We start from the raw sequence: 110,360 nt of genomic DNA, 5'->3' as shown, positions 1-110,360 counted from the left end.
CCCATAATATTTCTGTTCTTTGATTTCATTATCAGATTTTTGACTCTAAGTAAAATTGCCAACAGAATATAACGTATATAGGTAGGTAAACTGGCCTATGGGGGATGGCCAAACCCTCAAACATTCGCCCCATCCAATCTTTCCAAAACATTGCCCTACGTACTTTAACTGGTGCTCCATGGTACATGACAAACCTTTCACTTCACAACGACCTCAAAGTTACTAATGTCAATGACTACGCCAAAATTCACTACCACCGTTTCCACTCCCAACTCAACTCCAGTACTAATCCTCTCATTAAAGATATGGCTTCACTGCATATCCCAGGCAACCCCCCTCGCAGGCTCAAACGAAATTGGAATCGAGATCTCCTTAAGTGATCTAAATCCAACTATAAGTTCTTAGGTGTTACCAATGGGTGACTTCCTTAAAAGTTGTTTTTTTTAAAAAAAAAACTATGTATATATTCTATATCAAAATTACTAAATGTGCTTGTTGTACAGATTGTTTTTGAATAAAAAAAAAAAAAAAGGTAAACTGGCCTATATCATTAGCTGTCATAACTTACAGTTAAAGTTAAAATGGTTAAATGCAACACGGATTTGAATAAAATAAAAATAAGACATTTTGAACATATTTACTTGATTAAAATTTAGAAATACATATTTTTAAACCAAACTATTTAGGTAGATACTTTTAAATATTCTTAGATATCTTTTAATTATAATCTTCAATCATTTTTGAACAATTAATAAACAATTAATAAGAATGAAATATAGTTTTAAAAAATAAATGAATTTAACGACCTCAACTAGTAGACCACCAGAGTACAATTATTAGTGATTTGGTAGGTAATTCTAAAATGTTGAGGATTTGAGTAAGTTAGTTGATCAATGGCAATATAATAGACAGACTAAGTAAAAATTAAAATTACAATAATATAACAAATTGTGTATTTATGTAATTATACAATTTAGAATTTTAAACACAACTCTTTTATTGTTCAAATTAAATTGAATAAATATTTTTAACAAAAAATAATTGAAATATACATATCCTAGAATATTATAAAAATGATGTAGTTGTTCTAGAGTAAGTTTTACCAAAAATGTGAAATAGAAAAAAAGTACAAATGTTTACTCAGTATCAATATATTTTAATTTTTCAGAAACACTTTAGTAAAAATAATATTTCTTCATAAGTTTAAATTCATTTATTTTGTAATACATAATGCCATAATGGAAATTATGTATTAGGATTTTTTGTCCATGAAGTATGGTCTTCCATTATTGGCCAAACGTTTGGTCAAAATGTCAACTCCAGTATCGGTAACTAATAATGTTTGTTCAAATTGTGCTGATAATAATCCATCCACGGTCACAGCTGTCCAATTGTCGGGCCAACATTTGTCTCTCCAACTACCTGAAATTTTTGGGTAAACATTTATGTAAAAAAAAAAAAAATGAGTTGTTATGAAGGAAATAAATATAAAAATAATTCATTAACAAAGGTACAATAGTAAGTGAGGCTAATACAGTTAATGCAAATATTGTAAACAAGAAAATAATTCATACAATTTATGTACAAAATAATATTAGTAGACATTAGACGTAGCTTGATAAAAAAACACTATAAAATTCAATAAAAGGAAATAATAACATAAGAAATACAAAAACATAAATAAAAAGTTTCAAAATTGAATTTGTTGTAAAACTAAAACTTTTTGTTGATAAAACTATGTTTTACTTTTACAATAAACTATATAAAATTATTTATGTTACAAATTCAGTTATTATGTTATAATTATTATTGTTGAATTATAATTTTTAGATTTTCCATAATATGTTATAATATATATAAAAATATATTAAATATATTAAAACTTTATCGAATAACACAATTAAAAAAACATAGCTATCAACATTTTTATTAATACTATTGTAGAATTTAAGAGACTAAATTTAAAAGTTTAGTAATCGACAACCATACTTCAGTTTAAGTGAGCATTATCACTTAATTATGTTTTTCATATGAATAGACTACTTTTTTAAATAAGCTTTTTTAAATATTTTGTTAATAACTTACCTTGTGATATCATAGGTTCAATTGTGAATGTATGTCCAGGTTTCATTACACCAACAGCTTTATTTTCTGTTACATTAAAATTTTTAATTTTATTAAATAAATCAAATCATGATTCATTTTATATGAAAATATATTTATAACACTTACTAGCATAATGTGGAACTCCAGGAGATGTATGAAACAATTGATGAATACCATGACCACAATAGCTTCTTACAACGGAAAATCCGTTGGATTGAGCATGTTTATGTATGATATTACCAAGTTCTCTATACTTCTCACCTGGTGTAACTGTTCAATAAGAAACATATTTGATGAATTTAAAATAATTACCTGATAAATAATATATTTAATTTACCTGCATTTATAGCCTTTTCTAAACATTCCCAAGTAACATTCACTAATTTTTCTGCAGTTTTAGAAACATTTCCAATAAAAAATGTTTCATTCAGGTCACCATGATATCCTCGATGACATACAGTAACATCAACTGTGAAATGTAATACATATTTATTATTGGGACAAATTTAATTTTTTATTCTAAAAATTATTTCTCAAACCATTGCAAATATCTCCATTAATTAAAGCTCTCATGTCAGGTATTCCGTGACATATAACTTCATTTATAGATGTACAACATGATTTTGGGTATTTGTAATAATTTAATGGTGATGGATAGCATTCTTTTTCAATGCACGCTTCATGCACAACTCTATCAATTTCATCTGTGGTTATTCCAACATCAATCATTAATGCTACTTCATCTAATACTTCTCGCCCAAGCTTGAAAATAAAATAAATCAAACAATTGCCACATACATTTCATTTTGATTACATTTGATTTACATTTAATCACATCATATTAACATGTTCACTGCGGATGACGCCAATTGGCGTACAAATCAACGTATGATAGCTTAAGAGGACGTGATACCTGCATGTGTTGTCTCTGTCTTACAAGTGCATTATATAGTAAATTTTATGTTCAGCAGAACACATGTAGCTCCGTTTGCTTAAAAATTAGAGTGAATTGACCTCTTATAAAATATAAAGGTATGATTGTTATCTAGTCAACCTCATATGCTTTTTAATATATTTAAATTTTAAAGGAAGTTATGAGTATTTTAAGATGCAAAAAAATTCACAATTTTAAAATACTCATAACTCGCTTTAAATTTGATATAAAATAAAAAGCATATAAGGTTGTCTAGATAATAATCTTACCTTTAAATTTTATGAGAGGTCAGTTCACTCTAATTTTTAAGTTAACGGAGCTACACGTGTTCTGCTGAGCGAAAAATGTACCATGTTACGCATTTGTAAGACGGAGACAACACATGCGGGTATCACGTCCTCTTAAGCTTACGATCAATTGTCTCATTTTCAGTCAGCGTTAACTAATACATATTAGTAAATACGTTTGTTCAAGTCATTGATATTTCTATTAATAGTCTATAATATTTTAAATCTTTTCTGGGATGTTTACTATACCTATATTTAGTATCAGTATTTTCAAGAAATGCACAATTGTGGTTTTCATTTTTTATCGACGATTGTTGATAAAACACAAACATATTCAGGTTGTATTGTTTTTATAGATTATAGAGTTAAATCTTAAATTATCTGTATTTTATTTCTTCACAAATATTTTTTTTATTCATTTTGTTTACTTTTATGAATATGGAAAATAGTGACAAATACCTGGACAATATACTTTGAATGAACCCGCCGGCCCATCTCAATCAAAATGAATATACAGTTTGAATCAAAATTATTAACAACAAATTGAGCAGATGATTTTTGACTCTGATAGTGACGAATATCATGATTTTTCTGATTCTAGTAGCGAATATGGATTTGAAAATATTGAACAAATTTCAGATGAATTTAGGAATGATAACGAGATTGCGAGTATTTAAAAAATCGTAAATACTCGATTATCAACTAATATTAATAATATCGGTGGCTGACAAGAGGAGAAAATTAAAATGTTTAATTTTCCTTTTGGAAAACAAAGTGAAATGTAGGTTCCGATAGGAGAGGAATAAAATCTTATAGATTTTTTTTTATCCTTTTCGATGACAATTTGATAAAACTATTGGTCGATGAAACAAATGATTATACTAAAACGGAGTTCTTAAGTTTTGGTAGTGCACCACATTCTCGTATTTCAGAATGGAAACTGATAAATAAAGACGAAACATTTATTGGATTGATAATTCAAATTTTGTCATAAACTATGTTTCAAAACTTATAAACTTAGTAACATGTTTACTTTTAGTTGTTTATAAGTTTAATTGTATGGTAAAATAATAAATAATATAGCAAGTTTTGTAAGATAGTTGTGAGTAATTTTTTAGTATTGTATAATAAATTTGAGACATGACGGCATACACGCAATGGCAATGGTATAAATCAGCATCAGATAAAAAAAAACGTGTTTATGATGGTGCAGATGATGCCAATTGGTGTTAACAAAAAAAAACCTTGAATTATCTCCGCAAAATTTAAATATGTATTGTAATATGATCCATAGTGAAAGTGTTAAGTATTTACATATTTTATTTTAGATTTGGAATTCAAAGTATCTAAATACCTTGCAAGCAATTTTCATTTGTTCTTGTTCCTCATCGTTTAATACTTTAATGTGGGATGATAATTTTACTGATTGTTCACTTAAAGGTGTGCCATCAGGATGTTCAGCATAATCAGGTTTTTGTATGTGTTCAGGAACAGTACGTGCAGGAGACGTTCTATGAGGTCTTAATGGACCTAAAAAATAAAAAATGTATATTGTTTAATTGATGAATATGTATTTTAATTAACCATTTCCTATATCGATAACTAATACAAAGATCACATAACCGTTCTTCTTTCACTTCTACTTTGAAGTATGGTATACTACTTATGATTTTTTATTATAATTGTAAATAGGGTAAATACAATTATTATTTTTTTATTAAAATTTGGTAAATTACTATTTCAATATGAAGGGATAACATTTACTTTACCTGTAAATACATAATCTGGCCATGGATTAAATGGTTCAATAATACCATTTGAATTTTCTGAAACAAAATTTAAAAACAAAATTATATTATTTAGGTAATTTTAACATGGATACATACTTTCAAACAAAAATTAACTTTATCTTTAAGGTATTACATTGGTTCTTCTATGGTTAATCGACAAATTTTCCTTTAATGCTTACCGACTTTTTGTTGATTGGGATTATTTGTCGATTAACAAATGACAAATAGTGTATACCAGTAGTATACAGAGATACAGACATTAATTTAGATCCTTAGAAATGGAAAGATAAGTCTTTATTTTCATAAATTAATGAAATTCATTATTTTAATTTTCAAAAAACAATGTTTAAATAATAGCTTTAAAACAATATGTTGCAATTGACAGTAAAACGTTTTTAACACACACATTTAATTTAATGTTAGATATTAATTTTTGTATTGTATGTAAATTTTTAATGATACAAATATAAATAATTAAATCTTACAACCTTTAAATAGTTAAACAAAAATTCTAAATAATAAATATTTATTAATATTATTTTTATTATAACTATAAGAAAATTATACTTACGGCCAGCTTTATGAAGAGCTTTATGAGTAGACCAGTTCCCTTTAAAACACTCCTAAGAAAATAAAACATTTTAATTGTAACTTAAACACAAATGTTAACAATTATCGAACATTTTTTCATAATTTAAAAATTATAATTATAAAGTAAGCATTAAGATTTAAAGTTCAAAAATACAAACATCTATATAATATAAATTTAAATAAGGTATCATTACTATCTAAATTTTAGAAATATATTACACGGGCCTACCTATTTTCATACTAGGTTAAGTAATAATTATGTACTTAAGTAATGAATTTGTAAAACAAAGAACTAACTTAAAAGATTTCAGATAAAATTTTCTGATTTCACTAGGTCTCTATAAGGTTTTGTTAATATTAAAAACAGTTTACATACCTATTAAAAATGTATTTTCTATTTAGCATAATATAAACATACATATTTACCTATTGCGTCCAAATAATTTTTAGAATACAGATAAAGAAAGTTAAATTTGATTTAACGACAGTTTCATTAAGAATATTAATTAAAATAAGAGGTACAACAAACTATGATGCCGATTCTTTGTAAATTAACATTTATTTACTTACTGGATGTATTTAAGAATCATCTAAGATTAGTGTAAGCTGTACTTGAATTAATAAAAAAAAAGAAGTCAGAATGCATAAAATATAATATTATCCATTTGGTACTCTCATAGACCATAGTATATTTGTTGTTAGGAAAAATGAATTCATTCAAATTAAATTCATAGGCTACCTAGTAGCTAGTAGTATTTATACTGTGTTAGTAATGGTTTTTCTCAGATGAAATAAATTACAAATATCAAATCTATAAAACTAACTTTCTATCACAATTTCTTAGCTGAAATAAAGTTTGCATAAGTAAAACTAAATAAAAAATTGTGCATGCATGGCCCATGCAATCTTATCGTAATAATTCAGCTGTTAACGACAGACCGTCAATCGTCATACAAGTAATCACATTTGCTCAAAATATTATGCACTGAAAACAAAAGGACTTAACTGAATACTAAAGACTATACTAAAGAGAAAATAAAACAGATAGTGTATCAGCCATTTATAGCCATTCGGTAACATGCTTATGACATATACACTAGTTAGAATACCAACATGTAATGGGAATATGTTCCAAAATTTGGAAAAATTATCATTAACAATATTACCTGAGAGCAAAAATAGGAACCGGGGATTTCAAGTTTAATGCAGGTGGGACATTGAAGATTTGCTTTCGAACCACATCCTGCCGTCTCGCACGTTCTATTAGCCAATGACGCGGACATTATAATCGATAAATCCAATTAAGTTGTTGACACAAATCCTAAGCTTCGACGCAAAATTTTTAGTTAGTATACAACTCGTAATTATGTTTCGAACTTTCGAAGAGAAAAAGTTATTTTAATAATTACCACATGAGTAAGTTGAAGGTACATTCACCGATCGCCATCCGCCAAAACACGATTTCGTTTTGATTGCGGCAACGTGAAATCTAATATTGTTATCATTTATCTATTAGTCAGCTGTTCGGTGTTTATCAATCCGTATTAAAGATAATTTTTATTATGATTATGATTTATTACGATTTATGGCGTTCGTGACTGCTAGAAAGTACACCACTATTCCTATTCCAGTTGATTATTAACTTTCGTGTCGACCTGTTCTATATATTATATTTGCGCAATGAATATTATTCCAAGGTTTGGAAAAAATTTTAAAAATGGATTGTTCAACATGACTAAAAAGTATACTACCCCAAGTGTCACTCCATCGAATCCCCCGCCTACGAATCCAAGTGTAACGCCTTCATTCAATTCAAGTAAATTTACTTTAAAATGTTTTATAAGGTCAATTAATGTTATATAGTATAATGTTTCATTGCTGGTGAATCATTTTCAAGCCTTTCATTGAATACATAATTTTATGGTGGAATAATGTAAAAAATAAACATAGGGTCCTACTTCTTAAATGTCCTAAAATTAAGGGCATAAAATAAAATAAATATAAACGTGTAATCTATTTATAAAAAATATATTTAGATTGTTATCATTGGCACAAATTGCACCTTTCCAGAGTATTATCTCGAGGAATCTCTTAATATTTGGAGTATTTAATCACTACGAAATATTCTATTTAATACTTTTTCCCTACAAAAACATTTTGTGTTTTTTGCAGACTAAATCATGTACAATTTATTTATATTATTCGGTTAGCTATAATAACGATGCTAATAATAATTATGTAATACAATAGTATTACTGTATTAGCTGAAATTGAGTATTAAATTATTTATTCATGACATTAAATGTTATTTATTTTTAAGCTATTTTATGCATTTGGTGATTAATTAGTTTATCTATTGATAAGAAAAAAAATGCACCCATTATTTAAATAATAAATATTACATAAAATATATTAAGTGTATTATAATGATTATCCATCATATTGCTTCTAGTACAATTTAATGGTAGTCATTAGCCCTAATTACATTTAGGATCAACAATTTTTTTTTTTATCTGTGCTATTAAAATAAAAATAATGTAAATAATATAACTACTACAAAACTGTAAGTCTGTTTCATATACCTAATTGTTATAAACACAAGTAGGTTATCAATTGTACAAATAAAACTCAATTCCCAATGTCTTTAAGTTTAATAGTTAAAATTAGTTAAAATTATTTGAACAAAAACAAAATGTGTTATGACGGTTTGATGGGAAAATTTTTATCTTAACATAGTCTAAGATATAATATTGAGATTTAACTATGAGTTGACTGTATTACTGATTTATAGGCTATAATTTGCAAAAACAATTTATATCTTTTAAATAAAGTATGTTTTATTTTATATATATTTTTTCTAGATATTAAACTCCCACTTTCAAATACAAGAAAAATCATGTGTGTCTGGGCTAAACGATACCCCTCACTAAAAGATGTTCCAGATCACGTCACGTATGGATTATTATTTGTTATTAACTAATTTTATTGTTTATTATGTATTTGTTTTAACTATCATTCACATGTATGTAGCTGCAAAAACCGCAAACACATAATACCCGTATAATGTTCCTTTGTAGTTATTTCACTTGGGCTTTGAATACTTTTTTGTCTCCTTTTTATATAGTCATAATAGTATTGGCTTTCTCATCTCAAATTTTAATGATGTAGCTTAACTTAATAACATTAATTTGTAGTATAGTTCCTTTCTTTCTATTATTAACAAATTTAGCAGGATATAATTGCTTTCATAGCTCTATGATTTAAATTTAAATTTAAGTTTCACTTATTATTCAATTTCCTTTTATGCATTTATTAAACAACTTCCTCAGTGTCTACAAAAGCCATTATTTTTGACATACTCACAAAACCTCTGTGAAATTGTCTGCTCTAAACTATAATATATAACTAATTGAATTATGTTTTATTTTGTGTAGACCTGAAGTATGGAACAAAGTTCGTTCTGTTGTACGAATCAAAGTGGCTAACTACACAATGTTCTTTATAATCTTGGGTTGTATTGCAATGGTTGTTACTGGCAAGAGAGCGCGTGACCGTGGTGAGACATTAATGCAAAGAAATTTGGATTGGCATCAAAAGTACTCGGAAGGAAAAGAAGACATAAAGAATATTGGTGTTTTTGGAAAATAATTAGTTTTAGAGATATCAATTATATGCATCCAAAATATTTGATTGTTAAAAATGTTTTATTTCTATTAATAGCTATTATGTAAGTCATTTAAAAAAAATGTATAGTTATTAGTTGATGCTTTTTTATGTGTTCACAAAGTTAATAAAATCATAAATATATTTTTTAATTTAAAATAAAGATAATCAGTACTTTACTTATGCAATGGGAAGTGCATCTATTACTTTTATCTTGATCATTAATATTATTGAATATTAATAATTAATGTAACAAGTTAATTGTTTATCACTATTTTTATGTATATGATAAATCTGTTATACATTGGGTTGTTGTGTTTTTAATATTACGGTTATTAACAAGTTGATAATTAATAGCAATTTTGTAATTATATAAAATATGGTTAAGGTTTATGAAGTAATTTATATGGGAAATATAATAGGTAATGTGCTAACAAAGTATAAAATAACTTATGAACAATGGTACACTATTCATGATAAATCAGTATACAAAAATAGTCTCTGTTTTACTTTAGTGTTTATATTGGAAACCATATTGCTAAATAATCAAAAAAATACCTATTTGAATTGCACAGATAAATAGATTAATCGTATAGGTATATTTACATAATATCTGAAATTAACCTCATTGATTTTTAGAATCAAGATTGGCTATCAAAAAATGTGTTAGACTGGATAAAAAAAAATGGGAAATTAGTTGATTACCCGATTAGGTACCTCATGTTTTAGAGAGAAATAAACTATTGGAATTGTAGTTACTTATCATTTTACAATTTGTATTTTTAATTAGGTAAACCTAATCATAATATTTTGACATGGTTAAATTATATTAAGTTTGACTAATGTTTTTAAATTTTTCCTTGAATTTATAATTAATATGATAATTTAGGAGATGATTTACCTAACGAATAATGATGCAATAAAATTAATGTATTTACTTATAATATTTTCCAAAATGCTATTTTTATTATTATTTAGTTTATTTACTCCGGTTGTCTTGGAATGAGACAAGATCAATTAAAAATTATTACCCATAAAAAAGACTGGGATTTTAATGCCTTAAAAAATTCAAAAATTTATTTCAGTACACTAAAAAGTAAGAAAATATTTTTAAATACAAAACACGCAATTACAAATTAAAATAAACATATTTAACTTGGGAGATCAATGTAGTTTCAAGTATAGTAACTATTCCCAATTTGTATCTAAAAATTATTGTCTCATGTATGATATTAATATTGCTTAAGTAGTTATACATTATTATATGTTGTTAAATAATATATACATATTATATTATTATAGTATTAAAATAAGGTACCTACCTATAATATTGTGAACAGCGGCATTCTAAAAATATCATGTTATCTGCATTGAATGTTACAAAATAGTTTCGTAAATCATGTGATATAGTTTATTTACGTGTACTATAGCAAGATTTGACGGATAAAGCGATTGAGGGAGCATAAGATAATTTTATTTTCTATTTCTATGATCTATTTATACGCCTTTTAAATCCTGTGGTTTATGTGGTCTTGTAAACGTAACGGATCGACGTTGTGTAAAATAAAAACGATAAATCCGTATCGGGAAGAGTAGAAAAGAGATAAAAATAAAGAAAACCCACAAACGAATAATAATACTACTGGGCGTGGGTAGTAAAAATTTGATAAAATCGAAAGGGAAAAATAACCATATATTATACTGATGAAAGCGCGCTGGACAATATGCGAATAAAATCGTCTATACCTTCCCTTCTTTCTGCGTTGTTTTATGCTCAAATTTATTTCTACCACATAAATAGTAAACAATATAACTTAACTACTAAACATATAAATATTAAATTAAGGATCATCTTTGTTGTTTGTAATATTTAATGCTTTAATGCTCAAGCCCTAAATGGCTGTTTGAGTCTTAGGTATATGCCGTAGCTATCTAATTGTAAAAGCAAAGAGCCTATCTAAGTCTAATTTTTGGTTTATTTATTAATTATTAGTTATTACTTACACATTCATTAAGGATGAAAACTGGCTTTTGACTTGGAGGGGAGGGTGCTAGGGACCAAAAGCACCTCCCCCTAGTTGTGCCAATGCGGCTATAGGTATATATTTTGGTATCAATATTGAATTCAGAAGAAGATATAAAAAATAATTTAAAACCTGAACAAATTGTACCTATAGTTAAACTAATTAAATTTAAACTCAACAGAAATATCAGGACTTAGTTTTACTATTGATAATTTTAGGAGGGCCTCAATATATATGCATTAGTGTAGGTACTTAATATTTATAGCTATGACATAAATATAAAAATGTGGCCAAATCAGATATATTTATAAATTTTTGATTTGTTAATGTATTAGAACACAAAATCAAAGAACAAAAATAGTTCCGCAATGTTTTCAAAAAATAACTAAGGAATCAAATCAGGGCATGTGGTGTGTGAAGAAAGTACCTAATAATAATAATATTATGTATACGGTATACAATATAATATTTGTTATGATATAGGTGTATAATTTAATATACGTAAACGTATACCTACGTTAGTCCTAAGTATAGTCTAAATTATTATAATATAATGGATAGGTCAGGTTAAGTATAGTACGAGTAGGTATCTAACTGAATTCTGTTCATCGTTTATATCTCCGTCGTTATTGGCTATTTTCTCGAAAACCTATGCCGTGTTTTATATACTTACCTACTTATACACACCGGCCACCGGGTGTTCGTAATAGCCATTTTGACAAAAAGCGTTTATTCGATCGATGGCTTTGTTGTAGTACCTACCGTTGTCACATTTACATGCAAATTCAAAATCCAATTTCAAACAGAAGAAATTGAAATACTTTCAATGTTAAAAAATACCAACAAGGCAACAAATACAGTTAATGCGTAGTTTTTATTTTCCGTGTGTTGCTAAATAGGTACTTAATGTTCTCATATTTTTCTTCGATGTATATAGGTGTTCTGCATATTTTAAATTTAATATTTATATAGAGGTAGTTGGTAAACAAAAGAAAATAATGTTATTCTTGTTTTTTCAATAAAAATATTCAATGGAACCAAAAGTCATTGTTACTTGTACCTACCTAATGATTTTTATATAAGAAATGGTACACCGAGCAAGCTTACCCTCATATTTTCCCTTTAGTAATGAATTTATTTAAACACTGATTTTTGGAATTTTTAAATACACTTAGAGACATTGTTTTCAAATTCTTGAAATTTTTGTAGGTACCTACTATACATAGGGAGTGTCTTGTGGTGGTGATACACATATCTGTTATTAATTCCTTTCCTTTCTGTAAATTATTCAGTGGATAATTTTTTTGGAAAATGTTGATGTTTTTATCTGATTGATTAAATATCCAAACGAGAAATTTTCAAATTATTAAAATGTTTATAATAATAGCCCAAAAAACAGTTTTTAAAAAAAATATAACAATATAGATGTAATATAGGATTTGGTATTATTTTATTTGGATCGTTTTTGATGATTATAAATGTTGAGAGATTAATATTATTTACTAACATTTTTCAAATCACCATATTCCTTATCTTCCAAACTCATTATTGTGGACACATTTTGAGTACATAAAGTCGCAATTCAGGGGCGTTATTTAGGGTACGACTGGGTGTACTTGGCATCCCTTATTTTTTCCACTTCTTATTAGTTATTGGCCGCTTTTCAATTATCCTCTTCGCCATGCCACTGACGAGGTATAATACCAAAATGCAGGACCTGCAAAATTCCACACAACAATTTCGGTCGGGCCTGCCGAAACCACCGGCCTCTGGACGGAGTCGGTAGACGATGAATCGCCCGAAACCTGCAGTGGCTGCAGTGACAGCTTCGTTGGGGCGGTAGATGGCGGGTGATCCGATCTCTGTGGGTAGCGGAAGATGGGGGATATGTGGAATGTGGTGGTCAGTTGGTTATTCCGGCCAGTGACATATCTCATGAAATACTATACCTAAAATTTGGATTTCCACGTGTTGTTATTTAAATCTAATATCAGATATGTTTCAAAATCAAATACACATTTTTCCCACCGAAACTTTGTTATCATTTTTAATATCACTTTCGATGTCAACGATGTCATAGTATAGGAAGTCAATAGTCAATTAAACAATACCATGTATAGGTGATAATGTGATATTATTTTATAATGTATTTATTATTGTTACCTAGCTATTTATACATTCTTAGTATTAATTAATACAGCTATAGGTATTTACTTCAATAATTAATTAGTATTAGGTTTTTAACAAATGTTTCATTATTTGGAAGTAAAAAAACGAATACATTGCAGACGATTAGGTAGATGAAACTATGAAAGTGAATTGAATAATGTAAGTAACCGCTCCGGTTGCCCTTGTGACAAATTTATAGGCTATTGTACAAAGAAAGAATACAATAAATAAACATATTTTTTCAGCTTCACTTATTTCACCAAGACATTTCATTCATTGATTTTTTGCATGTTTTTATTATTAACATTTTAATGGAATGATATTTCTCTTTCTATTATTATTACGCAGCTTATTGGTATTATTATTGGTGCTGCCATGGTTTCAAACGCCTAGTTCTAATGTATTTTATAAATGTCAGAGATTTTTTCATTAATTAGCAAATGTTAATGTATATAATAAGTCAATCGTTCTATGTACCTATGTAAACTTATTAGGACACGTGGCATACATTATTAGTTTTACACCAAAGTCTATTATAATATTATACGATGCACGAAAAAGTCCCGATTGTCACAGTACAGCACTCGTATTATTTCTTAAAATATAATGTATTAATGTCATATCAAAATTTTAATGCATGTTGCAAAATATTATGTTATTCTACCAATCTATCGTATGCAAAATTATTAGTATGAAATTAATAACACTTAAATTACCCAAGTTTTAATTCTTCTCTTCTGTTTTCAAATTTCCCCCCGACTATTTGTGTTTCTATACGGTTTGCGTACTTGTGTAAGTAGACATTCTATGGTAACAGGTAACAGCTTTTACTTTCCAAGGACAATTATATTATAACTAAAGGTATAGGTATTATTATTGTTGTCAACAATTTTTTTTCATTTTATTTAACCAATTCGATTTCGCCGTTTGATAATTGATGAACATAAGCTACCTAGCTTAAAGCCTGAAATATCTTTGTATATTGATAAAATAATTTAATATAGATTTATACATTTACATTCTTTTACTTAAATACTAACCCCTTAAACTCATAGAATGTTGTTTATTATTTAATTTATTATATAAAATACCATAATATTATTTCATGACAATTGGTTTCTCAGATTATATTAAATCTTTTGTTTGTTCTTGAACTGTAATACTGTACGTGTACAGTGACATTCGGCTAGATAATGATCATTAACATTAATACTATTAAAAAAACTGTTACACAATAAATAACAACAACTATTATTATACCAAATATTTATTTTTTTTATCAGCTTAACAATAATAATTACACATAATTAACAAATCAATAAACACATTAACTTAAAAAAATCTAGTGCTTGCACAGGTCAATAGGTAAACATCATTATAATAAATTATAAATTTTTAATTATCTTATATGTATAATTATAAGACTATATCGACTTTCTATTATTTTATATATTATTGTATTATTTAAATAATCGTAACGTAGCCGGTCAGTTCCATCTCAGTTATGAATATTATAATTACAGTAGTTTAATGTTGGCGATTAATAACATCATGAACGTAATCGATGCCCAATTCTGTATTCCTGGAGCTTTACCTAAAAGTTAGAAATATTTTATAGTAAGCACAAACAATTAATATTTAATATTTATATATGGTCAGTGGTATAACATTTTATTGTATTTATCTGCTATATCTACCATACCTATCATTTATAATATGTTTATGCAAAAGCAAATACACTTTCTCAAAATCGGATGATGATACAGAATGGAATATCTACCGAAAATGTTCAGTACTTTTCGTGTTTGTTAGCAGAGCCTCCACAGGGGGAGAGGTGGTTTCGTCTAAAGTTTAGGGCCCGACTATTTTAGGGGGGGAGGAGGGTATTGGAATTAATTTATAATTTTTGCATATTTTTAATATAATATTTTCTGATGGGAAAATAAATCGACTTTCTATTTCACCTAAAACCAATTTGGGCAGTAAAAGTTCCTAGTTGTTGTTAAAAACGGTGGGAAAAACCAAAAAATAAGGAAAAACTGAGATATATTCGTGAAACCAGTTTTGAGCAAAATCGATTTAGGTTTTTTGGAGTAACTCAAAAACTAGTAACCATACACATAGATACCATATATTTGAAATTTCACGCAATGTTTATATGACAATTTTTCAGAAATGTGTTTTTTCAGTTATTGTGGATAAAAAAATTAAAAACTTGAAAATAAAATTTAAATGACTCATCATAATATGTTGTAGGTATTATTGGAAATTAAAATAAAATCGACTGTAAATTCAAGGTTTTTTTTTGAGCATCTGGTATTAGAATTTTAATAATTTCGTAAAAATCATGAAACTACACAAATTATTTTGTAATTGGAAATTCATAAACATCTTTCTTTTCATAGCTAACATTTTAATATTTAATAGAAGATTTTCCTCAAGTTTTCCTACCTTCAACGAAAAATTAAGATTACTGGAAAGTCAAATTAATTTTTAATGAGTATTTAAAGTTCAAATTTTTTCGACATTCAATATTCACCCATGACCCGTAAATTAATGAAATTTCATTAAACGATTTTCTGTTTTTGTTGCAATTCTAAAACAAACAACTGCAGGAAATTTTGTCAAATGTTTATTTTATTATTTTCTATACCAATTACAATTTTCAAAATATTTTGACTCTTTGAACTATTTATAGGCATGAGATATTTTTGATTTTTGGTTTTTAGTTGTTTTTTTTTTAAAACAATTTTAGATACAATTGTTTGCTAGGTTAAAACGCTTGAAAATTGAATACAACGTTCCATACAAGTTGGTAAAATAGCAGTTCAGAAATATCTAAGATTCATATGGACAATTTTTTTTATCAGCATTTAAAATTAAAATGTTTATAAAATTCATCAAAATCTCTTCTAATTGCAAATAATTTCGTGATTTAAAATGTAAGAAATGTTCTAATTTTTTATCGAAGGATTTAACATGTAATACAATGTTTTTCATAAATAGTTCATACATCATAAAAATCTAAAAGATATATATTAATACAATGTTTTTTTGGTTGGTACCTATTTTATGTTAAAACTTGGGAAAAGTTAGATATTTAAAGGAAGAATAACGATTTTAAATACTTAACTGTTATTTAAAGTATCTTAACATATTAATATATTATATACGGGTATTTGAATTTTTTCATGTATGTAATTATGATTTTTTTTTTATTGATTTTTTTATTAGCTTCAAGTACACAATTATTATAGTTCATCAAAAAATTAGATAACTATATTGTATACACACAAATGCAATTTGTTTAGCTAACCTAGGTATTGCACCTATTATTATTATTCAACTGTAAAATTAATTACTTTAATAACAATATCATATCATAAAATATACTGAGTAATATTATAGGATGACCGATAACCGTCTTTGCCTAGAATCGAATTTCGTATTTGCGATTGATTTCAAATTTAATACATCCGTTACAGCTATCCCTCTAGATATCTACTAAATACGGCAGAGCGGTACCCTCTTGCTCATATATAATATATATTTATGAATTTTTAATAGTATTTTAAAAAGACCACTAGAGCTCTCCAAATTATGGTATTCTTTCAATTTTTATTTGACCTTCAAAATTTTTATGTTTCATAAGCATTACGTTGGCCAGTAATTTTACCATCTACTATGTTTAAACATATTATTATACTGACTGTTATAATATTATAGTAAATATCGACTACACTACAGTAGGTTATATCCACGTCCGGGCTACGCAATGACTGATGAGGGCTTAATAAAATGGGTAATATAAATTATAATATCACATGATATTACCTCATTCAATTGATTATAGCCAAAGATGAACCTTTATTTAATTATCAGTTGTCAACATTAGGTAGGTAGTAACTTATATAATTGCACATAATTTAACAATGGATATTCAATATAATATAGCAAAATAAAGATTGGTAAAGGGTACCTACTCTAGATTCTAGATTTTCACCTTTTTAGTGATTAATCTTACCTGTAGAATGTGGTGACAGACTCGGAGCGATGACCTGTGCCGATTTTGGTGGTGCGTTGTCAACCAGTTCTATTTCAGACGACGATTTGTATAAGTCGAATTGAGAAATTTCACACATTATTTTAATGCGGCCAGTTGGAAATAACAACGTACTAGCTCTAGTCATTAGATACGATCTCATGATCACCATTTCGGTAACCTTATGTTCAAAAGTAGTACTGATGCGTACCGATTTCATGGTTTCTGCCTGAATAGAATAAAAACAATAATAGTAAAAAAAAATTAAAAATTATAGCAATGTGTTACATAATATGTTTTTGAAACGATAGTTGATACTATAAAATATAAAATGTTAATAAGTGTTATAGTGTTATTGGCATTCGAGATATATAATCCATTGACTACGTTTTTTTTTTTTTTTTTTTTTGATATTATATCATTATAGCTAATTTAAATTTTGCTGAATTTAAAGATAAGAATATTGTATAGGATTTTTATTTTTAAAAAAGTTGTGAGAATTTTAAATTTTACAACAAATTTATAATTGTTCTAAAATGTTCCTTACTTGTATTAAAATTAAAATATTAAAGAAAACTTGCGAGTGGTCTTAAATTATATTCTTATCTTTAAATTCAATAACAGGTATACTAGGTATATATCATAATATATAATATCACAAATCATAGAGTTATATATGGATTATTCTGAATTTCTGAACGTATAAAATGCGAAATGTTAGGCATTCGATGAACGGTATTAACATGACAACACATATTGTTGCGATGCTCTTTTAATAAAGGTTTTGTGGCGGACAGGGCAAAAGAGTTTAAGAGAGCCTACGTTTGTTCTATAAGTTTAGTTTATATATTCGTAATGTTTTCACAATGCATGTCTGAAATAAATAATATTATATATTAATAAGGATCTACTTCTAGAACTATTACGCAGTGTGATGATAGTATAATTATATGATTAAAATTCATTACAAAAAAATAAAATTAAAAAATTTCAATGATTTAATAAATTATGGCGTTATATTATGTATATTTATTATAAATTCGTTTGATAACAGCAACGGCGCAAAGTTTTGAATCAATTCTTAGTACCAGCAGTTTTATGACTTTATAACACATACTTCGCATGTTGGTTATAAACTTTAAAATTATGATATATTAAACACCGGAAAATGGATCAAATGTGGGTAGGATTGTAGAAAAAGAAAAGTGTAACATCGAAAGCGTGCCTTGGGTAAACAACAAAAGTCGGTATTTATGAGTATTCACGTTTTATTAGGTAACATTTTTCAATTTTAAAACTTAAATACCTATCTATTTAATTTTTTTTTTTATCATATATTATTATATACACAATCTGCAAATATTATTTTACAATAAGCGTATGTGATGGAGGTGATATGGCTTGAGTGTCAGGAAATAAGAAGCCGCCCATTGGAGACACTTAAGATGTTAGGCTAGGATTTTAATGTGTTAACAAGAGAGAGTATACAAGATTAAGGGGAGATAGAGGTATATACAATTTTAGATGAGTAGGTCACGATACCAGGTACGTTTAAGACACCTTCTGGGGTCACCAGGAATACCAGCGTTGGTGGATAGCTCGGAAATTAGGGGATTACAATGGCTGTCGAACTTGGAGTGTGTGCGTTTGTAGAAAGTTTTTGCGACGTTTTGCACTGTTGGAATGGCTAGATCTGTATGTAGAGTGTCGTTAGATACATAGTAGGGGGCTTATTAAGTAATTTAATTTTTATTTAATCATTTTGTTAAATTTATTTATGAAATAAAATAAGAATAATCTTCTTAATAATGGGTGAATACTAATTATAATTATCTATATTTTAATTAAAATATATATGTATAATTAATGATAGTATTTATAGAAAGAAAATAATGCTTATGATAACAAACCTTAAAGAAAAGAAAATAAGGCTTTTAAACAACGAAGAAGAAGAAGGCTAACTGTAAATCAAAGTGCATCAACAATAAAATAAAAAATAATAATTAAGGATTTTATTCGAATGGCTTGCACTAATAATCATGGTGAAATTCGTAGTTTAAATATTATATTAATACCATGCATCTATAATAATATGTAGATAAGTAAATAAAACGAGTAACTAAAATATTATACCTATGTTGTAATCTTGTGATAACGCATAGGTACAAGGTACTCATACAAAGTCATAACACTCATGTAATAGTATTATTTTTATATATAAAAAAAAATTTTTTTCCCCACAAACCGTGGTCCTATATTTTTAATGTAATTCAATATACATTTTTAAACTTCATAAGTTTCCCAACATTTTTGTACAAAGTTTTGTTGTATCCAAAGGTGTTTTCATAAATGCACCCAAACGTTTTAGCAATTTTCAGTTAAATTGTGAAAAACGCGCCCAAACGGGTTATGCCCATTAAATGAGATTGTCGAGACATTAATTTTTTCGATATCACAAGTAAAAAAAGTTATTCAAGTTTAAAATAATACATTTTTGTACAATGAGAACTTTTTTTTAAAATTAAAATGATGTTGCACAGTAAATGTTCTAATCATTATAGTGTGAAAAATTCGTTTCTCAGTTGTGACTGTAGCCTCTCGGTTGTTTCCAGCACAAAACAGTTTTCGCTGTATTGTACATACATAAATGAACCAGGAAAAATATTATTTTTTTTACATCCGAAATTTTGAAAAAAGCCAATCATACAAAATATAACATGTCAATTGTTTGAAAATTCTCTTTTACTTCTTTTAAGCCTGATAAAATATGCTGAGAAAATTACACAAACGTTGATGGATGATTCGAATATAGAAAATGATTTGATTTTCATTAAAAAACACTTCGAATTTTAAGTGGATAAGATTACCAGTTTAGAAAAACAAGGCATCCCTTGATTGATTCTATTTTAATAGTTAGGGAAGTTAAATAGTAAATATAATTATATACTATTTTTAATTTTAATAAATAAAATAAGTTTTATACAAAGAATTTTAATGATGCATAATATCTTTAATAAATTTTAAGCATATTTTTTACACTTATAGTGTATATTTGCGTGCTAATTTTTCATTTTTTTCGAGCATGAACATCGCCTCTCTAATAATAATTTACGATTCCCGGTATTCACGATTAATTATTTTTTACGTCGACCATAATTTTATCATAGCTAGGTATTCGTGCAGAATGTGAGAACACAAAATATATCGTATATACATAAACGGTGAATCAATTGTGGAGATATGTCGAACCGTATTTTGTTCTAATTTATTAATTACTATTATTATTATGGTTTGTTATAATCGGTAAATGTAACAAAAAATTTAGTATGGGTAAGAGTAAAGTGGGTACATAATTTTCGTGTTCAAATTACATTATTGTTGTTAAAACGTACCAGTTTGGTTGGTCGGAGGGGCGTGCGCGTGTGCATGACTTCGTATATAATATGGTTACCGAGTAACAGGTAGCAAATTATTTTTACACTAAAAGCAGACGCACTTTTCGATGGCTCTGATTATTTTTTTTCGTTTTGTTTACCCGAGTATTTAGGAAGCGCCGCAGTGGACGATTGGAAAGTATTTATTTTGCTCGCAATTACAACGGTGCAAAACAATCGTGTACCTAACAAGATAATTGTGTTTGTACTAAACTGTATTTGAACGTTTAACGTTCGGTAGCCGCGGGTCAGGGGGTTAAAAAATTATGGTAATGGTATGAATAATATAACGTTTAATACTAACTCAAATTCCAGCATTATTTTCTGATTTTGTCTACTATTCTATACGGCCAATGGTAGCGATGCGTTTACGCGTAATGCATTTACACGCGTTAAATGCAATATTATTGTCATACTGCGGTACGAGAAGGTACAATGCGCGTGGTTTGGTTTTTAGCGGTCGACCGTAATTTTATTGTGTCACAATAAAGTGTTTGACATTAAAATTAATCGACTTCGGTGTTATACACGATAATACGAGTACAAGTAAAGGGGCCGAAAAAGCGTAAAAAATGTGCGTTCCAAACGGCTGTTTTATTAATGTTGTTCACTGAATGCGATTTAGATAAATTAAAATAAAGAGTGTTTCTGTACAGAAATATATTAGATATTTTAAAAAAAAAAATATGATGAGTAAGTACCTCATAATTGCCGTATCTAGGGGAAGTAGATTATAGCCCCTACACATACGTTTTTAGAATACTCATACGTTTTATTACTTTTTAGCCACTGTCGGTTAAAATTCAAAATATTACACAAAAAAAGAAAATAAACTTCATGGCCCATGGGTCAGAATCACCAAAAACCAGGCTGACTATGACCCAATATAGATTCAGGGATTTGGTTATAATAATTATCTAATAAGGTTATCGATAGTAATGTTTTATAAACATTTGCATCTAAATAGGTTTAAGCGCATACATTAGATATAAAATACACAGTGTTTGCGAAAGCAGGGTATACAAAAAATAAGTGGAGTATAGTTGTAGCGCAGATTCGAAACACAAGAGTTAACTAATTGTAAATCAAAATCTTATGAAACGCAAACAGAATTCAAAAACATCCATAGGGTGAATTTAATATATGATTTAATTAATGGATGACTTTATAAAATTCAAAATTGAAAATTTTCACTACTTTTTAAAATAATCGAGAAACACAATTAAAAAAAAAAATTTTAATTATTTAGTAACCTTGGTTAAACAGGCTTCGGTAGTATTTGAATAATCTTTAATTTAATTTTAATTTGATTAACTTTAGTTTTTTTTTCTAAAAATGTCAATAAAACTTTTTTTCGTTTTTTTCGAACTATTCGTTCGATTAAAAAGTTTAAAATTCTAAAACAAGGTTTCTTGATAAGTTTTACTATGTATATTTAAAAATATTTACGATACTTAAGCACGATTATTTTTATAAACATTTTAAGTTAACATTTTGACAAAACCACAGTAATTAATTTGTAGTTAAAAAATGCATAAAACATCAAATTTGTAAAACTTAAGCTTGTATACAAAGTTTTTCATATAAGAACTATATGGAGCTTTTGGAATTTTTAATTTGAAAGATTTAGTTTGTAACCATGATATAGGTAGCATTAATTATTATTCATTATAGTACTATACGTTTTGTTTAATGTTAACATATACACCTGTATAGTAGCCACCTATACGATTTCAAGATACGGAAATTTAGATTTAATTTACAGCTAACCACCGTCCAATACCTATTTAAATAGGTAAGTATTGTAGTATTTTTAGCCACAGTCAAGAATAAATGAATTTATATTTTATGTTCACTTTATTTTTTAACATTGTTTCCAATAACATTTTATGTAGGTACATTCAGTTACTTAAAAAGTCATTTTTAAATATTATTATTAATATTCCCATTTTGATAGCAATAATAGGTACTTACGTCATGTTTCAGTAGAAAATACATTTAAATAATTATATTTATCAGTGATAATATCTTAATTTCTGGTTCAGACGCATACCTAGATCAATAATTGTCAACACTAGTCTATATATAATATTTGATAAAACAATAGTTTATTGTACATATTTGTAGTAGTGGATCCGATGATCATTTAAGGAGAGGGCAAATTGGTATCATAGATTGATAGGTAGTAACAAGGACTAACTGAATACACATTTCCGATTTTCATATTAAAATATATACCTTATTTGTATCATTTATTAATTTTGAAGTGATAGTGTTATGACTTATGAATTTCATTTTCACTTTATCATACGGCGCTATAATTGAAGTAAAATAAAGCCCTAAGGGAGTGGTTAATCTCCACGTCGATCCCCTAAAATCCGCCACCGCATATTTGTACATTAATAAATTAGGTAAAGAACAAGCGAAAAGCGCAATACAAACAAACAATAATAAAAAAATAGCAGCGTTAGGTAGTCCAAACCAAAAAAAAAAAAAATAATAATAATAATAAAAAAATATTTTTAATAGGTAGATATTAAAAACTTAAAAATGTATTCGGTAGGCTGACAACAGCTTAAATTCCTTCCACATTTTAATAAAAATTATTTCTGGTATTAGATAGTACCGTCCTCCAGGCTAAGTCAAAAATATAGTAAGGGTACTCAAAAAATAAAAATAAATAGTATGAAAGCCCCCCCCCCCGCCATACTTGAGTATTGATTATTTTAATTATTTATTTTTTATTAATATATGGTTTGAATTATGAGTTTTAAATTTGTACAAATCTTAATAGGATAAATGTTAAAAATTGTCAATGAAGAAAAGTTTCTTTTCTCTTCAATATTTTAGCACCTAAAAAAACTTTAACTTAAATCTTAATAATGCAAAAGAGAATTGATTAATTAGATAAAAGCTTAAGAACTATGAATTTCAATGAATATAAATTGTTCTGTTTTGAATACAATTATGCTATCAATGTTTTCATTAGATATACAAAATAATAGAATATTTTCCTTTGTTACTATTAAATAGATTTTAATTATATATAAATTAAATAATATATTTACTAGGTTTATTGATCATTACTGACATTTAAATTATATATGTATTTAATAGGTATAGATAAAATATTTTAATTACCTAAAGGAAACAAAATATGACTTTTAAAGTTGGAAATTACATTTTAAAAATTTAATAAAATATTATCGTTTTTGAATTCTTTATTATTTAAATCGATGTTAATTAATTGCAACTTTCAATGCATTATATATCTGATATGCACTTAGTTAATAATGTTTTTCTTTGACGTTGTTCAATAAACATATTAAATGTCTATTAAAATAGATATGGTATTGGTATAACTTCCATAAAAATCATAAATTTCAGCCCTTGCTTTGTGGTGATTCTGGTATGTTTATTCCAGTTTAATCTTATAACCATTTATCGTATTTATACCTTAATTATTATGTATATTGTATTTTGTATAGAAATAATATTTTTTATTTCAAATATATATGCTTTACGACTGAGTCATTTTAAAATTTAAATATTTTAATAATGACTGCATTTTGTGACATTTATCAAACTTATCTAGCGACTTAATTTGGAATTGGTTCTGGGGTGGGACATAAGCTTATTCTATCATCCTAGTGAGGGACTATACAGGGGTATAGTCCCCCCCACCTCATTGAGCATTACATTTCGTAGATCATAGTATTGTATTAATCCAAATTAATACAATACTAATGTAAATTAAATGAGGAAAATAATAATGGTATAACAAATGTTTCCAAAATTATGTTTTAACTATGAGTAGTACGATCTAAAAGTAATTCAATCTAAGAAATATTTTTACAAAAGGTATTAACACTGGGTGACTTCCCCTAAAATTAAGGTTTTTTTTTATTGAAACTATTTAATAACTTTAATATTTAGGTATATAAACTTTGATATTACATATTAAATAAGTATCTAATAGTATGTTTAATCAATGCTAATAATATCAATATAAATTTAAAAAAATAGTTTATTTATATTGAATATAATTTATATTTATATTAGAATATTCAACTAAACATTTTGTTTAGAAACATGATATCTCAGTAATAATCATGTGTTGTTTTTCAGATGTATATACTACATAGTACGTAATACATATCTAAAATAATAATTATCAATTAACAACAATCACGAAACAAAATGGAATGTTTTGTTTTAACTTTTAAAGTGGATTTGAGTTTCAATGACATAAATTAAATGAAATATGGAAAAATACCGTTTGATTATTTAAGAACCAACTAATATTGACAGCTGGATAGCTTTCGCCTGCAATGCAACTGACGTTAATTAGATCACCCGCTGAGTACTTCATTCTGTTCGACTGCAACGTTGGAGGGGACGATGGTTCATCTGAAATGGTATAATGAAGGAGTAAACATTAGTATACAGCATATATATTACAATGAGTACCCAAATTTTGTTTCTATATAATATCTTTATTATTTGTGAATACATATTTTATCTTATTCATTAGTATTAGATTCTGAGAGGAGCGATGAATGTATTGATTTTACAATGATGTGTGTTTTCATATTTATTTGTTTATTTATTTATTTTGTGTCTGTGTACACGATAAGTTATTGAAATAATGATTAAATTTTCAACTTCAGTAGGTTTTCCGATTGGAAAGTGAATCTAGTTAGTGCATTGGGGAGGTCAAATTTTGAATTGAAATATCTAGTAGTTTTCAAAAGCATCGATAAAAACAAGTCACGGCACCAGTTCCTTTATAGGCAACGCCTGGGGTTATAAGGCAATGTTTGGGTGGGCAGGTTTTTAATGAGTGGTTTTTGATGTGTTTGGAGACGAGAATGAAAATTTTTGTAAAAGTGTGTAGCTTCTTTTGTTACAGTTTTAATTGACAGGTCTTTATGCAAGGTGTTATTAGAAACAAAGGGTGGGGCATTCGTTATTTTCCTAAGGGCTATATTCTGAAATTGTTGTATTTTATTGGTATTGGGCACTTTTGCAGTGCCCCATAATTGGAGACCATATGTCCATATAGGTTTGAGTAATGTTTTATACATAAGGATTTTAAGTTTAAGTCTGGAATGTTTATTATTTACGAGTAAAGAACGTAGCCTGCGAAAACGAGCGTTTAAGGTGAGTCTCTTAATACGGATATGGTTTTTTCAGGTCAGGCGTTTATCCAAGTGTCCTAAGTATCCAAGGGCCCATACTACAATAGTTGAACTCCGGTTACACCACGGTATTCGGCCGGTAAAATCAGTGGTTCAAGCATAACCCAGCTTTAAACTATGATTGTAAAACGGGTCCTAACTGTATCAGATGTGGAAATAAGGATGTTATGACAAATGAAGTGACATAGAGTGAATGTTTTATGTATCGAATTATTGGGATTTGGTAATTTTGACTCTAAAACAAATTACTGTAGACACTTGAAATTTTCACTGAATGTTTATACTGGTGTCTGGTATATTCTATACTTATAAAATTTTCAAAATATTAAAAATATTTTGAAGTTAATTATAGACATTTGAAATTTTCAATCTTTTTAGTATTTTTTTTTTTTGATAAATGACAATAAAATGTTGTTCGTTGGAAAAAAAACTTCAAAACGTAATACAAAGCTCCTTATATATTTCCACAATGGTAGTTAAAACATATTAAAAATATTGTCACAGTTCTTTTTTTAATAAGCATTGAAAGTTCGAATTTTGACAAAATACGCATAAATCTCAAAAATTCGCAATTTATTTTGAGTTAAGAATTCATAACAATTTATCTTTTTAAATCTAAAATTTGAAAATTCAATACAAGGTTCTTTATGAGTTTGTCTACTTTTATCAAATAAATAATGTCTATCAGAAAGTCAATATAAAATTTTATAAATATTTGAATTACAACATTTGGATATTCATTCAAATTCTCTTGTATTAATATTCTTATTTTGTTGTTATTCAAAAACGAATAATTTTATAAACTTGAAATTTACATCATATGCTCATTTTATGAATTCCTATACTTGATAAAATTTTTCAAAATATTTCAGTGATTTAAAATTTATTTATAGATATTTAAAATTTTCCAATTTTTAGTTTTATTCTAATATTCTATAAATTTCAATAAAATTGTATTTGTTGGGCCAAAAGCTTAAAATTTAATTTAATACAAGGTTCTCCATAAATTTATACAATAGTAGTTGGAAAATATAAAAAATATATAGGTAAGTTTTTTTTCCGAGTTTCTTCTTTATTGGCCTAATTAATAGTTGAAAACTTGAAACCCGTTTAAGTTAGGTATTTTAATAAGGTGAGCGGAATTGATTCCCGTTGTTACCAAACTAATATTAATAAAAATAATTTACTTTTTCACATAGCCTCATATTTTCCTAAACTATATTTATTCTCAGTTCATAATTTTTAATAATTAAAATAAAAAAAATTGGTTCAAATTTTGATTTATAATTTTATATGCATCGACATTTTCAAAAGATTATCTGCTGAATAATTAAAAAAAAAAATATGGATGTTTTGAAAATCAGAAGTTTGTATCGCTGCAGGACACTTAGTTGACTGTTGACGTAATGCGCAAGCAGTTCCGGCAGCCTCGTCGATAAGACGATAATAAGAAAAAAAAAATGACACTTAGTTGATACTTGAAAAATTAATATTAAGTATATATCTACCTAAACTACGAAAGTATGGTTTTTAAGTATATTTGAAAATGCTAAAAATCAAATTTTGAATATCTGTATTATAGAAAAAAAGCGGGATGGGCATGTTTTATGAACCACCTTGTATGATTATATATGTACCTATTGCAACTTTTTTAAATGTTTCTCCACTATTTTTCAACAATAATAGTAATAATACTATATGCAAAAGATATTTGGTACGAGATACCCGTAAATATTATGGTTTGAAATATTTGTCTGGACATTTTCATGTTATAAACAATAAATGTTCAACTTTCGATACATATATGAATTAGCCAATAAAGTTATATTTATTTGTTGTATCAAGATGAGTGGTGAGTATTATTTTTCCCTTGTGTATTTTTATTGCATAACTCCCTTTCTACAAACTTCAATAGACTATTAACCGAAAATCAGACGATAAAACATAAATATTTTCTGAAAAATATTTCGTACTTAACCATAGTACAATATTGATGGTTGGTTTTCATGATACAATAAAATATAGGTTTACATACAAAAATGAATACTTAACAATTTGAAAATAATTACCCATACAGAAATTATGTAAGAATATTAGGTGTAATAACAGTAATCAATCACAGTATTAATCAGTGGCGTATATAGAAATTATATGTGGGGGGGGGGGAATGTTATAAAAAAACATTAATATTTGAACACTCCTTTTTAAATTCTAATTAGTTAGGTGTGACCCAACCTAAATACGCCACTCGTATTAATAGTATTTTTTGTTTTAATTTTTAATAATATGTGTTATATTTTATAATTTACCAAAATTATTTCCGAAGAAAAAATTATATTTTGTTTTACATAAAAAATTTGCGTTCAGATATAAACTAAAAGAAAATATATACTTTCATGTTGTGTACGTGCACCGTATAATAAAGGCAATATACTTGTATTGAGGGAATTGTTCTAATACGTGCAGAGTAATAAGTCGGATTATTATTTATTCGTTTATTATTATTCAATATTTTAGCATTATTGGAAAAAAATCGTGCATCACCAAATTTCAAAATTATTAACGTAGTGTTGCATGATAAGATGCATTTCTCCTGTTTTTTTGTGGGGGGGGGGGAAGACGCTAGGAAAATGATTCAATCCATTAACCGATTTATTCCGGCTTTTTGCAGCTTATCTCAATACGTTTCATTAATCATGTCACTGCAATGTTTAACTGACCCAGTTATTTTTTATTTTCAGAAAATAAAAGTTGCACGAAATTACACCGAACACGTTGTCGTGTACAAATTTAAGTATCACGAAGACCAAAAAACATTTAGTATGCATTTTTCAAAGCGAATATTCGACGTATTATGCTATAGATTTTTATGATATCCTTGGGAACTTGACGGGCACTTACAAAAGGGACGAAACATTTTCATGCATACACAAGCGATATGCAGCAAGTCTGAACTTCTTTGACAGTAATGCGTTCCCAAATGTACATTTGAGAGTGTTCAGATGGTTTTTTTTCACCAAAACTTATATTTTTGAATTAATATTCATACATTATTCATAATACCAAAAAATATACAGAGTTCTTTGGTACATTGCTATAGTGAAAAATCACTCTGATCAAGTGGGTTATTCTATGCAAACAATGTAAAATAAAACTGGCGATTGATCACTAATTTCCTTTCACCTTAGCATTGGAATTCTAGCTTAGAAACACGAATTAAAAAAGTTTGAAAATCGAATAATAATAACAATCAGAATGATTTTGTCAGTTTATCTGACATAATAACATTACTGCAGAAAATAATACAATTGTTAGGCATGCATACTGATACAGTATACGATTTGTAAATCGATTATCAATTGTCTTAAGATGTCCTTAAAAACATAAATTATCATTAGATGATATGATACATTTTATATTTTAGTAAAGTCTTACTTCAATACGTCGACAGACAAACGTAACAAATTTAATCAGTTCGTATAAATGTTCAAATTTTTTTTTTAGTAACCATTTTAAGTTAAAATGATAACATAGGACTAATCTTAACATAACGCAGCTTTTAAAAATCACTCATTCACTATAAATGTTTTCAATTCATAATGCTATATACGTAGAGTTATTTTATTATATAAGGGTATTATTCGTTAATGTATGAAATTAAGTATGTAACAATTAGGTATTAAAATTTCATTATTATTGAGAATTAAGCCGTAAAGGCAGTTAGGGGTGTACCATATCATTATAAATTACATAACAATTACATAATATATAATAATAATAGTTTAATAGATATAATTAATTTGCATTACAAAAAAATAAATATATTTTATAATAACATTAATCATTGTTTAATGATATGTATTATTGCTTGCTAGGTATAAAATGTTTATCTACCATCACAATTTACACATAAATAAAATGATACCTATGTAGTCTTCCCTTCAAAAGTCTCTAACCTATTCTTATTGGAAAAAGTGCTGAGCAAAATATATAACAGAGCTTGATAAAAAAAATAATGCCTGCAATAATACTTAGTATAGTATATTAGGATAAAGTCTTCGCAACGCTGGAGCTTGGAGCCTGCAGCCTGGAGCTTCAATGAAAATCGTAACGAACCATACTCGTCGAAATAATTTCAGTACCACTTATAGTTTTTCGTCAAAATTTGTTGAAAACTTTTTCATATGTTTTCACTTAGATTTGGTGGTAAAACGCTTTAATTTTTTAATTTTTATTGTATTTCTGATTCTAAATAACTTTGGCGTTTGATTAAATTCGTTGGTTTTGATTTTTGGAAAGCTCGTTTTAAACCGTATATCTATGCGATCCATCAGTCTAGCTGGCGGTTGTGATATTATGTTGACATTTTGATGTCCGACGTGGATTAGGACTTATAACAATAATAATATTAATAATTGTAAATGTAAACGATCCTTACAGTCCGATTCCGAAGGGACGGGTGGGACAATAGAGAAATTTCCCCGCCACTGCCACCACCACCATATCAACCACTAAACACCTCCACTGTCATTATTATTATTATTATTACCCAGTTAGAAATGGGAGTGTAAAGTGATGGCGGTAACAGAAGTAGTAGTAGTAATAGTAGTAGTAAATACGTACACATTATACTATATGCGCAATATACACGTATATAACACATAACAATGGTATCATCCCGGTTTTGTGCTTTATAATAATATGCTCAAACGCTATTCATGATGTATATCTATCTATACATATATATAATATATATATATATATCTGTTATGCGCATACGTATTTATATGTGTAAAATATACACATGTACACACATATTATATAGAATATAATATAGATATAATATTATGGAACAGCTAGTGTGTAGTCGTCGAACAACGATGTAATAATTAAACATTTTGCAGAACTGCAGAAGTGTGCGTATTAATAACTTTGGAATTTCCTTTCTCGTTGTAATATGGTTGTGCAATAGTAAGAATATAATAATAATATGATTATTATTATTATTAAAGGCATAGAGGGTTACGAGGGACACGATGCAGTATAAAATGATTGTTGTTTGTAGTTTATGCACTTTTTAAACAATAATAATACTATATCAAGTAGGTACATACTAAATATTATTTCGCTTACGTTGTTACATTGTTGATTTAACTTTTATGTAAAGTTCATGAGCAGAGCGAGAAATATATTGGATTTATGTATATAATACAGATAATATTTTTAATCAATTTATTTAGAAATTTATTTTTTATGTGTATATTTTGTTGTAACTCATCAGTTTTGGAGAACTAGTTTTAGTCTCGGGTATCAAATTCGACTAGAAGGTACTTTGGGTGAAATAGCGGAAGTAGGAAAATCCTAATAGATCGTTTTCGGAAAATTAACCAAAAAAACAGCAGGAAAACTGGAATATTTAATTAAGTAGCAAAATTACCTACCAATTTTGTTTTTTATTGATGTAACTCAGAAAGGAATTACCATAAACTTGAAATGTTCACAAAATTTTTATATTCATTAAATATTTTTGCTGTATTTGTTCGGAATTTTTTTTAATATAAAAAATTTATCTTTAAATTATAATCACAATGAATTTGTCACTGGCCAATACCTAATATCTAATCTATAGTTATTGTGCAACAGAAGTGAGTTCCCTGTTTTTTATTTTTTTTTTTACCAAAAGAAAGTGTTTTACTTACTTGTGACGTATGTTAGTTTTGTCTTAATACCGGTGTGGAATAGAGGCGCGTCCGCTGAGACTTCGCATTTATAATATCCCGTCAATTCTCTTTGGACGTTCACAATGGTTACCTGATTTTCGTCGGATTCTTGTACCTAAATACAAAATTACATTTCATACAATTTTTATAATTCATATAAATGAATTCTGTCATAGAGTAGACATAATGACTACATAGTTGTGTAATCAAAATATTATAAATTATAATGTTCATCATATATAACTAATAAATTCCTAATAATAAATATTAAAATACTTATTATATTTATATTTATTATTATTATTATTATTTTTATTATTTAATAAACCAATATGAGAGTTCTAGTTTTTTAGGTATACTTTCATTTTTATAATATTTATTTTTCAATTTCAATTTAATTTAATTTAAAAACGGACAATTTATTTGACTATGGCCCAGTGTCTTACACTTAGTTGCATATGCACTCTGAATGTACGCACCGGTCAGTGTTGCTAGTTCTTGGATGGGTGGCCACCCGAAATTTTAAGCAACAAAATCTTTGCCACACATACAAATATACAATACGTGTTCCAAACCAATCGTTCTCCCCTAAAAATAGATAATGGCCATAGTTGACGGGCTTAAGATCAACCAAAAAACAAAACATTTACTTGACATTTAATCAAGTTTTAAGAGCAGCAAAATATTTATAAATAATTTAATTAGATAATATTTATACTAAAATGTATGTAACATTTAATCATATTTTCATATAAGCAATTATAATACTCTTGAATTTGATGAGATATCTTAAGATGAAATAGTAACTAATACAATATTAAGTTGTTCATGTTCTTTATAATACTGTTGAATCATTATTGCAATATTTATTCATTATTTTATTTTATTATTTATATTTGATGAGTAATGATGAAAAATATCAATTTTAGTCGAAAATAGTTTAAGCATTGGCTTAAGACCAATAATTTAATTATAGTTGTAACTTGTAAGTCAATGAATATTGAATACAATTGAAAACAATCATTTTTAAACTTATTTTATTTAGTTATTAAGCTGTTTGTTCTTATATTCTATTAATTCAACTTATTATAAATGCATACTTTTAAAAAAAAAAAAAAAAAAAAAAAGAATTATTAGTATATAATATCTAGTTTAGTTTATTTTGTAATCAATATGGCATTAATATTAGGTAGGTGAGATACAGGTAAAGTGAATAACGTCAATACAATTTTGAATAACGACACGATTATTATTGTGTACTGTAAGTCAGTGATATGAGTATACGGGACTGTAAACATCAACATAAGTGTTGTGTACGTATCAAATTTATCATGACCACCTAAGAGGACGTCACACCCACATGTGTTGCCTTACAAAGTACTACATACCTAATTTAATTTCAGAAGTTCCAATGTGGTGTTTTAATTTTTGATTTTCAATATTTTAATTTTAATTATATAATGATAGGTAGTCATTTTGTGAAAATCGTAATATTTTACATACTCGTATCTTTCTTAAAATTAAAAAATTGAACATAATATAATGTTCGAAAAAACCGACGTGATTACTCTAATATTAATACTAACAACACAAAATTGGAATTGCTAACACAAATTTTCGACGTTGAATTTGTAAGACTGGGACAACACATTCATGTTAATGACACTCTTTTATAGACATGATTTAGTAAGTACTGAGAACATTTAATTAAGTCTAATTGTATATAATATAAGTAAAATAAATCAATTTCCAAAACTATTAGTTCATTGATGATATTAATTTTTAAGCATGTAACATATATTCACTTAAAGTGTTTTCATTTTGTCTTAATGGGGAATTTCACTTATTGCTTGGGTACAAAAACAAAGTGTATTACATGTTTTCCAAATTTTTATTTACTATTAAAATATTCTTGTTTTTGTTTTTCCAAATTCAAAGTATGACATTTATACAACTTGGTTAAAGTACCAACCTAAATATGAAAATAAAAGTTATTTATGTAAAATGTTAGTATCATATTTTGAGTTTTCGTGACTTAAATTATCCTATTTGCTCTGCTCAGGTCTAACTACCATATCATTGAATAATACCTCTACTGATTTTTTATAATAAAACTTTGTTATTCAATAACAATCATATTTAGAAAATACATTTGAAAAAGTTTTTTTTTTGTTTTAGTTTACTAAGTTTAAATATTCATAATTATGATTTTTTTATGTCTCCTTTGCTCATAACATTTTGATTTGATTTCTGAGATCGATAATCAATATCAAAAATTGTAATTGATAGTAATTTCATTCGACTTTTGAAGAAATTAACGAAGTTGTATGCTTAGTGTATGTGAATATTTTAATAAAATTTCATTGATATTATCATGAAATCTAAAAATAAACAGTAGTAAAATTACAAAAGGTCTTGGAACTCTACTAAATACATGCAGTCATTTTCATTATTTATTTTTTATAACAATACTGTTGAAGTAAAATTGTTCACATTATTTGAACAACTTTTTAAGTGATAAACTTTTTCTTAAGTTATAGTGTACGGTACTACGGTGTATCCATCTATAACCTTAGTTACTATACCTTAGAACCTATATAGCTATTATACCTAAACATTTCGTTTAATATTCAATGTTATAAGCCCGAAAATGTTAATGATATACACCTAATAGTTTAAATAGTTGGATTTAGATAAAAAATAAACTAAATTACTGTTACATAATTAATCGGTATAGTATTTTTTTAAATTATACAAATTAAGTACAAGTGTAAAAAAAAAAATCGCTATCACAACAACGTATACAGTTTCTGAAAAAGTTTCAAAATTTTAAATAGGTTAATGGAAAATTAACTTTTACATCTTTATATTATGAAGAAGAAAAATGTGGTTTAAAGCTTTGATTCAATTGATTGCTTCAATAATTCTTTTTTTTTAATTGAATGTACTTATGCAAATTATATGGCATTTCAAACAATGTTATTGTGGCATAGCTACATATCAAGTCAAAGCTGGGCAAATCAGCAGCAGTTAATTTAAAATAAAAAATTACAAACTTTTCTATTCACTGTTAAAAAAATGTATATTGGGTTATTCAATGTTTCTATAAAATAATATTTAAGCATGAGAAACTTGTACTAGTTTTAAAAACAAAATAAATATTTTTTTTAAATATAAGTTTATCTTACTTATCTTAGAACCAAGAAATAGATTCTGATATATAAAGTAATTAAAAAAAAAACAACTTGATTGCAACTAGGTGTCTACGTAGTTAATAATTTATTTTTATTGCCATGTTTATACTTATTTTGTAATATTATAAATGCGTCTATAGTCTATATTTTATTTAATATATCATACTAGACATAGGTATAGGATACCTAATGTAATGGTTTTGTCAGTTCAAGATTTTATTTATTATTAAAAAAAAAAATTCTTTGACTCAATGTTTTATTTTTATTCTAGGAATAGAGTATATAAAAGCAATAAGTTATGTAACTAATATAATATATGTATGTACGTATGTAGTAGCTATAATATCATAAGTGGATTGGTGGGCGCGGTTGTACGATTAACTGTGGAAACGCTCAAGAGTTTACGTATCGGCCGGTGTTGTTAGTTACCGGATGGGTGACCACCAGGTGTTTAGCAATAAACCCTTGTCACACATACATTACGTGTTTAAAATCAACCATTCTTATCTACAAACAGCTAATGACCCCAGTTTCCGGGCTTATGATCAATGAAAAAAATTTCTTAAATCATAATAAATTAGTATAATATGGTTTAATTAATAAAATCATAAAAAATTAAATATTGCCCACCTGTTGATTAGGTATACCTATCTTTTTCAGTAATTTTTTTAATATCATATGTCAAAATTGCCTTATCGAATAAGATAAGTCATTGCTGTAATTATATAAATATAATAATTATAATGTTATAATAATATAATGTATGCATTTTTTTTCAGGCCTCGATCACACGAGCATGGAAAGAACGGACGTTAAGTTATAACGTCCGTTGTGCAGCAAATCACATAATTCAACAACGGACGTTATGACGCCCGTCAGTAAAACGCTCGTGTGACCGAGGCCTAAATGGTAAGCAAGTAATAAGAAATGTAACTTTCTTTAAAAGCTTAAAATAATTAGAAGTCAGAAACTAGTTGAACCAATGGACCAAACTGTAGTCAAGGTGTTCAAGAAAGAATGCCAAGAACAAGGAAAACGCTTTGTGCAGCCATAATAAAGTTATTATTCTATGCTAAACATTGTAATATTAATTAATATTTTAAAAATAATTAAATCTGACAAGGCTAAAGGGGAATGATGTATTGTTGTGTTAATAATATACTTATGTGATAAGTAGAATAAACACAATAAAATATAGTTACGTTCGACTATTACAATAGTCAATAATGAATAATTAGTCATTATTTAGAATGACTGATTGCTGAAATTGACGGTAAAATGTATTTTAATATTTGTATATAATTAATATATTCTTTTTATAATTTAAAATTTTGTCGACAGTAATTTTGTTATTATTATATTGTTTTTTTAATACTACATAATACATTATTTATTACTATTATGGTTAAATATGTTTATAAATAATCACAATACTTTTTTAAATAATGCACACCAAATTGGACACAATGTAAGTTATTACAAATTCACAACAACACTTATAAAATGTTATTAACCATATTTGAATTTAAATTAAACACAAAATTGGTTTTCCGAAACGATACACGAATCAATACAAGTGAAAGGAAAAAAACAATCTAATAAAGAGTTCAATCGTCAAAAATCAAATGAAATATAAAACTGGCTCTATTCATTGCACATATAGTCCAACAGAACGGAGCTATATAAAACTTTTACTTGATTTGATATAAAAGTTGTTGAACACTATAGACCATAATCCCTTCCTTTTGTATTTTATTAGATCACATTTATCAATAGTGCCCTATTTTTCTCTATATTTTCCCTTTGTAGTTTTTATCAATGATTATGGTCGAAAACTAGTTGTGAAAACAAATCGTAAATCTCATCACAATACAATATATTATTGCTTGTACAATTCGACCGAATTAATAGTATTTATGAATTTGTATTAATAATTTTTTACAGTGGTCTGCAGTAATAACGCTACGAAGGATGTGCCTACAAAATATAATACATTTAGTACAAATACAATGTCGCTGAAATGACGCAATATAAATTTATAATTACTAATTACATATCATTCGGTTAAAACTAAAATTAAAGATTTTTTTGTGTTAACCGAAGTCTGCAGGTTAAAGGTACACACCACAATAAATTAAATATGCCATTGTATGACGTGTTCGTGCATGGGATTAAAGCCTCATGTGTAAATACTTATATAATATCATACAAAAATGTACATTATTATTTTCTTTTCTAAACAGGTACTGTACATAAAATATTAAAATAATTAATCACTCGTTATGTTTGTTATGCACGCGTGTAAAAAATAAATGGCACAGAAATTCATATTTGGCATTAGTTCAATAATAAATGTAAAAACCTGGCATTTTAATGTAAGACTATAGAAGTTATTTTAGTGAACCGGTAAGTGCACAAATATAATTAAAACTAAACCATTAACTTGCCCGGATCTGTATAAAATCAAAAGTAATGTTCCAATGTCTATATGGCGTTATCGATTAATTTATTCGTGTGTGTAACCCATCCGTTAATGAAGTCAAAACAAATATTTAATATTGTGTTTTGGGATTAATTTTTATGATTAGATTCGACGACGGTTAAAAACATGTATTTTAGACGAAATTACTTAACGTGAAATAAAAATTTGGAGCAGTCACTCTGCTGATTATAGTAGTAGCAGGGAAGTACCTAATGTGCTTAATAAATTATATATGTATATATATATACAATTTTTCTCGACATATTATAATATGAAAGTGCTTTTCTATTTCTCAAATAAATAATTTAATACATCAATTATTAAATAAAAAATAAGAATAAAAATTATAAAAAGAATCAATACATTTTCTGAAAATGATTCTAAACATATTTAGCTCCAATCGATTTACATTTAAACCTATGGACTGATTATACTGAATTATTTGAAAGAAATCATTTTAAATCGCTATTTGATTTTCAGTTTAATATGGCAATGTATATGTCTATGTATATTGATACATAGTACAAAAGTGGGTTAAAATTATTTTTTCTTACTCACATTAACTATAATTCCGGGCATTGGAAAAACACGGGTGGGAGGTGATTCTTTTGGCACGTATCGATAGAATTCTTGATCCCTCAGATACCATTTTATTGAATACAGTGCCGTATTTTCCAAATCGTATGTGCAATTCATTCGCAGTATGGATCCAGATCGCACTGCCACTGGGACGTGGATTTGCAAGTCCCTTAAGCCAACACATTCTGTAAGTCAATAAAAACAATAATATACTACAGTGTACACTTGGAAACAAAAGTTACCATTATCCTCAAAAGTTAAAAGTAATTTAAAATAAATATATTATTATTATTATTTCTATCTGTACGGTATATACCTATACGAAATAAAGGTGCCCATATACACTACACAGGGGACGCGGTGGTTTGAAAGTACGGCCGTGTAAGGGGGGGGGCCCTCTTTGAGTTTCTTTCACTGTCTTTGTATTCCAATAATGACGGGGATTGCAAAGAACCTACATAAACCTCACGCCATTATAAATTATCATAATAATATGTAATTCGCAATATCGTGTATATACTATATACTATATAGTATGCAATATTCAATATATATTTTTGACCCACACATAGGTAATATATAACATAATGATGATATTTAATATTTCTTAGGCATCTGATGTGTCCATATTTAATTTTACGAGTGAGCCCAATATTGTTGTTTAATTTAATATTCACCTATATATATGTGTTATGAGTGGATACTAATATTATACTGTATAAGTACGCAAAAACGCCAAAAAGTTTCTTTTTATTTCAAATATAATATTTAGTGGATGTCTTCCTAATGTACAACGTAATATTTTAAAATTAAATTCAAAAATGTATTAGTTTTAGTGAATTGTATGTTGGATATATTTAATAGTATTAACATAATTCAGGTATTTTTTGATTATGCTTCGTACAAACGATAAAGATATTGTCGTATATAATTCAAACTTAAAACTGTAATTTAAAATTTCCATAAGTGTTGTACATTCATAAATAATAAGAACTGTGTATATGAATTTTAGTGTCGTGGCTTAATTTTCTTTCTCCATTAGCTATATACTACCTATTTAAAAATTATGTGAAAGATTTTTCATCCTTCGCTGCTTGAATAGTCTATCAGAATGAAAAATTCGTAAAACAAAAATTAAACGTAATATAGGTATTAATGAAATGTTCAAATTACAATCGTTTTTCTTCGGTCGGAATAAAAAAATATGGCGCGTTTGTGGTCAACTAAATACTTAGCAAAAATATAATTTTATCTACAAATTAAACACGTGGGTTAATTACATACAACATACACACATACATACACACGCGCGTGGAACATATATTATATATAGCTTGAAATATGTGTATTTAATAATATGACAACAGCTCGAAAAACGTTTATTATCCGATGCCTATTGTTTTGCGTTGGGACGAAAGTGATTTATAGTTTTGAGATTTAACATCTATATGGGATTTCCGATTCATTTTTGCAGGTGTTTGTTTTTAATTTTATGAACGCCACGCGGCATCACACTATACCTATCTAGCTATATAACGGTTGATTTCAACTGCATTTGACAACCACACAGAAATATATCGGCTTTTGCGAGAGGCCAAGTTTGGCGTTGTGTTCGGGGACGTGCGTATACTATATTAGTAAAGAATGATTTTGGTTTTTTTCATTTATATTTCTAAAGCTGCACATGGCCTTGGCATCGCTCGATGAATTATTACATTGCGCCAACACTGTATATAAATCATCCGGTTGCAAATAATAATTTATATAAACATATAATAATATACGCCGACGTACCTTGCGGTGTAATTATCATAATAAAACGCGGCGTCGGATAAAGACTGCGGAAGAAAACCAACCCCTGCATGCAGTGGTGGGGTATATATTATCTGGTGTATACGCATACGACCGGGTTGGCCACCACCACCACCACCACCACCACCACCACCACCACCTCCATCGGCACATCGGTACACCGGATAACTGGTGTCAGACATACATAGCGAACCGTTTTGTGACTTTCGTGTGACGTCATATAATACTTACGAACAGTCGGAATGAAATGATATGTGCAGTACCATTTTTTCCGTACATGCACGGGTGGACGGTCACACAAACGCATCCGGAAAAAACGATATCATTTCCGATATAAATTTCGTAAATTTGAGTCAAAATATAATATATATTATAGTACGATGTTAATAATAATATCTATTCGACGATCATATTGCAACTGCAGTAATTTGATTTTCATCTCGCAACAATATTTAACGGGAAATATTCAAATATATAACAAATATCGACGATTATATTATTATCTGTACTCATTTCCATTTTGAAATGGGATTTTTGCGAAACGCCAAGCTCGTCGGTGGTTTTCTGTTATAGCTACTGAGACAGTATTTTCCGATTAGAGCTTACTCTCTGAGTACTGTACATGATGGAGATTCATCAGGAATGCTAACCTCAAATTTTGATTTTGACAATAATATTCATGTATTTAAAATCTGATTTTTAGAATTTTTAACACTTATACTTTTACAATTATTTTACATGGATGCTTTTCATGTCTTAAATAAAGTTAAGAGATACAAATTTCCATTTTTCGAACAAGTACCAGACTACCAACCGTTTTTACTATAATTTATCGATCAATTGATTTTTCTCGTAAATGTTGGTGTATTGAACGAATACTCCATGTACTAAAGAGACTAATGATAATAGTCTATAATAATTGGTTTGAAAATATTGATATATGATGATTTGAAAATACATATGAAAATATTATGGTACTTAATTGCAACAAATCTATATTCTACATTTTTTAAAATTATTCAAGTAAAATATGTAATAAGTTCTATATAAACTAAATATTAAGATATAACTAGTAATACTCTTTTATATTTAAAGTTGAACCATAACAATTAAGGACTACTACCTCTACTACACAAGGTTTAATTACAGAAAAACTACTCGTTGGAGTTTAAATTTAGATATGTCGAGAAAAAAATCATCCAAATAACAATTCACAGTAAAAAATGGAGGTTTTCATTTGAAAAAAAAAGTTTGAATAGCCACTGGATTCTCCTTGAGTGGTACAACATTTTTTTAAATAATATGTTCTTTAAATACAATTAAAAGTTCTGAGAATCACAATTTGATTGAAGAATGCCTTATATATGAATTAACACCAAATCACTCAACTTCCCGCACAACATTGAAGGAATTCTCAACAAAGAACAAACCTCAATAGTCATCCTGTGCATCACTAAATGCAATCTCATTATCAAACTCTAACTTAGTTAATCTTAATTGTAAATAAATTTTACTGTTTAATTGTAAATATTATAAAATTTGTATTTTTAATAAAAAAAAAATGTCGGCAATAACCTTAGTAGGTAGTTGAAGATTGTAAATCTCTTTAAAAAAAAATCATAATTCGATAAAAACAATATACAGTTGAATGCTTGAATGTGAACATGATTGGTGAATAACTAATTTATACTTGTGACCATGTTATTGTTATATCCGGGTATTTAACTACCGGGTAGGTACCTAGTACAGTAAACTGGGTATTTTTCAGATGATTGATTTTTTTTCGGTATTCTTTGAAATATCATCTAGTATGTAAGTAATAGTAATTGTGGCGTACCCGAAATTCGATCAGGGAGAGAGAGATATTAAAGATAGATATTTAATAATGAATATAGATCTTGACACGAACCCTTCACCATCCAACATCAATCAATTTTTTAGTTTTTTTTTAATCAGTCGTATTCCTTTGTTGTTGTATATAATGTTATTTTAGCAAATTTTACCATGATAAATAAATACAATATATAATAGGTAATAATATATGTGTAAATCAGTAGCGCACACAAAATGAGGTCTGATCTCCAATGTGTATTAATTTTCAAGAAATGTTATGAAATGTTTTTTGAAAACGCTTAAAATCATAGACCTTTAGTTTAAAGGTCTATATGCTCAAAAATATATAATACTGTATTTCTGTGATGTTGCTTATAAAAAAAAATACGCATTTTTGTTTTCACTGGTGATTCGAGTTACCGCTATCAATCTTTGGAAAATAGTCGTGTATATTATAATATTATATACCTACACAATGGCCGCAAACGGACGGTTTTACTCTCGTTTTGTGGTTTTCATCATCGAAAGTTTACGAAAAGATAATTGTCCCTACTCAAGTTCTGGAAACAACGTTTTATACCAAACGCCTTTCATGTCCAGACCGTAAACGTCGACACTCGATATCATCTATATAAGACCTGTTTATGTTTAACCAAATATTATATTATTATTACCTCATTTTGACTTGTTATTGTATTTGTATTATTTCATCGTTGTATTTATAATTACACACATAAATACATTTCGGATAATTCGGGTTTGATTTTTGAGTTCATAACGTTATGATCAAATCTAAATACCGAACACTCTCTGACGAAAAAATGTTGTCCTCTTTTCTGGTATGTGCACTCTTCGACTCTTCAAAGGATGCAGTTCGTAAAAAGTTTGTAGTTTGTCCCTAAAAAAATAGTCTACTATTCAAAAGAGTTTGCTGTTTAATGATGTCCGTTAAAAGAGGTCCTATTGCAGAGGTTGCGATCCTTTTTTAGGTCTAGTGCCAAATTTTTGCAACCAAAAGTTTTAAAATTTTTCACTTGTCCGAAGATTGTTAACACTGAATAGAACACGATAAATATAGTAACATAATCAATTTTACATAGAAATATTATAATTTTTAAAATGTTTATAGTTTGTTTCTTTGAAATTTTAAGGATATCATAATTTTTCACAATTTTAATTTTTTGCGTGTCATTGAAATTTTATAAACGTGCCACTTTTGACACGCGTGCCGTGGATTTGCCACCCCTGGCCCCTGTCCTATAGCATCACTTATTTACTGTGCGCGTAGGCACTTACACATCAATGCGCTGCATTGATTTTTTACGACTCTGAAAATTAAGTGTTGTGTGTATTAAAACTAATTAAGCATTACTAATGTTTTTTTTCAATTTTTTATTTTGATAGAGAAAAGAATAAATACTTAAACGAGATAATTTTGAAAATGAAGAAAGATTTATTTATTTTTATAAAAATCAGCCTGAAAAATTTTCGTTTTAATAAATCGTTTATTATATTAACCTGTTTTGTTTATCCAAAAAGTTTGCCTCATTAGGCTGATTAGGGTTGCAGAGATCCTAACTTAATGATTTTATAAAGAGTATCTAGAGAGAAATTATAATAATATATAGGCGTATTAAAATGGTCCAAATGTTTTTTTAATTGATTAATTCAAAAAGATATTTTATTCGTTTAAAGTTTAAATACTATGCTGAACGCATGTTATAGAAATGATTCACTCACATAGTTACCTTTCTAGTACCTATATAGTATATAATATAGTAGTACATTTATACACTAATATTATATGGCGTACAATATAATAATATTATCAATACGTCCATTATATTGCCATCTGTATGCATATAAATAATATATTTAACCAACATTATTGTAGTGATAAGATGTTATCATTCCCGAGTAATTGATCTAAAAACGATACCGGATGAAACAAGTGTAGCTTGCTGTATTTAGACTTTTAATTGTTGCTAGGTACTCTGAAGATCAAGAGTAGGTATACTTTGAATATTATAACTCTCTTAGACAGGATTACGGCACTTTGTAAGGAAAACACAGTTTAGATTATATTATGCACGCCGCTTACAAAACCATTAGTCTTGAGTATAAACCTTTATAACGCAATAATGTTTTTATTTATATTTTTTTATTTTAATATTGCCATTATTCTATTTTATCGTGTGTTTCATAATGTATTGTATAGCCGCGGAAAAAAAAAACGATTAAGGTCACGATGCATTTAGATAGATCGCGTTTAAAATGAACGAAATTGTAGGTAGTAATAACGTTTACAATTAATAAGTTTATTAAATATAAAAATAACCCTAAATAAATTATAATGGTAGGTTGGAACGTTTACGAATACCTATATTTTATGAAACAACGATTCGCAAAAGTTTTGGTAGCGATTTCGGCTGACATTGATTGTGTTGTAGTGGTTCATGAATAAATTTATTTGTTCTCCATGTTTGAAATGTTAATAAACACAACAGGCGTTATTTTAGGATGAACATAAAAAAAAATATAATAAATACATATATGATTTTAAAATGTTTGTTTTGAGAAGAAAAATGGTTCATGCGTGACTGTATATGTATTCCAATCAATCCCGCCGTAAATATATTTATAATTACAATTTGGTAATCAATTATTGTTTTAAGCGATAAATTCTATTTTGATTATATTTTAAATTTTCAATTAGTAATTGAGGTTTTTAATTGAATAATTAATGCCATTATGAAAGTACCAGATGAAATTATAGTTTTTTTTTTTCAAAAGCGCATAAATATAATATTTTAATTGTTATTTAACGTTGCTGTACTGTTCCGGTACTTCACGTATACCTGTACCTATGTATAGAAAGTATGTTATTGAAGTGTTTTAATTTTGGTTCATTACGTAATTATTCCACTTCAAAGAAAGCATTTCCTTCGGATATTGGTATACCATGTAAAGCCTCTTCGCTCATCGTTGTAGCTGCTCATTTGCTTATACGATTTTTGTGGCATCCATTATCGTTTAATCATAAATTATTATACTGTGTGCGGTGAGTAATTAGAACGAATAAGATTCTATAATTTTTAATTTGAAGGTTCTAAACGAGCAATTAATAAATAAAATGATAATAACTTTATCCTTAGCTCACTTTATTCTGATAATTCCATTTTGAAGTTAAATAAGTACAATATATGACCATCATAATACTGGGAATATTAAAGATTATTTATTATGAACTTTAAGTCGTTGTATTAAAAATATTATATCTTCTTTCGGCTTAAATTAGTTATAATATGATTGCTGGTGATTGACATAAATACGTCGTACAAATGCATTTTTATTAATTTGTTACAATTTCAAAATGTGCTTCTGCTGTATAAATATGACAACTTTAGTCTTCATGACGCACATTCATTTATTAAATTGTGTATGACGATACGTGGGTAATGAGTTCCGTATAGGGTTTAATTCTTGGCATACTATGATAAATAGTTTAGTTTGAATACTTTCCTTTGTTCGCGTACATAGTTAAGTCAGAAAATTGGCTACTTTATCCAGAATTTCAATCATATCATATTCTTACTGATCAGATTTATAAATTAAAAACAATAGTTAAAAATTTATTGAAACATGCGTCACATAAGAGCCATACTATTTTTGATTTAATAAAATGACATAAATCATTCTCAAATCCTTTTTTTAAATAACAAAAAAAATAAGTTATAATATATTGTATAGGTAGTTTAGAGCAGCTGGTCTAACTCTCACAAATGCATAATAATTCTCATCGTTTTATATTATCCATTAATAATAATAATAATAATAATAATAATAATAATAATAATAATAATAATAATAAAAACTATAATATTACATACAATTTTAAACTTAACAATTATGTTTCTGAAGATAATTTATTATTGAAAAACATTTTATATTTTTGTTTTTTATTTTAATAAAATGTATAATAAATGTAGTTGTTGTTTAGTTAAATTGAATTTTATTATAACTTCTGTTTATAGCCATAATTATTATGTAACCTTCTGCTTCTATATTATAATACAATTAATTAATGAGCCGAAAAAATGTAAATCTATAAAAGTTTACTAAATCAAATAATAGTGTATGAACTACTCAAATAATTATAATATAATTGCACTACAGTTATACGGTTCTTTAAATAGCCTTTCTTTTTCGATTTTTAGCAATAATTTACAATGATATAAGTTATCTCATATTTGCTAAGAGGTTTTCGTTTGATGTCCATGTCCATAAATACTAACACTGTCTTAACTATACGTAGACTATAGAAGGGGTCAATGGCATAATAATTTGATTAATGTTTAGGTGTTTCCAACTTCTTATGTGATTGGATATTAAATTCCGCATAATGGCCTCAATTCTCTGTTATAAAAATGTGCGTAAAGGCCAAATAAGGGTCTTCAGTTTTTTAAAAAAAATTGGTCAACAAAATATTATTAAATTAAAAACTAATATTAATTTTGAATTTAATATAAATAACATACTTTAACAGGTATACCTATCTCAGTATAAATAATTTGATATACTAATAACACGACAAATAATAGCATAATTCTTATTCAAAACATGTAAAACAATACTTTTGAAACATGCAAAAATACTTAAGTATTGAAAGTGTAACACGTTTTGCAACACTCCAATTTCGTCATTGGAGAGGAACGGAGGATGTTTATATTTGGTCTGAAACATGAAACACCTACCTACAAAATTAGCTGTATGACTGTATAGACGTGTCGAGTTCTTGGTTACTACGTTCTCTGTGTGGGTAATAGATTTAAGAAAATATTAACACAGACATACTCGTATGTTGGAAAATAAATCAGCTAGCTAATAGCTAATTCAACCTCTCTATTATAATATCGATTTTTCTATGTTTAAAATTTTTTTATATTATGTCAGTTTTGTAGTTTTACTTATATATTAATGCGATTATTGAATATTTCAAAATAAATTTACCTATTTATCTATTTTAACCGTTAATATATTAATTCAAATATTTACGAGTATATATGACGTATTGTTTGTATTTGTAATAGACTGTCGTGTTATAGACCTACCATATGATGTGTAGAAAAATATCACCATATTAATAAATATATACTACCAAATAATTCATATATAATATAATATTATATAAATTATGATATTTTTTTATTGTTATTACAATTTAAGTAAGTGCAACAAAATATTCATATGATACCGTATTAATTATATTTGCGTTTCCATTCTTTTCGATTATCAACTAGAGATGTTTATGGACGACACGACAATAGTGTAACTAGATAGCTCTATTGAATCATCAATCCAAAAACTAAAATCTCCATTAAATTAAAGCCTTCTAAAAAAAAGTTGAACCTTAACCTAAAAACAGTTGTGACTAAAAGATTTTCTTTAAAAAGATACAACGATAAATATTGTGTGTGTTTGGAAAATAGTGAATGCGTTTTGGAAATTGAAAGCCAACTAGGAATGGTTCTAGATTTTTAATCGAAAAGTGGTGTTTTGCTGATTCGTTGATTATTTGAGCTACTTTGAATCCCGAGTATCGTATCGTACCATTTCTTTCATTTCTGTAAAAATATTAAATTTTTTACTGTTTAATATTTAACTATTATCTACTTTAAGTTATTAGGTACCTATATAATAGGCATACTATTCTTTATAACGAATAATATTTATTGCCTAATCTTATATTGTATAAATTCAAAAAAATTTTGGTTTTATTAAATATCCAGTAATATTAAACAATTTATTATAAGTTATAACTCATTGTTTTTTTTTAAACAATATCGGATCTTATGGCTTAGCTTAACTCATTTTTGTTCATCATAATTGTAAGAAAATTATTGATTTAATATCCATGTTAATAATTTAAATGTCACTAATGGTAATTATTGACCAATTCCTTTATAATAACATACAAATATCTGTACTTATCTAACTAAAACAAGAAAATTAAAATAATTAATTAAAAAAACGTATTACTTATATTAAATAACTTTTGTATTATTGATGACATTTATTAGTTATGTGACATATTTTTCTTGTTAAAAATCTCGGAGAAATTAAATCTTGAAATGGTAAATACAAGTTTTGCGTCATAAAAGTTTTACTCTGAGTTTATAGTATACTATGCTATATTTCAAGTCAATATGCCTAACTTGTAGACATAACACACAGAAATATATTAAAACTTTTTCCAATTTTCCAATAGAAACCCTACGAGCAAAGTAGAATTGTATTAATTTCAAATAACCATCAAAATAATTTTTAGAAGTTGCATAAGTATTGAGTACTAAATTTTATATATACTGTAAACGAAATTGGATGTTTCTTTTTATACTCTGAAGAAATTGATATAATAATTACTAGTAAAAAAACGCTTGAAAAATTGTTGTTTGAACATACTTTATTCGTCAAGAATCTGCTGTAACAACTCATCAATCATTTATAGAGATAAAAGAAGTGAAGAGATGATCTCATAAAACTATTAACTATAAACAGTGCTGAAAGAGATTTATTTGAGAGTTAAATAAAAAAGACAATTTCTCATAAGCGTGAATCTTAGTATTTTTAAAATCTATAAAATAATTAAACTTTAAATGAATAAATATAGGTAGCTAGGTATGTGTTTTATGAAAATATTATCGTATTCCGTAAATATTCAAAATCATAATTTATTAAAAAATACAATTAAATCTATTATTTGTTAAATTACTAATAGTATTATTTTATCGTATACCTATATAACATTACATTTACTTTATTTGATAGTTGCTGTGAATTAGATTAAGGATGATTTGTATATAAATAATATAATCACCTAAATATTTAATATTAATGAGTTGTAAAGAGTGATTTTCAAAAAATTATGTAGGTAATTTAAAAACGTATGTTAAATAAACAAAAGCCTTAGGAGTTGCTCTGATCTATGTAGGTCTCTAGTGTGCCTCGTCATTGAGTGAGTCAACGTACCTAACTGATGTGTTTGAATTTGAATTCAGTGATAAATTAAGTTGAATAACAAAAATAATTATCAGTGGAGACAGCGCCGTCAGTTTCTATTTCTCCAGATGTTTCGTAATTAATAATATAAGTTAAATTTCCATTACTTATTGATATTTTTTTCGGCTAGTTAAACGGTATATAAGTCATATGTAGTATCACGTAAGGCAGGATAAACAATTTAACTTCCAGTTTTTTAACTAATTATTATAAAACAATTTCATATTTTTTTGAAGTTTCAAATATCTATTAGTCAAGTATATTAAATCTAATAAAATGTATGCTGAATATTATATTGTTAAGTACATATTGTCAAAATAAGTTTTCCCAAGTCTCAATTTTAATTTTTAGTAAATATATGTATTCTTAACTAATACCTGTGGACTTAAAATATAATAAATTTAAATCAGAACCTACACATTAGATAATGTATTCTGATAAAATAAAACTTAAAAATAATTATCAGAAAGTCTAACTTAGACTAGATAATTATACGATGAAGTTGATAAAAAAGTTGGAGATTCGATATATAAAAAAAAAAACTATAATAATGAATGTACTTTCAAATTTAGAGTGGGTAGCTATCAGGTGGCTGCTCTTTTTTCATATAAAATGTCAAGTCATATCACATATCATGCATTATTTTCATATAATGGTTATTGTAAATATTCGATTTACAGATTGTGTATAAACCATAAAATAAACCTGAGGAAGTCGCAATACTGTAGATGTTGAGTCTGGAGTGGTCATTGACAAGTCACAGTAGGCATAGAGAGCAGGGTGAAAATACTTTGCATAAACATATAAGCATTCCATTTTCCCCCCGTGTTACACATTTATTACCTCTATGACTCTGATTTACATCATTCAATATATATGAAATAATTTTTATTTATAATAAACGTTATATTTTTTCGACAAATTTCGAGTGACTATACGTACTTATTTACACATTTGCACAGTACAAAAGAGGGAAGAGCAATCCGCCACTTACAGTAAGTCATTGTAATGGATGTGTAAAATAATATGAATTTAATGATAAATCATTTTATACGATGAAAAAAGTAGAAGAGTGTAAGGATATTTTATTATAATGTTAATATACCTAATCAGTTATTCTTGTGTATCACTCTATTATATAATAATATGATGATGACATATTATGTTATTGTTATTAATTACTTATAAGGCAATATCATAAACATAAATCGTAGCTTTAATAAGTTCCTTGTAATCTGGTTGGTAGGTACATACAATTAATTTGGTTATTTTGAAAATGTCATTTTGTAATGTGTGTCGTACCTTGTACATAACAACTTAAAATACTCAATGACGGAAAGTTTTAATTCTCTACAAATAATAATTTTTGAGGCAACACCACTGGGACTCCATTCCACCTACCAACAAACTTAAACACATAAAAAGTTCTGTGAAACAGTGGTATACACCTCTGAACCTCAGTAGACGTCAAAATATTGCAACCACTCGTATAAGAATCGGCCACAGTTTCACCACACACTCCTTTTTAATCAGCAAAGATCAGCCACCTACATGTAGCATATGTCAAACTCGCATCACTGTAAAACACATATTCCAAAAATGCCCCACATACGAACCAGTACACACGTTTCTCAACTTCCAGCACAATATCAAAGAGATCCTCGACGAAGGACAAACCCTAAACATCATCAAGTTCATAACTATATGTAACCTAATCAACAAATTCTGACTTAGGCAATCTACCTTGTAAATACAATTAATAATTTTACTGCAAGTCTGTAAATATGTACATTTTTTTTTCTTATATCTTTTCTTTTCTTATCGATTGTATACATACTTGAATATCATATCTGCTTTTTATTTAAAAAAAAAAAAATGTTGGCTAATAACCGTACCCTCATAGCAAAACCGTAATATTTATATAACAATAATATTACTCCCTAATTAAACTTGTAATATTTGTAGTTTAATATAACTAGAATCTTAGTAAAATATTAAAATCAGAATATTATACACGAAATATTTTGTTAATATTTCAGATGGCTTATTTTTGTAATATTATGAAGTTAGTGACGTCAAAATGTTGTCCTGTAAAAGGAAGCCTGTAATCTTTTAAATAAAAAAAAAAGAAATAAAATAATTTTTGAAATAAAGCAAAATATCTAAAATTTTTATTTTATGTTTGCATAATATGATATATTTTCGTAAACAATTGAACTTGAAACATCTATAAAAAAATATGTTGTGCATTTTATGTATTATACAGAGTGATTCTTTTAAATGGGTACACTAATTATCTCGAAAAGTATTTACTTTCTTCAAAATATTTTTTTACATGGTTTCAAGTTGTTAAAAAACCAACGTTTTTATTAAAAAATTATATTTTAAAATATTTTTTATCCTTATCATTTTTTAAGTTTTTTACTTTTTTGAATGAGAACATAGAGTTTTAATTTCATATTCCAAAGCAGAATATTTTTCTAGGTATTTTGATACGTAAAAATCGAATTTAGGACGAAGAGTTTATGAGATATGTATTTAAAGTTTAGACAAGCGGAGTATTGGACAAACATTTTGGGGGGTAACCCCGTACCACTCCACTCCGCTCATCAAAACTTTAAATACCTATATCTCGTAAACTACTTGCCCTAAATTCAATTTTTATATAACAAATTACTTAGAAAAATATTCTGTTTTGGAATATCAAATTAAAACTACATGTTGTCATTCAAAAAAGTAAAATACTTAAAAAATTATAGGGATAAAAAAATGTTAAAAATATAATTTTTTAATAAAAACGTTGGGTTCTTAACAACTTGAAACCATGTAAAAAAATATTTTGAAAAAAGTAAATAGTTTTCGAGATAATTAGTGTACCCACATAAAAGAATCACTCTGTATATGGTTTTAAGTTGCTATAAGAAAAAACCTACGAGGAATTTTGTATTAAATTATCATATTATGTTATCAATTTGGTCAATCAAAAATTTCAGTTTTATCCAGGAATTGTCAAGGTTTTTTTTTTGTTTTAATAATCCTTAACTCTTAAGTATCAGTTTTTTATCAGAAGCGGAGAATATTGAAGCATTTTTCTATCATGAAATGTGATTTAGCAAAAAAATAAAAATTTTAAAAATAGATAATTTTAAAACCAATTTATTAATTGCTCAGAATCCAAGTGTATTTATCTAACTCCTATATTTTTTCGTGAAAATAACACACAGGACACGAGTTAATAATAATATGCTTTTATTATTGGTTGTTCTTAGTTCTTAGTTAGTTTATAATGATATACGGATAGCGTTTGTATATATTGTCAGGTATTGTCAATATTAAGTTAAAAATGAAAAAATAAAATAAAATACACGAGTAAACATAAATTCAATATTAAATACACTTGCTTACCGAGAGAGTAGCACAATACGCACAGATTACAGAAGAAAAAAAATAGGTTCGAAAATTCTTCAAGAACGTTATATTTAATTCCCATGGCGTTTGGTGGTTTAAACTCGAAAAGTTTTCTCAGCGGTGAAAAGGTTCCGTAAACTGTTAAGCGCCATTCGAATGCGCTTTCGGCCACGAAGCATTTTATCCCTTTTGATTGTAGTCGTTGGGCAAGCTGAGCAGCTCGATAACTAATGACTTTTTAAGTGAATTTCGGGTCTACATCGATGTATAACACTTTCAGGAACGCAAAGACTTCCTTTTGTACATAAAACGCTTTCACGCCTGCTGCCACCGTTATTTGGGTTTCGTGATTGCCAGCCAACCGGCTAAGCTAAAGTAATCACTAAAGCGTTTCTCATTACAAGTTGTCTTTTATCATGTATTCCCGAAATGGAGTAGGACAATTAAATATGTACCGTCTATAAAAGGTTAATAGCAGGATTGTTTGTTGTCTCAAAAAGCTTTTCGAAAACTGATAACGCTTTGTACCTATACATCAGTATGTAATGTCGCGTATAATAAACACTTGGCTGTTATTATTATAATATACAAATATAGGTAATTCATTGATCGATATTATTTTTAAAGTGGATATAACGTTGAAATTATCTTGCTTGTGACGTTTGCGTTTACTTTAGCGACAGGCGCCTATAGAATTAAAAAAAATAATAAGAAACAGCGAAATCAATAGAGATTTGATTGAATTTTAGTGGGGTTATGATCATCATTCACAAAACGAGCCAATTAATGATAATAGTATTAATAAAAAAATACATTCATCACTTCGTTCAGAATCTAAAAATTGATTTTGGGACTAAACGGTCCTCCAAGAAATCCCCCCCCCCCCAATATTCCCAATATTTACCTCTCAATCGTCAACAATGAACAATAATCGTACATAACTCACGCATGTGTTGCCTTCGTAAAACTAACGAATAACACATCAAATTTTACGTTTAGTAGAATTTAATTTACTCCATTGCTGGAATGAATTAATTTATTAATACATTTAAAGGTAAGAATATTACCCAGAGTTTCAAGATAGATTTTTAGTAAGAGACAAAATATTTAGATATGACGTCCTCTAAATTATCATATTGTTATAATTTTTAATTTTTTGTGGCTCTAATAAATTGATTGAAGTTAATGAAATTATTATTAAAATGTATATAGTCATTGTTATAAATATTCTCGAACATATAGAAGTTTCAAAATGCTGTTTATATTTGTTTAAAAATTTAAAACACTTTTAATAATATTTCTATTTTTTGTCACTATCTAGTACCTATATCATGGATAAAATGTATGAAATGTTTTTTGATGAAGTAAATTAGAAAATAATATACCACTATTTTTCACATCATAACATCATAAAAACATTTCATGTCAGAAAGACATGCTAAATATAGCAATTACACGTGGAACGAAATCAGACTAAACTAAATTCTGTGGGTGTATCAATATAGAAAACGGGTGTAATATTATATATGTATACATTGTATGTGTAATAATAATAATAATAATAATAATATATTGTATTGTAGACAATTTAAATTCAGAAAACGTCCCCGTCCGTCGCCATTATAATTGTATTCCACGAGATTCTACTATGGCTGGACAACTCGGGGGTATTCACGAAAGTTCATTCCTTTTTTTTTATATTCATTTTTTTTTTAAATAGTTTTGCTCGGCCACCGAGTCCACCCGTTCACCCATCGCCACCCCAATCATACTCAGTTACGGTGTTTAACCGTACTGCAGTGCTTACATACCAAGTACGTAATTTAATTTGCAGTAAACTGATTTATTAACTATAGTCGGTCGTCAAGATGTATGAAATCCCTAAATTTTGACAGCCTTCCTAGACATTGATAACTTTAAATTATCGATCATGTCGTCTGCCAGATAATATTGTGGTTTGAGCGCAATTATTATAATAATTTATGTTTGAATTAATTATCGTACAGTTTTTAGCACAACATACAAAATGTTTAGTCTTTATAGATGATATTAATTATTTCATAGTGCTTCATACACGCTATATTATAAGATATCAATATGTAGGTACTTACATAAATTTATATTGATATCATAATATTTAAGTTCTCTGTTCCTATCATTGTAGCATTTAAGTAATATTTATAGCTGTAATTATGTTCAATTTTATCATTTTATCATTTAAACATATTATTATATTTGTATTATAATGTTAAACTATATTAGGTACATATTAATGTTTAAAAAACCCCCAAGGATATTATAATATAACTATCTATTTATATGAGCTAATTAAATTTCAATTGAATATACAGTATCGGATGTAAAGTTTGTATACAGTATTTTTTTTTTAAATAAATATATTTTTATGTGGGAAAACAGAGTCTACTAATAATAGATAAAACAATTCACACCATTACTGTTTATTTTAAATCAAAAATTAAAACAGTAGTTTTTTTTTTGTAAGGGAACCCGCGGCAACATAGACCATTGGGTATACGGTAGGGGTTATTTTTGTGTATTTGTTTGTAAGTTTTTAAGTGGGTAGGGTTGTAACACGTGTTTTTGTATGTGTGGCAAGGATATGTTGCTATAAATCCGTGATCACCCATCCGGGAACTAGCAACTGCGGCCGGTACGTACGCTCAGCGCGTTTCCGCAGATTAAGCGTACGACCGCCCCTCACCAAGCCATTAAGAACAGTAGTATAAATGATAAACTTAATGATAAATGAAACCATTTTTATTGTTTTTCAGCTATTTAGAGATGTTTTTTTTTTTTTTAAATAAAAGATAAAAATTCAAAAGGTTAAAAATGTATTATAAAGTTACTAATAAGTTATTTTTGAAAAGCGTAAAAATAAAATAGCGTAGATAAGAACTTTTTATGTAAGTTTTATGTTCAAATTATGACAAAATTGGATATTTAGTGGTAAAATAACGGAATACCTCCTTGTTATTTGTTGTGATTCAATAAAAATATTAATTGTTGGAACTTTTAACTTTTCGTTATAACTTATAATGTGATCAGTCGTATACGACTTATGACTATACGTAATATATTGTATTCCAAAATGCATTTTGGCAACTTTGCACGGTTTTAGTGCGTTTTCATCAAAAATATTTCGGACGCAAATGACCGGTTTATAAAAAAAGTGTGATGGACGCAAATTGGTTGCATTGTATTTCAGTGTCGCAACGATTAATAAGGAACGCAAGGTATACATTTTATTCCTTGGCCAGGTTTAACGTACAAACGACACAAACTTAATTCGTTTGTCTTTATGATTATAATTATTTTTTAAATACATAATGAGCACCTAAGCACGATGGAGTTAAGAATTAATCTAGAATGATATTGTGGTATAATCTGGACATCCGGTATTTGATAATTTGTTAGTGTTATACCTAATTTAACCTAACCTTACCTGAAAATTTTAAATACTCTTTTTTTATTAGAAAAGAATAAAATAATTTTATATATAATAAATTATATTATATAATTTATATATAATATTAAAATAATCACTTTAAAGAGTACTTGGTTTTACGCGTAACGTCACAATGATTACCGACGAACTTGAATTGGTTTTTACGGGATTTGAGTTAAATCAAAAATCTCGAATTTTGGTTCACATTTGGTTACAAAATGGTTATAATCTTTTGAAAATTTCGAGTAAAAAAAAAGTTATGAAGGGGACCGGGTTGCTGGGGTGACGTATCGTTGGCACCCGATGTACTTGAATCGGTTTTTACGGGATTTGAGTTAAGTCAAGAATCTCGAATTTCGGTTTACATTTGGTTACAAAATGATTAAACAATCTTCTTAGAATTTCAAATCAATAAAACCATTTTGAAAGGTACCGGGTTCTGGGGTGACGTCACCCCAGTACCTGAAATTTAAGTTTGAGATTCTGGACTTTCTTGTAAGTTACAAAAAAAGGTTATCATGGTTAAATTTCGTTACAAAATGGTAACATAATGTTGTGAAATGTTGGTGTAAAAATTTTTAGCTTGGGGTGACGGAGCTCACAGAGCTCACAAACGTCAAAAGCATACTATGAAATGTATAATAACTGAAAAAACAATTTATACATCATATTTTATGTTTTATATTTTTATACTATGTTCTCTATAATGTAAATATCAGACATCAGTATAAAGGTAATAACATTGCTTTCAGAAAGGAATACTTGGAAGAAAGTGTTGTCGTCACCCGAAATTCAATAGTAAACGCAAAATACGAATCGACTAAAACCAACTGAAGGATAATATTGTACTTCATTGTTATGTACAATTTGTACAACATCAAACACATATTTATTTGTTTATAAATATAAAATTTAAGTTTCAAACTTATAATAATATTGTATGAAGAGCACATTTTTTATGATTTTTCAAATCGTTTTTAATTAAATCTCCTAAACCAAAACCTTAGTTATACCATTAAAAAATTAAAATGTAGTGGATATTATTCTGGCAGCAAATTAAACTTTGGGTAAGTAAATACATGATAGTAGATAGAAATAGACAGTTCAATCACACAATAGACGCTGGCCCTGCTGGCCCCCTGGCCCTCTGACCCTGCTGGCCTCTGCTGACCCCCTGGTCTCTGCTGGCCCTCTGACCTCCTGGTCTCTGCTGGCCCTCTAGCCCTCCCGGCCGCCCGGTCGCGTACGTGTACGAGATATTTATTACCGTTATCACTTATCATGTTATCAAATCCGGTCGCGTACGTGCGCGAGATATTTATTACCGTTATCACTTATCATGTTATCAAATCCGGTCGCGTACGTGTACGAGATATTTATTTCCGTTATCACTTATCATTATTACCGTTATCATGTTATCACTTATCATGTTATCAAATATAACCGTGCAAGTATACAATTGATATATCACTGGAAAAAAAACTACAAAATAACTGGCCGGGATTCGAACCCTCGCCTCCACGTTAATACATTGACGCACTACCCCATTAGGCCACATGACCACTTACACCCTTGGCATTATTTTCACTCTATTAACTAGACGAGAAAATATATTTATTTTAATAAAATTATAATATAAGGTTTAATGTAAAATATAAAAATAGTCACCTAGCCAATAAAGATATTCGTTATACATGTAATAGAAAAGTAGCCATAAATTAAAGTTTGAAAATAACACTCTTTACCGTAGTCGTCTCTTTATGTCAATGGAAATTTATTGGATGTGACCGATTTCTATGTAGGCGGCTAAGCCTGCATTGTCCTTTGGCGGCAGATACCTTTTTTGACCGTTATACCGCTTTACGTTGTCGTCTCTTTATGTCAATGGAAATTTATTGGACTTGACCTATATCTATGTAGGCGGCTAAGCCTGCATTGTCCTTTGGCGGCATATACCCTTATTCTTATATTAGAAAGTAACACTCTTTGATTTTACCGTTATAATGACCCTTCCTTTTACCGTTAAACCACTTTCTTAGTCGTCTCTTTATGTCAATGGAAATTTATTGGACTTGACCTATATCTATGTAGGCGGCTAAGCCTGCATTGTCCTTTGGCGGCATATACCCTTATTCTTATATTAGAAAGTAACACTCTTTGATTTTACCGTTATAATGACCCTTCCTTTTACCGTTATACCGCTTTACGTTGTCGTCTCTTTATGTCAATGGAAATTTATTGGACTTGACCTATATCTATGTAGGCGGCTAAGCCTGCATTGTCCTTTGGCGGCATATACCCTTATTCTTATATTAGAAAGTAACACTCTTTGATATTTTACCGTTATAATGACCCTTCCTTTTACCGTTATACCGCTCTCTTAGTCGTCTCTTTCTGTCATTGATAATTTATTGTTTTATTGGATGTGATCGATTTCTATGGTGGTTGAGGGTAGGTGGCTATTTCAAAGGATTATCGTGACCATATATGGTCAAAGTCTCTCTCTGTTAACGCCTACCGTATTGCTTTTTGTAAACGATTCCCACCTAAAATCTCATATAGACCTTATAAATTGAAGAGGCTCTTGATTTTCCGTTTAGTCCGTGTTAAACCGTTGTTCATGTATATTTACTCTCTCTCAGTCTTTAAAATATTTTTACAAGTGTTAATTTCTTTGCGCTTTAATTTTTAAGCATTATTTGCTCCTAAAACTTTGTGTTTTTATTTTTTTCTTTCGCTATTACTTGTTAAATTAAAATATGTTTCAATGCGTGCAGTGCCCGTCGGTTTTCACCACAAAACGTAATTTGGTCGCTCACCAAAAGAAGCATGCAGGTGTACGTTTTCCGTGCACTGCATGCCCTTCGACATTCAACGATAAGTCGCATCTTAATAGGCATCGTAAGAACATTCATGGTATGTACTAAAAATATATAGTTTTATTTTATACAATATTAATTTATTATTATTACCCCTAAGGTATCGTCAACGTTCAAGCTCACCTCAGACCATTGCCAGCTGGTATGATCACAGATCAGCCAGCTGCACCGATCATAGATCAGCCAGCACGACCAAGCGTTATACAGTTCGCGCCTCGTATTGAAGACCAAGCATATATCCAGATCGCACCTCAAATTGTTGTCCCCGATATCGCGGCCGGCGGATCAAACACAGCTTTCAATGATGATATTACCGTGATGAATAAAACTCTGGACTTGGAGGATACAGGTTAGTTTTATTTTATTTATCCTTCGTAAATTAATTCATTTTTAAAAGCCGTGGTTGATTAATTACATAAAAACGTTTGCCGTTAATTTAATAATCAGTTGCAAGTTAAATTTTTTTTTTAAAGAAATGTCACTCGTGCTAGATTTTTTTATTTTCATTAGATATTAATTAGGTTTTTTTTTTTTTTAAAGATTCATATACAACTATGACTAATGGCAAACGCGTTTCCACCGCCAACACCGTGTCGGCTGTTAAGACGAAAAAAATGCGTATGGAACTGGTTAGATCCCCGGGTCTTGTTGAAATTTCATCGTCAGGAAAACGTAAAATAGTATGGTATTTCGCGAAAAATCTGAATAATATTCAAAATTACCCTGATTTTCTCCGTTCTCTCGAACCGGCTCTATCAGACAGGCTAAAAACTCACGTGCAGGAACATCCCATAAAGTTTAGCTTGAAGCTCGAGGCTACATATAACAGACCAAACGTACCAAATTCATCAGAAAATCGAGCGTTTTTAACATCAGCCAAAGAAATTTTTATGGGCACAAAAATCGGAACAATAGTCGAAAAATCTTTTATGACATTATTAGCCGAAGAAGAGGCCTATGTTTCTCGTGGTAGCGGGTTTACGTTACAGTCCATCGATGGTTTACTACTAGCCGTTTATAAGTATACACCAATATCCGGTTCGTCATATATACAATTACCAAAATCCATCATAGATAAACGAGCAATAATAAATCCTAAAAATACAGACCAGCAGTGTTTTAAATGGGCTATATTAGCAAAACACGTTGTTGAACAGAATAAATGGCGTGTCAATGAAAATTATTTCGAGCATGAGGACAAATACATTTTTAACGGTATTTCATTTCCAACGCCGCTGTCGGATATTTCAAAGTTTGAAAAAAATAATCAGAACGTTTCTGTAAATGTTTACGGACTTGAAAAACGATTACAGCCACCGAAAAAGTATCCTTCATATGAGGTTTTCCCACTCAAAGTCGTAGACGATGAAAAACGGGATCACTTTGATTTATTATTAGTGACGGATGGTGATAATACACATTATACTCACATCTCAAATTTTTCAAGATTACTCCGTTCGCAAAAAACTAATCATGAAGGTCAAGTTATATTTTGCAAAAGATGCTTTACATCATTTGACAAACAAAATTTAAAACATAAATTAAGCGGACAGGCAGCGCTGGAACATCACAGATTAATATGCGGCCCGCATAAACCTATACTACCAAAAATACCCGCAGAGGGAGCAGTTCTTGAATTTAACGCATGGCAAAACGCGCAAAGGCATCCTATTGTTATATATGCCGATTTCGAGGCTCTGCTTGTTAAGACCGAAGAGAAAAAGGGGGATAATACGACAATCATACAGAAACACCGTCCAATGAGTTATGGATTTATAGTTAAGGCTGCTGAAAACGTGCCATTAGAGCTGCTAAAACAATTCGATGTACCAACCGAACCCGTAATTTACCGCGGTAGCAAGAACAAGCAAGATGTCGCAAAGCATTTCATTGAAAGTGTTGTCGATGTGAGCGAGAAAATAGAAAAATTGTTGGCGACGGACATACCCTTAACCATGACTGATGAAGATACGGCCAGACACATATCATGTTTTACATGTAATTTGTGCAAATGTGATGTTAATAACCTCACCCGTATTCGCGATCACGACCACCTGACCGGGAAGTTTAGACAGACTTTATGCAATATATGTAATTTAAGTCTTAAACAACCGAAATACGTACCAGTTTTCCTACATAATCTTTCCAACTATGATGCACATTTTATAATAACAGAACTTGGTTATGATTCGCATAGAATAAATGTTATTCCAAACAGCGAGGAAAAATTCATCACTTTTTCGAAATACATAAGCAATAATTTCACCATCAGATTCGTGGATACATTTAGATTTATGGCTACAAGCCTGTCAACTCTTGCAGCCAATCTAAAAACACAAAACATGGACAAATTTCGCATAACCATGAAACATTTTTCCAATAAAGATTTTCCGCTTGTCACCCGTAAGGGTGTTTATCCTTACGACTTCACCGATGATTGGTCTAAGCTAGAACAAACAACTTTACCTGCAATAGAGGACTTTTACAGCATATTGACAGAAGAACATATAAAAGATACTGAATATCAGTTTGCTAAAGATGTATGGAGTCATTTCAATTGTCAAACACTGGGAGAGTATTCGGATCTATACTTGAAAATTGATGTCTTGCTTCTGACAGACGTATTCGAAAATTTCCGAGACTTATGCTTAAAAACTTACAATTTGGATCCGGCATATTATTTTACAGCACCAGGGTTTTCTTTCGATGCAATGTTGAAACACACTGCAATAAAACTGGAATTACTGTCGGATTATGATATGCTCTTAATGTGTGAAAATGGTTAGTATATTGAAATTATTTTTTTTTAATACATATATAATACATTAACACTTTTTTAGGTATTCGTGGAGGACTTACACAGGCCAGCATGCGGTACGCGAAACCTAACAATGAGAGAACACCTGATTATAACCCGGCAGACCCGAAGTCTTGGCTTGTTTATCAGGATTGTAAGTTTATCTATACATTATTATTGATATTATAAAGCTCATTTTATACTTTAAAAACTTTAGGCAACAATCTTTATGGCTGGGCAATGTCGCAGTTCATGCCCTATGGAGGCTTCAAGTGGGTTAAACCGTCTCTCGATGGATTAGCTGATTTAAACGCAACTTCCCCCATAGGACGGATCTATGAAGTCGATATAGCTTATCCACAAGAACTCCATCATAAGCATAATGACATGCCATTTTTACCGCAAAACACTATACCAATAGGCTCAAAAGTGCAAAAACTCATGGCGACATTTAAACCGAAAAAAAATTATATTGTTCACTATCGTAACCTCCAGCAAGCTTTGAACAATGGCCTCATAGTTGAAAAGGTAAATTTTATATTTCATGTTTTTATCATAGAATTATTAACATTTATATTATAGGTGCATAGAGTTATTCAATTCAAACAATCACCTTGGCTTGCCAAATATATTGAATTAAACACAAGTATGAGGAAGAAGGCGGAAAATGAATTTGAGCGGGATTTCTTCAAATTGATGAATAATGCTGTATTCGGTATGTTATTATAAATAATAATTATTTTAATTATCCTTTTTTATAACCCGATTTTAATGTAGGAAAAACTATGGAAAACGTTCGTAAACGTATGGATATGGAGCTTGTATCGTGTGACCGACGTTTGCAGAAATTAATAAACAGATCGACTTTTAAACACTGCACTACGTATTCTGAAAACCTGAATGCCGTATCATTAGAAAAAAAAATCATTAATTTTGATAAACCTATTTATATTGGTAATTTTTCTATTAATAATTTAGATATAAAGTTATTATTGTGATTTTTTTTTATACACAGGTCTCGCAGTCCTCGATATAAGCAAAAGTTTGATGTACGATTACCATTACAATGTAATGCAAAAACATTATGGAGATAAAATTGAGCTCATGTATACAGATACAGGTATTATTTTTATTATTATTAATTCAATATATATTTAGTAATAATTTATATATATTTTATAGATTCACTGGTCTATTTTATCCAAACCAATGATTTCTATGAAGACCTTAAAAATAATAACAACTTGCTCGAACGAATGGATACTTCCAACTTGCCGGAGGACCATCCATGTTTCATTGCCGAACGCAAAAAAATCCCAGGTCTGTTTACCGATGAGACGGGTGGGCTCATAATGACTGAGTTTTGTGCGCTGCGAGCAAAGTCATATTCGTACATTTTAAATGGCGAGGAGATGATCAAAGCCAAAGGAATAAGAAAGCATGTTGTAAAAAATCATATGACGTTTAGCGATCATAAAAAGTGTTTGTTTGATGAGGAGGGGGAAAATAGGAGAGAAAATGTGTCCATCCGCTCTTTCAAGCATCAACTGATGACAATAAAATCAAACAAATTAACGTTCAATAACTTTGATGATAAGAGAGTTATCCTAGAAGATAAAATCCACACCTTGGCTCACGGACATTACTCTCTAAAGTAAATTTAAAATAAATTTATAATAAATTATTTTACTTATAATATTTATAATTTTATAGGAGAGATGATTGGCCTGAATTAGACAAAGAAGGAAACTGGAATGAGGAAGAGAAAGGGTTAATGAGAGACCTTTTACACTTCATAACCTGATTTTACAACCTGTATATAGTTTGTTATATTACTCTTGAGATATATTTCTATTACAACACGTACAATTGAAATTATTGTAAATATCATGTATATTTTGTAATTTATATAATATATAAATTGTAATCTATTTTGTAAAGTATCATATATATATTTTGTTTTGTTGTAAAATACCATGTATATATATATTTTGTTTTATTGTAAAATACCATGTATATATTTTGTTTTATTGTAAAATACCATGTATATATTTTTGTTATATTGTAAATACCATGTATATATTTTGTTATGTTGTAAATAATATATATATTTATTGTAAATATCACTCGAATAATTTGTATTTACGTTTAAATGTAATCTATAACCCTGAATTGTAAATCTGACAAATGTTAACACATATAAATAAAAAAAAAAAAATTTAATGTTAAAATATAATATAATGTTTATTAAATACAATCAAATTTTTAAGAATTATTTACAAACCATTTTCTTATAGCAAAAACTTTATAAAATGTACATTGTTTAGGATTAATTTCCATATGAAAAATACAGCAAGGTAGAGTTTCGTCATCGCATATTTGATCCAAACGAGGGCAGCCTAAGTCTTCAATGTTGATGAGTGCAACGTGTGGTATATACTCCATAAGAACTTGTTTTTTCTGTTCACCTTTGACGTAGATGCAACTGAATTTTAATGAATTCAATATTTTACCTATTTCTTCGTACTCGACATCACCGTATTCTATAGCTAGTTGATGATAATTACGTTCCAGCCACTTGTTGGTTTTACGACTTTTGTTATCCTCTATGGATTTTGAATGTTTAAAAATCCAATGCTGAGTTGCCCATGTTTCTGTGTCTACAATAGACATTTCTTTAATCATGTATTTATTGTTGACGCCAAGTATGCATTGCATGTCTAATATGGCTGAAGACATTATGCCTTGTCTTTATAATAAGTTTCTATAGTGTTAAGGCGGCTCAGTATAGCTGGTATTATTTTTTTAATCTCATCTATAGTTTCTTTGATATATTGTAATGATACTTCGCCTCTTGTCATGTGCTCTGTAATCTCTAAGCACGTTAATTCTAGCTTTTCTGTTTGTTCCTCTTGAATTAGAATAGATTTATGATTTTCTTCAAGTAAATGGTCGATTTTATCTAATTTAGGCAAAAACGATTTAACAATTTGTTCGAGATTTACTAAAAATTTATTAGTTTCACTAGACTGAGAACTACCAAACACGTTCATGTCTGCAGCTAGACTGACACTATTTTTTAACATCACAAGTATTTATCCAACTATTGTGTGTATTATCGAATCCGAGCCATTTCACAAAAAATTGTTTCCCCTTCCTACGTATGATTTTCTCTACTAAGTAGTCATTCGGATAATTTGTTTTCAATATTTCTTCTGAATAAAAACAACCAGCAATCGGTTTTCCAGTATAATCTTGTAGCTGATAAGTAATAGGTAACGTATCGTTAATTTTAACAATTTTAAATATTTCTGTAGACCAGCTCGGTAAATAACCTTTTTCAAATACACCTTTATATGTGCTTACACGAACGTTATCACCAACGTTAAATTTATTTTTTCGATTAATAATTTTTCGTTGTTTTATTTTAACCGTCATTGGATCTGCATCAGCTTGCACTGGTGTCATGCCTATGGTCCTGTGTTTTGAATTATTATATTCGTTTATCAGTTTCGGTAAAATAGATATCCACTCGTGTGAGCCACGTGCCGTAAACTCTCTAAACATTTTTTCTTTCAATGTACGGTTGAACCGTTCAACAATACACGCTTTCATAGTACTATACGTAGAATACTTGTGTATATTATGTTTCTTCATCAACGCGTCGAATGTAGAATTGTAAAATTCTTTACCATTGTCGAGCTGTAATAGTTTTGGTGTGCGTTTAAGCAGTATTTTAGACATTGCGTTGGAAACTTCTTTAGCAGTTTTAGATTTTAATGGTATCGCCCATGCAAATTTAGTATAACAGTCTATAACACATAAAATATACTTGTACCCTTTATTTTTTTTCGAATATGGTATCATTTCGACTAAATCTGCCTGCCATAGATCGTTTTTGCCATAAACATTAACTCTACGCCGTATATAATTTTTCCTAGCCGGTTTGTGCAATTCGACTGAGATTTCACGTTTAGACATTTGGAATATGTTTTATTATCCCTGCTTCACGCAATTCCTCGAAAATCGAGAGTATTTCGTTTGAAACACCTGTATTACCAGCTGCTTTTGATGCTAATAGTAACTTCAATCTTTCGACTAGCTCGTTAGGGTCGTTCCAGTATACTAAATTATGTTTTTGTAATTTGACTGACAGTCCAGCGCCCGATGGAAATAGATTTTGGATTAAATCCGTGTATTTATTCCCACCTCTTTTAATTTTTGTTCCGTCTGCTGTCAGATGAGCTGAAGTTTGAGTTAATATTGATTTATATGTTTTTAAATCGTTTTTGGTATACAGCTTAGGATTTTTTGAAAATATTAAATTACCAAGTCCTTGTGTTAGTGGATATGACGTATCTTCAATAGTTAACGTATTATCAACGAGTTTAATTTCTTTTTTACCTAAGAGTACACTTCCATTTGTCTGTATTTTAGGTCCATACGTTTTGTCTATATCGTAAGACTTATACCAGTCGTTTATTTTGAAAGAATCTTCAACACTAACGCTGTCTTCCTTAGATGATGGAGCTTGAAATGTTGTTGGATCGAAACGTTTTATTTTTTCTAATGGTTCGATAATCGGACTTAACGTTTCCGATACTAATGAATGAATATCGGCTTTTCCTTGTTTTAATGCTGTATACTTGCGTTTAATATTTTCTTTGGCTTTGATCAATTCTCCTAGTACATCACCACTGGCAGCCATGACTGTGAATGAAGCATTTCTACAATAACAACACTTTATATAACGACGAATGTGTCAAATCCATGACGATATCGACCGTTGTCGCGTTCACAGTCTTTGTTTATCACGATAAACTCAAATCTCCCCAGACGCCAACACGAAGTGCAAAAGTCTTTAAACTCTGAATATGACATATCGCCAGAGCAATGCTCATTATACACATGCTTTAAATTAGTCTCATCTTGTTTGAATAATACAATAAAATTTGCGTTATCGCGCAAAAGTTGTTTTGGTACTTTTGAATAACTCTGGGCTAAATAGAAAACATCCACTAAATTATGTCGACCCCTGGAGAAGTAAGTTCTTGCAATCTTTTGGTTTTCAGTAATAATATCGTCGAAAATAAACACAGAGTTTGGTAAAGCTTTCTCAGGTTCAATAACTTGTTCGTTTTCATAGAACGTAAATAATTCAACATCAGTGCCCGATAATATTTCACTTAGCATTTTATATTTGGGTTGATCCAATGTTTTTGAATATATGTAAACGTTGTGAAATCGTATTCCGTTAATGTGTGTTAATAAGGTAAATATTAAATTAGTTTTCCCACAGCCTGAAGGACCTACGATAAGTGCTCTAATCGTATTAGGTAGAAGCGCTCCATGTCTTTGTTTCTTAAACGAAGAGGGTGGGTCCACGTTTTCAACTGTGAGTTGTACATCTTGTTTGACGAATTTCATTATAAATATCTCTGTAACGACGGAATGCAATCAGTACACAATGTCACTCGCTCGAAGAAGCAGCAAGAATAAAGGTGGCGGACTTATCAACACGCTTATAAACAAATTGCCGTTGGAAGTTCACGTGCCTGGTAAGCCTTGAATAATAAATCCGATATTGTCATAATAATAATAATGTTTCGTTGCAGGTTATCAATACTGTGGACCTGGTACAAATTTGAAAAAACGATTAGCTCGCGGTGATAAAGGCATAAACCCACTGGACTCTGCTTGTAGGGACCACGATATTGCGTATGAACATAGCAACTCTATCGCAGATCGTAACAAAGCCGATTATATATTAGAACAGCGAGCCTGGGATAGGTTCAAGTCAAAAGATTCAAGTTTAAAAGAAAAAGCTGTAGCTTGGGGCGTGACTACCGCCATGAAAGCAAAACGTAAAGTAGGCGCCGGCTGTGGTTTTAAAGCAGCACTTAAAGCCGCTAAAAACGTTATAAAGAAAAATACCGGTGAAAAAAACTTGATGAAATTGACTAAAAAATGTGTAGCCGTCGCGAGAAAAGCATTCAAAACTAAGAAGACAAAAGTTCCACGAACAATAAATATTCCGAAAAAAGGCGGTGTGCTACCACTCATACCGATTTTCGCCGGGTTGTCAGCTCTGGGAGCCCTGACTGGCGGTGTAGCCAACGTTGTGAAGGTTGCTAATGAATTTAATAGAAACATTCCTTCGCATTTGGGCAAAGGGTTATATCTCGCACCGTATAAAGGCAACTCATACAAAATAGAAACACCGCGTGGTAGGGGTCAAAAAGCGAAAAAATATAGAAAATCAAAAAACTAATTGACACGTTACCCAGTAGAGCGTTGTACGATTTCGAACTTATAAAAATCGCTCGTTCAATGAAAATACCTCATTTCATCGGTGTGTTTAGTAAAGACAGGTTGCCTCTACGTCCTAAACGCAAAGAATCAGCGATTATTAACTTGGACACTGAAAACGGTGCAGGAACGCATTGGGTAGCGTATAAAAAAATCGGAAAAAAAGTCGAATATTACGACAGCTTTGGAAATTTACCACCTCCAATTGAAGTACAACAATATTTTCACGGATGCGACATACGTTTCAATTACAGCAGAGAGCAGGATTATAATACTACAAATTGTGGACACTTGTGTTTAAAATTTTTATCATGTATACAATAACATTAAACGGAAATTCGAGTGAGTTGTCATGCGAGATTTTTCCACCCATAGAAGTGGAAAATACAGCACAGATTTGTCTTTTGAGTTTACAGACGAATAATTCTATACCAAACATAGAACCTGGTTGCAATACTATTGGTTTTCGTAATATAATCAATGAAAATGAGTACGTAATTATACCTACGGGGACGTATGAGTTGAATCAGTTAGAGTCTATTATACAAAAAATGATGCCCGACTATGTCAGTTTTTTTGAGTTAAAAGCAAACAGCAGAACATTAAAGTGTATGATATCGTGTAGTCATGAAGTCGATTTAGGAGTCGAGAATAGCATAGCGAAATTGCTAGGTTTTAGAAATGTGCTATACACTACTGGTGCTACTCACGAATCTGAAAATATTGTCAACATAATGAAAATAAACTGTATAAAAGTAGAGTGTAATTTAATCACCGGCTCATTCTGTGACGGGGCACCGAGCCAGATCATACACGAGCTTTATCCTACTGTACCCGCGGGATATAAAATCGTTGAGGTACCTAGGCATCCAGTTTTCTACGGTCTCAACACGACTTCAATAACTAAAGTAAATATCACGCTTAAAGATCAAAACGACTGTCTGATTAATCTACGCGGTGAGCCAATAACAGTTCGTTTACAAATAACCCGTAGTGGATATGGCACTCAAATTTAATATAAAAAGAGCTACAATCAAAAAACCTATCAGTATACCGCCCGCCGTTAAGAAATCAACATCTAAGCCGAAAAATATCAAACTCACCAAAAATAATTTAAATTTTCTTCGTTCTTTACAATGATGGAAGACTCATATTTAGACGTGACGGCCGACTATGTCGACGACTGTAAAATAACTCAAAAGAGTTACCATTCGTTCACACCGTATTCAAGCACCGCTCTATCATACAATGAAGAAATTAGAATTAATATTCAAAACATGGATGCTTACACTTTGCCGTGCGAGAGTTATATTTACATCGAGGGAAAAGTTAACAAACCAGCCGATGCATCTGGAGAAGTTCGATTTTCGAATAACGGATTGGTATTTTTATTCTCCGAGATGCGATATGAAATAAACGGAATAGAAATACAGAAATTGAAATCACCTGGAGTGTCTTCTTGCTTGAAAGCATACTGCTCGTATACTCCAAACGATTTGAATGCGTTAGAGAATGCGGCTTGGGACTCTGCCATGGATAGTGAAGATAATAAAAATTTCATGACCAATAATATATTTTCCGGATGTATTCCTCTAAAACATGTATTCGGATTTTGTGAAGACTATAAAAAAATATTACTCAATTGTAATCAGCAACTGATTTTGAATCGCGCGTCTACCGACCTTGATGCGATACATGTTGTGGGCGAAGGCGCAACCGCCGCCGTCGATAAAAATAAAAAAATTACAATTGAACTGACCAAGGTCACTTGGAAGATGCCTATTATCAAAGTCAGTGATAAAGAAAAATTAAAGTTATTGAAAGTATTAGATTCTCGTAAAACACTGTCGTGTGCGTTCAGGACCTGGGATCTATGCGAGTATCCTGTTCTCCCAAGAAATACTTCTCACTCATGGACTGTTAAGTCTAGCAGCTTACTGGAAAAACCGAGATTTGTTTTGTTTGGATTACAAACAAGTCGAAAAAACAATATCGAAACTGACGCTGGGCGGTTTGATCACTGTCAACTAAAAAATCTTAAGGTACACTTAAACTCTGAAGTGTATCCATATGAAGACTTTCGAGCAGATTTTAAGAACAATACTACCAGCATACTCTACAAAGCGTATACAGACTTTCAAAAATCGTATTACGAAAGAGATTATTGTGAACCATTGTTATCAAAACATATTTTTCAAAACTATGTGTCAATCGTAGTTGTTGATTTGTCGTACCAGAACGATAACGTTAAATCATCGACCGTGGACCTAAGAATAGACTTTGAAACGGACACAGTTATTCCAGAAAAGACTGCAGCTTATTGTTTAATACTACATGATCAGATTATAACTTATAACCCATTTAGTGGCGATGTTAGAAAATTGTGAACCTTGTAATTATTTTTTATACCTTGTAAATATTTTTATACTTTGTAATTATTAACTTATTTTCTAATAAATAAAAAAAACTTGTTTTAAATATCACGCTTGTTTTTTATTTCACATGAATTATTAAAATAAATATTAAAACAAATATTAAAATAAACTCCGTCTAACACCGCTTACTGGTGCTGGGTACTGGGCGAATGTTGGTTGATATGGTGTTGACGTACCGATTGGATTGAAGTAATCCGGACCGTCATTTACGTCGAATGATGGTGGACTTGCGGGTGATTGTGGTAGTCGACGCTTCACTCCACGTAATGGTGCTTCAGTGAGGTGATTGACGTGAGTTGAGGTTGGTGAATCAAATCGATTGAATAAATCAAACCCATCTCTTATGTTGATCCGTGGGCATGAGGGGGATTGCGAACCGTCAAAATGATCTAGCGGCTGGAAAATTAATTAAATATTAGATAAATATTTTTTTTTTTTAGTTAAAAATTATTTATTACCTTAGCTAGAATTTGATCCTCCGGCTTATCAAATGCGTCACGTATTGTACAGGAATCATCCTGTAAGCTGGTGATAATGGGTTTTGGTGGGCAGCTGGGTGACAGTATTACTGTCATTTCACAGTTTGGATCAGCATAACATGACTAAAATAAAAAATATTTTTTATTAAATATTTCTATGAATATAATATATATATATATATTTTTTTAATTACCTCTTGTGATTTTTGCGCCTTCCGATTTTCCCAATTTTCGGCCAACTGTGTAACAGCATATATCTGGATTTGCCTGGTAAGATTTGGAGCAGATTTCACGATCCTATCATCCCGATCGAGTTGCATGTTCTTAATGTACAATTTCCTTTCTTCAATATTTTTCGGTGGCGATTTTTCTCGAGAACATTTCTCTTCAAGGTACGCACCAAACTGATTAATTTGTTTTAAAATTAATGGGACTGTATATACATCTTTTCGAACGATGGCTTCAAAAATAGCATATTCTAAACGTTGCAGTTGAAGAAGATCTGTACGATTTAGAAGAACTCTGCATCCTTCTACATTTTTCGATTCCATCACTAATACATTTTCGCCACCATACACCATACTAGATAGTTTAAATATATCGGTTTCGAAAAATGTAAAACGCTTGTACCTTTGTGGTTGGTCCAATATGAACGAAAGGATATGACCCATAAAATCCAATATCTTCTTTAATAAGTCCGGTGTAATTCGAACATAACGCGATGGCGTTATTATAAGCAAAACGACTTTGAAATTATATGTCGGGTCAATACCAATTTGGATAAACTTGCGACTCACAAAATCAAGCGTGAAATTGGTTGCTTCAAGAAGTTCGGCTGGTGGTGTTGGCGGTACATATTTGAAGGTCTTCTTGTATACAGCTAAGTTATCAGCGATTGAACCAGCCATGTTAATAAACGCACTTGTTATAAAATAACGTTAAAAATGTAAAAGGAACGAGAAAAACACCAAGTATGGCAACGAGTGAAGTATCGTATAACGCCGGACGCAGACTGAATGCTCGACGGCTCGTGCGAAGCCTTTATACATAGCTAGGTGGGGTAGATTTGTTGTGCGCATGCGTTAATAAAATACGCCTGCGTATATGAGTAGATTTGTTGTGCGCATAAAAAGGGATCTGCCGCCAAAGGATGACACGACTAAGAAAGCGGTATAACGGTAAAAGGAAGGGTCATTATAACGGTAAAATCAAAGAGTGTTACTTTCTAATATAAGAATAAGGGTATATGCCGCCAAAGGACAATGCAGGCTTAGCCGCCTACATAGATATAGGTCAAGTCCAATAAATTTCCATTGACATAAAGAGACGACAACGTAAAGCGGTATAACGGTAAAAGGAAGGGTCATTATAACGGTAAAATCAAAGAGTGTTACTTTCTAATATAAGAATAAGGGTATATGCCGCCAAAGGACAATGCAGGCTTAGCCGCCTACATAGATATAGGTCAAGTCCAATAAATTTCCATTGACATAAAGAGACGACAACGTAAAGCGGTATAACGGTAAAAGGAAGGGTCATTATAACGGTAAAATCAAAGAGTGTTACTTTCTAATATAAGAATAAGGGTATATGCCGCCAAAGGACAATGCAGGCTTAGCCGCCTACATAGATATAGGTCAAGTCCAATAAATTTCCATTGACATAAAGAGACGACAACGTAAAGCGGTATAACGGTAAAAGGAAGGGTCATTATAACGGTAAAATCAAAGAGTGTTACTTTCTAATATAAGAATAAGGGTATATGCCGCCAAAGGACAATGCAGGCTTAGCCGCCTACATAGAAATCGGTCACATCCAATAAATTTCCATTGACATAAAGAGACGACTACGGTAAAGAGTGTTATTTTCAAACTTTAATTTATGGCTACTTTTCTATTACATGTATAACGAATATCTTTATTGGCTAGGTGACTATTTTTATATTTTACATTAAACCTTATATTATAATTTTATTAAAATAAATATATTTTCTCGTCTAGTTAATAGAGTGAAAATAATGCCAAGGGTGTAAGTGGTCATGTGGCCTAATGGGGTAGTGCGTCAATGTATTAACGTGGAGGCGAGGGTTCGAATCCCGGCCAGTTATTTTGTAGTTTTTTTTCCAGTGATATATCAATTGTATACTTGCACGGTTATATTTGATAACATGATAAGTGATAACATGATAACGGTAATAATGATAAGTGATAACGGAAATAAATATCTCGTACACGTACGCGACCGGATTTGATAACATGATAAGTGATAACGGTAATAAATATCTCGCGCACGTACGCGACCGGATTTGATAACATGATAAGTGATAACGGTAATAAATATCTCGTACACGTACGCGACCGGGCGGCCGGGAGGGCTAGAGGGCCAGCAGAGACCAGGAGGTCAGAGGGCCAGCAGAGACCAGGGGGTCAGCAGAGGCCAGCAGGGTCAGAGGGCCAGGGGGCCAGCAGGGCCAGCGTCTATTGTGTGATTGAACTGTCTATTTCTATCTACTCATGATGAATCTATATAATTATATTCAGGCAACTTAAATGTAACTTATCAATATATATACGTATGTATAGTTAATAGTTATGTTTAAATATTTTAAAGGTTTAAAATGTTATATTAAATACGTTTGCAGTTAGCAAATATTAGTTATTTTGAAGTTATTTTTATAAGAAATAATTTGTGTATTATTGAATTATAAGTATACAATTAATATTAACGAAAAAAAAATACATTTAAAATTCACTATTATTTTCTAGCTATAATCTATTAAAAGAAAAAAAAAATAAGTATACAACATAAAAATAAAAATAAAATAAATTCAGTTAACGACTAAAATAAAAATCTTTTCACAGCTTAAATCTTAAAAGTAAAATTCACGGAATAGTTTTTGTATTACTTCCGGTTTTCAAACATAATTTTTTTTAATTCACTGAAATCAACAACTATAATCACCGTAAGTTCCCTAAATTTGTTATTGTGTAAAAAAAATATTTTTTTTTTTTTTTTTTGACCAAGATATTTATAATTTCTTTTTCAACGTGATTTGTCAGTAGATGAAGGTAACTTTGGTATTAAAAATACTGAATTATGTTCACTTATGATAAATGTTAATTAGTGATCAAATTGAAAAAAAAAATAAATTATGTGAATTAATAGTTTATGACGAGAAAAAAAAATCGAATAAGGAACGTTGACATTTTATATTGGTATAATGCTTGACTTTTAGTGTCGTAAGTGTGTCAAATATCATGGAATTTTCAAGGGACAATAAATTCATAGATATTTTTTGATACAAACCATCGACATGTTTCAAACAACAATTACTATTATTTTATCACATGCGTTTCGATATCGTGCAAAACATAAAAATAATATCATACGTATACGCCACATTGACAATCACGTGCATCATACACACCCGATCGTGGAAAATTAGATATTTTATTACAAGTATAGTAATAAAGTTAATTGTTTTTAGAAAAACAGTTTTCATTCGTTTAAGTTTATTTTGTTGAGCATTAAATATAATTCATTTTTATTGTTGTACAAGCGAATAAATTATATGATGTCTTATTTTATAAGGGATCTGCGAATATTGTGAAATCATAGGCACTCGGACCTACCAGGAAACGCAAAAGCTGGATCGACGAACTATTTTAATAATATAACTGAATAATAGGTACTCGGTTGTATAACTACGCAACTGGCGATTCTTCTTCAAGAGGAACTCAAGGTAGGTAGAGATATAATTACCCGCGAATATTAAAACAATAAATTCGTCCTTAATCCGATAAATTTTGTACTTAAACCATTTTCCCTTTCAATGTAATCCAATTATGGAACTTTCAGTGCGGGCCTGCTTTTGTATATTGTTGTACTTATATGAACTCCAGTTTATTATCATTTTGTATTTTGTTAATGCAAAAACAGTACTATAATGATTAATAGTCAGTGCCTATACATTATTGTTCGATGTAGGTGTATTGTATAGGAAAACACGAAGGAAAAATAAAATTAAACCGTAACCCAAGGTAGATAATTACTTTGAATGCAATTATTTTTTAAATTCTTAGAACGAATTTTTGGAGATGTTTTTATTGGCAATGGAAGTATTTAATTGAAATCCAACATGCTATGAGTTAGGAAAACCATCAAAATACGAAATTTAGTATTTTAACATGAAAATGCTATAAATTATAGTTATGTATTTATAAATCACAAGTTGCATATAATATTAGATTTTGTTCTAAAATGTTGAGTTTAAATAGGATGTGATTACAATATCAACTGTGTGGATATAGTTTAAAGAATAAAAACCATAACTTCTGTTATTTAATTACTTCATTGTTAAGAGCGGATCTCAGTAGATAGTTGTTATGTATGAAAAATAATTTTTCCAATTTCATCTTTGTACCAAATATGAATTGTTTCATCAAATAATTGTACGCAATAACGTGCTAGAGTTATAGTTTATTGTTTAGATTGATCGTATAATTTGTACTAGGTAACCAGCTTGGACGGTAGATGCATCATTTTTTTTTCGCTTCGCTTGAGTTATATATTTTACAAGATATTTACTAGGATCAATATTTTAAAGCTTATCTAATATCTTACTCATACCAAATAGTTATTATGGAGGTGTCCAAATTTGGGTGAAAACGCTTGTTGAATCACCTTGTATACATTGTGTATACGATTGGTCGAATAATTAAATTAACAACGCATAATATTATCTGTAAATACGTTGTCATCGACACCAAAATCTAATGCTGTAAAAAATCTCACTACTAACAACTGTATTGTAAATATTAAATAAACTGTAAAAGCTACTAACCCACAATCATGTCTTTCCCAACTATAACTTAATTGTATATAACAATATAAACCTACCGCAGGCTAATGAACTTGTTGTTGAAGCTTTATTATCAATAAATAAATATTATTCATATATATATATATATATATAATAATATGTATTAGGGATAATTGTAAACGCATCGGTTGAATATCGAACGATCGAACGTCTCGACCAAATCCGACTCGTTGCACAATAGTATAGTTGTCCACGGAAAACCGTGTTCAAATAGATAATGGGGAAATCGTGGACTTTTCTTATTATTCATTTATTTATTTTTAAACTCCCTTCAAGTACGTACTACAAACACGTAGGTTGGTGGAGGGTGGATGAATGATGGCCACTCGGTGGCATACCGATGACGTCTGTAGGTCGTTATAACATATTATTATTAGGCGTATTATTGTGACGACGAATGACGTATTCTTTGACGATTTCCAGTGAGTTGAACCGCTGAAGCGATTAAATGCAGACCATGGGCCAGAGGATCTTCTTTACGCACAATATAAATAAATAATATCATATTCTATATTATGTACAAAGATATTAACGTTTCATAGCGAAAACGACGTTTTCTACTGAGGTTTTTTTTCGGTGTATATCATATAATACAAGTATCTACCTATATATATATATACCGACAACTGCGCCGGTGCCTAATGTATAATAGACGGTAGTCTTTTATTCTCTCTTTCAACCTCCCACCCACACTCCCCCTATCTGTCACTGCTACTCTCTCACTCGTTTTCGACCGGGAAATGATACATCCAACGACCCAAAAATCATCGGATGGCAACAAAACCCTTATAATAAGCTATTATTACGCCTCGTCGAACGTCCATTAAACGAAAATAATAATAAACTCAGTGCGCTGGTACAGGAGCCAGGAGGTATTATATACGCGTATTTATATATATATTATATACTACTGCCGAGTAGCGCCGCTACCGTGTAATACTACCTACACGGGTTTCTATGTTTCATTAGCTACGGACGGTATAAACGCATGCCGCAATCGCCTTCTTCTACCGTTTCCTCTTCGTTTATAATATTTTCAAAAGCTTCGTCGATATTCGATATAATAATAATAATAATAATATTATGCCTTTAAATTTTATTAGAAACACATAATACTCACGCACTCTTTGTATCACTCTGTATAATATTGTGTTATACACTTATACTACACATTCGATGTGTGTATATCGGTATATAGATGTTGCAGAATACTACTGTATATTACATAGTTTTTTTCCCTATACCTCTCTCCGTGACGAATATGCGAGTTTTTGTCGAGATACACCGACTGATATATTACATTAATATTGTAAGTGCCTGTTTACGCGGGGGATAGAAAGAAATCATTTCACAAACACACACACACATATATAATTGCGATAAGAAAAAAAGCCACTGCTACAAGGTCGTAGTGCGAGAGCACAATATCACACAAGAGCCGGCATCTGTTGCCGACAAATCATACAGTATATTATTATATATAATATATATAGTTTATAAACGTACATAAACATATATAAACATATACATATACGATATATATGTATATATATATATATTATTTGGCCAATAAATACCAATAAATTCGGCTCGTATTGTCACCGCTCGTGCCGTGTCATACAGCTGGAAAATGTAGTAATAATAATAATATATGCCTTTTGATATCGAAAGCGACGCTGAGGTGGATGTGCAGCAATTGAAAACGCATTGTACACGCCGTTGTCGTCGTCGTCGAGACGTTCGCGCGTAGCGCAAAAATTGGAGCGAAGAAAAAACCAATCGAATCTCTCTCTTCTTCTTCTGTGCCCTTTGTGTGTAGCCGAACGCGAGTGAATTGCTTTATTGGATGGTGGGGGGGAGGGGGTGAGGGCAGGTAAGCGGGCGGGAAATATACAAAACGATATTATTAAAAGTACCTATTATAATAATATATAACTGTTGTACACGTCTTTTAGATACGTCTGGCGATTATGAAGCATGTGCGTAGGTATATAATATAATATAAGTAAAAACGAAAAAAAAATGATACCTACGTTAATCAAACGAACGACGTGGAAACGTGATCGATAGTTGTTTGATGTGTAGAAGAGTGATTTCTGGAAAAATCAAATTTGGGAAGTCCGGTGTTGGCCTGGGAATAACTCGTTTGATAAGGTACCTCGCGCGTGAGTGTTTATTGTTTTTTCGGCTTCGTTTTCGTCGTGATCCAAGACAGGAAAATATTTTGGTCCTAGGATATGAGAGGGTGAGAATGGAAAGGTAGTTTGTTATGAAATATTTTGCAGAAGAATTTTGCTTCATCAAGTGTCGTAGTTATTTTTAGATTATTATGAAGTGTATGATTAGAGACAAAGGGATGGACATTTGTTGTTATTCTTAGGGAAATTTTTTTGTGCTACCCCAGAGCTAGAGCCTGTAGGTCTAGATGGGTCTTAAAAGAGTTTTATATATTGTAAATTTGACGATTAGGTTTGTGTGTGTATTTCTATGCAACAGTGAGCTATAAGCGTGCGTATAGGTGATTGTTCAGTTGTAGCCTTTTTGATTTTATATAGTGGGCTCAAGTCCTAGGGTACAAAATTATACTATGTTCAAGCTGATAAAATACATGCTCTTCAACATTATAAACAGTAAATGCTCAAACCATTCCCATAAAAAATATTTAAAATTACATTTTTTTATTATTGCTGCTTCCTAAAAAAAACATTTTCGACGTTATTTTTTTTAGACGTATTATTTAATGGGAAAAACAACTTAAAATTATATTACATAAATCATTATGATTTCGTGATTTATGATTAAGCCGTAAAATGTAGCGTTATTTGGGGGGATCCAGGGAAATTTGCCCCCCCCCCCCTATAATTAGCAGGTCGGTGTCAGGTTGGATATGGGCCACAAGCTTGCTATAAATTAACATTTAAAATTATTTCATTAGCTTCACTAATAGATTTAAATCAAGTTGTTGACATGTTTGGTGCTATGAAGACTAGAAGATATTCAGTTAATGCCTAGCATCTAACATTCTAACTATCTAAGTAACGCTTTAAAATAATAAACTAATAATAAATATTTAACAATTTATTGTGTATTTAGTTTTATTTTTTGTAAATAAATTTATACTCATATTTCGCGTAAATATGACATCAATTGGGCTAAAATTCCTCCCAAGTATGGGCTGGTTAAAACGTTTGCCCTCTCCCCTCTCAAAAACGGAAATGATGCCACTGGCCGTAAATACCTGATGTGAATACATTTTTTTTCTATTTTCCTAGAAAAACATTATTTTGGGACTTTGGTAGTATATTATGTTATTATTATGTCATCTATAAAACATGACTTCTCCAAACCACATTGATGTAATTGCATACTCTTCATACGCTGTGCGCTTGCATGTGGTCGTGACTTAAGGGTATATAGGGTCACATATTGAATTAATATTGTTGTTTCGAGAATAGCTGTTTATATTGTGTAAGTCATGGTTTTATTTTTGTGTACGCAAACATCTGCAAAGTATAAATGTAAAACATTATTGACTTTTGAAATCTTAATCAACAAATTTTACGAGTTCACCTAAAATTATATTGTGTATAATTATTTGTATATATGTACTAGAATAAAATGTACACACAATATAATTATTATGTAACTGTTTTCATTCGTTTCGGCCGACGTGAAACAGCAAAGAGTATCAAAATTATACACATTATTTTTTTTGTTTTAAACATAATGAAGAAATAAGAAATGCTTGTTTAGATATTTTAGTTTCGTTTGTTTAACGTACCTACGTCATTGTTTTGTAAAGCAGAATGCTTTTTTCGTTATGATTGTATTGTGTATACAAAACGTTACTTAATCTTTTTGAATATATTATAATCATTCCACAGGACGTATTTTAAAATAACAGCAAGTTTTTTATACGGTAAATATTTTTAATCAATCACGATTGTCTATCGTAACAAAAAAGAAAAAAAAGAAATGTGTACATATAATATTTTATTTTTTGTGACAACATAGATGAATTTCAGGATAGCGATTAAAAAATATATATATGGTGTTTATTATAAGATGATGATATTGAAATGATTTTCTCTTCGGGTCTCCGTATCGGCGTCATGGCTGAATGCACAAGTATTATGAGTAACCTACCTATCGGATAATCACTTCGGCACAGTTGACGATAAATCCGTATAATATTTAAAACAAATACATTGAATTTAGCCTATCCTTGCAGTTTTGTAATATTATTTTAATAATTGTTTGTTGTATAATAAAAAAAAAAGCAACTGAATAGTTATATTTTTTTCTCCGCGAGACGTCTTCATTTAATCTACGTTAACGGTTAATATTATTTATTGATTAACTGTATTATACGCGTAATAGATTAAAAATTACCTTTTGAGCATTTTATTAGACTGAAATAATTTGTATGAAATATTTATCTTATGTAATAAATATTTTTATTTAAAACATAATAAAATTAAATTTAAATGGACTGCACAGTTGCAGTTTGAAAAATTGTGATATTTTACAATAAAAGGTATGAGAAATCGGAGATTGATCTGTTATAATTATTTAATCCTAATGCTGCAATTTTATTTTACAAATCATATTTAAAAAAATAAATTTGTAAAATCATTGTGATTTTCCAAATTATATTCTATGTGCTGTAATTTCTATGTCTGAACTGTTAGACAAAGTTTTTCACATTATAACTATGACTAAAAGCACATCACATGAATATGGTCCATTTAGTAAGTACATTTAATAATTTGTGGCTTTTATTCGAGTTGAACGTTGATTAAGTTTGCACATGATATGTTACATTAATATTATAGTACCTACTATATATGTTATAGGTAGTAGAATATTTTACATTATATGTACTTTTACTATTTTATTGGCATACAGTGTTATTTTATATATTGTACTGAAAATAAAAATAAGGTTGAGGAAAAATAATTGTTGGCCTTCAGTTTTGGAAGTAGATACCTTAAATTTAATGGATTATTTTCTCCTTGTGAACTGGATCTAGTCGATACTTTGAGTAATAAATAAGTGAAAATTCTCAATATATTTTTAAATAATTAAGATTTTGTTACAAATTAAAAGTTAATAACACTTGAGATTTGAAATTTGATTAAATATTTGTACTAATGGTCTTAAAAAAATTATAATATTTAAAATTATTTTGGTATTTTTTCGACTAGTTATTCTTAGAGAATGATTCCTTTTTAGGATATATGTAAATAAACATCAAATTTGAAAATGTGATACAAAATTTATTCATGCTGGAAGTAAAAATAAAAATATTATATTTTATGTGAATTTGCTGTTAAAGTAAAATATAACAAATTCTTCTTAAAACATTATTTGTAATTATTTGGTATAATTTAATTAAATAAATTGTTTTTGTAAAAAGTTTGAAAATGTAATATAATGTTAGGTACTGGTAAATTATTCTCATAGGCAGCAACTAAAGATAATTTTTTGGTAAAATTTACAAATTATTTTGTTGTTCAAAATTAACTGAATTTTAAATTAGTATATAATATAGGTATCATTGTAACTTTTCAGAAATCAAGATAGTGTTGACTTTTAATGGTCTTGACTGTTTTAAAAAGTGAAAAAAAATTATAGCTTATTAAATAAAAATCGCAATAGTCTACAATGGTATGTGTGTTCGTATGGCTGAATGAAGTGAATGTTCTCAGATCATAACGGCTATGATACATCTGATTCTACTGATTATGCATTTCGGACCCCTTATAAGTGATATCGGCTTATTTGATTTGGTAGCACGTGTATTCGCAATATCTAGATGGTTGTGGATAGTAACAAGAACTGTTGTTGTTTTCGTAAAAATATTAGATTATATCAGTTAGAAGAACATTTGCTATTTTCTAATCAATTTAATTATTTCAAGGAGTCGTTAGTTCAATTATTATAGGCTGTTCAAAATAGATTTAAATTAAAAATCAAATAACTGAGGATAATAAATAAATAAAAGATAAATTTTTACAGAATGTTTAAGTATATAGGTAATATTAATACTTTTTGAGCTATTTATAAAAAATATTTAAAAAATATTTTTTTTTTTTGAGTTGTTTTTTCATAAATACTTTTGCGCTGGAATAAAAAGTTTTAAAATCTAATATTTATTTTGTTAATATTATGTAGTGTAGTTATATTGCCTATTCAACTCGCCGTGTTACATTAATGAAATGTATTGAAAAAAATAAATATTTATGAGGTTTTCGTGTTAGAATTAACAAATATTTTACATCCCATAAATGAGTATATCCTATTTCCTCTAACGAGTCAAGCGAGGTTATATACTTGATACAGGTTCAATATGGTATTTTTTGTACTCAATATCCTTTCCACACCCGGGGGGTGGGGGGGGGGCGCCGTTGATCATAAAATATTTATTGTGAACGGGTTTTCTCAGTTAAGTGGCGTATGAGTTTTTTTTTTTTGGTGGAATCTATTTTGAAAAAATCGATTTGACATAAACAATAAACGAACCAACTATAAGCCACACTACCATCGTACACGGATACTTCGTGGCCAAGGATGCATACTTCTCAAATACCTACAATATACTGAAAAAATACATAAACATAAAATTTCAGATACTGTACGAGACACGTACCTCCAGTAAAATCAGTCAATAAACTTTTAAAATATATAAACGAACATGCTCTCCGCCTACTAAGTCTTATAATATGAACTTTTATAATTGCCCAAATAATATAATATTATGCCATTTAACAATCTCGTCGTTTTTGCTAAAATTATATGTACCTAAATTAAAATAAACGAATCAACATTAAATATGTAAACAAAGACACGAAGCTTGTCGGTTGTCTGCACTTAATTATAGTAACTAAAGAGTTATATTTTTACTATTTTGTGTACCACCACATAGACAAAGAAAAGAGAAAAACCAGTGGAGTTTTTCAGACTTCCTATATACAGCAAAAAAATAATTCATTATTAGTGTAAGTGTACTTCGAGAAAGGTTATTTCGGGTGAAGAGCATTGTACCTAAAAAAGTCACTCCATTGACTCGCCGAATTGTTTGTTTAATATAGTAACGATAATATTATTACTTGTTATTATAAACTTTGTCGGTGGAAACGTCGGGATAGTACTACATATTTCGGTATGATTAATCGTTACACCGTATTGAGACTGCAGCGAAACGAAAATAAATCGCATATTTTAGACACGGAGCGTTCCCACGGTTGTGCATGCAAATTTAACTATACAACATCGAAATTTGAATAACACATTGGTCCCAGCTGCACGTCGACACCGCAGAGATTCAATCTGAATCCGTAGTCGTGGTGTGTTTAATCAATATTATAATACATCGTTCAATCGCTTATAATAGTTTGCCGAGTCCTATGGCATTTCCGTTCGTCGGCAAAACAATGGTATACGTATTACGATGTAGGTATTGCAGGTATAAAACGCCACTGATCGTTTTTGGCTGGTCGTACAATACAATAATATATCATCTTCCACTCTTTAGCGTTGATCACCATCTTCTAATATTATGTTAAACTCGTCTAAATATCCACGACCTCTCTGACCAAAGCTGGATTCAGAATCCATGTACGGAACGGGTACTCGATTTATATAAAAAAATTGTACGATAATGATTTTTGATAATTAATGAAAAATTAAATTAATTTTTTCGTGAACTGTGGTGGCACTTGTCTCAGTTCTCTCTTAAATCCATCCTTTCCTCTGGCACACCTATAATTCCAGGTATAAAACGTGGCTGATCATAATGGGCTCGTAATGGATCATAATATTTATCACTCTGAAACCAATTTATAATAAAGGTACGTTTCAAATAAAACTGTAATCGACGTTGTTATTGACTAGGTACCTAGTTGTAGATGTCTATAGTTTTTTTTTTTTTTATTGTTAAAAATTTTAAATGGACATCCATAGTGTAGTCTACCACACAGGTATGATCACTCAACGCTTCGAACATAGTTATGATGATTATTTAAAACATTTTTGAATTACAGAATTTCCATAACATCGCATTGGTTGCAGTACGTCAATACGTCGGAGATCAAATTCATATCCTCCGCAGTGGTGCTTGTTCAAGGGTAGGTCCAGCCTAAGATAATGATGAGAAAAGTGCTAAACTTTTGGCACAATTAAAGTAGTTAGCGGCTTAACCACTTAAAAGTATGCCTAATGCCCTAATGTATGATGACAATTATAGATCATCATTACTAATTACTGTTTTAATACAGTTTCAGGTACCCCAAAATATCGTTTATATGATTAAATACTATTTGATTTAGGCTTTTATGCACGTATTCGACAGTTTTTTTTTTTTGAAAACAGAGGGAGCGATCATCCCTATTGCCTTTTATGAATCCACCCCTAGACTTAAATCTATTTAATATCCTATTCAATCGCTTATAATAGTTTGCTGAGTATGGTCGTCATCTTACGGAATTTTCGTTGTTGTGGGGGGAGGCGTCACTTTATTGTAACGTTCTATAATCGAGCGCAGTGAAGTCTGGAGCTTAGGGCAACCCTAATATCGATACCGACTGTTCAGTGTTAAATAATTAAAAGTTATAAAACTATAAATCTTTAAATTTTGAATAAATTGTACCTTTATATTTAGCACAGGTGAATTATAAGAAAATTATAAAATATAAAATTATTGGTGAATAAAATACCTAGTTTAAACCAAAAACCAAAATGTGTTTCATGATCGAGCCATTCTGATATTATACAAATTTAATTTGCATATTTTTGCATTTTTAGGATTTTTAAGTATACATTTGTAACATTTTTTAAAAACTCAACAAATCGTGAAATAAAAAATAATAAATATTATGTTCAAGGTTTTATGCAATATATTATGACCAGTAAAGCAGATAATTTGGGCACCTATCTCATGTGTCGTACAGAAACAAAAAAAGTTCAATGGAAATTTCGAAATATGTATGAAATTTTTTCATACACGAAGATATGAAATATGTATGAATATTTCAAATTGGTTGATATGGTATATAATTCTCTGTCTTTATAATAATAATAATATCATGATGCTATCCATACGTGTGTTTACTTTCACACCAATTACAATAAAAATGAGAACCGCAGGCTTATGATCTAGCTGTTGAAGCTTTATACTCAATAAAAAAAAAAAAAATATTAATAAAAATTATAAATAACCTTAATTTTTAACTTCCAACAACAAATCTTCAATACGACACATATAAGAAAAATGTGTGTCATAAAAATAAAAATCACTTAAGAAATATTAGGATCTTTAATGTTCCACCTGTGTTGAGGCGATTGCCCATCCTGGCTACCCATTAAATACTAGTCTTCTCTACAATATTTCAGTATTAATGATACGACGAAAGCCAGTAAATCAGAAATATAAACTCATAAATAGTTTAATTAAATACAACATTATAACTCACAGCTTAAAGAATGAAATAATAATGATTTAATAGTAGACGAAAAACAATTTCTTATTCTAATTACATAATTAGAAATGTATCCAATAATATACGGCAATAGACATCTAATGTATATTTTTTTTAAATATTTTTGTTGCCTATATTATACAATAAAGATTTTTTAGGTAGATACACGTTTTTTGTTTCTGACTGTTGTTTAGTATGGTTTTTGTTATCATGGTTACTTATTAACAAAAATATATTTATGATCCATAGATTTTTCTTGTAGAGGAAAAAATATCGAATAGAGCGTTTTATGATTTTTCAAAAATATTATTCAGTATTTCTGTTTTACCATGGCAACGAAAAAAAAAATAATAATTAAAAAATAATTACACTGGTATGACTTTATGAGAGTATTAAAAAATAAAAATAAAAATAAATTTTTTTTTAAAACATGCTTTTCTTAATTCTACTTAATACATGAACTAAAAAGTTGAAAATAAATTTACTTTTAAAACAATTTCTGAATGAAACTTCAAGGTTATCAAGATATTACTAAAAGTGTATCTAAAATGTATTTGTTGCAAAATTTTTAAAACTTGTGGATTACAAAAAACGAAAAGCATGGGGCACTTATGATAACTCCTATGTAAAGTCACTCTACAACTGAATTATTAGATAAACTTTATGATAAGTATTTTAAAGATTATTGATCATACTTCCAATTTTGTAAGAGATATTCTTGACTCATAGGTCTTCTTTCAGAAGGGTGAGAAGTTAAAACAAATGAAAGTCATTCATGCTTTATCACATCTTAATATTATTATTCTTTAAATATGTTGTACCCAATAACCAATAGGTAGCTTTAAAAAGTACCACTATTATACCGAGTATATGATACAATAATTATATTATTGTACCTACCTTACGATACTCGTACATAATGACGTATCGCAGATACTGCCAGCATTTCTGGTCCTACAATCTTTAACGACAACAAAATATAGTATGCATACATAATAATAATAATAATAATATACCTATCCTCCAATAATTTGTATTAAAAAAAAATCAAAAATCTGCCGTCATACCGGCCATCGAGGGTCTTCAAAAAAATGAATTCAAATCGTCATCCGTTAATATTCCATTTGCTTGACATCGACGTTGTGTTTATTCACCGCACTAATACAACGACAATAACATTCTATGATACTTGTATTGAATTACTCGCTTTAATGTATGTATTGTTTTATTTTTTGTAAATAGATTTATACTCATATTTCGCGTAAATAGGACATCACTGGGCTAAAATTTCTCTCAAAATAAGTCATCATATAATAGCTAATAAGTACCTAATATTGGGTATCCCTCTACAATCTATACAATACATATTATTAAATAATATGTACAATGATATATATTATTTAGTCATTGTTATCTCTCAAAAAGTGAGTTATTTATAATTTATGCCTTATCTCAGATATCCGTGATAGTAAATAGACACTAGTATGTATATACAATTATGTAAAAAGGCTATTGTATTGAGATAAAAATGTAATTGTAATGTAATTGTTAGTGAGTGGTTTTTTGTTGGTTATATTATGGTTTTTGTTATCATAATTACTTATTAACAAGAATATATTTATGATCCATAGATTTTTCTTGTAGAGGAAAACATATCGAATAGAGTGTTTTATGATTTTTCAAAAGTATTTACGTTTCCATGGCAACGAAAAAAAAATAATAATTAAAAATAATTACGTCGGCATGACTTAATGAGAGTATTAAAAAATAAAAATAATTTTAGATAATACTTTCAGATTGGTGAAAAGTTAAAACAAATAAAAGCCCAGTCATGCATCGACGTCGTCACGCCGGGCATCATCAGGGGTCTTCGAAAAGAAAATGAATTCAAATCATCATCTGTTAATATTCCATTTGCTCTATATCGTCGTTGTGTTTATTCTCCACACTAATGAAACGACAACAAAGTTCTATGATACTTATTTTTAATTACTTGCTTTAATGCCATTTAATATTTATTATCGTGAACTGAGAGCGGTATTGAGGGTTACAAGAAATCCGTTTCATTTGTACGATTACGAGCCGTTTGATCGAAACGAAGCGAAATATTATTATTATTATTATTTATATTTATTATTGTTCATAGGATTGCGAACGAAAAAAACATTATCTGAGGATAATTTTTTAAATGAAACGTTTGTATAGTACCTAGGTAATCATATTATCATTATTATTATTAGTATTGTATGATTTTTCTTTTCATTATTATATTATTATCAAGGCGTGTATGTCGGCGTATATGCCATATATACCAATAAAAAATCCTCGGCGTGTATTAATGGGTGTAGGGGGGGGGGAGGGTCGACAGGGTTGAAGCTACTAAAGCTACGCAAACGTTTGCCCAATAACAATATCAATATAATATCTATCAAATCCTTTTTATGCGCTCTTTTGACAGAGACGGCGGCAGCGGAGGTACCCATAAACACCAGAAACGAGGGTAATCGCCATCCGACGACCCGATCGGATTAACAATAATATTATATAATAATTTAATACGACGTTTTAAACGTATATAATAAAACGAATCCGCGTTTATCGGTTTATTATTTTTTTTTTCACGTACTCAAACTCGAGCCTATAATAATAATATTATGTATTCTTCGGGCCACCGTTTTAATGTCGCGTAGTATGTGCATCCTGATTTATGGGTTTCTCCTTTCGGTTTGGCATTTAGATTGGTGGAGGATTCGGAAGTGGCGTCGGTGGAACAAAAGGCGGAAGTGTTTGGGGACGACGAATAGTAAAAGTTGTGTACAAATTTAAACGAGCCGTTTTTATTATATTTTATACGCGATACGCGAGCTCGGCTGGAGACCACCAATAATAACGGTCAGATTCAGTATCTCTCGACCGATGTCCACGTCCATCAAACGTGGTATATGACTCACAAATCTCTCTTATATATTATAGAATTTTAATTTCGATCGGAAAACGGCGAGTGTATTGCGACAGCAATGAAAATATAATATTTTTTAATGCTGTACATACGGTCCATGTATTCGATGTTTACGACTTTTAACTATTCCCCACCAATCATTTATTTATTGCATTTTCATTCACAAAACAAAATTTTAAAGAAAAACTTCTCAATTGTACGATATGTTCCGAACACGGTTATAGATAACCATGGTCCCGAATCAGGAAAAGGTCTATACAGGTACATTTTATTTATCTATCTTATTCGTGCATAATTATTAAAAGTTTTTCTCGTTGAAAATATCTTACTGATTATTAATAAGTTAAGTTGATGGATTAAAAAAATACTTATTTAGTTACTCAATGTGCTTATAGAAGTTTTTTTATAATTTATTCCATAAAGTTGGTCGTTTTATATTATTATAATAGCAACTACCTTAAGCGTACAAAGGAGTTTAGGATATTCAAAAAGAAAAACATGCAACTATTATATATTCTTTTGTAGTTTTTTTTCTTTAGTTGAACTAATGAAATTTTTTCGTCGTTATTCGTTAATGGAAACTCGATTTTCATTTATTTTTTTCAAATTTTTCCTAGACAAAAAATTCTTTACAATAAAAAAAAATACCTACTCAATAATAATAAGTGATTTGAAATCAACTCAAAGAAGTGTCGAGGAAAATATTAGCTAAATTTCCATAACAATTATATTAACAGCTTAAATTATTATACTTATGCCTTTTTTTGTTGCATTTTTTAGTTCTGAATGGAGGAAAAATTAACTTTAAAGTAGAACATTTATCTTTATTTAAAAAATGATTACATACTTTTTTTAAAATTAAAGTACAAAGTACACCATTTTGATGCATTTCACCTAATAAATTATACATTTTATTTTTCCTATCCTAACTCTTAAGAAACTCAATCAGTTTAGTAAAAACTAAAAGCTATTTGTTTGGATGTTTTTATAATTATTTAACTACCTATATTTGCCCATTATTTGGGAATTTGTGTATCTATACTATTGCTGATGGGGTTTTAGTTTATGTACTGCAGTTCAGTTAAAAAGTTGAGTGCCCGTTTATTATCGATTTATACGTAGCTATTACAGAAGTTATTAGTTAAAATAACGTGTTACAATGTAATAATATGTAGGTACAATTTACATTTTAAAAACCACAACACTGTTTGTGTGTTGTTAAACAAATCGAAAATATTAATTAAATACAAATTAATATTATTCAAGGTATAATAAAATTTATAACTAATTAATCGTGTACTTAAAATTGTATTCATACATATTATATAATAATATATGCGTTATTTAATGTACGCAATGGTTTATCTTAATATATTTATTTTTCATATAAATAGTGTATAAATTATGTATAATATACACATTATAGACATTATTATAATATATACCCAAATTTTAAATATAACCATTTGGTTTCGAACAACATTTTAATACAAATTAATTTTAAATTCACTGATTATAATTTAAATTGTTCAGTAAGTCATAATTTATTATTTGAAAATAATTTAACATGATTTTTGATAAGACCGGAAGATTAAATAACCGAATTCCCAAGCAATTATACAACTTTTAATTATTATTGTGCTAAGTAGAATAAAACCATGTTTATGCTGTATTATTGTTTCCGTTAAAGTATTTTGCATACGCACATTGTACGTTATTTATTATATGGTAAATGCATTTTCATTTGGTCTAGAATCTAAATCAATGACGTACAATTCTTGAAACTTTTATTGGTGGAGCATGTTTAACGTTTGATAAATAATTTGAAAAAATACGAATTATAATACAATTAAAGAAACTTGGACATTTGGCACCGATTGTATTGTTTTTGAACCAAAATAAATTATTTCCAAACCACCCATTGTAGTATGGATTTAATGTAAATTAATACAAAGCGTCCAACGAATTGTATGTATGGACAATAGCTCCAATGAGACCCATCGAGCGAGTCCTTGAAATATTGGTAAAGCAAGAAAAACTGCAAATGCTCCACCCCTTTCCTTAGTCATATAATTTAACTTTCGTTCATAGTACGTTCGGTTGTTTTCCAATTTTTATTAACGTATATTTATTAATTAAAACGGACAAACAAAGTAATTATAAATTCAATTTGATTAAAATTATTATACTACGAGAACAGCAGATGAGACTTATCAATGTTGTTCGAGATAGGTATATATATATGTATATTAATATTTAATTTATAGTAGTTATCTTTATCGGAAGCGAATAATTTTTTTAACATCCACTTTTAAATCCATTTCATGAGGAAAAAAAATTAAATTAATTTTTGACACCATTGTACTCAAAATAAATTTACTGTTTTTTTTTTTACATATTATTTATGATTTTATTATAAAATAAATTTTTATTTGTTGTTTATAAACAAATTTCAAAACCCTGTCAAACTTAATTTTCACTCAGAATAGCTAATAAGACGATTGACATATTTTTTTCTCTTTAAATAATGTTTGAAGTTAAATCTAACGAAATATGAAGTTATGCATTTCATATTTTAATGTAATATGAAGAAGAGAAACATTGGTTTTCTGACTAGTAAATAATTATTAGTTATATTATTATTATTACTATTACTATACTGTTATATAATGCATGTTTTTTTTAAACAAAATTTCTTTGCCATTGCAATCGTTTAGGTAACACCGCATAATTTATACGCATTCAAATTATCGTTCTTGTTTAGCGTCGGTTTTAAAAATACGTTTTTTTTTTTTCGTAAGTTGTTTAATTTGTGCCATTTCCTTTATACCAAAAACACGATGTTAATTCCGTGTTGAGTAATGGGAGGATCTAAGCACTATAATATATTATACAATGGACGAAAATTGTCGCAGTTCCTCTATATTTTATTTGTTTCTCTAAATGTTTTAATGTCGTAAGTATTTGTTTACAAAAATTGTAAGCGAAATTTGTTTACAATGTAAAACTAAGTTTAGTGATTAAACGCTCTAGCACAACCATTTGTTTTTAAGTTTTAGTTAAATTATTTGAGAGGGTCGTTTTAATTTCACCAAAACCATTAGACCCCATTAGTTACCGATAAAATTTAGGCACCTATACTACATGCCAGATTGGCTGAAGTTAGTTATACGTAGGTACATTATGCATATATATATATTATATATTATTAGTTTGATAAATCATAGTGTAAAATATTGATTTGCCAAAGTAACGGTAATCTAAACTAAAAACACTGTTGTAATACGGTAGGTAATACTTTATGCATTAGCATTTATTTTTTTTACTTTATTTTTTTATAACACTGCAACGTCTCCGGTTGGCTCAAAGTTTACGGGGTACTTGTTCTCGAATTAATGTAAATTATTCTGGCAAATTCCCAAAATATAGGGTATGTAACACTATAACTTATTATGAGGTGGCTTTGCTAACTATAACCCCCACCGATTCCTATAGTGGAATGAAATTAGTTTTACGGTGATGTGATTTCTTTTCAAACTGAAACTTTTCCCTTTACCCTTCAAAACGTACGTAATAAAGCCTTGTCAAAGTTTTATGCACAAGCATGTGAACAAAACCAATGCGGTAAATCACATATTATGTATACAGGGTGATTTTTAAGCACTCTCACTTCCCATTTATCACTTTAGCTGTACATTTATTCAAATTCTGATTTTTAGTATTTTTTATACTACTTAAGGAGCATCCTGTGGCGATATTAACATCTATTTTTCAAATGAGAATTTTTCTTTTTACTGAAAATTATCAAGCAGATAATTTTTTTTTTTCAAATCGTCTAAGTCCCATATCTACTTAACCATTTACCATAGACATATTATCCTTAAAATACAAAATCACGTAACTTGAAAACTTTAGTTTGAATTTTGATCTAGATACATCAAAATTCTCAACAAAAAAACTGAAGTTTGTATTGTTACAGAATCATGGTACAAAAAATGTCAATGATTCGAAAAATGATCTTCACGTGTATTAAAAAATTTAAAAAATCTAAATTTTAATGAATGCATTATTTAATCATAAAAATAGGATGAACATGTTTAAAAGATCACCCTGTATAATAATTTAGATTAGGATAGGGAAATTCACGATACGTTTAATTCAATTTTTTTCAAATTAGAAGGGTCGTATAAAGACAGTTCTAAATAATTTTACTCGACAGCTGCTTGTCTTTATAAACTAGAGCTTGAGGTTATTTAAAATTTCAATTATACATCTCGATTGCAATATAAATGTGAATGACACTTGGGATATTCAATTAATGGAAATTCTCAATTAAAACGAACCGTTTTTCTCACAACTTACGAGCACTGCAGTTATAAACACGCGTAAACACAAAAATAAATTATTATGCCTTACACATTGTGCAATTTATACATTAAATTATTTTTATAATTTATTGTTTTATTAATAATTAACCATGCGATGAAACAGTTCTATAAACTCGTCTGCCATGTACTCTTTCGTGAATAAATGATGAATTTCCTCCATTTAACATTATTTTAATCTCTCTTGAATAAGAAAAATTGCATTTGTGAAGTATAAATATTAAATGTAAAAACAAAAACAAAAGGAATCTATACTTCGGTCTTCTAAAAAATATAGGTATTTTTACCTTTATTTTTCATGTCACATAGTATAATTTTTTTTTTTACAAAACATTGGTATTTAAATTACTACTAAGACCTTGCAAAATAAACAATTTGAACGAAACTTTTAATTTGTAAACTTTATTGTTATCATATATCTATAGGAGCGGTAACTTCAAATTGTGACGGTTATTTAAAAGACTAAGGGCGAGAAGTAATTAAATTCAGGAATTCCAACTGTTGTAATAAATTAGTTGTTATCGTTTAAAAGATATTGCACGTTACAAGATTACACTTGAAAAATGTTTGTTTTATTATTGGTTAACAAAATATAATTATGATAAAAATGAATCATTCAGATTTTCGTTTTTTTTTTTCATTATTAATTTGCTTAGTGCAATTTATTGCTTTTAATAATTCATCAGTGTATATTCCGTTTGAAACATACCTATTTATAAATATTATGTGTTTGAATAAAAACAACTCATTTTTTTAAGTTTAGAAAAATTAAATCAGTTTTTGAATGATACATTAAATTATATTGTATATTCAAAAATAAATAAAATAAAACTATGACATAATTTGTAAAAATAAATGAGCTGTGTATTATTATGGTAATACGTATGTTATTAAGGTTGTTGTTTCAGTGTTTAAAATTATCAATAACAACATAATATTTCATTAACGTATGTGATTCTAAGGGAATGCAATTAAGTACTATACACCGAGATGAGTACATAAAAAAATTAGATTTTTCTAAAACACTTATTTTCTTAGTAAAAATGTATGTCTTCTAATTTTTAAATTAAAATTATGTATAATTATTTGTAACACTGAATTTGTGCAGAAAGATATGATAAAATTTGATCATATAGTTTTTGTTTTTTAATTATTTTGAGAGTTTCTATTATTTTGTGTTCCATATTTTGTAACAGAATATTTTTTTTACACTTATTATTTATGTTGTAAATAATTTAATTTTTAAGCTAGTTATTAAACTATAAGGTTTAATTGAATTAATTTTAGATAGAAATTGTAACAGAGGTGCTTCAGAGAATATCCATCGAGTTATGTATGCACTTCTTCATTCGCATAACTTTAATAAAATCTATATTTGATATTCACTACGATAAACCATTATGATTTATTTAATGAAATAGACTGTAGTTACAATATTATAATTATATTTTTAATTTAAAAATAGATTACATTATTTATTACGCGTCTTCAAGAAAAAAAGAACACTTGTCGGGACTGTAAAAAACTTTAAAAACTCAGCGCAATTGTATAAAAAAATTCTCACAAGTATAATCGTCGAGCTTAGGTTGTTATTGCACTCGTATATTAACGAAGTTTTAAATATTTGAAAATAAAATGAGTTTCATGAATTATATTATATTATGAAAGGTAGATCATTATTTTAAAATTAAAATACACGTACATATACCAAAGACTTCGTTGACTCGTCACATCATTCACACACTTTAATGTTTAATACAACGTTTACGCTTGCAGTCTAGGAAGTAAACCAGACACAATATTTGTCTTAAATCACATGATTATTATTGTCATTATAGTAATGAGGTTCATATTTATTGTATTTTTATTTGAAATATTATTTAGGTGCGAATAAAAATGAGTAACATAATTTAAACTCGACATTAAAGTTTAAATGAAAATATACGATAACCATATATGTAATATGTTGTAATTTTATTTTGAATAAACAATATACGTGATGGGTTAAAATATTAGTTTTTTTTTATTACAATTATAAAGAGTATAAGTTTAAGATTTAGTGTAACTCTAGTAATTAGGAAAACATAAAATATTGATCACGATAATAAATAGTTTCGGCAGTTTTGATACCTACTTGTCCTTGCATCCTTGCAGTAATCGGTAATCGAAATAAAGATTTTTGTGAATTTTAACAATCTATTTGAGAAAAAAACCAAGCTATGCTATATCATGTTTTATTCATCAAATATTATAATATTGTTGTATTTAGTCAAATTTAAAATTAATAATAATTAGATTAAGCTTAATTTAATTCTGTTTAATGAGTACCGCTAAGTTCACGGACGTAATATTTTGTTATAATGGCTATAACATTATTACGTTTTATTAGTTATTATAGATATTTCCTACTTGTACTGTAGTTCTACGATGTGGAAATAATAAAATATGGTTTCTAGACTGTAAGCATTTTTATTTTGATGTTTGTTAGAATATAATAATATTATCTACAGAATATTTTCTTGGTATTATGCATAAAGCGAAAACTATGGAGACGTCAAGAAATTTTTACCCTGCAGACCAAATAAAACCCAATAGCCTTGGAATAAAGAAAAAGAAAAACTTTCTTATAAATGGTGGGTATATATGTACGCAAGCATCATTTTTTTTTTTCAGATAAAAATCGCATCTAAAGTAATTTTTGAAATTGCGAAGTTTCGTGGTATGTTCATAGTAAAATGTGATGAAAGCTTTTTCACTGTTGTTTTATTCTGTTTCAATACTTATACTATGAAGGATATTACAGAACAAACTATAACCACTATAATGCTTTGTGGGTAACTTGGTATAATTAAAATTAAGAGCTTTTAAACTAATAATAATGACATTAATGATATAACCAACATACTCGAAGAAATAATATTATTTAATTTCGTCCATATTAATAATTAGTCTCATATTATTATTAGACTCAAAAATTAGATAATCGATTTTCATTAATTCAATTTTATTGTTTGGTCTTAGATGATTCCAATAAATAGCTTAAAGTACGAGTAGACATTTGATTGATAAATATCCTGATATAGGTATATTATTATATTATATTATATATATTTGATATTTTTAAGAGTTCAGTGTTATTTTTATAATATTATATATCTAAATATCTAAATACATGATTGTTATACATCTTTGGACAAAAAGTGTATAAAAACAAATTTAATGGTATGAAGTTTTAAACGATAAATATTATTTCAGTTTAAATATAATATAGCACGCGTGAATTAATTAAAACGTATGGTATCGACTTAACTAGTCTTTAAAGAACTAGAGAAAGATGTTTAACTGACGACGAATAACAATTTGGAAAGTATCGAAAATCTTATGATTATTTATCTGCAATGATTATGTATATATCACCTTTCTAATAATATTATAAGTTATTGTATTATGCGACTTATAGTATTATTGTAGACCTTCATTACAATAGTAACGTAGTATGGATTTCAGATGGCTATTGCTATCAACAATATTTTGTTAGCAAATCAAACAATTCCTTCGTTACTATAAGTATACTCACTCGTTTCATAAAATATTATATTTAGAATGAGGTATCGCATCGGCATCTAAAAACATATGGTAAATTGGTAACCTCTAGGTTTCAATTGTTGTTATACAATACCTATACGTATGATCATATAATATTATTTGTTTAATATTCTAAAACTGTTTTTGTTGCAATACCCGAGCTTTATACTGGTGACGGTTTTTATTTTGAAAAAGAAATGCTTTTATATGGTCGGATAAATCGTTTAATGATTGGATGATTTTTAATCGATTAAAATAATACACACATTGTAATTATATTCACTTCATACCGATACATAGTCCGATATAAACGGTGTAAATATATACAGTATTATAACATGTAAAACGGTTCTATAAAAATCATTCACAATATTCTTTTAGATGTAGCACTGTGGCTGGTAACAGTGTCTATGTATGAGTGTGTATTTATATAATATATATATTTTATAAGCTAAAGTCGTATCTGCGCGTGAAATAAAAGCTCATCTCTCGGAGACGGGTTTTCGCACATCCGGGTAATTTCATTTCTGATTTATTAGACACCAATAAGGCTGCTGAAAATCACATGATTTGAAATTTATACACGTATACAGTAACCTCTATACGAATTCTTATATTTATATACATATCATACGTTTATCCACCTGATACCGTGACAGACGAACAGTTCCTATATAGTTTTTTACTTTTTGTCTTAAATATATGGTTTAATATGACATATTTGATAATAATACGTCTGTACATTATGTATTATGTTATGTATTATGCGAGTAATAAACAAGAATAATAATAATAAAAATAATAGTTGTGTCACGGGGAAATGAAAACACGAGTGCGGTTGTGTGTGCGAGCGTGTTAATAAAACGATATTGAAATTTGTAAAACTTGACAAAAGTAAAAACTTGTCTCTCGTCATCATCATTCGACAACATTCCGTAGGTGTGTTTAGTAATGGTCTAACCCTTAGAGACGACAAGCAGTTTAAAAGTAAAATACACAGTGTAATATCGGTGGCGGAGTTGTCCTCCGGCGTTATACATTTATAGATTTTCATTTTCTACACATCTATATACATATATAGTCACTACATATAATATATATATATATATAATACGATCAGTAGTCATATTTATAAACAAAATACGAGAAGTTTTACCATTTTCATTTACTTTCTAACCGTAGTCGTGGTAGTAATATCAACACAACTTGTATAATGTAATATAGGTAATACGGAGACACTCATGGACTACGTTTTATAATAATAATAGGGAATAATTAAGGCTGGGATTTTAATGAAAAGTTCGTTCTCTTTTGGTGGTTCCATTCTTTATTTTATCTTTATTCTTATTTGACGACATATAGATTTTAGGGCTTTTGAATCTGGACCCTAGTAATAATTGTTTTTTTTTTTAGAATATTATCTATGGTTTTCGATCAAAAATTATTCGGGAATAAAAAGCACAGGTATTCGGATGTGAAATTATTGCACGCGAATGTCACGGTTCGTCGTCTCGTATAGGTATAATATATATAGTTTAAAAATACGTCGGCGATGATGCTCGACGTGTCGTAATCCTCGTCCAAATGTCTCGGCCATTAACTACAGTTTCACAAACGGGGAAAAAAATAATAATGATAATAATAATAATAACAACAACAACACTGTGTGCACAGTATAATATATATAGGTGCGTATATAGTTAATAAACGGGGATCGTTTATTTTGACATTCCCTCGGCAGATATTTTCGTCACAGCAGCACCCTCTATTTATTACTCGCTCGCCGTTCCGGTCTCGGGTCTATCGTCTTTCTCTCTCTCTTTTTTTTTCATCTCCTTATTCTTTTTATCTCATTTTTTTCCTCCAGTTATTATTGTTATCCCAGACAATCGTATGTACATATGTGTGTGTTTTGTGTTTCACTGTATAGGCACGTTTTTATTAATCCGCATAAACCGCGCCGTTGTCGTCGTCATTGCCGGCAGCCATACACAGCATCCAAGCTCGGCTCCAAATTAACGACGACTACTCTCTGGCACTGGCATAGGTCTGTTGTTTTACCGCTCCGGTCGCATTTACAACAACATATAATATTATGCTATACAAAAACTTTACTATGATAATAATATAATATATTGTGCTGTGCAGTAGAATGTGTGTATATAGACACAGTCGGACGACGATGGTTCATTTATTTACAATATATAATAATCTGTATATATAAAACAGTAAGCTGATTGACTGATCTATCAACGCACAGCTCAAACTATTGGACGGATCGGGCATACAAATAGCTATTATGACGTAGGCATCCCCTATGAAAGGATTTTTGAAAATTCAACTCCTAATGGGGTTAAAAAGGGTAAAAGGGGTAAAAATCGAAAACTTTTTTGTTCTGATTTTTTTGAAATTAAGTATACATACTCTATACTACAAATAAACATTGTCTATAAACTTTATTTTGTGAAATTCAACCCCTAAAGGAGGTTAAAAGGGTTGAAAATTGTGAAAATAGAAAAAACCACCTAGCTGAAACCGCTGTAGCTATAATATAATTATGAAATTAGGACAGCATTTTTGTTTTATAGTGTAGGCACCCACTAAGAAAGGATTTTTCAAAATTCAATGATACACTGCTGATGTATTTTGTGGTAGAAGAAAACACATTTTCACATGGGCAGTTCTACGTAGCTTGCTCACGCGTAAGCTCACCCAGTATCTTGGTGATTTTGACTTCTACTAATAAATCAACGACGAATATTGTCTACAAAGAAGTTTTATAGATAATATTTTGAATAATAACTAATGATAAAACGATTATTATAAGCCTTCACTGCTAAAACTTATCTTAAACAAAAGCTATAACTTATAAAATAGGTTATTATAATAATAAAATTGTCTTAATAACTAATATGTATAAAATATTATTTCAACAATATTAATTAAGTTGTATTTAAATAGAACAAACAATATTTAATCTTGCCAAATTACATAGATTTTTATACTTAAACCCGGCAACGACGGGTAATTCAGCTAGTATACGCATAAACGCGTCTCCTGGCCCGTATCTCCGCCGCCGTCGACGCCATCGCCGTTGTCGTCCGGTCGATTTTCAAAACCAATTTGTTGTTTTTGGTCAGACTCGGAGGCTGTTTCGCCGACTCTTATTGTTCATTCTCGGCGGCAACAGAGGCGGCGGATACGACGGACTGAATCCGAAATTACTCTCTTCTTTTATGGGCACAACTACCATACTATATTAATATATATCATGCGCTTTGGCTTTTAAAATTATTATAATTTGTACGAAACTATTGTTTTCCAACGTAATCTACTCTCGCCGTGACCCTTCTCCGACACATACACACACGCGCGCAGACACACACACTTGTGCACGCGCATCTAATTATCAGTCGGAATTAGATTTCGTTGATAATATTATAATAAAATGCTTTGTATATAAAATTATAATATTATAAATTGTTTGAGTATAGACGAGAACGTGTAAAATCTAGATAGGATATACCTATTAGTGTGATTTCTGTAGAATTCAGCAATGTGCGGACTTTATTTATTCGAATCGACTTAGTCATTTTAAACACGCTCAGTACCATACCTACGTGAGAAATCAAATAGATATTAAAGATATTATTTGAATTTGAATTTTCAGTTAATCTTCGTTTCTGTGTTACTATAATACTATTTATTACGGCCATTTTGATATTGCAACATAAATTATTGAATATGAAGTCAGTACGGGGAAAAATGTCTTGTGCTTTTATATTGAGTGTATTTGATAAAGCAGATGTTTATAAAAAACTTTTGAAATATGAATAGCCATTGAAAAGTTAATATATGCATAAGTTAGAAGTTTTCAGAAGATTAAGAAAAAAATATCCACAAAGTGAATAAATTAAATGGTAATAAAGTGTTAATATACTGATTTTGACGTATTTGACAGTTGTATCAGGAGCAAGCAGAAAATACTAATTTAAATCTAAAGTAACTGTATCATTAATAATGCAATATTCTGCCTATAGAATTTTTGTTAATATATATATTTTTTTCCAACTGTTGGAAATATTTTGTCCAAAAGACAGTATAAATTCAATCACAATCGAATGGAAGTGGACTACTGAACTTCGATGTTTAAAATATTTTTATTTTTTTAACGAATGAATTATATAAACCAAAGAAGTATCAGTTTAATAAAAAAACAACGTGATAAATTTAACTCGATATTAATGAACAATTATATAACTATACATATTCCTAATATATATAATATATGTGTGTGTGTGTGTTACAAGTTGTAGTAGTTATAACCTTTTGTGCGGTGTTTTGTGTTATAATTATGAACATCTAGTTCTTTTTGTACATGAGATAAAGTTCAAATAAAAAATATTATCAAAATAATGTCATATGAAAATAGTGAAATAATTATGATATTTAACGATAAATATAAAGACCTCGTGGTACACTGTATAGTACATATGGGTATACCCACTATTATATAATATTTGTTTGATACTATTTATTTTTGTAATTCGATCACTCTTGATCAGCTTTGTAAGATCATATACGATTTTATTAGTATACTTGCATTTGGATTGTTATGCCACGAAATTAATTAAATCATTAATAATATGAAAACCGCTTATTACTGAACGGAGTTACTCGAGAACTGCTTTACAAAAGAACCTCGTGCACGTGACGCAGGTTTTCAATTAAACGACTATATTAACTCAACTCTGTGAGGCTTTAAGCCACGCGGGACAAACTCATCGTCATAAATCTTATCGAATATCGTGCAGCAAGCAGTGATGGCAAGTTTATATTTTACTTGCACTTCATTTCTCTGTGCTTACAGGAGGTATAAAAGCACTAGGAACAAGATAGGTACACTAAATAATAAAGGATTGGTTAGATTGTTTAAATAAATGTTTGTTTTTTTTTTTCAAGCAAAACATTATTGGGTGAGTAAATATATATACATGTCATGCCAGTAAGTATGATTATAACTTATATGTATAGTGTATTTGTAATTTTAGAATAACGTAGAATTGTTTTACCATAATTTATCGGGTTAGTATTAATATCGACCTTCGGTTTATCATGAGTAGACAGTAGTAATCATTAAACACGGCTACCGTCTACCTACAATATATACGCGATATGCATGTAGAACATGAGTTATAATTATTATGAACCTAATCTGACTCCTCCGGGGTAGTGTGCTAAAACGTTTCCGGAGCGATGGACGACAATGAGTCTTAACGCCGATTTTCCGAGCGATTTACTCTGAATGATCTGTAGAATATTTTGATACACCGTGTTTTATGACCGAGTTTTACGAGCTTTGGGCTCCTATAATTATGTCGGTCTGCGGTAGACTTCGACCCAAAGCCGCCGCTGTAGATAGGTAGGTACGGATTCGAGTTAAGCAATTTGGATCGACCGGAAATGAAAGGATTTATACAACACACCTCTCCCCGCGCGCAATCTACATCGTGACCAACTACTACTACAACTACTAATCATTATCCGGCTGCAGTTAGTGCGCTTCTTAGCGTGCTCATTCGTCTGTAATTAACCGAAATGTTCATCGCAAATTATTATCGCGACACGTAATTGAATCAGATTTGGTTCAAATGCTATCGGACACGTCAAAGGTATTTCAATGCGCCTATATTTGTTTATGTGTGTGAGTGTACATGTGTATTTGGGGTGGAGGATCACCGGCATTTTAATGTTTTAGGTCGCTACAGTCACTCTACTACGATTCTACGTACACAAAATCATTATCCCCGTGCGTAAGGTAGAAAGATGAGATAGCTGACACCGTATATACGCCGAATGGGGAATAGATGAACAGTATTATATCGGGAATTGGAATATTGTGTGTAGAGGTACCCATAACAGTTTTCGCTTGGACGAGAAAACCGTATAAACATTTACCGATCGACCGTCGAGATTAACAAAAAAAAATAAACACCAATTGTTTAGCAAAGAAAAAAACACACAAACACGACAGTAATGATATTAAAGTTGTAACTTTTAAGTGAATCGCGAAGCTTTAAGCTGCAAGTTTTATTTAAATGGTCAAAATTAGTGAAATTAGTGCAAACGGATTTGCTCAAAAATAACAATAAAATTATCGTAATTGAACATATTTTACCAACTTCGTGGAATAATGTGTATAGTTTAATAGCACTTATCTATAATTGACTTAAAAAAATATATAATATCTAATATTATCATGTTTCATGTACACGCGTATATAATGCAATGTGAAAATTACTATACATATTTATAACTTTATAAGTATACTTACTGTTTTGTTTTTCCAAGTATTTTCATCATAAACTATAATACTATTAAGAGGACGTAAAACTGAAATTGTTGTCTCCGTCTTACAAGTGCAGCGTAACATAACAAATTGTACGCCTAGCAAATTACATGTAGCTAGGTTACAATTAGAGTGAATTGACCTCTTATAAAACTTGATGGAAAGAAAATTATCAGTTTTCACGATAGTAAATTCAGTTTTTAAGTCAGTTATGAGCATTCTTCATTTACTCATTTTTATACACAAAACTTGCTAAAACATTGAACCATCGTAGAAACCCCATCGCATTCAAATACAGTTATTGTTTTCATCATTAATACCTGATTTTGAATTGTGAGAGTAGTTTTTGTTTACAACACCCGGAGGAATATTCCCAAAGTGAAAACGTGGGAATATTCGACCAGGGTTAGACCACTAGGGAGCTTTAAGCAGCCAATACAATATGACCGTGGAACATCGTACCAAAATCAATGGAAAACAAAAACATACAATCTTGTTCTTATTCCACTTAGAATATTATAATATTGACAGTATTGACGAACACATTCATTTATAATATTAAATACCTTACTATTGTTAAGAAATAGGTAATATCAGCGTAATAGACGTTGCTATCATTAAATTTGAAGTAAAACACTAACATTTTATCTTCTTAAAAATTATAATGTATTATGTAGGCTGTTTAATAGTTTGAATACTTTAATTCTTACGTACACTACTAGTCAAATATAATTCCTGCCATAATATAACATTTAAAATAATATGTACTTTTATTTTTATAAAATAATAAATACATATATCATATTTATTATTTTCATTTTCAATATTATAATAAAATGTAATCGAACAGTTAATATTTTGGTAAAAATGTATAAATAATAGGTATAAACTTTAAATACATTGATTTTTAATAATTCAAAAATTTAAGTTAATAAGAATTATTATTTAATTTCGATACTTCTAGATGTAATATTATGTACCTATTACCTACTTGTCCCCGTTTATTTCTTAAAAAATATATATAAACATTAAAAAAACTCATACTTTTGAAATCATTAAAACAAAACCGTTTATGCTGTGGTTCTCCCAAGGTATTTTTAGTTTCAGATATTATTGTTGATATATATTCGTTATAAATAAATAATAAAAAATATATATTTCAATACACATTCATACGTATTTATGTATATACGGTTTAATTAATTTTAAGAAAATTGTCAAAATCATATCATCAGTTATAAAAATATTCAGTACAATAGAAATATTATTATTTTTGCTGTCGAGGGTTGACTTGGTGTATGATCCTGGTACATATCATTATCACAAAATACGGTAAATTAAATTTTTTCCAATAGCCTGTCTTAAAATATAGTTAATGGTATGTAATACAAATATTATCATTTAAAACAATTTTAAGCTGACTATAATGGGTCTTTTACTTACTTGCTCTCTGTTTTCTCTTAATCCAGCCATAGATATAGATATATATTAATAATAATAATATTGTTAAATTACATTTTTTCTATATTGTAGCCACTATTTTACTATATAAAATAAGCATGGAGATGAATTAAAATCTAACAAATTCAAAATAATTTTAAAATTGGATACTTTATAACGGAATATATCGTAAATAATGTTTAATTTAGTATAGCTAACAGATTCAAGCATTTTGAGTTTACCTGCTATTACGATTCACGTAATATTTAAAATCAATTTTTAAAATACATTGAAGTGACGAGTTTTTTATGGGTAAATAAATCCATCCTTACTTAAGATAAACATGCACGTATTTTAATTAATATTCACGGTGTTCAGTTAATGTTAATTAAATAGTGCACATAATATCGTCATATTATACAGTATTGAGTACACGCGTAATGTTGCATCCAATCTATATAAATATATATATTATTATAAGATGCGATTAAACTTGTTAATTCCAAATTTATCACGACCTCCCGGAGAAAAATTTATGCTTTTAAGGTTTTAAATAGTTTTTATTTTAAGCTCTCGTAAATAATTAAAACAGTTCAAAACGAACAATCACGACTTAAAAATATTTAATTTTGAGCGAAATTTTATTAGGATGCAGGAGTACCTACCACATTGCAATACAGTGTGTTATTTTATTTGGGTGTTTTTCAATGTTTCATCGATATAAACTATATTTGTTCATTGCGCGTGAAAAATATTTTTGACGGACTATTTTCTATCTTTCTGAAAGTTTATGCGTTGAAAAACGTGCTCATCGCAACCGATGAATTACAGTAATGAAAATAAAAATCGTATAAATTACTGCGGTGGTCCTCCAAATACTAACCAAACAGACGACTACCAATAAAGTGTCTTATTGACTATATCGATTGATTTTAAGCTAAGTTCGAAGTAAGTAAATCGTCCGTTTGGGAATTCCTCGACCAATACTTTTAAATCGCACCGGCCGCGTTAAGATAACGAGTATATTTTCTATGTAGGCCATTTGCGGTAAGGTCCGATACAGCGATACCATATAGTAGGCAATTTTAGGAAAAAAATTTCATACAAGAGATTGAAGATAATGTTATAACAATAGACACACAGGATATTGCTGTATTTGGAGTGCTTACAATATCCTCGAGGGTCTGAAAATGTTCGCCTACGTTGGATTAAAATATTTTGTTGGGTCTGTTAAATGTGACTTTTGGGAATGTAACAGTGTATTATAATATGTTACTGATCGTCGTGGTATTCAATTGTAGCTCGTAAGTGGGAAAGATTTAAAAATAAACAATATAGTTAATATATTATAATAATTTACACTCTTAGGTAGGTATATTAATAAGAACTAACTATAAGAACAATAAATCATCCATCGCCTATTATTATAAATTTATACCGTACCTATAATTTTATAATTGTCTTTGATTAATTCAGCTTAATTTTTTTTTCACTTAATCTTAGCGTGGTATGATTTTTTTATTGCAAACATTTAGTGTTCAATTTGAATTTTGTTCATAGTGACGTATATTTTAATAGTCGTCAAGTCCTCAGAAGTGAATATTTTTGCTCCCCCATTAAATCGTCACATCGGCTAGTCACATACATAACAAGTACTCGATTTTACATGTTTTTGGTCGGAAAAGTCAAATCGAATTTTAAAAATAAAAACGATTTCATGACAGGTACATATTATTATTATTCAATTATTGACACGATCGTATAAGCCATAATACGCATTTCAGTCGGACGATGTACGAGTGTAGTCAGTAGTCACGCGCTGCACAATAAATTCCATATCATCGTATTATATCGATATAGTATAAGCTATAACGTCTACACACACAATTTTTGTGTTATCGAGCCACACCACATCAAACCCGTGACGGTAAATTATAACTCCACGATTTCTTTCTTCACAATAATAAGCACACTATCAATCGAGCGATTATTATCATTATATTTTTTTGTTTCGCGCATAATAATAATATTTTCTAAGGGTAGAAAATCGAAAATACGTGTAGAGAATGCGAAAAGCTCCAAAGTTTTTAACCATCGTGGTATAATATGTACACTGTCGGTAGGAAGAGTGAGCAGAGACAGTAAAGATTGCGTGGCGTAAGGGAGAAAGCCTTGCAAGTTTTCTTTTTTCTTCGGCTTCTATGTGACAACCCCGAAACTTATAACTCAGATGGCCGGTTATTCAAATTCAATGTCCGGAAAACTTACTTTTTTTCGTTCGTTTCGTTTCAATCGCTCTATTCCCCTTCGCACACGACGAGAGTATTTTGTACTGTCATTATTGTATATAATACAGTCACAAAATAGCGAAAAACCAAACATATTTTTTGTTCCAATAAATTACGCATTTTATATATATATATATAAATAAGATGATTTTAACGGTCGACCCGTGTTTTTTTTTCATTCGTTTAATGCGGTCAGTTTTATTGCATATATATACAGGTTATTCATTTAGTAACATCACAAATCATGTTAATTCAATTTCGTTTACGTTTTTCATTCAATGCACCGAATATCGTTACATACAAAATATATTGATAAATTGGCTGTCTTCTATAAATATTTCACAACAAATAGGTACTTGATTAAAAAATGTATTATCGTATATAATATAAATTAAGTTTTTTTATACCTAGTAATATAAATTGTGATATAGGTATTTTAATTTTGCAGTTTTTCTTTACGTTATACCATCAATTCAAAAATTTAAACAACATCTTATGGTATTTATGATGATATTGAAGATTTAGTTTTTTTTTTAAGTGCTTCATATTATTTTTCAATATCATAAATTAAGCAGTTTATGAAATTAAATTATTCATCAGTTTCCTACCTAAAAAAATTGTTAATGTTTTTAGATTTAAACATTTTTAACTAATAGTAATCAGTAGCTGACTGAGCAAATGATTTTGCTATAAGCGGTAAGCGAATCCTAAAGTGAACCTAAACCAAGTACATGCAAACAAAACCCAAACATCCTTTCGAAAAGCAATTTAAAATGCACGGGTTTTGACTTTTGATTTAGAACCGAGCAATTTCCGAGAACATTTTGGCAATCCGATGTACGTAAAGTAATGACTGATTCGCAAAATTGAAATACTGTGAAAGTAAATTAATTATAGAGATAGGTAGAACATTATTAAATAATAATTGTAAATGTTCTATCTTTGATCCTTCCATTCCTATAGTAAATAATATACAAAATGATTCATATTTACTCGATTATTTTTATCCTTAATAATGCATTTATATTAATTTTGATTTTTTGAATTTTTTTGTATACCGTCTAAAGACTATATGCTGTTAGATACCTCAACTATAAACAAATTTTTATTTCAAATTAGAGACATTCATCTTTATTGCAAAAGGTCAAGCAAGCGAAAACAGATGATTTTTGTTCAACGTTTTAATATAACTATTAAACTTTAAACTTTGTAGTTTTGTAGTTTACTCGTATATATTATGCAGTTGACATAATTGATTTGGAACAACCTATGATTTAAAAATTAAAATAAATTATTGATCCATTAAAATTGTGTGATTTAATTACCTTAGTATAATAGTTGCGGAAATGTAATATATTTTATTTCAAATTTTATGTAAATTCACAAGAACATTTTTCTCAATACCGAAAATTAAATAACTCAAAAACTATCAGTTAAGAATTAGATTTAAATGTATCATCTTTACAGTTCACAGTAAAAAAATATTATTTTATTTGAAATAGTCTTATATCAGTAATAGGACACATAGAATATATAACTTCGGTGGTATAAAAACCGATCTATGAATATTGTCTCAACACTTTTAAATTTGAAATTTTAATGAATACACTATTAAATGATAAAATAGGTAGGAGTGAGTATGCAAGGTGAATTACATGTATTCATGAGTTGATACATATTTTGAACTTTAACAACTACTTCAGTAATACAAGGTAAGTTGAAAAATGAATTAAGTGTTAAAATTTATCTGAAACATCGTTAGTTATAGCTTATACGCTATAAGTTTTGATAATTTTGTCTTCAAATCAACCATTACAAAATCGAATTATCCTTAATACTTATGAATTATGGGGATTTGTTTATTGTATACCTATAGTTAATTTGTTGTTCTTGTCCGATTTAAATGTATTAATCATTTATGATCTAGATTTTACTTAACCTTCTCTATTCAATGATGTAATTAGGTTTAATCTCAGTTTAAATAATGTGATTATGAATGCCAAATAGGAAATAAAATATCTAAGCACCTTAATTTTATGTTTCATATTTGACGACAATTATTTAATCAAACAAATAATATATTTCGTATCTGAACAGTAATTTAGTTGATATTAAATTTGTATTGCATTCAATAAATGCATTATAAATTAAGCTATATATTACAATAGTAATAATATTGTAATGACAAAACTTCAAAAAAATAACAAAAATAAAATTTTGCAAAATGCACAAAAAAATTAAAAATTATTTCCCAGAGCAAAAGTTTTATTTGCGTAATTCAATCACACTCTGTTGCTTAACATGCAGTTATAATGAAGAAGTTTATCAAGCCACCCTTACCGTACCTAAAAAAAATGTTCCATATCGAAATTATTTTGTTATAGATATGTCTACACTCTACACCACATCATACGTAATATTACGTTATTGATACGGCACTGGTCACCACTGTGAGAACAGGTAATTCACTTATATACTAATTCTGTTTATTAAACATAATTCAAACGATTTAATGGAGTAGGATAAAGAAAATAATTTAATAATATTACTGATTACGATAGATTCAGTGGTTATTTATACTTATATGAACGATTAATAAAGTATAATGATTAATGAAACTACATAATTGGAAATTATATGATATTACCTATTGTTTTTTTTTTAAAAATCTAAATTTATCAGCGTAAACCAAATACAGATTTGAAAAAAAAATAATTAATTTTCATTACTTACCAAGTATGTACAGCGTGAATAGATATAGTAGAGCGTTCATTCCGTTCGTTTCAAAAAGTTGTAAATTAAACAATATCTGAAAAAAACATAAATGAATATGGATGTGCCTGTATAAACTCTTAAAAAGTATAATGGTTCTATTCAAGTATTCCAAGTAAGTGATGTATAAAAATGTGTATGATGTACAGTTTACTATCAGTGCGATGAAAATTTCAAATTAAATTTTCATAATTGTATATAAAACTGGGTCGAATTAGAAGATGATGAAATTCAACTACAAACAACATCGCAGGTAAATGTCGATGAACCTAGCCGTTCATTTTAGCATTATAACGTTCAGCATAGTTGTACGTGTTTAAATTGGGTGGGTTAAAGTATAAGGTATAACGATAAAATTAATGTTAAAAAAGAAAATTAAAAAACCAATCACTGCGATAACATTATAATTTTATAATAATTGTATGCGTTCCATTTCAGAATATTAGAGATTATAATCGTAAACAATCGTAAAGATATTCGTAAAAAGACCATATTCATCGACCTCACACTAAAAATAATAAAATATGCAATTTAGAGTAGATATATGTAGGTGCTGGTAACAATCAAAATTCGATGTTACAAGACTACAATGAAACAGTCAATCAAACAGTAACAAAAAACTACATCGTCTACAAACCGAATTAAAGTGAAAAAATTACTAATGATTTAAATGCATGCTAAACACGATTACCGTTTATAAATAATATTATTGTTCGTCCACTGAAGATCGCACTGGCTCGCCGTGACATAGTTTTCTCGTACACCAACAATAACGGAGACAACAACAACGGTTTTAATAATATTATTAAAATAATAATAATAATATGATTTATGACAGTGTCAGAATGCGTCTTTCGTCGATATAAAGAAATCGGTGATATCGTCCGGGAGATATTATCACATAATAATATTATATTGTATCATATTATTTGATTGCTTAAAACAATAACAATAATAATATTATTTTAATAATCTATTGTATAATATAATATACCGATTACTAAAATGTTTTATCAAGAGCGAACTGTATACGATGGTGTGCAACAGCGATCGAACGATTTGTATACATTTTTAACTTCTTAAATAAAAAACACGTACCTATCACGAACTCCCGTCGGAGTAACGGTTTCGCCCGCGGATCACACGACTTCAGCAAGACGGCCGGCGGTGTAGTGTGATAAGTCGCACGCCGAAACGTCTAATGCCGGTCCTGTTGTAACGAAGTCGTGCGCTCGCAGTCTCCGCGGCGCGCGTTGATACCACTGCCACCCCCTCCCTCCCAACTGTAACCTTCACCACCACCACCACCCGGGCCGATGAAAGTCCGAAAGCCGCACAAGGTTTGCCCCGCCACCGTGCCGATATCGTGTACGCCGCTGTACACCTTAAACCACCGATACCCATCCCCCGACCGAACCACCCTCCCAACCCTAAAAACCACAGAGACCCACCGCCGGCCAAGAGCTGAGTCCACACCCCCTGACCACCCCTAATACGCGACGCGTGTGCAAAATACATCATACGACAT

At 29.1% G+C, this 110,360-nt stretch overlaps 5 protein-coding genes across 8 annotated transcripts; 2 read left to right on the top strand and 3 right to left on the bottom strand.

Moving 5' to 3' along the window:
• Nucleotides 1–1,135: 1,135 nt before the first annotated feature.
• On the bottom strand, nucleotides 1,136–7,247 carry LOC107172991 (methionine aminopeptidase 1). Of its 3 annotated transcripts, none has more exons than XM_015523332.2 (10): nucleotides 7,118–7,247; nucleotides 6,875–7,034; nucleotides 5,689–5,740; nucleotides 5,097–5,153; nucleotides 4,682–4,857; nucleotides 2,646–2,868; nucleotides 2,444–2,575; nucleotides 2,233–2,376; nucleotides 2,086–2,151; nucleotides 1,136–1,422 (listed from the first exon to the last, which is right to left on the bottom strand). In XM_015523332.2, exons 2-10 carry the CDS (start codon nucleotides 6,989–6,991, stop codon nucleotides 1,253–1,255), a joined length of 1,137 nt encoding a protein of 378 aa, XP_015378818.1. In that variant the 5' UTR covers nucleotides 6,992–7,034; nucleotides 7,118–7,247; the 3' UTR covers nucleotides 1,136–1,252. The 3 variants fall into 3 exon arrangements, with proteins under 3 accessions (XP_015378818.1, XP_015378819.1, XP_089082624.1); XM_015523333.2 differs by having other exon boundaries at nucleotides 6,875–7,029; nucleotides 7,118–7,225; XM_089226498.1 differs by having other exon boundaries at nucleotides 6,875–7,165.
• A 38-nt stretch (nucleotides 7,248–7,285) lies between these two features.
• On the top strand, nucleotides 7,286–9,559 carry LOC107172972 (UPF0389 protein CG9231). Its single transcript, XM_015523301.2, has 3 exons — nucleotides 7,286–7,524; nucleotides 8,570–8,660; nucleotides 9,143–9,559. Exons 1-3 carry the CDS (start codon nucleotides 7,389–7,391, stop codon nucleotides 9,354–9,356), a joined length of 441 nt encoding a protein of 146 aa, XP_015378787.1. The 5' UTR covers nucleotides 7,286–7,388; the 3' UTR covers nucleotides 9,357–9,559.
• Nucleotides 9,560–14,815: 5,256 nt separating this feature from the next.
• LOC107172973 (uncharacterized) lies at nucleotides 14,816–110,036 on the bottom strand. Of its 2 annotated transcripts, none has more exons than XM_089227408.1 (7): nucleotides 109,524–110,036; nucleotides 108,794–108,869; nucleotides 38,196–38,401; nucleotides 31,941–32,076; nucleotides 25,317–25,450; nucleotides 17,589–17,835; nucleotides 14,816–15,158 (listed from the first exon to the last, which is right to left on the bottom strand). In XM_089227408.1, exons 2-7 carry the CDS (start codon nucleotides 108,831–108,833, stop codon nucleotides 15,082–15,084), a joined length of 840 nt encoding a protein of 279 aa, XP_089083534.1. In that variant the 5' UTR covers nucleotides 108,834–108,869; nucleotides 109,524–110,036; the 3' UTR covers nucleotides 14,816–15,081. The 2 variants fall into 2 exon arrangements, with proteins under 2 accessions (XP_089083534.1, XP_089083535.1); XM_089227409.1 differs by having other exon boundaries at nucleotides 109,931–110,033.
• On the top strand, nucleotides 58,726–63,469 carry LOC149056367 (uncharacterized). Its single transcript, XM_089227637.1, has 9 exons — nucleotides 58,726–59,022; nucleotides 59,214–61,454; nucleotides 61,514–61,624; nucleotides 61,688–61,998; nucleotides 62,053–62,185; nucleotides 62,248–62,424; nucleotides 62,486–62,590; nucleotides 62,653–63,124; nucleotides 63,184–63,469. The coding sequence occupies exons 1-9, from the start codon at nucleotides 58,818–58,820 to the stop codon at nucleotides 63,272–63,274; spliced, it is 3,846 nt and encodes a 1,281-aa protein (XP_089083763.1). The 5' UTR covers nucleotides 58,726–58,817; the 3' UTR covers nucleotides 63,275–63,469.
• Nucleotides 70,314–71,659, bottom strand: LOC149056366 (uncharacterized). The gene is made up of 3 exons (XM_089225609.1): nucleotides 70,888–71,659; nucleotides 70,673–70,816; nucleotides 70,314–70,610 (listed from the first exon to the last, which is right to left on the bottom strand). Exons 1-3 carry the CDS (start codon nucleotides 71,599–71,601, stop codon nucleotides 70,314–70,316), a joined length of 1,155 nt encoding a protein of 384 aa, XP_089081735.1. The 5' UTR covers nucleotides 71,602–71,659.
• Nucleotides 110,037–110,360: the final 324 nt, after the last annotated feature.

This window comes from Diuraphis noxia, unplaced genomic scaffold, assembly GCF_037042655.1.
Source record: "Diuraphis noxia isolate RWA-SAM2 unplaced genomic scaffold, SU_Dnox_SAM2 contig0004, whole genome shotgun sequence".
NCBI classification, from domain to species: domain Eukaryota; kingdom Metazoa; phylum Arthropoda; class Insecta; order Hemiptera; family Aphididae; genus Diuraphis; species Diuraphis noxia.
The sequence above is the reverse complement of the archived record's forward strand: the minus strand, read 5'-3'. Positions and strand labels throughout refer to the sequence as shown.

Coding starts and splice junctions, on each gene's coding strand:
- LOC149056366 (XM_089225609.1), bottom strand. CDS start 71,601: ATGGCTGGTTCAATCGCTGATAACTTAGCTGTATACAAGAAGACCTTC. Junction 70,817..70,887: donor AGGCGCAAAAATCACAAGAG/GTAATTAAAAAA, acceptor TTTTTATTTTAG/TCATGTTATGCTGATCCAAA. Junction 70,611..70,672: donor AGGATCAAATTCTAGCTAAG/GTAATAAATAAT, acceptor TTAATTTTCCAG/CCGCTAGATCATTTTGACGG.
- LOC149056367 (XM_089227637.1), top strand. CDS start 58,818: ATGATCACAGATCAGCCAGCTGCACCGATCATAGATCAGCCAGCACGA. Junction 61,999..62,052: donor ATGGCCTCATAGTTGAAAAG/GTAAATTTTATA, acceptor TTTATATTATAG/GTGCATAGAGTTATTCAATT. Junction 63,125..63,183: donor CACGGACATTACTCTCTAAA/GTAAATTTAAAA, acceptor ATAATTTTATAG/GAGAGATGATTGGCCTGAAT.
- LOC107172991 (XM_015523332.2), bottom strand. CDS start 6,991: ATGTCCGCGTCATTGGCTAATAGAACGTGCGAGACGGCAGGATGTGGT. Junction 5,154..5,688: donor AGCTCTTCATAAAGCTGGCC/GTAAGTATAATT, acceptor ATTTTGTTTCAG/AAAATTCAAATGGTATTATT. Junction 2,869..4,681: donor AAATGAAAATTGCTTGCAAG/GTATTTAGATAC, acceptor TTTATTTTCAAG/CTTGGGCGAGAAGTATTAGA.
- LOC107172972 (XM_015523301.2), top strand. CDS start 7,389: ATGAATATTATTCCAAGGTTTGGAAAAAATTTTAAAAATGGATTGTTC. Junction 7,525..8,569: donor AACGCCTTCATTCAATTCAA/GTAAATTTACTT, acceptor TATTTTTTCTAG/ATATTAAACTCCCACTTTCA. Junction 8,661..9,142: donor GATGTTCCAGATCACGTCAC/GTATGGATTATT, acceptor TATTTTGTGTAG/ACCTGAAGTATGGAACAAAG.
- LOC107172973 (XM_089227408.1), bottom strand. CDS start 108,833: ATGAACGCTCTACTATATCTATTCACGCTGTACATACTTG. Junction 25,451..31,940: donor AAAACTAACATACGTCACAA/GTAAGTAAAACA, acceptor ATACCATTTCAG/ATGAACCATCGTCCCCTCCA. Junction 15,159..17,588: donor TCTGTCACCACATTCTACAG/GTAAGATTAATC, acceptor TCTAACTTTTAG/GTAAAGCTCCAGGAATACAG.